The sequence below is a fragment of the Vanessa atalanta genome, chromosome 21, assembly GCF_905147765.1.
Source record: "Vanessa atalanta chromosome 21, ilVanAtal1.2, whole genome shotgun sequence".
Taxonomy (NCBI): Eukaryota; Metazoa; Arthropoda; class Insecta; order Lepidoptera; family Nymphalidae; genus Vanessa; species Vanessa atalanta.
In genome coordinates, this window is record NC_061891.1 from 7,285,727 (window position 1) to 7,420,110 (window position 134,384).

Genomic DNA, 134,384 nt, shown 5'->3' on the forward strand with positions numbered 1-134,384 from the left:
TATCATAATTCGAACAAAAAATTAATAAATGTACTTACTAGTTTGAACAATTTTCCTGCAAAAGAAACTGGGGGCTATGGGACTAGGTATAGCACTATCACATACAACGATCGGAATGAGTCGTGACCTGATCTCTTCTTCGTACATGTTGACGTCCAAACAGGCGGTATTATTGGCGCTGTTGCAATAATAACAGCTGATACACGTGGCTGGAAATTCATTAATAATATAATTATGTTTTAAGGATAAGATCTAGTCCTTATTTGGCAAAAAAATATTTATAATTAGTATCAATTGTATTTTATTATTAAAATTAAAATATGAGAATACTTTTAAGTTACACAGTATGACTTTCAAAACATATGATAAATTATTTGAAATTAAAAAAGCTAGGAACGGTAAATTCGGTGTCGTAATTACTCAGCTTAAATTTATAAAAAGTTTTTCACACAACAATAATAAGAGGTTAAAATAAATTTTAACTATGAATAAAATATAAATGTAAAATCTGATAATTGCCTACTGCTAGACTTTATTCCAACACACTGCTCTAACGTGGATTGGTGAATACACATTTCATCCGAAACATACAGGTTTCCTTGAGACGTTTTCCTTTACCGCGAGCATGTGATGACACAAATTAAACACATAACAACCCAGTGCTGCTTGCCCGGGTTTAAACCAGCAACTATCCATAAAAAAATCTTTACGAAAAGTTCAGGTTACTTAGATTTATGAATGTATGTTTAACATACATTAAAGATTAGTATAAAGTTTGATAAACTTTTTCGACACAAGAGGAAAATTGATGCAGTATTTGCGAGTATATATGCAACGTCGTTGATCTATTTGCTCAGTCTACCTATCTTAATCCCATTAACCATTCGTAGTATTTATAAGGAAGAAGATCTTTCTATGGTCTTCACAAATATTTAATTAATGAAGAACTTTTTCACATCGGCAATTGATAAGATATTTCGTTGTCAAGAACAGCCCCAAAACTTTTATGAACTACAAAATGTAGTCCGTATATGATTCTTATAGTGAATAAATACATGATTAACTAAATATTATACAGGTTAAAACACACTTACATTTGTACACTAATGATAACAGTATCACTAAGGAACACAATATTCTACCCGAAGACGCCATATCTGGAATTAAAAGTACACAAAATGTATTATTTTCAATTAATTAAAACTATTTAAAATTGGAACATCAGATATAAAGCGAGTTTATATTTCGAATTAAAAAAAACAATATTATTTGCCTCAAACTTTATTATCTGTGGCAATAAAAATAGCAGACGCTATGTATAGGTACCAATTTATTAAAAAAAAAACAATCATTGAAAAGTTATCTCCAAATTTAATTACGCAAACATACACATTAAATATATTTAGTACACACATATGTATGTATAAAATTAAGAACGAAACTAGTAAAGATGAAATAATTAAAGAAAAATTACTTTACCTAATAATTACACAAACAATAGCACGAGTAAATTGAACGTAATTTGTTAGTAACTGGACAACTGGTATATAAAAGTTACATATAATAGAGTGTATGTTTACATGTGATGCTATTAGAATGTACAGCGACGTTGAAATCTTGATACTTTATAAAAAAAAGTACAAGTTATTCTTTTGAGTTGGATTTTGTTATGATAATCGAATACAGTGTCTATCTCAATTTGTAGAAGGATTACTCGTGTACTTAAAATTACCATTAATTAAAGATTTCTATTAAAGTTTGTAAATTATATCTTATTTCAGTTGATTGGTGATAGCATAAATATAATTATTGTTAAAGTACAATTATTCATTTAGTTTTTATTTTATTTATTAAAAATTGTTACATCAAATAATTCTATACAATAATTAATATAATTTTTATGATATTAATTATTCAATTGTTTTATTATTGATTTAAAAAAAAACGAGTATTTTTTTTTAAAGAAATGTTTTCTTTAAACTATTCTAACTCTCAAGTGTTATTTGATCCCCAAAAGTTTTATCGTTATCATCTGTCAATGACCCGAGATGACATCAACATATTATATTAACAAATTACGTAAGGCAACTTATTAGAACGATACGTAATATATCGTTAAAACATATGAGGAACGAATTAAAAACATTAATTATTTATTCCCAATTCACATAAAACTATTGATCCGATTTATATGCAACTTACACGTGGTCGTAGGGCTTTGTGCAAGCCCGTTTGGGTAGGTACAACACACTCATCAGATATTCTACCGCCAAACAGCAGTACTCAATATCGTTGTGTTCCGGTTTGAAGAGTGAGTGAGCCAGTGTAACTACAGACACAAGGGACGTAACATCTTAGTTACCAAGGTTGGTGGTGCATTGGTGATGTAAGGAATGGTAAATATTTCTTACATAGCTATTGTCTATGGGTGGTGGTGACCACTTACCATCAGGTGGCCCATTTGCTCGTCCGCCTACAAATGTCATAAAAAAAACCTTGATTAAAATTATATATATGTACATTCTGATATAAACTATATAGTATCTCAATTTATTACATATTTTGTGAGTTGTATGATGTATGCTAAAGTATTCCAAGAGGAAATTATCGTCTCAGGCGTTTTGGAACGAATGCTGCTTTAAGTATAAAAACCAAAAACTTTATATATGATAGGTTTGTAAATCGCCAAAAAATCTAAAACATTAACTATTCCCTACATTGCCACCAACCTTGGGAACGAAGATGTCATGTCCCTTGTACCGAACACAACAGTACTAAGTACTGCTGTTTGGCGGTAGAATACTTGATGAGTGTAACCTTTCCAAAGGGGTTTGAACAAAGCCCATTTAAAGCATATATAGTGAAATATTTAAAGAAACCGTGCATAGTATAAGTTTGTTTTACGATTTATTAAAGGCGAATAAATCCATTAGCGAACATTTATTACTTGTGTTTTAAAAAAATATATATTCAATCCTTATTACAGCCGTACGAAGTTGGGAAAGCCATCTTGATAGAATTTAATATGCGCAATTTTGTTTATGTCAATTAAACTTTTGAAAGTGTCATGTTTATGAATTGTATAGTCTTTTATGTCTAACTACTCTTCGCCCGCGACTTTTCTCACGTTTTAATTGACAGGTGTTAATAAAAAAAAGTAGCCTATATCCTTCTTTGCGGTTCAGACTTGCTTTGTACCAAATTTTACGAAATTCATATAGTTAGATTTGGCTGTGAAAGAGCAACAGACATACAGACAGAGTTACTTTCGCATTTATAATATTAGTATAGATAATATATTGTTGTTTCATTTTCATTCAAAATTATGTATTTCAGGCGTAAGTGCGTCATTTTAAAATATATCATCATCATTAACAAACGTGTAACGAAAAATGAGATGACTAGAATTTTTTTTATTAAGTTAATGGAAATGTAAAAAATGTTGTCTTTCAATATGTGTTTAATCCTTTCTTCCTGTAATATGAGCATTTGACTTCCTACGGTTTCAGGTCTCTATAGAGAACAGTATAGTTTTGATACTTTTTTAACGGATGTACTTTATAAATAAATTTTGCAAACATAAAATATGAATAAGTAAATTAATCTTTTTCCAAAAGTCGAGATGGCGTACATGTGACTTTTTAACGGAAGAGTAAATCCAGATTATAATTCGAAGGCGAAAGTAAACTTATTAAGAAAACCTATGTACATATGTCAACGAATATTCTGCCTAATAATCTACGGGTTAGATTGGAGCCGCGTCTTGGATTTAGCTCAAAGCGAACTCCTTTTCCCTAAACGAAACAACGTTTTTAGATAAAATGAATTCAGTAGTTTCTTGAGAGGAGGAGTTAGACATTAACCAAAACTTTAATTGTTTTTATTTAATTTTATATTTATTAAGACAAAACAAGGCTTCATCAATCGTTTTACGTTTCTAATACATTATTAAAAAAACACATTTTCATTTCATTACTGACCCTCAAGTGTTTAATATAATTGTAGCAATTGTGTCATTAGGAAAAGTCAGTGGGTTGGTGGGTCGGTGGGCGGTTTTATAGTACATTAAACTGTTTAATGTAAGGGTGTTTAAATAACCACAATAGTGTTAAGTGCATTCAAATGTATTACTTGTCAATTGCACTTTAATACGAAACTGCGCTTAACATAGGACACAGTTTTGTCCGCGTCTTCGCTTCTCTAGGTTTCCATATATGCATATTAAGCCATCTTCTTCTTCCAATAAATCTTTGTAGCCCACTTCAAGAATTAGATACAAACCAATATACTTTTTTTAGTCATAGTCATAACGCCAATAGACATTGGCGCTGCAAGAAAAATTAACAATAATATAACTATTCTTTACATTGTCATTGCGCTCCAACTAATATTTTACGTCCCTTGTGCCTCGAGTTACACTGACTCACTCACCCTTCAAACCAGAACATAACAATACGAAGTATTGTTGTTTGGCGATTGAATATATGATGAGTGGGTGATACCTACGTGACGGGCTTGCACCAAGTAATATCATTACTAAACACACGTCGTTTTCAATTATAAAATCACGACTAACAAGTTATTTAATATAGTTATTAGATATTTTTTATTAATTGGAAGGCATCCTGCGGAGTGTTGGCGTACGTTATACATGATCCACCCACTGTCACTTCAGTTTGTTATTTTACTAAACACTAGTTTTCGATCGTGGCTTCGCTCGCGTTAGGTATAAAAATGGTTAATGCTTGCTTTATATTCAACAAATTTTATCAAATTCGGCTTAGTGAAAGAATAACCCGTAGAATTTATAATATTAGGACTGAAGTCGTTAGGTCCGCTTTTTTTTTAGAGATGATTCTATCAAATGCAGCTTTTCTATCGATAATGAAATCGCTTTTTTGTTCTCGAAATAACTACATTTACGTCATTGAATTTAACCTTTTTACATATTTAATTTCATACTGAATGTAAAATATATATTGATTGTATATGAGTTGAAATTTAAAAGTATTATGTTTGGTTTTCAAGAAAACAATCTACGATAAAAAAAAATTCTATAAATTCTCATGAAGAGACAAGTATTTATCGTTTGAGTGTATTTAATGGGAAATTGCAAAACAACTTGCTATTAGCGGAAGTGCCTTTTATTTAGTTTCGAAGCTCACTCAAGAGCTACAAGTGTTCTCTATGCGCGTAATAATAGCTTTCGCAAAACGAATTATAACTTAAAACGAAGATGCCGAAAGTTAATAATAAAAATAAAGTCCATTTCACTATGAAAAGAAAGGACTACATAACGAGCAGTCAATATCTAAGAGATTTCTACATAAAGGACTTTAAATACATAAGTCCTGAAGTGTTAAGGAATAAGAAAAATGATACTAAATCATCTGGTAGAACTGAAGCTTGCACATTGTTCGTGAAACTGTGGTTAAGGGAGGTATTGAGAGGGTTCAAACAATTCCTCTATGAAGGATCCCTCCACGGTGTAAAGTGAGTTACATAATACGGAACCAAACGCCCGTAAAATGGTTTCTTGTGTCAGATATCGCTTAATTTGTTGCAAATACTTGGAATTACCTCTCAGGAAATAGTTAGACAATTGAGTTATATTATTTAAGTTCTGGTAACGTCGAGATTTTAATAAAAAAAATATTTTAATGAAAACGCTTTCAGTCAAATATAAGTTTCCTTTAACTATATATAATTGTAATGCATCTATTTCACCTGTGACCTCATTTAAAACTTTTTGCCAGCACTGTTACACTTCGCAAGTGTGGGTAAGGTTCACCAAACGCAGCTACAATGCTGTAAAAATAAAGTTTAATACTATTTCTCATGAAGTAGTCGCATTTCTGTAGCGCTACAGTTGTTTCTCTGAATTCTTCTCCAATATCTCAGCAACAACGGCTTCAGGCAAAGACAGATCCAGTACTTTTTCTATTTAAGCTGCTATCGGCGAGGACCTACAGGTCCTACCTAAAACTTTGGTCTAGTCTACATCGATGCGGGAAAAAAATATTTATATAAATTTTATTTTCTTTCTTTATGTACTATTTTTTTACATATGATGTCTGTATATTTTTAACTCAAATGAACCCATAGTTGAAAACGGCATGAAATAAAATTTATGATAATCATACCATGGTAAGAAATTCTTTGTGGGTGTGGTATTTATGGCTCTTTGTTATTTAGTTGACAAAGATAAATCGATGCATGTCTTTTTTTATATTCCTATATATTACTTGTTATTTTTAAACCCACACCAGAAGATTATATTAAATAGTCTACTCTAAAGAATGAGATCCCCTCTTAACTTTTCTTTTTTAGTCTTAACAATTTTGTTCAGCGTGTTATTTATCCACATAGAGCTGCAATTGTAGAATAAATATTAAAAATGTTGTTTCTCCAAATCCATTGTAGTATATTTATATTTAGGAAGTTCCAATAGATCTTAAAATTTTAATTTTAAGATTTATAATTCTATAATTTAGTATTTATTTTAACCCTTTGAAAAAATATAGGTACATCTTCGAACCTTCGTTTAGCCACAACGAGCGAGTAACTTGGATTATCATCGTTGTTATTAGTATCAGCATCTGCGCCATGAACATCATACAGCTGGTTAGCAAATGGACATCCACTCCCTTCGTCAACGTTATTGACTCTTTGCCAACACCGATATGGGCTGTTCCCTTTCCGAGTGTGGTTTTATGTCCTCACTTGCATATCAAGTTGTCGTTTGCAAACGTCTCCAAGTTAAATGAGTGAGTTGGTTATTTTTTTCACAAATTATCATTACAAGCATTCTTTTTTCCCTTTTATTTAAAAAAAAAAATAGCGCATCATTTCAGCCATCGGTCCGCCCAGCCCTTGAATGCTATAGGTTATTGACAAGCTAAGTACTACGGCATTGAAATGAGCCCGTGATAATATAGAAAGTTGCCAATGGCTTTAGGCCAATTGTTCAGGGAAACAGTAAAAAGTACTTTAATTTGACATCTTTGTTTTCGTTTTACTAAGTTTTTTACAAAGATTTATGTTTTTAAAAGACACTTGACAGTCTAATAGTACCGTAATAAAATGTTTTTTAGATTGAAAAGACTAAAACGACACTAAAAACTAAATAGGTTAACCTTTACGTAATTAGAAAAAGAAATTTAAAACTTATAATTAATATACTGTGAAAGCACTTCTGGTCTGGTTATGTTCACTTTTGGCTGAGTATGAGACAAATAACTCACACAATAAATAAAAATATGTAAGTATCGTAATATTATATTTTTCAGTATGGAAAGTTTTTTCGCATCTTTAGTATGCCCTCAAATGGATGAAAGAAAATTCGAAAGAGAGGAACGCCTCAGTGTCGTAGAAAACAAAATGTTACAAGATTTCATATTAAAGGTGAGACCATTTCATAACTGGTAAAAAATAGCGAATAACCGGCGTACGTTGCAATGCCACTTATATTCGGTTATTATATTCAAGAAACGATTCGCTTTTATTACGGATAGTAGAATTGGCTGTAAGGAGTAATTCATAAACTTCCTGTTAAATTTGTTTTGAGGTCGCGTATATGTGAATTGCGTTCGAGCAGGAGAGAAACTGGTACTTGAAGAAAGACTGTAACAATTTGCTATTCGTAATTCAAACCATCTGATTATATTGGTTACTCATGTTCGATAACTATTCGAATATAGGAACTGGACATATCTAGATATAGACCAGGGAGTGCGCGTGAATCGCAAGTAACGCTGAGCTGTTTTGCCTCTCCAGAAATAGGGAGGAATATACAAAACTGACTGCCAACTTTTGCTAGTCGAGCAGGCACCCAATGAAAAAGAAGGACATAATCTCGCCTTTTCATATCAATTTTTATTAATTTCAGGGATCGCCAACATGTTCAGACTTAGTGAAAGTATGTCATTGGCGCTCTGGATACGATACGGCTTGGTTTAGAAATGACTGTTGTGAGAAACTGTTGAAGCCTATCTTCACTGAGTACGGACTCTGTTACACATTCAACAGCCTACCATTGAACGGAATGTAATATTATTATATTAATTTAAAATTCATATTTTTTTATAAAACTTCACGTCATTAAAACATTAATCCTAATTTTTATTATGGGTAGACTTTGATCAACAATACTTGTTCATTGAAGTTATACGGTTAAAAGTATCAATTACTGTAATATATAATATAAGATATTTTGGTTACAATAGTTAATTTATTTAGTCTCGTAATAATAATAGTATTAATAATATGACTATCAAATTATCAAACAAAGGCTTTCGCCGCTTGTCTAGTTCAATAACATGATTAAAAGAACCTCATACCAGAAATATTACCTCGCTAAATTAAATATATTATAAATAATATTTAATTATATTTTTAAGTACTTAAATGTAATTCTGTGTATTCTTTGTGCGTGTTGTAAACCAGTTGAGATTAAATTATAAAAACAATTCATTGTACGTTTTTAATAACTGAAATGAAAATACTCTTTAACAATGGTCCTGTGACAAATTAAATCTATATTTAGCTCGTTATACAAGAAAGGGCCAAGATAATAATAGCTTCGTTGAGTAATATTTTTTTTTGTTCAGGACAAATGAAACAATAGCTTGGCAGAAAACCTTCAATCGAATCTCTTCTACCGATCCTCTGGAATGGGATCTCGACAGCGGTTATCCAAAGGTTTTTCCTCCAAAACCTGGTACATTACCCCTCAGGGTTATGGCGTCGGGAGAAGTCAATGGATTAAGTATTGAACTATATTTAAACACAAGTGAACATCAATATGATTGTGATGGAAATAATGTTGGATTCAATGTAAGTAATTAATCTACTATGTTTACATTAGCTAATTTACCAAATTTAAGGCAAGAGGTGCTTTTAAAACTAGAACTAGTGATTAAACGTCTTATGAAATATTCAAGAAACGATTGTGAATGAGCTACTCCTTGGTAAGTAGCCACCATTACCCATAGACCCATAGACATTGACGCCGTATAAAATGTGAACCATTTCGTATATAACCAATGCTCCACTAAAAATGGGAACTGAGATGAATATTGAATTCCTTGTAGTTACACTGGCTTACTCATCCTTCAATCGAAATACGACTATACTAAGTATTACTGCTTGTCACTAGAATATATTATGATAAATGGGTAGTACCTGACCAGACGGGCTGGCACAAAACTCTACAAAGAAATAAAATACACTCAGTAATATTTATATACATAGATGAAATTCATTAAATATTACATAGCAACAGTATTGCAACCATAAAGGATCTATATATATTTAATTTAAAGTAAAGTAATAGTGAAGTTCATTTACAGGTTTTGATCAGCTCACCAACAGATCACGTTTATACTAGTACCATATTACGCCTACCCATGGACAGGATGACGACTATAGAAGTTTCACCAATAACATACAAGACAGACACGTCCTTAAGAGCACTGTCTCCAGATCAGAGGCAATGTTTTTTCCAGAACGAAAGAAAACTTCAATATTATGAATTTTATACGGATACGAATTGTAAATTAGATCTGAGAATTCGAGAAACTATGAAACACTGTAGATGCGTACTGTATAATTGGCCAAGTATACAATCGATTAATTTAATTATTATTCATAGGTAGACAAGACTGGCAAATTCAAATGTTGGAATTTGCCAGTCAAAATCTCCTACATTCACCCCAATCTTGCAAATATACTACCATCCTTGGAAACTAAGAAGTTATGTTCCTTGTATATATGTATGAAATGATACCTACCCACGTGGGCCTTATCACCAAGTCAGTTATCTATTAGACACCGAAGTTAAAAAAAAACGACCTATTGGTTAGAATTAATATGGCGTTATTATATAACCTATTCCAATCGAAGTAGGAATAAAGATAAACAGACCTTAGATTCACGTATTTCCTGCGATTTGTAACTTAGCTATATTGTGCAGCACTAAGAGTTAATGATTAATATATAGTTATTTATAATACAATACTATTACACTTAACTACTTATATCCGCTTTATTTTATTTCCAAAATTCCAAACACAGTTTTGTCGAGTTCAAAACGACATTTTTTCTCAAATCCATATTGAATATCATAGATTAATCATGCACTCGACATGGAATGATATCGCATCAATTTGGTGTCAATTGTTGTTTGTTTGGGTTTACTCCTCTTATGATTGGAACAGAGTATATGTTGAAACTGCCTTTTTTTAACGAAATCCCATCATTTATTTTTACACATCTGATCTTTATATCTACATATATATTATTAAACAGTAACTTTTTAACAATAGAAATTAAATGCTTAAAAACATGCGATAGTTTTTAATGCTTTCATTGTCAAATTAACTATAACATTGTCTTGTTTTTAGGAAAATACGTATGGAATCCGATATGTTCAACTAAATTGGATTTCCAATGCGTTGCAGAAGTTAAAGGTAAGGGATACTATCCTCAGATTTTTATTTAATATTGGAATCAACATCACGTACAAGGAGTAACTACAGACTTTCTAGTAAGTTATTTTAAATAAAATCTACATCCTAAAACGGTGGTAACTAAATTTTAAGCTACCACTTATTACCTTTACCTACTTACCTTTTTGCTACAACTTACCTTGTGAAATGATGATTCAAAAGTGCTTATCAGAGCTTGTTTGAATCTTATATATAAAAATATTTTAAATTGAATATTAGAATTAGTATACTTGTTAAATTACACCCCGAAACGGTAATAGCTAAATTTAAAGCTACCATTTACGATAATTCTTGTGACATCATGATTAAAAAGTGCTTTCCAGAGTTTACTTGAATCTTATATATAAAAACAGATGTTTGTTCTTCAACGCTGATTGATCGATTACCATGAAAATATATTTTCCTGAAGGTTTTAGTTCTTGTAACTTGCCACTAGATGACGCTGTTATATATCAAGTTCTATTCTGCTCAACCTATATATAGCCAACAAAATAGGTACCTATATATACAGACAGAAGCTCTGCCGGGTTTTGCTTTAAAACTATATTATTTATTGCAGTTAAAGTGGGGGAACAGCTAATTTATGCGTATTATGCAGACAGTGAAGAACAAAGGCAGCCACACGAGGGTGCAACTTCTTGCTACCCAGCCTGTAATGATATTCTGTACTCCACGCAGGTCTACTATTCCGACCTCATTAGAGATCATAATAGTGGTAAAGCAAACGTGGGCAAATCAGATAAGTGAGTTTTGGAATTTTTTTAATGACTTAAAGATGGAGGATATTCTGAATTCGTCTGTGTATATTCATATATTATGTATATTTGCCTCGACTACCTCGTCGATCTAATGGCTAGATGTAAGGCCTCAGTTCCCGTGATCCAGAGCTATAGACCCAAGTCGGGCCGAAAAAACTTATTAGATTTTAGAATCAATAAATTCTCAGTAAGAGGCCGGAATATAGAAGTTGAAAGAAAGAAAAGAGAGTGTGTAAAATCCGGGCCTCGGAAAGCATGACAAACCTTAACTATTTCCGGTCGCTTCGGATTCGCCCTCCTATCGGATTACAAAAGTGAATAAAGATTTCACTCTGATGCACTATATGATATATAATTAATATATAAAAAAACCGATGAATATCTTTCAATATTATAATTTTCAGAGGAGAAAAGACACACATAAATATACACTTCTACGATGACATGTTCCTGGGTCAACATCGTCACGCTCAGTACGATGACTATTATTTCGCAGGTTTGTAGTCTGAAATTTTTGTAATCAACGGTATCAGTTTTTTTTTTTTTATATATAACACGAGCGAGTAAAGTCTTAAGTGTTAAGCGATTTGTAAAAATACTAAAATTTAAAACATTTTAAGATACACGACACACGTATCAAAATAAGTCAACATTTCACTATTTCGATAATAAGTGAGTTCGTACCGTACAGAATAACACCGCAGAACCAATTAAGTCATTTTTAAGAAAATTTTATAAATCACTTTTGCAAAAATAGAATCGAAACAGTAGCTCGACAAAATTAAATTAAGTTAAAATGCTAAAAGCGTTATTTTCCACGCAGATAAAATTAGCCAAGAACAAATGTATCGCTGCTGATAAATGGGTCAAAAATATTCAATTCATAACAACGGAATTGCCTTCTATGTCTTCGGAATTTATCCCTACAGGGCATTTTGTAAAGTGTGACCGTTTATTATTTTAGGAAAGGGACTTCCCTTTAATAAAGTCGTAGATTCTTCAGACGTAATAAATGTGACTTCCTTTTGTTTTAATCAAATGTTCAATTCACGGAACAGTTTATCACATTTTTATGCATCTTTGTTATTTTTAATAGAGGTTCACTAGGCTTTACCGGGTTGCTTTCTAGTTAGGGTGTTACCACACGAATCATTTGAGCGACGTCAATAGTTCGTGACAGATTTGCATGCGTGCATATATAATTCTTTGCCTGAAGGCATGTTAAATATTTTGTAAGCAAACTACTTGAATTCGAATTTATTTTTCCAGGGGCCATTGGCGGTCTCCTCAGCCTGTTCTTGGGATTCAGCATCATATCGGTTGCTGAACTGGTTTACTTCGTCATGTTAAAACCAATACATATTGCTTTCAAAGATAGTTATTATAAAAAATGATAATATAATATGTTTTTTTTTAATAATATTAAAATATCTTCTATTTTATTTATTGAACTGTAATATTTATTATTCGTAGCAATATAAAATTATTAAAATAAAGCCTTTTTATTTATAGTGTATTATTATAATAATATTATAAAGTTGAAAAACTTGTTAGATTTAACGTAAAGGAGAAGCACATCAACCAGCTCGTGTATTACGTCATGTTATTTTAGTTTACATCTTATGAGGTTTCATTGAATGATATTCTAAACTAGGGACTACAGCTTTCTGATGAAATAAAGTGATTCTTATAATATAGTATATCTAGTATATAGTATATCTTATCTTATAGTAAAATAATTTAGTTAATATAAACGAACCTGCTTTGTCAAATCATTTTGACTTTTATTATTTAGTTATATTTAGTTGACGTCAATGACGTAACAAAATCTTAGCTTAAAATAAAAGTTTCTTATTTAATTTTACAAAAGTAATTAGTCTATTTAAGTAAATAAGATAATGTTCAGTGCAGACGCTTGCCTTGGAAGTTCATGTGGAATAAATAAATTAAGGAGTGTCAATGATGCGCTCAATGCAAGAGTTGTCGACGAGATTAACGGTTCACAAGAGTTATTGATGCTTACGAGTTTCGCGAGAGAGTCCAACGAGTATCAGTTCAAAAAGTCTCTTCAAGATAGGTATGAAACGAGTAATAGCCCATATAGTTCCAACTTTTGGAAAAATCTCATCTACTCTTAAGATTTTGTATCATATTCTACCACACTGCAACATTATATGTGGCATATTTCATTTGACACAATATGTAGGTTACTTCAAGATGTTTCTTTTAACTGCCGAAAACGATATGAATTATAAACCTAAATAAGTCCACCAAAAATTAAAGTTGCTTGAGCGGTTTTGGCACCAAAATTTCCGGTAAAATCCATATTATATCCACTAAAGTTATTTCGGCTCTCGTTTTGATTGTTCCAATCGGTTTCTTAGACACAATACGTAAAATTTATGTCTACGTTCAGTTGCAAATATTAATACATATTAATATTTATGTTATTTTTCCAAGCAATGTTTTTTGTCATTATCCTTATTTTGTCATAGTAAAACCTTCAAGCACTTATACCATTTATAGTTTTTTTTTTTATTTTCGAGGTCTTATAATAAAAAGCACAAATGATATGAACGTAAAGTGAATAATGTTCTTATAAAAATTTACTCGATTAGAATATCTGATGTAGCTTCGTGGCGATGGGTCTTAGAAGATTTGCTTAAGCGTTTAGTCGAAGCGATTGGATCTTTAAGATACGAACAAAACGCATTGCATACAGTAGTACAGAGGATTCGGGATGAATTAAATTGTCATTCTAGAGAAGCGTCACGGCCAGGAGCTATGTGTCCTCTAACAGATAAAGTAGAAAAAGCCATAGTTGAGGTAAAGAAACTGTCGAATTATGAACGAGTTCAAATTCACGAGATGGTACTTTAAAATTAGGTGTAGATTTTAATATTGTTATCACTAATTATTGCTTGCCTTCTTTAGCTACTAATAAGACTATATATTGATTATTACTACAGACTTCAGGCATAGACCTTGCTCTAACAGCCTTCTGGTTTATTGTCAAATGTTATAGAAATAACCAGTCAAAGACAATGAGATTTCGACATAGACAATTTGACTACTTTTTATAAATTGTTATATTCCTTACATTCTTATCGTTATGTCTGTAAATTCACATCGACACACAATTAAACAAAGAACGAATGTGAATGGTAGAATAAATTAACTAGTGGTACCATGGACTGAACTGCCGACATTTTTCGCGTTGACGATGTATTTGGTATCGTCGTATATAATTTCGTGTCGCTTTTTAAGATAAAAATATAAAGTCTTAATTCACATTGTGTGCTTCATTTATTAACAGCGATAATTAAATTCAAGCTATACAGAGTCAGCACTAACGTTATCACAATAATAATGAAACGAAGATTATATAATTATATTTAATATAAGGCTGATAAAACTATCGAAAATCTCCGATAGTGTTAAAGGTTGTTATAAATTAATTAAATGAAAAAAGTATTCTGTGGCTAAGTTATTGAATGTATTTGATTGTTATATATATAATATTATATATCAATTAATTCGTTGACGTCACTGGCACATTGTATATATAGTATATTTATCGTGTAACGCCCTTTATTCTTGTAGGAGTTTGAATACCTCCGTAGCCAAGAGAACAATTTTCAAAAACTTATTATAGAATTAGATAAACAAACGTGTTCAATAGAGAAAACTAAGAAGAAAATAGAAAATGATATTCTCAATAAATCACAATCTTTATTCATAGACGAAACGTGCGCGAACAAAGATTACAAGAATGAAGTTGTTCAAACAAAGAAGAAAAAACGAAAGAAGTAATCTATTATATTAACTTGCAATAATACTTACTTTACTTTTTATCAAATATCCATAACCGTAAGGTTTTGGGCGTCTAGACCGTCTAGATGTTTACTACCCGATAATTACTTATTAAGTCGTCAAAAAGTAGTAAAGGTAGTAGGTACCATGGTACCAAATGAACCATTGTAATTATTGCACACGAGGCATTATAGCACATTTCCGGTGTAATGTGCAAAGAAGTAATTTCATAGTGTCGTGGACCTAAATAATGACCTACATTAGAAGACTATTTTGTGAGTCTACCTCCTTAAAAGATATTAAAATTAGTCTCACCAGGCCAAGTGTATGGAACACGAGTTAGCAATGATTAAAATTTTTCTCCATTTCTGTTAAATTAAATGAATTCTGGCACATGTTTAGACACTGGCTGGAGTATCATGTTTAAATTAGCTTCAAACTTCTTCCTTAAGAACTTAATATAATTATGTCTTACACAGAGGTTTTCCTGTGGCACGTTGGTTAAAACGATGCGCTGCTTTAAAAAGAGCTGGTCTTAACGCCCTTTGCAACGCTGTCATAACCCGACATCAGGTGAATCGGCTAATATATTATTATTAATCACATCTCAATCAATTAAAAAAAATACAAGAAATAATAATATTTCTAATAACCATACTATTGCACCATATCTCATCTCTTGAATTACATCAACAGTCTCTAATATTATATAATAACAGTGCACCTAGCATGTACTAATATCGTGACATCAAAACACTTTGTCAGTTTTAATTAAATTTTGCGATGATGTTTCAGGTTCGACAAGCTAGAGTACAGCTGTCGATTGCAGCACAAGCATACGCTTCAAAAGTAGATGCTGTTCTGAGAAGAAGATTGTGTTCAAATAAAATCAAGCTGCAAGATCTCATATGGCAAAGAGAAGAGGTAAATGAATAGATCTCATAATGTAAGAGGAAAAAATTAGTCGGTTAAAAAATTCCAAAACAACAGCAACATCCAGGATGTTCTTTATTAAATTCGACTCAGTTGAAAAAACAATCTCACCATAACCAAATTAAAAATGTTATGTAAAACAGATTGGGATATACCTAATATTTATTTTTATTTGGATTTATTTTTTTATTTATTTAATTTTATCTAAAAACCGAATGAAAACTCAAAACATAATTATATTGTTGAACATTAAATTTTGTTCTTTGTTCAGTTTTCTATTTTCAAAAGTAATGTTTATACTCTTACAATGCTCTCTATGAGCACGAATTATACGCAAGTTTCATTAGATAATAATTCTTATCCAAGCGAATGCTGAATGCAAAATTTATGGCACATTTACAAAGTAAAAACGACGTTAACTACTTTTAAGCAACATTATTATTAATATAAACTTAGACAAACAGATATATAAGCTAAATTAAAACGTGCACCCAAGGTGTCATATTCCCATGTTCCTCGTGTTGTAATGTTAAAACAAGTGAAATTTTATCCTTAATTCAACATGCAACTTAGATTGGTTTGGCTTTGCATCGCTACCCTATTTAACCGAACATAGCATTCATAAGCTTTATTGTAAATTATTAAATATTTTAGGCAATACGTGATTATACATTGCTAGAGGAAGAATTAGTATCAGCAGAAAAAACTCTTATAGCGACTATGGATCATGAACATATCGTCGAGGGCAGATTGAACGAACGTACAAAAAGACCAAATCAGGAACTTATAAAAGACGACGTCAACAGAAAGTTAAGAGACGAACAAACTCAACTAAAAAAAAATGGAAAAGTATTGAGAAATAATCTTGAGAGAATTATGTACATAATATCTATTTTTTTATGTATTTTTTTAAACGCTAGAAAAAAAAACATCGTTACCGCGTATATCAGATAACTGTAATTGCAGTGTATAGATAGTTAATTCTGAAAAAGAAAAGCATTGTGATTTCAGACAAAATTATCGATCGAAATGCGTAAAATAATAATAACATATCTGGAAATAATAACAGAAAATTCAAAAACATTTGTAATATTATAAAAAATCGGATTCTTTGCAGTTTCTCTGGTTGTGTATCGCCTATTTAAAAATATTTTCATAAATATAGAATAATCAAGTATTATTTTTATGCCATTTATTATTAAATATTATATAAGGCCCCAGAGATCAGTATGACAATATACCTACTTTAGCGCCGAATTAATTTTTACCAATCGATAAAATCTACTAGAACATAGCAATCTTCGTAAAATAATCTTTTGTAACCTGCAATTAACGAATTTGTTATTTAATCCATCGTATGAGGTTTACGTTCCAACGACCATAAATGACGATTATAAACGACCATTATTTATTAATATCAAAATTCAAAGTTAACCATTCACTTGGCATCTTCTGTCACTGACTCAAATACGTAATTACGGCTTTCAGAAATTTACAAAATGAGTTATGCAAGGCAATAGCTCATATAGATGGCTGTGCAGAGGATCTAGTACAAGTAATCAATTTAGATGAACAACGTGTTAAGGGCCGTCAAGGAGAGCAAAGCGATACTTCAGCAATTCCATCTTTACCTACCATTTCAACTTTGAAAGATCATTCTCATGTACAAGAGAATCGGCTAAGTGTCATTCAAGAAGAAGACGAAGAATATCCATTAAACTATTGATTTAAGTTAAAGTTCATAAGTATTTGGCACTTACTTTATAGTATTTTTTTTATTAGCCAATAACTTCTTCCTGATCCAGATAAAAAAAGGTACTAATACCATTTTTATATATTATTTATTAAAGTTACATTTAATTAATGTTTTGTTTTTTTTTTATTTTATTAAATTATTCTTAATATTTGCGTTAAAAATAAAAGCTGTATTCAATTTTATTTATTTTCCAAAACATAACTTCAATCAATCACCTCAGTCCTAAGAGCCTCTGAAAAGTATTATAACACATTTAAAAAAATACACAAATTTTAATTATTATAATTATTGTTGGTGACAATATTTTTAATTTAATTCCTGTTGACATAAGACACATTAGATCACATTAAAATTTACCAGCTTAAACATTTTATGTTAAATATTCAAAAAAGTAATTTTTAGATTTCTTATGTTTTATTTATAAATAAAATATTTATGTTCAATTATGTAAAATTAAACAGATTTCATTTAGATAATTTGTGAAACAATGTCAATGCAAACTTCTTCATTTAAATGCCAATTCAATGATGACAAAATGAGAGAAATTAGTGTTATAACTTGGAGTCAGATTAACCAAATTGGAGCACCCAGTCAATGCTTTTTTTAAATTCCTTTACCCTTTTCTAGCTTATTATATACTTATTTGAAAATATTGCAATTTCATTTATAATAATGTTCTTTTTTTATTATGTGACCCAGTTATACACTCATCCTGATCAAATAGATATATGACTTCAACAATTTCATTAAAAATGTTTTTAATACTTATCCATCAATTTTTACCTGCCTAGGGACCTCTAGACAATGCATTAACCTGCACTGCCTAATGGAAAATCTGACCCTGCTTTAATCAAACCTACTAAATGATATTTATAAGGCAGATAGTAAAACCTTTATTTCAATGATAAATTCCAAAGAAACAAAATGTCAAAAAATCATATGGAATGTTCTAGTTATTACTTGGGGTAAATAAATATAAGTAAAAATAATAATGTGAAATTATTTAAATTATATTTGAAAGTATGTCATTATTCTTGTCCAAGCAATAAAATAATAACAAAACATTTGAAGGTGTTTTAAAGCATATCAGGATTATTAAATACACATTTATATAAATAGAATGAATTACAAGCTTTTTTGTAGGAAAATGTTCAAACTTTGTAATTTATACATCAAATTAAAAATATATATATTAAAAAAAAAAACTATTAATATGAGGATTTATTTATGTCATATCATATCATTCCTCAGTGGCAAGTGTGTGTGCAAAATTTTAGCCGAATTGTTTGTATGAATGTGCTTAAAAGTTCATTTATTCCACACATGTGCAATGAAATAAAAGCTTTTAAAAATAATTATTGATTCCATTGTAATTGTTATCTGATTGAATTAGCTAATTCGTAATGTTTTTTTGAGTGAATACACTTAGCGTGAAACATTAACTAAATTGATTAAGGTGTGCTTCACTGTGGACGTGTTCTTCAATACTTTGAGCATTGCAAAATATTTCTATCTGACATTTATTGCAATATGCATTTTTCTCATGCTCATCTTTAAGAAAATCTTGAATAGATACTTCCTGACCCTCTATTAGGTCTTCAATCTCAATAAACCACTCTACATGCTCGGGGGAATCATCAATATGCTCAAGGACACTTCTTGCCGTATTCTCAATGTACTCATCACAAAGTTTGCACCATAACTCATCATCGTTATCAACGCGAAATATTCCATTTAACGGTTTCAATTTCTCAGCTACATTGCTACGGTGGACGATGTCGTTAACGTGAATTTCTATATTTTGTAAAGTACAATTTACGTTGCAATTGCACACTTCACAAAATACTTCTTCACTTTCGCTAGCTAGGTATGAATCAACGTTGATGAACTCGCCCTCTATTAAATTGTCCACAGCCGCCATCCAATTGGCGTGATCATCACTTTCAATATGAGACGCAACAGATTCTTCTTCAGTGAGATTTACGTTACAAGGCTTACAATATAACTCCTCGTTGTTATATATCATTCCATGTTCGACCATTTGATCTATATTCTCTTTATGTTTCGTACCATTTGTGTGCTCTTCAATACATTTGTTAGCCTTCGGTATGTAAACTCCACAAAAAACACATCGCATTCGCGATTTCGAATTCGCAACGATGCCGTACAAGGGTCCCGTTTTCATTATTGTCTATTCAATTCTTGTTACGCAGAGACTCTTATGTACTATAATTGTTGATAATTTTCTAACAAAAAATTTCCTCTTCGTAATTTCTAGCAACTAATTTGTTTTAAATGGTAGAATCAAGAATGTGAACTTGACGAAGTTGACAAGTGACGTTGACACTTGACAAATGCAGGGACGCGCAAGTCTAAAATTGTAATTTATACATTACCTAGCTATTTAAAAAATATATATTAAAATTTAAATAGCAAATATGTAGTTTCTATTCCATCAGTAAAAAAAATACAGATGGATTAATAATATTTTGAATGTTTGTTGGCTATTGGATATGGTGCATTCATGGACAGCTAATAATCGAAGGTTTTTTTTGTACATTCTACAACACTGTAGAATGTACAAGTACACAATAGCTATGACTGATTATTGGAATAATCACTTTCTTTTAGAAAAGAAAAGTAATTCTTGAGAAATTACGAGTCACTCTCCAATTGATATTCAATGCTTATGTCTAATAAGGAATGAGTAGATTCTAATAATGGTATCCATAAAAATAATATTTTTATTAATTTTTAATGTTATTTTTATATCTTTGTCAGCTAAAGTAAACAAAAAAAATTATTGAATGAATCTAAAGTACTAGTTTTCTTAAAAACTACATAATACTTACTTCAAATGTTTGTGATGAATTAAAAAAATAATATTGTCAAACAATTAATGTAATGAAGTATATAATAAACAAATAAGTACATATATATAATAAAGTTATTTTTTAAATAAATTATCATTAAAAACAAGATTAATATTAAGATAGATGAAGATAACATTATATTAAGAAATTGTTCTAATATTATTTACTTTAAAAATAAGTTTAAGATAACTAAATAAGAATGTAAAGTTATAGCGATTAGCTTTGTCTTATTGTTAATTTATGCAGTAATATGCCTTTTCCCTTTTATATGTCTTTCAAGATTATCTGCATTACAGGAAACCTCAATATTACACTTATTACAAGTAGCCTTATCTTCTCGTACATTCGTTAAATATTTATCAATTGTGATATTTTGACCTTCAATCAATCCTAATATCTTTGTTAATCTAGTGTTATGTTCTTTATCTTCATCAACATGCTGAAAAATTATTTCAATGTAATTTTCGAAATAAATTTGGCATATTTTACACCACAAGTCATCATCGCTTCCTTCGACAGAGAATATTCCATTATACGGTTGTACAGCCATAGCTCGAGCTCTTTTGTGTTTTGAACTTTTAATATGGTCTTTTATAGTCTGAAGACTGAAATCTATATAATCGTCACATATTGAACAATGTACACTTGATCCAGTTCCACTTATATTATGGGGTAAATCAAGAAATGCTCCATCCCTTTCCACTACAGTATTTATCTGGTAAACTAAATCTTTGTGTTGGGAACTTTGTAAGTGAGTTATTAAATCTTCAAAAGTCACTTTACAAATTAAGCATATTGCTTTGTTATCACGAATCATAATATTATTCTGTGTCATTAATCTGTCTATGTATATCTTTTTGTGACTTTTGCTATTAAGGTGATTATCAATTATTCCGTCATCTATTAAATGTGTTTCACATAGGTCACACATAGTTCTGCCATCGTCACCAATTACAATATCTTCGTAATATGCCATTTATTGAACACAAAAATAAAACTAGAGCACCTCTGTAAACTTGCTTAAAATTATTTATTTTTAATGCTTATTATAAAGGCATATTTTACGCCTTGTTTATACAACACCAGTCACTAACAGAAATGGAAAAACTGAAGAATGGATCGAAAAGAAAATAGTCTTTTGGGGAAGTCCCATTATGATATAAGTGTATGACAAAATTAAGGACCATAATTATACCAAAATAAAATTAAAAATATGTTAATTATAACATCTTTATTAAATAAACTCAGATTTGAAAACTGTTTTCATTTGTTCTAATTTATTTTCTGTTGATATTTACTTATTATTATTTTAACTTACAATTAAAAAAAATTTAAATTACAAAAATTTGATTATTTTTTTTTTAATTAAAATTTTTTCTTATTTTATTTTATTCTTTCTGATTAGTGTTTTTGTGAGTAAAATTCAGTATTCGATTTTAAAAGTTTTTTTTTTACATCAATCAATTAATCAAAACAGAAAAAATATATATAGTTGGTGCTAATTACAGGTTTTATTTTGTAAAAATAAACTAAAAACGGTTAATAAAAAATTTTGATCAACTTTTTCCATTCGTTATTCGATTAAAAACAGATATTTTCTGAAAGTAGAAATGCAAAACTAATTGACCTCCCCCTGGCAACTTTAAGAACTAACATTTATTTTTAAAATATGAGCAAAAATCATTATAACTATGAAAACTAAATAAAAACCGAAAAAGTGCCCCAGCCTTAAGCGCTTATTGCTTTCAATCCTTCTAGCTCCAGCAGCGCCATTTAAATTCTATACATTTTAGGAACAGTTTGTGTACACAATATACCTAGTTTTCTTTCTCTCCGTCATTTGATCTATGCATTCAAGTTATAGTAATATTTATCGAAAACGTGGGGATTCAAAAAAATTACTAAAATAAGAAAACAATTTTGCCTTGGTATCAATTTTCTATTCTATAGCATATATTTCATAATATTAAAAGATCACAACACTGATTTACGATAATTCTTTAAATTAAGTTTTATTTAATTTTTTATTTATATTATATTTTGGCTTATTAAGAATAATATCAATTATATGTTTATTTATCTAATATTTTTTGTAAGAAAATAATATCACTTAGCTTCTGGTCATTTTGTTTTGATCATATTGAACTTGACATTGACAATTTGACATATCGCTGTGAAATGCTTGAAATATACATGTATTGTTTGGTCTTAAAATAAACTGATTACAAAATAAGTAATCGATACATTCATTAATAAATAATCATGTCGGCCGATACAGAAGATCAAGTTCAATTATTAGAAAATCTTGAAGAAATCATGGAAAAGTTAACGGTGAGTAAACAGTTGATGTTGATCAACTTCGTCTTAATAATAAAAGGAAATCACAGATGGTTATAGCTTTTTTTATTCTTTATTTCTTAATTTAAAACTTTCGCTTAATTGTCGTTATTGAACTGTGTACTACCACAACGATATTAATCACGATAGTTATTAGTTAAAAATATGCATCTATTTTTTATTTTCTAGGAGGAACTGAAAGAGCTGTACAAGTATAGAGATTTATTTTTTGAAAATCATCCATTAGACATGGCATATAAGAAGAATAAATGCGTAGAAGAAAAAAAAGAACTCTTGGTTGAAAAATTTGAAGCAATTGATGGTCAGTTCATATTTAATTTTTATAAAATTCGACTTTAGCTGAAAATTTTCTCGTTATATATTAATTACGTATAGACGCTTGACTTTCAATCGTCTTTAATGGCACAAAATAATTAAAAACAAACTTTATCTTCACAAAAACATAATTAATTAAGATTTTGTGCACTAAATATTGTGTGAATAAACAATTTCAGTGGAAACTCAAATACCGTTTTCATTAAGAGCTGAATTCCTCTACATGAAAGGTAGATGCTATAATGTCAGCCCTACCTATGATCCAAGAGCAACCCAATGCCTAAGCAAGGCAATAAAGTTGAACCCACACTTGGTCGCGGCATGGAATGAGCTTGGTGAATGTTATTTGAAAAATCTCAATGTAAAGGAAGCTAAGGCTAGTTTTGAGGGAGCACTTAAACATGTGAGTTGATTTTAGTTTTTAGAAATCTTTTTTGTCATGATGTTTCATATGTTACAATACATTAATAACTAGTTGGGACTTGTGACTTTTAATTGCATTTTAGAGGCTGGTCACTAATGACCAACCTGAGTATTAGGCATAAAAAATAAACTATTTTTGTACTGCAGAAGAGGGCTATTCGTGCAATTTATAACCTGGGCCCAAAATATTTGTTAAGAGGTAAATTTAAAGAAATTAAAATAATGACTGTCGCTTCTTAATTTGTTTTTGATAATATTATGTATGTATGCAAAAACATAAATGATTTTCCCAGAAATTGTGACATACATTCTATTAACACTAGGAACAAGAATAAACTTGTTACTCCAAGTACCCGATTACACAGGGTTAGTAACTCTTTTTTGGGGCAATGTATACTTTTTTACAACAGGATCCCGGAAAACGTTCAAAATTATTCAATTATAAAATTCAAAAGAGTCGTTAAAGAGCGTTTGTGTGCTAAAGGATATTACAACACTAATGACTTTTTAGTTGACTGCACACCTTGGGAATGAAATGATCGCCTCCAGGCTGTTTCAAATAACTAAAATATAATCATCATTGTACATGAAAAATGGTTAAAAAAAAAAAATGGTTATTTTTTATTAAATTCTTTATTGTTGTTCTTACCTAACAAAAAATAAACTATACTTATTTTTATAATAATATTTATTATTATAATGATAAAAATCTTTTAAATATTTAATTTAGAATGCAAATAAGTGTAATCTTGTGATCTAAATTTGACTAAATAAGACCTTGTTGCTTGAAAAACTGCAGATTTCAATATCCATGGTTTACATACATGTAGAAGCTAGTAGTAACACTCCTTTGCAACGGAAAAGCAGGTAAAATCAGTATTGCACCTGATATCTTTCAGGGTTACTGTCACATTGGATTATCACTGAAAGAATAAATGTTGCAATATTCCCTGTGCATTGTGCTTATGCTGAAAATAGTACACCATAGCCAATATAAATAAAAAAAGCAAATTTAATTTGCATTGAAAGTAAATAGATATGTAATAATTACAGGAACGTAATCGGCTATCATTAAGATGCCTTTCTATAATTCTACGACATGAAATTGGAGACATGAAACGGAGTGAGTCAACACCAATAATATTGAAAAGCGTTGATCTCGCAAAGGAAGCGGTTGCGCAAGATATCAAGGATGGTATATCATGGACAGTGCTAGGAAATGCTTACTTATGTCAATTCTTCATGGTAGCTCAAGATCCTTCTACGTTAAAGCTGTGCATGAGCGCTTACAAGCAGGCGTGGACGGATCCTGTGGCTAAGGGACAGCCGGATTTATTTTACAATAAGGGTGTGGTAAGTTAACATAAGATTTTATACTTCTTTGCTGAAATTTGATAACAATAATTACTTCTGGAATTCAGTATACATACACAAATAAACAATGTTCAAGCTAAGCCGTGAAATATAGTTTTGAAATATTACTAATCAACCGTGACATTTATGTGTCTAATATCTCTTTGTAATTCATCTCATGTTGGGTGATGAAATAAAACTTAATAAGCTCCGTGCCTTCTCAAATGGAGATGGTTTCGGGTCCTTATTCGTTTTTACCGTACAGGCGCTGAAGTATGAAGAGTGCTACGGGGAGGCGCTGCAGATGTTCGAGCACGCGTGCCGCCTCGACCCCGCGTGGGTGCCGCCGCGCGTGGAGCGCTCCGCACTCGCCGCCTTCCTCGCCGCCGCCACCGCGCTCGTGCGCACGCGCGGCAAGCTCAAGGCCAAGCGCCTCGCCAACATGATACAGGTGTGTGCGTGTGTGAGTGTGTGCGTGCGTGCGTGCGTGCGTGCTCCGCACACACCGCCGCATTCGATGCTGTTTATGACCAATTGATTATTTGATCTTACGATGATTCATATAGACTAAAAAATTATGCATAAATGTTTGGATGAGAAATGACAGATATTTTGGCAGGGCATTCACTTCCGACTTAGAGTAATTACATTATTACAGACGCAAGAGACATTACATCTTATTGTAAGGAGTTATTGAAATTTTTACAGTGCTAAAGTTTATGTTAAGGTAACCATTTATCATCTGGAGGCCCATTTACTGGTTAGCCTTTTTAAACTAAAAATAATCATTTAGAAGAAAAACTAACTAAATGTATACATTATTTCTTTCAGTCAATCGATAAGAAAACGATGTTGGGCGATTACGGCTCGGGCGCGTTCCACAATTTCGGACCCCGGCGGGACGTGGTGTTGGAGCACGTGAGGATAGATCAGTTGCAAGAGGGCCCCAATGAGGGGAAAGTCATACTTGGGAGGGTCGTTGGATCCATACATAACGAAAACGCTGTACCCTTGTAAGTAATTCTATTTTTACCTAAAAAAGTCTTTATCATTAATTGTAAAGGTACATTCGTTGAACACTTTAACAATTATATTATATTAACATGGTTTTTTTTATAGTTTATTGATCTAGTGAATAGTGTTCAAGGCTGACAAAACCCAGTTTTGTTCCGAAGGGTTCAAATCCTGGGTAGGGTCAGTAAAAGGTAACTGATTCATTGCCAAGAAAAAACAGAAAGGGTCGGTGAAACAGTGTTCACTGTCGCTTCTCGAACAATACGGAATAGAGAGCGAGTCGCGTTCCCGCGTATAATAGTAGCTTATTCCAATCAACGAAAGAGTAAAGATTAACAAACCTTTTACGTATTCCATGAGATTCGCTAATAAAAATAAATATTTATTTATAAAACAAATCTATTACTTATGTCCACTTAAATTTTACTCTCAAAGTTCTGAAAGATTAGTCGACGTTGAAACTGGTATTTTTTCGCAAGTAAGTCTATTCCAATCGAAGATGAAGATAAACAAACCTTAGATTTACGATTTGATACTACACAGTTATGTCCTCCGTTAACAGCTCTTGATTAATATATATTAATAATACAACGCCATTCCACTTAACTACTTATATCCACTATAATTGTACTTTAAAAGTTCCGATAATAGCTTCGTCGACATAGGCTTTTGTCCTCGTGGTTGGAATAGACCATCATTCGAGGTCTCGACCGTGAGGTCGAGTGCCGTTTGGCCAGCGTACAGCACGCCCGTGATTGCAGCACGTTCGCGCTGATCGACGAGAGCATGCAGTGCGTGTGCGTCACGGTGTACAACTGGGCGGACGGGCGCGGCGCGCTCATCGGCGACGCCGTGGCCGTGCCCGAGCCCGGCCTCGCCGCGCACCGCCACCAGGTGGGCGCGCACGCACGCACACCCCCACACACGCCCCACTCGCCCCACTCGCCCCACTCGCCCCCACAGACGCACGCACACTCACTGTACATCACACGCATTGGGCGCGCACGCACACACGCAGGCGCACACACTACATAACATATATACCTTACAATGCATGTTTGTAAAATAATATCGATATTTCTTTTATTTCATTTTTGTTGTCATTGATGTTTTCTTTTTATTTGTGTGAGTTGATGTTTATATCAATTTTTCACATATAGAACTGATGTTAGTTATGGAAGAGCGAGGACTCATGCTCCAGACTTTCTATGAGTTATGAGAAATGAATGGATAAACTTATTATTATTATTATATTATCTACATAGAGAGTCGCACTGCAAAATAATTTTAAAAAATTTACTATATCAGTGTGCGTGACAGCTACGCTTGATACTCGCCAAACGTCATACTACTTTACGTGTGTGTACTTAATGGCCAACTTTTGGCAACAATTTTTTCTCAGCTTTGACTGTCATACAAATAATTAAAATCTTCGTAAGAAATGAATAAAATTACTTACAGAGCCCATATGTAGCCTTTTTATGGTAGCAAAGAAACAAATCTTGCAACTGATACATTCAGCTGACTAATTTTCCTACTGCATTCGAAAATCAAGAGTTTCGCTCATAATTTTACATTTATCGATTTCTCATTACAAGAACGTTTATCGATTTCTCTTTCAGCATTTCGAGTTTAAGTCGATCCGCGTCAACAATCCCATGTTCCTGTTGGTGAACGGCAAGCGCGTCGGGCGCCACCAGTTCGCGAGCACGCGCGTCACGAGCACGTACGAGATACACTGACGGAGCGGCTCGCGGCGCTACGTGCGGTTTTATTAGGAGCTCGGCGACGCGTGCGCTGGGCGGGCGGGACTCTTCAATTCGTACGTCCGATGTCGGTGTACTCGACCAAATTGTTGGAAAAATGTTGGACCACTTTTATAATTTATGTTTAATTTTGTAGAAATTTCAGTTTGCTCACGAGAGCTAGACCCAACATTGTCCAAATATTTTGTCAAACATTGGGTGTGAGTTTAACGAATGTTTGTGTGGTCAATTATAGTACATACCTACGTAATTGATAGTATAAATGTTATATCCTAATATTATTAGCGTTTGAGTTTTTTTTTAAATATATTTATATTAATATTTTATTAGCGTCCATTCCAATATATATGATATATTTAAAATTATAACAAAGCAGACGTACTAAAATGCGAAATTATGCTCGATAACGTTACATGTATGTATAGTACAATTTTTAAAGTATCAAGATTAGTCAAAAGGACTACCTAATAACTTGTAAATTTCTTACTGCTGTCTATTTTAACATTTAAAATTTTAATATAATATGTCCGTTTGCTAAACAAAAATTATTTATATGTGCTTGTATAGAGTCGATTTAATTGCCTGTGAATTGGATAACTTAATTTTGTTGGTCAATTATTTATTGGACCACGTACTATGAAGACTGGTCTTAAGAAATATTTAATAGGAAGATAAGGGGGTGTGCGAGGCCTTGACATGCACTGGGAAACCAAAAGGCTACTAGAAATTAAAATATATACATACATACTCAGTTGTAAATATGTCGTATATGTTAAAACTTAATAACTTGATTTTGATTTATCTTTGCTTTGACTAATTTTTCTAAAGTAGATGTAATCAACGCCTTATAAATTGTTACTATAAGATATAATTATATTATGGCTAATATTCATAAATTTTGTAAAATTATTAAATATATAACATTAGAATTAAAACTGTTTTCGGGTCTCTAATGTTTGATAAAAAACGTATGAAATATTATCGTTTTATAGTAAAAAATATTCTGGTGACAAACCTTTTACTGGGGAAACATTTTTTTTTTATAAAATATCATTTGAAAAAAAATCTTGCACATCTAGTGTTGAGTCTGTCTGAAAATATAATTATTCGGTTTTTGTTTATTTTACTCTTAATTTATTTATTGTTATTATTTCAAATATACCGGGCGTGTTTTGCGCGGGTACTTATTTATTTACGTGCGTGCGTACGTACTTAACGTTAAATTTCAATTAATCAAATATTTATGCTCAAACATATATAATTATTAAATGAAGTGTTTATCAAATGATATTTTATGTGCCAGTTGTTAGTTTAAAGATAAAAATCTTTATTTTGCTAAATTTTATTGTGATATGAGAATTTTTCATTAGATTTTTATCAAATGACAGGACCCCCTCTTTTTGACTGTTATATAAGCGTGCACATGTTTAGTTAGATTTACCTACTATTCACTTTAAAAAAAAGTATTTTATGAAGCGTTTTCCTCAAAAAAAAAAAGTATTTTCGTATGAATTTGTTTAGATTAGAAGCTTGTGTGAAACTAATTAGAAGCGGCCAAAATTATATGTCCCAATATTATTTAGATATTTAACATGATATATGTAATTTTTTACGTGAGTCTAAAGATTCCATAAAAATATTATCTTTGTAATAACTACCTAAATATTGTCTAATGTATAAATTAGTATAAAATTCGTAATTATATACGATGTCATCTAACTAATTGCGTAATTAATGTCGGAGACAGGGTGCGGGATGTATATGCCCTGAGGCTGATTCGGGATGCTTGTAATTTGTACAATGCACTAGAAGAATTGGACTTATTTCGCTCTCCGAGAAAAAAATGCCTTATGATGTTTCGTTATTGTTAGTAAAAAAGGTCGTATGTGAAATTTATTATTAAACTGATTCATTTTGATAAATATAAAAAAAGTAAGAGATTAATCTTTTACTATTTCCATGGTAGTCAATGAATTCAATTCTCTATTCGTTTAAATGATTATAGTTGAAATATCGGTCTATAGTTTCAAAATAATCACTATATTCAAAGAGTCAATCATCATTTTTGTCCGAATTATTATTCAAAATGAGAAAAAAATACAAATGTAAATATTTGTATTCTTATTAATAATATTAATAACTTGAAGTACATGTTTATTTGTTCTACAATAAAAAATGTCGTAAATAAGCCTTTTTAATTTGTAATTCGAATTGAATTTTCACATACAACCTTTTCTGTAAGAGTAGCAGTTGGTGTTATGTTGTACACTATGCCTGAACTAAATTAACTACTTGGCACAAGAAAGAGATAGCAATATTGTATATTGCAATATATATGTCCGTCAAATTAGTTTAGTCCAGAGATATTTAAGTTGATATAAGATCTCAAAGTATTGTTAGAATCGTGTTGCTATCTCAGCTTTACCTATAAATGTTGTACATGGGGTTATTAGTTATTGCTGTCTTCTTCTTACGAATTCAATGTCAATGATGACAAAAAGAGAGGCCAGTATTTTTATTAAAACCTGCTAAAGAACCTTTAAAAAGGATAATTATTTTATACATGCCGATGTATACATATTTTTATATTAGGAAATATCAAGGGAATTTACTTCAAGTGAAATACTCGTATGAATGAAAGCAAAGAATTGGATTTGAAGATCTGTGTAAATAAAATGTAATTTAAAGCATTTTTTCACTTTGACGTTATGATATACTATGAACTAAGCAAAGGTATAAACATTTGGAGTTTAATTTTTAAAGTCGAAATTTAAAAAAAAAATAGCTGAATAAAAACATTTTTATAATAATTTAGTATAAAACGTTTAATAATTTTGTCACTAATTTGTAACTTATATAAATTACACAATGCTTTCAAACACTAATAATATGTAATATCAAAATGTAACCAATTGTGTCAATACTTCTAAATGAAATAAAAAATTGTATGTACACTTACTTAGTTTTATTTTTTAAAATACTGGTATTTATTATGTTGAGGTTTTATTATTTTGTATTAAAAACTATTCCTGCTACGATCTTAATCAGTGCCATAACGTTCCTTTTCACCAATCTTCGGTACCAAAACAATGTCATATTAATTTTTTATCTGTGGTCTGGTACTAAAAGGGCTAAATTTATTGCTTGAATAAAATATTTATAAACGCCAATTCAACATTTGAAAAATTATTAAAAATAATCTTGGTAATAAATGGCATAAACTTACATTACTTATACCGATATTATGCAAAAAGGTATATGTGATATAAAACAACCCACATAATATGTTCATTGTTTCTATTTTGATAACCACAAACAAGGGTTATTAATATTGGCCCTTTCAGCACTAGACCACAGCTGATATATTCATTTATATTCTCAAGCATTGACTTCCCAAAGTTTCATGTCATTCTCCACGATTTCCCTGTATTTTTCTCTCTTGTATCGGTCTTTAAACAAAGGTCCTAAGATTTTCAAATTCAATCCCAAAAGCGCTTCGTTGTCTAGCATTTCGTTGAGTTTATACGCTAGAATGGGATTGTAATGGACCCTCAGAAGGCTAGGTCTTGAATATAGATATTGACTATCTAAGAGATTGTTCCGGGCCCATCGTTCTATCCTTTTATTTCCACTGGCAATCTGAGGAATTTTTTTTGAACATACTATTAATCAATATATATAAATAAATATCCTTCTATTGACTGAGCACTGAGTGTTAAAGTACTAAATTTGTTTTTATCGGAGAATGAAAACATCGTGAGAAAATATCTGTCAGAGAAATTTCTGTCATTTTAAAATAACTTGTTACACTGAATAGCTCAGCGTTTTATTCTCAACGACTTGGAAAATTGTTAATAAAGATTACAAATTGATTCTACCAAAAAATAACTACCACTGTATGCTTGTTTTATCACTTTTTTTCGGTATGTGTCCTTGAAGAGGTTTTGTTTGTCTTTTTGGGATTCTGGATTAGTTAGCCAATCTGGATGGTATTTGGCTCGTCTGTTTATTATAAGATCATCTGTACTATGGACCACCATTTTTAGGTTGTAGTACAGAGCAACCAGACCTGACAAGTATATACCAGTGCCTTAAAAAGGATCCTAAGTTATGAGGATTTCTAGAATACAGTTTTCTGGTTACCGTAAAACTTCATTATGTAGTAAGATTTTCGGCATTGCGAAGTTAAAATTTAAAATATAATAACATCATACTAACCCTTATTTCTCCAACTTGCTTAAGAAAATATGACGAAAAGTAAAATCTTAAGTTGCCAAAGTTAGATTTGCGTTGCTCACGAACTTTGATATATGCTTTTAGAAGATTATATCCGGGCCTCTTGTACTTGAATACCTGGAAATTTTGATAATAGCACTAATACATATTTTTTGACATATCGTATATTTTTTAATTCACTTTACAAAACATAATAGCATTACAATCAAAATATTAAAACCGTTTCTCTAACTATTTGGATTAAAATAAATATGTGTAATAATAATACCATTGGCACTTATAGAGATATTAATTATACTTTACGCCGCTAAAAATATGAATGCAATACTGGTAGAACTAGGAGAAACATATGTGCATCCCTTGTGGGTGTAATAACACTGGCGCCACAGCAAGCAAGCAGCGATACAGTGTTGCTGCTTGCTTGCTGTGGCATATATACATTTTTACTTGACCTGTTCAAATATATTTGTCGTCAGGATTATTGAATCGGCTAATTCATGAAACGAAACGAAGTCAATGTTTTAGCTAAATCCATCAGTTAGTTATATGTATTATGCCCGTAGATGTTAAGTTCTCCGGCATATGGGAACAGAAACATCGATGGTAAATAATTATTTCCAAAAACTGAGTGGTTCTGTGCAGGTCTGTCCGGGTGAGGTTATTAATACAAGTATTTACCGCCAAAAAATTCTCTAATGTATTGACATCGGTTATCTCATAGATTCTCATTAATATAAATAGTAAGAAAGTCCGTCAAAAATGGAAGTACATTTTATTAATAATGATATATAGCACATATACCAAAAGAAACATACTTCGTAATTAACGAAGAAAATATTAATGGTATATAAAGTCTCCTAACCTGGTAAATAAAGTTTCCAGTAACGAACGAATCTATGTAATGAGTCCCATAGCTCTTCATGAAACGCCTAACAGCTGTTGAGTCACTGGCGTTCAAACTATTTATTTCTCTTCGAACATATTCCTTCGAACGAATATTGTTATCGACGTCCATTTTGACTGTTTTGTGGGTCTTAGACAGTTTGACGAGGACATAGCAACAGTTGTCCCGTTCTAAGTCGAACTCCATGCCGAAGGTCCTCATGATTTCATCTTGTATCCAATCTCCTAAGAACGCCTTCCATGGTATTTCTGTACTAAAAGCAGATCAGTGGTTATTTTTGAATTGTAAATATATAGGTATATTTAATTTTATTGTAAAGATAACGTATTAATAAGTTATGAAGAAAGTCTTTCGATAAAATACATCAAATACTTATATGAAGAGCTGAGACAGCCCAATGGCTAAATCAACCATTAACTGAAAACGGCAGGTTCAATCCCAGACAAGCAACTGACTTTTCATGTGCTGAATATGTTAATAATTGAAAATTTCGTAAGGACACTAGCATTAGTCAATTGATGCTGCCACATTTGAAACTGACACGTATTGAAACTGGGTGTAGAATAAGCTTGAATCTTCTTGCCAAATGGAAAGGTGGCCTTACACCAATGTGCATTTTTATTTTATTTAAAATCGGTAGGCATATTAGGACGTAGGTCTGATGGTGAGTGGGCACTTCCGGCCGTTGAAATTGAAACTGTAAAACTTATAAAACCATCCCTTACCTCATCAATACGCCACCCACCTTGGGAACAAATGTGTTATGTATAAGTATAATACTTACATTACTATGTATTATTTAAATAAGTTACTTGTTGATTACCCTTCGATTTTGAAGTTCTGGAAGTACTTGGCGAGTAGATCCTCAAAAGATTCACAAAGGAGTATGTTCATATCAATCCCCGGGTCGCCCGGAGTCTCCTTGCTGGTGACATTCTCGAAAACCCTGATGTTCTTCTCGTGGAAAAGTTCTGTTTCCACAACATTATCACCTTCTTCGTAATTGGCAGACACGACTTGTGTTACTTGTGATAGATCGCCATAGCTGTTTTAATGATAAATATAAAATTTATACATATAATTATATTCTAATTATAGTAAATTAACTTTTTGAAGCTTTATTAGAAATTCGAAAGTGTTAGTGTTATCATAAAAATACGAAATCCAAAATGTCAAGTAGATCAACAAATATTTTAAAGAATGGCGGTTCACAGAAAACCTATGGTTTTTTTTACCATTTCTAAAACATATTACAAATAGACTATATCGGCCTCATTAGTTTAGCGGCCTATAATCTAAAGTTCAATGTTCACCTTGGGTCGAAAAATGCCCAATAGCAGCCTAGAATTAAGCCGGAGGATCATGTTGCCTGACCCAAACGTGTCAGATTTGCCCTCCTATTGGATTAAGAGAGCGACGGTGCAGAAAGTATTACACTTGTTCTACACTGTCTTGCATAGTTGGCTATGGCACTATAGCAAAAACAGTCGGGAAGAAGGCAAACAGTTAATAGTTTAATAATTAGCATGGATCCTCATTAATTCTTGTATCCATATTAGAACATTTGTTCTTAAGTCGTTTATAATACCTCAGAGGAGGAGGAGGATATGTTTTACTTTGTTGGGAAATCCCGAAATTGCCAGTGAATTTTTATTTATAGTTTAGTCAAGAATATACTTAAGACTAGACGGTACAACTGTAGGTACTTTCAAGTAACATTCTTAGTGCTATGAATTAGTCACATCATTGTTATAAAATTATCATTAAAAATGTTGCGCTAAATGCTACAAACTTATTGATAAAATGTCAAAGCCGAACTGAATATTAACAAATTTAACTCAAGTGAAACCCGATGAAATTTCTACTAAATAATTTAATGCAAAATAGTTAAATAAATTGTAGCAGAATCTCCGAAAATACACACATTATCTATCTCATTGCAAAACTATAAAATTGTTATCTAATAATCAAAACAAACCGACTGGTTTGGAAACAATAATATCACGAACGAAATATAATATCGAATTGTATAAAACTTACTTTGCAAATACATCAATCGCGTTTCCTATATTCAAACTGTAACTAAGGTCTCCTTCCTCGCTCTCACACAAGCCACAACAGAAGAAAACAGCCAAAAACCACAAAAACATCTTCAGACGCAACACAGTCGTGTAAAGGTAGTTTCAGATTGTGCACATAGTACGATACTCGCCGCGTGGAGGCGGCGTTCTAACTGAGATTTTTTTAATATTTTGCTAATGTTGATGAGTAAACAGTGTGAACTTGACCCAAGAGATTAGTTATATATTAATGATACAAGCCGTCATATATGTAAGCGTTTGAAATTATTAGTCTAAGCATTGTTATAGTTAATTGGCAGTATTATAAATTAAATTAAACTTATGTTTTTATACGATATCATTCCGACCATCCGTGAAAATTTAAACAAACTTCAGAGCAGTGACGTCGATATTATCTATTAGCAGCCAAAGGAATGGAGTGAAAAGTCTATGAGATATATCTAGATTTGCATAATAACTACTATTATTTCTCTTAATTAAACGTGTAACATATATTCATTGATATTCATTTATATCTCAAAATTCAAAAGAGAACGCCCTCTTTTTGCTCTTGGATAAAATTCTTAAAATCCTATGGTAATAATCTGGGTTCAAATTAACACTGAATTTTCACTTGTTTAACTTGTGTTTATAATTTATCTTGTACTCGACAATAAAGGAAAACATCGCGAAACATGCACGCCCTAAAGGACTTCTGCCACATGTACATTGTACATATTATATCGAATAAGCTCTATAAAGTCTTCTGAAGAGTATAGGATGGTTTCTAATAAAATCATCATTAGCTGGCGTGATACTTTACTTATATGTTATCATTTAGAGTATATTTCAAGCATATTTTAATTCTAAGCATTGGTGAAATAATTTTGGATTCACACCCACAGCCAAAGTTATTAAAATTAAAATAATAAAGATTTACAATACTTTTTTTTCATATTTTGGTTAATTATGTTATAAAATACATATATAGACTCATTTTAATACAGTAAGTATAAGAAAAAGCAAGAATAATTAAAAGTGTAATTATAATATTATCTGAAAATAAAGAAGAATTATAAATTTGCGGATTAACGAAGGTTCTGGCTACAATAGAGCCATTAATTTCAACCAATAGCCATCGTAAGGGTAGACTTAAATAATTTTTGGTTATCGCATGAACCAACCGAGTTACGTTATACGTATAGATCTCAACTAGAAAGCATTTTCGAAGAAACCACTCCAAATAAATAAGCAAGGAGATTAGAGCATAAAGCACCCGACATGGTTTGAATAGTCTATTTATTTGTACAAGTAATGTATAATTTCTTGTTGAATTTAAGGAATTGCTTTAGTCGCAGCCTTTTGCGCATTTTTTAAAGACAATGCTCTGCCAAACTTCATCAATATTATTTTCTATTTGCTCGTCTGCCGTCTTAATATATATTTGATTTTGTATACTGTTATATATACTAATATTATAAATGCGAAAATAACTCTGTTAATGTCTCATGGCCAAATCACTCGAATTTGATGAGATTTGGTAGGATGCAAGCTTGAAGGGAAGACAGAGGCTAATTTTGATGCCTCATAGCTGACGAGCATCTCCTAAGACGAGAACGAAAAATAAAGGATGTAAAGCTATTATGATTCGATAACTGAGAAAATAGCTCGTTATGGAAGTAGTAACAGTGTGAAATTTTCTTCAGACGCATTGCCGATTCTTCTCATTGTTTTCTATATCTTTCGAATACGATTTGTATTATAAATACAAAAATTGGACCCTTTAAACTAAGGTTCTGTATATGATTCTGGCCGGAATGTTTAAATATTTATTAGGAACCATGTTAGCGGACGAATTTGATCACATTTTGTTCGTTTCCAAACCCTCGACGATACCAAACGTCACCGTGACCTTAATTTTTGTGCTAGTTGATACTTAACCTAATAGTATTTGACTGTATGATATATCACTTATCTCCAATACGACATCTATTAATAATTTGTCCCATTTAAATTGTATTACTAGTGAACAAACGCACAAAAATCAAGGTCTAACATAAACTCTTCTGACACGTTTACCGATAACCCGACGATCTTTTCGCGTGAATTAACATTTATCGCAATGGAATATGGTTTTTATAAATATTCTGACAATTTATATTGAATAATAGTCGTCTAGTTCGATTGTTTTATTGTGTAAAATAAATAAAGGTCGCATTAATAAAATTAATTATATTTTTGTTTAAAGGGTACACAGTTATTATTATCTCAATAAAGTCTATCCAAAGTGATGGAATATGGTAATTTGAAGTTGATGGCGCCGAATAAAATATAAACACTCTTTGATCATGTCAGCTTTGTCGACCTATTTCATTATGAGGACGAGGAAAGCAAGAGCCACTTGTGCACTCAACACACTTGTGCACTGCCATATGTAAAGTCTCTCTTGTTGGCTGATTAGTGTCTCTTGAAGATAGTCGCAGCGCCCAAACTCATCATCATCATTATCGGCTGCCATCGACCAATGACCTAAGGGTTGAAGGTTGAATTGAATTAGTTGAGTAATCTCACTTTGATCAGCGTTTCAGAAAATTGTTATCTATATAAACAATAAAAAACCAGTTTGACGTTGTATTGTTTTTTGAGCACATCGTTCCAGCGCCTAGACAATAGGTATGAATGGCAAATTATTCTAAATAAAAGAGTTGAATGACATATTATCAGTCACGCATAGGTTTGCTTTTGATAAGCCCGTGATTTAGATAATAACCTCATTTCATCATAAACCATGGATCAGGACGGATGTAGACATTAATTGGGCCAAGCTAACAGGGGGCTTATCTGTGGATAGCATGCAATGTAAAGTTTCTCTGGGAATTATTTATAATTAAGGTAACTTGTTCCTCTCGTCTCGTCGGCCATACGTCAAAATGTTAAAGTATTTTCATTAGAATTTTAAATGATATTTTTACATAGATTAAATTAGTGTAAAGCTCATATGGACGGTATATCATACCAGAAAAAACCGACAAGGAATTAAAAGGATATGTCGTGAATCACAAGTGATGGTATTAATTACTTTGATAACTTTTGTAAGTACGTATTCCAGAGTCAATCAGTCCATAAGAAACCACAAAGCATCGGATCTAAAACAACAATGTCACTAGATATAAATATGTTGTAAACAGTATTTAAACTCTCTGATTAGATATTAATTTGTATTTTTGAAAATAAATAATCAAAGACACTTTAATTTTTAATTTTTTTAGCGTTCAAAGTCAAATTATATATTTTATTTGCAAGATAATTTTGTATAAGATGTTTTATAGAACTTTTTATGTACTGGAGAACATACATTTGATTTGACTGGAGAACATAAATGCACATTATAATAGGAAATTACCTAATAAGTACCAAATGTTAGGGGAACTCCTTCTTGTTAGTGTCTATATTTCTAACTATTGGTGAATTTGTTTAATTAAATCTTTTTATTAATTTTAATACTTTGTTCCTTTCAAATATACACCAGAATTGCCCAGCAGTGGGACACATCAGGGTGAATGATAATTTTTATAACATTGATGATAGGGTCTGTATCCCCACTACGTAGATGTTTGAAAATACGCGCGATTTTTAAGAAATTTTCAACTTCGCAAAACCAGTCTGTCCAACCAGCTTTGGCCGGCGGCTTTTCCGAACAGATACGACTTGGAAACTTTAAAAAAAAGAGCCTACAAACTTCTTAAAGGCTGGCGACGCATATGCAAATCCCCCGGTGTTACAGATGTCCATGAACGTCGTAGTCATTTTCTATAAGGTTCTGCTGCTTGTTTGCTACCTATTCCATTAAAGAAGTTCAAACCGATTATATAAGAAAGTAAGTGGTAGTGCCACACTGCATACCTTCGGGTTGCAGCCGAATGGGCCGGCACGCCCGGGGAAGTACCACTCTCTCACTTAAAATCGGCGTGAAGTGGTAGCTATGTTACCGCGTTTCGTCTGGTATGTGAGAGTCCCGGAGGCCCGATACCCCCCCCCCCCCCTTAAACATGATGGTTGTGCAGAATTTGGTTACATTACCCCAGGAGGGTACCATCAGCGACTGCGGTGGAGAATCCCTCTCTGGGCATCCATGCTCAGGACATACACCACCTGAGCAGGGATGCCCAGGCTGCCCTCCGAATTCTGGGGGGGGCAATTTTGCGCTCGCCACTGTTCGGGGCAAGCGGAGCAGGCATCATAAGGCAACCCCTACCACCCTCACTGTGGACTTCTGCAACATAAGGGGACTCAACTCGAACTTGAACGCCGTCCACTTTCACCTTGAGACGGCGAAGCCGGCCTTGCTCTTTCTTACCGAGACTCAGATATCTTCTCCTGCCGATACGACTTTTCTTTCCTACCCCGGGTATAAATTGGAACATTCCTTTGTACCACGAGCTGGGGTGTGCGTTTACGTCAGAGATAATATCTGCTCTCGACGCCTCGGCAGCCTTGAAGGACAGGACCTATCAATTATCTGGCTGCGTGTAGATTGTGACGACCATCCGCGAATCTACGCTTGCCTTTATAGGTCCCATAGCGGTAATGCCGAAACCGACCGACTGGTTGAGCACGTCCAAATGGCTACAGATTCCGTACTGCAGCAGATCCCATCCGCAGAGATCGTTATTCTTGGCGATTTTAATGCCCACCATGCCGAATGGCTTGGATCGCGCACTACCGATCATGCGGGTAGATCTGTTCTCGACTTCGCTTTAGCATATGATTTGACACAACTAGTCCCCTCGCCAACGCGAATACCAGACGTGGAGGATCATACACCTTCCCTGTTGGACCTTCTGCTGACTTCCCATCCGGATGGCTACCAGGTTATCGTCGAACCCCCTCTGGGCTCGTCGGACCACTGTCTCGTCCGAAGTACAGTGCCGGTTGCGCGTTACTCACGACCTCGTTTCGTGGGCTGCCGCCGCGTGTGGCACTACAGGTCAGCAGATTGGGATGGGATGCGGTCCTTCTTTGCATCCTACCCATGGGGGCAGGTTTGTTTCTCGCCGGATGATCCGAGTGTTGTTGCTGACTCTGTTACCGATGTGGTACTTCAGGGTATGGAACTATTCATTCCGTATTCTGCGGTCCCCATTGGTGGCAAGTCCCAGCCCTGGTTTGGTCGTTTCTGCAAAACGGCTTCACGCAGAAAATGGGAACGCTACCAAGACTGGGCTAACGCATCAGCGTCTCGTGATGTAAATACCAGCGCAATCAGAAAGGAATATAACTCTGCCTCTAGGTCCTTCAAAAACGTGATTGCTAAGGCGAAGACGGAGTACATTGGCAGAATTGGCGAGAGGCTGGTGCGCCTCCCTTCAGGAACACGTGCGTTCTGGTCTCTCGCCAAGGCTGTCTTAGGGAATTTCTGTCAGCCTTCCTTACCATCTCTGCACAAGGACGGTGAGTCATTGGCCCATACAGCGAAGGAGAAGGCTGATCTTTTAGGCTCTCTCTTCGCAGCGAACTCGACTCTGGATGACCGAGGAAAGTGACCACCAACAATCCCGCGGTGTGATACCACGATGCCGGAGGTTAAATTCCGGCAAAGTGCAGTTCGTAAAGCACTTCTTTTCTTGGATATTCATAAGTCGAGTGGACCCGATGGCATCCCTCCAATCGTGCTACGGACTTGTGCTCCCGAGTTGGCGCCGGTCTTAACGCGTCTTTTCCGGCAATCCTATGCATTCGGCGTCGTCCCGAACTCCTGGAAGACTGCTTTGGTGCATCCGATCCCTAAAAAGGGCAACCGCTCAGACCCGTCCAATTATAGGCCTATAGCCATCACCTCCTTGTTCTCCAAGGTAATGGAGTCCATTATAAACTGCCAGCTCCTGCGGTACCTAGAGGAGTACCAGCTGATTAGCGACCGCCAGTACGGTTTCCGTCGGGGTCGCTCAGCCGGTGATCTTCTAGTTTACCTTACTCATAGATGGGCGGAAGCAGTTGAGAGCAAAGGGGAGGCATTAGCAGCCAGTCTGGACATAGCGAAGGCCTTCGATCGCGTATGGCACAAAGCGCTTCTTTCGAAGCTTCCTTCCTATGGGCTTCCCGGGAAATTATGCAATTGGATTACCAGTTTTTTGGCAGATCGGAGCATCAAGGTCGTTGTCGACGGTGCATGCTCTGACTTAAAATTCGTCAATGCTGGTGTTCCACAAGGCTGCGTTCTATCACCCACTCTGTTTCTTCTGCATATCAATGACTTGTTGCAAATCAGTAACATTCATTGCTATGCAGACGACAGCACCGTAGACACCTTATACACCGGCCGTGCTAATATTTCTCGGGAAAACGTCGAAGAAAACCGGAACAAACTTGTATCTGAAATCGAGTCTTCGTTAAACAAAGTCTCGAACTGGGGTCGGCTAAACCTAGTTCACTTCAACCCCAAAAAGACGCAAGTTTGCGCGTTAACTGCTAAAAAAACACCATTTGTCGTATCTCCACGATTCGAGAACATTCCGTTAGCCGCTACAGCTAGTATCGGAATACTTGGCGTTGATGTTTCGAGTCTCGTTCAGTTCCGCGGTCAATTGGAAGGCAAAGCCAAATTGGCATCAAAAAAGCTTGGTGTGCTCAGCAAGGCAAGACAGTATTTCACGTCGGCCCATCGTCTAAGACTATACAAGGCGCAAATTCGGCCTCACATGGAATACTGCTCTCACCTCTGGGCGGGTGCTCCCCAGTACCAGCTCCTTCCATTTGACCGTATCCAACGTAGAGCGGCTCGAATTATCGACGATCAAGCCCTTTCCGATCTGCTTGATCCTTTGGCTTTGCGTAGAGATGTTGGATCGCTCTGCATCTTCTACAGAATTTATCACGGGGAATGTTCCGAGGAATTGTTCGGATTAATCCCGGCTGCTGAATTTCACCTTCGGACATCTCGTCAAAATTCCAAATATCACCCGCACCACCTAGATGTCCGAAAATCCACAACAGCGCGATTTTTAAGACATTTTCTGCCTCGCACAACCACTCTGTGGAACCAGCTTTCGCCGGCGATTTTTCCGAACCGATACGACTTGGGAACCTTCAAGAAAAGAGCGTACTCTTTCCTGAAAGGCCGGCAACGCACCTGCAAGCCCCCCGGTGTTGCAGATGTCCATGGGCGGTGGTAGTCACTTTCCATCAGGTGAGCCTCCTGCCCGTTTGCCACCTTATGACATAAAAAAAAAAAAAAAAAAATAATTACCTATATACTGTTTCTTATTATCGTTGTAGATATATCAAAAAATTATATACGACATAGAAAAAAAATCAAATTAGGCATGAATTAAGTTCATGTTTGTATTTATTCAGAGGTAGGGCTTAGGACAAACCCGTCTGGTTAGTTACGTTTGAAGGGTGAACCAGTGTAACTTCATGCACAAGGGACATAACAATCAGTTCTATAAGTATCAGGTGATATGAGAAATGGGTAATATTACGTACAGTACTAATTTTAATGGGCAGTGGCCCTTTACCATCAGGTGGCAGTGGCATTGGCCAGTCTGCATACAGATTTCACATAAAAGAAAAATAATGAATAAATATTTATAGTCATAATACTGGTTTGATCCAGTTTCGACATACAATTTTAACTTGGCTTTGATTAATTATTTTTTCTGTCACACAAATGAACAAAGCATAGGATTATAACTTTGTAATATTAACTCAACTAACAGTTTGAGCTTTGATTATTTTATGTCTGTGTGTGTTTAGCTATGATTTATATGTCTAGATAGACTGCAAAAGCTGTAAACGCGTCGAAAAAAAATTGACCAACAGATGGCCAATAACACACGCACTAGTAAAGTAGTATGACGTATGGCGAGAGTCAAGCGTAGCTGCCACACATACCAAGATAATAAAGTTGGCTCGTTTAATTTATTTTGTATTGCGATCATCATCAGCTCACATTCGTCCACTGCTGAACATAGGCCTCTCCAAATGCACGCCACTGTGGTCTTTCTTCGGCAACTCGCACCCAGCTCCTGCCAGCCGTCTTGCGCAAATCGTCACTCCACCGTGCCTGAGGACGTCCTACACTACGTTTGTCTAGAACACGTTTTCCCCAACGGTTATCGGTTCAACGACAAATATGGGCCACTGCCACTTCAGCTTACTAATCCGTATTGCGACACTCTATCTAAATATATGTATAAATAATCTGTGTAGTACAGATTTAGAAGATAAACTTTACATAATTATAATTAAAAAAAAAAAAAAACAAGTAAATTCAGTCATAAATCGTTTTTATTCTGTCTATCTTATATATCTCAGGTAATATTTACATCGCATTTAGTTTCTGTAAATGCATTCATGTTTTGATCCCGCTTTCTTATTTGTACATACTTGGAAATTAAACTAAATATTATTGCACATAGATTATATAAAAATAGTATTACACTGACATGTCACTTTTTTAATAAATCAAAGATTAAAAAGTTTTGTTTTTATTTGTTCCAAAGTTTTAATATTAATTTATTATATAAAATAGTATTTTTTTTTAATTATAATATATAGAAATTTATGTAATTTTTAAAATATATTTTATAGGCACTTTTATGTAAGAGAATAATTTTCTATACAATATAAATAACCACGTGTTAATTTTAACTGACATTTAACATCACATACTGAATACTAAATAATTAAATTGGAATAACTCATCACTTCGCATGATGATGCAGAATCCGAGCTGAGAATAATTAAATACTTATAAACTATTATTTAAACAAATGAATTATAATTATTTTGTAAAATTTATACACCCTTTTCTTATTTTTATCACATACGAGCAAATGTTGTTTAACGTCGACTTTTTTAAAACTATTTTGTTGCTAGTTTCAAAAATATTTATTTGCACAGATATAACAGGAGAATTTAATAAAAGTGATATTCAAAAAATATATTTTTTCGTCTACATTGGAATGAAATTTACGGTAAGAATGTACTTATTAATACTCTTTCTCATTTAAAACAGTTAATAAATAAAATACAAAGGAAATTTTAAATGTCACTTCGACATATTAATCTTGCATGATGTTTATTGTCATTTGTCGTCCTTCGAACTTTGTAAAGCGACTATATTACTTAAATTAACTAATTTATCTATCTATCATCACATATTACTTTCCCACAATTTCAAATAATTGTCTATTACTTCTTCGAACCATTTTCTTTTCTTTGTATCTTTGAATGCAGGCGATAGTGTCTTTAATTCTAATTGTAATAAAGCTTCGTTTCCCAGTAACGTGTCTAAGTTTCTCAGTAGGGTCGGCTCTCCGTGTAGTTTCAATAAACTGGGATAGGAGAATATGTAGTAATGTACTCTTAGACGCTTCATAGCCCAGCTTTCCACTGTTTTGTTACCGCTTGCGACCTGAAAATGTTTGTGAATCATACTTTAAGTTATAATGTTGCTATGCTTATTTGTTTCATATTAAAAAATATTTAAAAAAATACGTCACTTGAAAATAATAATACAGGTGTTAAGACGAAATATAAGTTAAATTTATCATTATTGTTTATCATTAGAATATATTTAAGATAATATAAATTAAGATAGAATGATCAATGGTTAAATGAATTATGGATAAATGATGAGAATGGCTTTCAAGTTTTACGTCATGCTCATTGCTCATGCAAGAATATAATTAAAAAAGTAAGTATGTATGCCCAATAAAAAAAAACTACATATACATTATACCTTTAAATCAAAGTCAAGAATTAAAATAAATAAATTAAAATATATTTTTTAGTTCAGTTTGTAATGCGTTCACTTTTTTGCGAATGCTATAATGTTAATTTTACCTTAATCTGGCCAATGTGTTTGGCCTGCCAAGGTGAGAAGTAACCTTCCAACTCCTTAGCCGTTATATCCGCAACGCCCTTGCTTTTAAGTCTTTCTTTGATCATAGAGTATGCGGTTCTAGAGAACACAAACACCTGGAGTGAGAGCATAGACAAGATTCACGTTTTTATAAGGTCACTGTTTGACAGATGTCAGTGAATTCGTTTCGAAGGGCGTGCACTCGCGGCATTCTGTCGAGGTTTTCAATCGAACGCAAACCTATTTTCTATTTCGATCACGTTATTTATTATTGATTTTTAAATAATTAAGCATACTTTCTTTGTTCTTCTAGAAGTATATATTTGATGGATGTGTATGTGAAAGCATTTAATGAAGATCAATATGTGATGATCACAAGACACGCTCACATGAAATGTAATGATAAGAAAGAAATAGAAAAAGGTTTACAGGAAGACTGGTATTGAGTCTTCCTTGAAGTAAAGCGTCATCCATGTCAAGCATAAATATAGAAAAGACGAAATGGATGCAACTCGTTCAATAGCTCGGTTCTGTTTGATAATATTACCATTATTAAAAACTCTTTGATAAGTAAAGTATTAGAAAAAAACATTAAATGTAACAATTAAGTTTTTTAATCTGTTCTTGATGAATTTATATAACCTTTAATTGTTAATTAGAATAATTATTGTTTATGTATTTTGATTTGATAGTACTTTAGCAAACAGAGCCAAGCCGTTCGATTCAAACCTTGATAGTTCCGACGTGCTCAGCGAACAAAGGCGAGAAGTAGTTGCTCATTTCACTGGTCGGTATATCCGACACGCCTCGTGACTTCACTCGCTCTTTGATCCGCGAGTACACGCCACGAGAAAACACGAATACCTAAACAATATTTATTATGAAAAAAAATATGTGTCTGTGTCTGGATTCCTTTGATATTCAATCAGAGTCTATAAAAATTCAATCGAGGTATTATGAAATCTGTCGGCCTTTGTGCATAAGTATTGTTTGTTGCATTGCAAGACTGAGACGTTTAGTCAGTGTTGCCAACTTGAAAATTTTGTTGTGTTTAATCTCTTAACCTTGAACAGCTCAAGAATTAATATTTGGCGGTAGAATAATCGGTAAAGTGGTACCTATTCAAATTAGAAATTCATAAATTCGATCATTATATACTAACTTTTTTTATATAATGATAGTGAATCGAATCGATATTCAATCGAGCCGAGATGGCCCAGTGGTTAGAACGCGTACATCTTAACCGATGATTTCGGGTTCAAACCCAGGCAGGCACCACTGAATTTTCATGTGCTTAATTTGTGTTTATAATTCATCTCGTGCTCGGCGGTGAAGGAAAACATCGTGAGGAAACCTGCATGTGTCTAATTTCAACGAAATTCTGCCACATGTGTATTCCGCCAACCCGCTTTGGAGCAGCGTGGTGAAATATGCTCCAAAACCTTCTCCTCAAAGGGAGAGGAGGCCTTTATCCCAGCAGTGGGACATTTACGGGCTGCTAATGCTAATGCTAGTGAATCGTATCGTATCGTAATAAATGTTCACAAAAAAATACAACAATTAACATATGAGATATTCGAGCGTTACAAACAAACAAAAATAAAAATCTCTCTTTCGCTATATGTAAATACATAAATATTTATATTCGTATGATGTTTAAGATGAATAACAAAAATAGTAATTATATGATTTGGATTTTTACAATGTAAAGAAGATCAACTCAACGATTAGTTATTATCATTGAAAAACGATAATCCGACGAGAATTATTTAACTTTGGTTTATATCTGAACATAAACATATAACGTAAGGATCATGGAAACGTGCTACCGCTAAGCAAAATATCCGCATAATTTGAAAACAATGTCACGTTACTTGAAGCGTTTCTTAAATGACAACATTTACATCGGTCACTGTTTCTCGGTTCATATATTACATAGGAAAGAAAAACGTTTATGTATGAAGTAACAGATACAATTAAATTAATTAACAACTCTTGAGAATAATTAAAAGATAAGAAAAAATAGCATTAGAATTAGCAGCCTGTAAATTTCCCACTGCTGGGCTAAAGGCCTCCTCTCCCTTTGAGGAGAAGGTTTGGAGCATATTTCACGACACTGCTCCAATGCGGGTTGGTGGAATACACGTGTGGCAGAATTTCGTTGAAATTAGACACATGCAGGTTTCCTCACGATGTTTTCCTTCACCACCGAGCACGAGATGAATTATAAACACAAATTAGGCACATGAAAATTCAGTGTGCCTGCCTGGGTTTGAATCCAAAATCATCGGTTAAGATACACGCGTTCTAACCACTGGGCCATCTCGGCTCTTATATAAGAGAAATAACTACGTTTGACTAAAAACAATAACAAAAAATAAGTTTAATTTTCGTTTATAAATCCGTATATACTATCAAAGAGGAAAAAGTCGCCTGGAAAACGTCTAACGTCCTAACGTCTAAATTCCTTACGTGACGATATCTACCAGTTCACTCTACCGTAAGACGCGTAAAAGAATTTAGTTCTAAAAAAATAATAATTCATTAATAGCTAAATTCATAGATAGTGTTCCGCGATAATAAATTTATATTATTGACCTGATTCTTAGTAATATTTTCACAGGCAGGTGTTAATCAACGCGTGGATACGTTGGATTTCGGGCAAGGCGAGTTCTGAATGAATCGTTTCTCGTCACCACGCAAGATATATCATACTAACAGCAAACAGAGGTGCACTCTCTATTCCGTTCACTGGATAATCTACAGGTGTAAATACTACCAACACCCTAACTCCTTGTTGTAATAAGAATTCCCTATATAACCGAACTATTTAATAGCGTTTTCTATTCGAAGGTTTCGAACTCGAAATCCATAGATTTCTAATATATGAAATATGACATATCTATTGTGATTATAAATAATACAAGTCCAGAAAAATGTCAACTGTTTTTATCTTACTTATATATTCCTCAATATATAGGGAACTTCTGCGTTTGCTTATAAACACTATTACGTTGTTGAGCGCGTTGCGTTACACGTGATTCTATCCGTTTATAAACGACTTAATCGTTATAGCATTTAAACCGCAATTTATAGTAGCTTAAGATAAAATACGAAATAGTTTTTTTTTGGCACACGCATGAGCTGTATCATCTTAGAAATAATATCATATTTAATTCTTTACTGACAATTTTTGAATCCAAATCCTAGCTATACACAGGAAATTGTTTTACCAAATAATTCCTTATCAACGACATTCTCTGTGCATCCTGTCTGGGTAGGTTCCACCTAAACGTCTGCTATTCTACCGCCAAATATACACTTCTAATTTCGGTGTTGCTGTTTAAAGTCAGTGAGTCAGTGTAACAAGTACAAAGGCTGTATGAGTATTGAGTAAGTCTATTTCTTACCTCATTACGATTAAAACACTAGCCTGACAGTATAGAAATTTTATATTTAGGTAGCCGATGATTAGAAAATATGAGATTAAAGTAAAATATAAAATTGATGCAGATTAAGTCGCGAGGGACAGCTAGTAAGTCTTAAGGTGTCTATGGGCAGTGTATGGTCACCCCATAACGACGAAGTCGCTCTTTTGCCCATTTGCCTTCCATTAATAAAACATCGCAATGTTCCACTGCTCATCAAAGACCTTTCTTTGTTTTCTCTTGGGGAGGAGACTTGGCAACTTTAGAACTTGACTAAGTTACTGAAATACGGTTTGGTGTACTAGTAAAATTTTATTCGCCACATGTAGGTTTCCATCACCGCCGAGCTCAACGCGGATTAAAACCACAAATCAATCACATAAAAACTTTAGATATCAAGCTTTAGGAATAAACAAAAAAATATTGCGAGTGTATTTTTATTAAAATGATATAATAGGTAACATAGTCTCACCTGATACAAGGAGTTACCCGTGATATATGACGCAATGTAGTGCGATCCATATTTCCTGATAAAGTCCGCTACGGACACCGTGTCTCCAATTTTAATTTCTTCTATGGCTTCGTTCACCACGTCCTCGACTACGATGTTTGGAGGTAGATCTTTGAGTTTAGCTGTTTCACGGAACCTGAAATTGAGAGAGGTATGATCAGTGTCAGATTAACCACGTAGCAAGAGTAGCAATAACTAAGACAGCCCCCCCCCCCCCCCGAAAACTGGTCCCGCATATTTTAGCCCAATGATCTCTGCCTAAGTAATATTTTAAATAATTTGTGCAACGTTATCAATATACAATTATTAGTTTCTTATTAAAATTATTCTAAATTGCCAGTAATTCTCGTCTTTGAATTTTTTACTTTTCAGAGCCTAGCATGTCCTATAGTCTAGGCTATTAACTATCCACAAAAATGTAACCCATAGATGGCGTATACGTAACGTATTGAGTATTGAATTGTTTTTTTTTTACCATTTTTATACTTAAGAACCTATACCAGATCATGAACTTTGAGAGAATTTGCTACGGGCACCGCGCTTGCTTAATCCCGCACTGGGTATGATAGGATTATTTTGAGTTGAGATGTGTCTTTAGGTGCGATTATGATAACATTATAGATACAGATGCAACGCATTAATTTTTATTTTTCATTAAAATGCAAAAATGTATTGGTCAATACACAATTTCAGTCAGCATTAATACTTTTTTTTAGAGTAAGTTATATTTTTAGCATTATTGTATTATGATAATCGTATTTATATAATTATTTTTTTGTATTATTAGTAAGGATGACAATCACGTCATCACAAAAGATACTGCGACTTGTTAATGTTGAGAATTGAGAACAATGAATAGTATTACGGTAATTATTGGTATTTAATTTCCATTCGGTAGTAGTAAGAAGGTTTGTAGAATAAGGCACGTATTATTTCGTGTTATATTGTAATCGAGGACAGCTAATTAAATTAGTCAAACAATAAGGTTTTTTATTGAAACGAATTGACGTCGTAATATTTTCTAATTACGAAAACTCTGCTATGATAATTAAATGTGATTTTTATGCTGTTAAAATTATTCCTAAAGCACGAGAGGTATTAAAAAAAAGATACGATTTTTTACTGTAACTAACGGTTTCAAAAAAATATAAAATGTCATCAAAGCAATCATGATCATATGGAAATAAAATAAGTTAAATGATTTCACAATGTGTATCACCTAGAAACCCTTACGAGGACGTAGCAATGGTCACCATTGATGAATGAAGAATTGATACCAAGATTACGGGCCATGATATCCGTGGGCCAGCCAGCGGTGAACGCTCGCCATGGACGCTCTAATCTGAAAGGATATTATTGAAATTTAACGTAAAATTCAATTAATCAACGCTTAAGTATTAATAAAGAACGTTCCTCATGTAAACTATTGGAATATGCGTTTATTAAACAACGGCATATGACCGTTCTATTCTGAAATGTGTAAATACTTTTTTTTTTTAAATATAATTTGGCTGACTTTTAGATGTCAAAGGAATCTTGTATCCATCTCTACATGGCTTCATATTATGTTCAAACTTGACATCGCTATTGTAACAGTAAAACAAAAGTATCTTACTATCGTTAAAACTGCATCAAGTAAGTATTTGAACGTTTGTTATTGAATTACAAAAAACTGTGGATCGGGTGTTTTTTTACCTTTCAAAACTAAAATCCCTAAAATATGCTTGAAGTAGTTGCTTCAAGTTATCGCAAAATTCCATATGAAAGTCTCCATCGAACAGCGTCTTGGCTTGACGCGGTTTTGGCGCGACCACAAAGCGTTCCGTGTCCTGGAACACGCTGACCGTCGGCTCACGGAAAACCCACCCGTCCGTGTCATTCCGCGGAACCACCCGCATGCAAATACTGAGGTAGCCATATCTGAAAAATAACATATGTATTTATAATTGTCAGATATTATTAACTTTAAATATGAATATTCAGAAGGTTAAAAAAGTAACTGGTAGTAGATGACCACTCCACTCCCATTAAGGAGAAGGTTTGGAGCTTACTTCACACTGCTCCGTTAGGGGTTGGTAGGTACAAAAAAAATAATGAAATTAGACAATTAGTAAAATTTACACGAGCAAATCACATTTGAATTCAGTACCAATGAAAATAAAAAATCATTTAGGTAAAGTAACATTTAATTTGTTTATTTAAGTCCGGTGTAACATTTAATTTGTTTATTTAATCGTGGGTCGATTGATGATAATCGACCCACGATTTCTTCACAATATTTACCGTCATAAACTCAAATTAAGCATGAGATCATCACCATCAGTTGGAGTTACTAGAACTCAAACTCGCATTATTTAATAACAATTCAGATGTTTTATCTACCGGGCCATCAATATCCATAACTACATGCTAAGGGCAGAGATTATTTTTTTTAATTTCCATAATTGACTTCAGACCTATGTCATAGTGATTGCGATTTTGATAATATTTCCGATAGATATGTCATGTGGACGCGGCTTTATCGCTGTAATTAAAAATCCATATTTTTCCACGTTGATAATTGTTTTATAATAAATATTTGTGAAATATTACATCATAACAAAACATTTGTTGTCGCTAGAAAAACATATAAGATATGGAATAACTTCTCGTATGTTTTTTTCTAAATATTTCCTGTATTATCGTTTAGTATGCATTAAAAAATCCAATAGTTTTTAGGAAACAATTTCAATATAACGACTTAAATTCCAACAATATAACGTACTCAACATTTTGGAGTGGTTTCTGGTCTCATTCTCGACGAGCTTAGAATTATTTTGTTTAAATACTTATAAACTGACTATAATGTATAAAAGTATGATAAAAAATTAACCCAAATGAGCCCTTAAGTCTCTTAGTAATAAGAGCGTGTTTCGATTGATTTTTAAACTAGTTTATTTCCAAAGTACATACAAACGAATATGGTAATAAAATAATAAATAGTTGCTATGAAATATGAATACCTAGTATTGCATTGTTAGAATTACAATAACATTAAATAGTTTGTAGCTATTAGCCTTAAAAGGCATTATAAGCTCTTTTTATAATTGGCGCTTAACCCGATTAAATTCCATGCACATATTGTTACAAATGCCTTTATAATGTTTCGGTCGCTTGTCCTAAACGTAGATTCAAAACAGTACTTATTTTTTCCCATCCTCATGCCTTTTTATCATCTATATTGTATTTTATCGAATAATAAGCATAATTTGTAAATATTTTATTGCCCTGAGATTTTGGGTACTATTTATAGAATAAATGAAGGTGAATTAAATTATATATAGAGCAACACATACTTGACAATATTATTTATAAACATAAATATGATCTTTGGCAAGTACTAGGAACTCATAAGAGTTGAGAAGTTATCACTTTATGATTGCTGACAAAGAACTATAAAAATTCTCAGGTGTTCCTTTTTCGTTAGTGAAGCGAATTAAGCCTTCCTGAACGTTACGTTATAATATATATAAACGCAACAATATATTTATGGATAAATTAATTAGTTATTATACGTCATAATTTTATTTTACAGGCCAATGGATACTTTTGTTTTTTTTTGTCAAGATTTCTTCACCATCAATCTGAATTTAAAATTTGGGTAGTATTTACAGGGGCCCAATCTTTACTAATATTATAAATGCGCATGTTTTATGTGCATGTTTGTGACTCTTTCACGCAAACACTGCTGAATGGATTTTAATGAAACTTTACAATAATATAGCTCAAATTGAAAAGATATTGTGTGAATAATACCTGAGAACCAATCTCTGAAACGCGAACGAAGCAGCGGGCGAAAAGTAGTTCTACTAATAAATTGTCAGTTTATCGCAATCGAATCGAAATATAGTCGTTGCGTTTCGTAACTCCAGGTAGAATTGGTCCATAGTTACGATTAAGCTGAAATTATTTTTTGTCAGGAATAGTTGAAGTTGGGTTAAAATAAAATCTGGAACGTATATCGTATAACCGTTATACATTAGTAGAATTTGCCCTCAGTACCTTGGAAAGCAAATAAACTGGTCCTGAACTTGAACTCTTTAAGCCTTAAGGGCGTGCTGGACCAGCCACTGGATTATGAGAGTATACTAGAAGGGATTACAGGCTGTATATACCTATGTTCAGTCTTATATTTGACAACTATAATATATCCAATGCTCGCTATTATCCGTTAAGTATGGCTGCAGTGAATGATTTTGAATAAGAAATCACCAAACGACTAACTACAGTGATACAGAAGCTACATATAACAGGCATACCATTAGAGTACCGGACGCAGACTTGAGTCGTTTGGCTATATTTTTACCCAATCCGAGTACAAGTTTAACAGTAGGAGGGATGAGAAGCCACACATCTACACACGTGGAACATATGAACAGTCGATTGAAACATAACGTACGGCAAATACATTCTCGTATAATTGATTTTCTAAGTGAATAATATCTTTCCTTTTAAAAAATGACGATTTAAACTGCACCCCAACGCGCTGAACTGGGGTAAAGACGGGCCTGATGGGCAGTGTATTTGTGTAAAACAAAAGTGATTTCATGAAAGTCTTATTTTGTAAATATCACCTATAATATCCTGAATCATATGTGGTAGAGCTCCAGATGTGACAAGCCATCTAATACTTTATATATATATATTATAAAGTATTAGATGGCTGGAATATGTTTGACGCAAAAGTCACTAAATCATCGGGAAATAATAAAATCTCGAACTCTTAAATTTATTGAGTCTCTTGCCGGTTCTACTCGTGATAACTTTAGATTTAATATAATTCTGTAAGTGACAATTCAAAAGTGCTAGTAAAACCATAAGCCTATTTGAATAAAGTATTTTTTTTTAATTTTATTTTAAATAATTTAATGTTTAAAAAAAAGTCAACAAAAATCCTAGCAGATAGATACGATAATTTTGTCGTGTTAAGTCATTACTTTAATCGTTCAAATTGTGGAGGGAAGGGGCAGTATCGAGCATTTGCCCCGGCTCAGGAACATAAAAGAAGCTGAAAGTGAGGAATACCCCCATTATCATAGATTCCTGGGTGATTCTTCTATGATTATGTTTCGTTAATAGTAATTATTACATAGAACGAGACTCGTACCTCATAAATATGTTGATGGATTTGCCCACGCCCAGCTCCGAGTCGAGTGTGGCGGCGCGGCACAGTGCAACCGCCAGCAGGAGCACTGGCAACCGCACCATCACACCGACTCTAAACACCTGTAACAAACAACGCAATTTTTAAATATATTTTTATATAAATAATAAAAAAGTTTTTTGTACTACACAATCAGTGTAACATACACAATAAGGATATTAAAAATACTGTATTTTTTTAAGGTAATCAGGTATATATATATATATATTTATAAGTAAATACGAATTTATTGTGTATTTTGACTTATTGTTACTTACTACATTTTAATATCAACCTGATTTTTGAGGGCTAGCACACTTATATTAAATTTTTCGTTTCCATTTTCTGTAGAGTAATAAATGATAATAATGTAAATGTTTGCAGTGATTAAATTTATTAGTAATTACGCAATTTTATACGCTTCCATCGATATAGAATTATGGAATAGGTTCAGTCAACATGTAGGTACATATGTGTGTCCGAAAAACGGCGATACGTACGAATGAATTAAGTCAATTATTATAATTTTTTAATAAGTTTTTGTAGTCATTTACTTGGGCGGTTTTGAAAAAAAGGTATAATGCGAAAATTAATTTTTAATCGGCTGATTAGTAATTTCGTTCATAATATAAAAAAAAACAAAAAGCAGTGATAATTTTTTTTATAAATACAGGAAGAAGATACTAAAATCTTAGACCGTGAAAATAAAAGGTACAATCTTTACAAAAAATCTTTCAAATAACAAAACATATTTATTTCGACTGACGTTTAAACACGGTAGGACCCCGACCCCTATTTTTTATTTTATGAGCTATTGTATAAGAGTAATTAGTCTGTATTGCCAAACAAAAGACAGAAGCTAGTATTTCAACACGCTTTTTAACTTGATGATACGGAGTTCGTTACGTTTGAGTTACGGAATCTTTCAATGTTAATTTCACCGTTTTCAAGTTGTCCGATGACCTTGAAAATTGGCCCACCTACAATTGATGGTAATGACCAATGACAATACAATAATAATTTCTTCTAGTATCCTGGCCAGGAATTCCATGACAAACAAACGAACCAAGACTAGTATTACAGGAAAATTACGTACACATACGGTAAATAACTACACTAGGAGATTAGTTCCAGCAAGTGGTATTCTTTCGCGTGGTGTTTTCGTTTTTTTTTTAAACTATTACGTGTATATTACTTTGAATAATTTTTTTCTTATCTTATGTCAATTACATTGACTTGACTTCAGCTATTTATTTTAGTATACAATATTAATTATCCTGAAATTTAGTGAGTAATAAAATTAAAAAAACAAACAAACTATTGTGTGATGTTGTTATTCGATAAGGTTGATGATTAAAAGGTTTTAACTTTTCTATTTCATTGACTTTGGTCACGATTGTTTATTGACCGCCGTGACGTTCAGCTATCGATAGCATTTTATGTGATTTTTATATTTTTTAAATGGTGCCATCGTCATGGTGATATACTTGACACAATTCAAACGACTACGTATAGTATTTAAAGTTGCATGCTATTTCATACCTACTAACATAAACGAAGGCAGCTTTTCAAATAGTAGTACAGTTTTTTAAATTTAATATTTATTGTGCATATATATTAAACCTATCTAGTAATATATATATATATATCTATTCACTCACGAAGGCACGCTCTAAATTAAATAAATAATTAATCTGTAATAAAATTTTCTATTTTTATAATTGTAATTTGTATTTTTTTGACGTCTTTGCTCTTAATCGTTGCACATACACCAAGATTTTGTCTTGTACACACACTCACTCACTCATTCTAATGCACGTCTATAGTAAAATTTAACGCAAAAATCGAGTGGAAGGGCGCATCTTTATGAATGAATATATATTATATTAGTAGTAAGCTTGCATTTAATATAATCTTGTTAAATGCCGATTAAGGGAGGTCAGCAGCCAGAATGACCCCGGATGATTAGGATGCATCGTCGATCTGATGCGGCGTTCAAGATTATTCTGCTCTCAAGGAAATGTTCTGCCGAATACATTGCAAAGATCGGATGTATGTCAATACGATCCGGAAACCCCTTCGAGCTCGGCCGTGGGTTTAGAGGGTAAGAATCCGTCTTCCTCACCCAGGATGCCCGTTACTCTTTGCAGTTACTCTTTTTTACCTCGTAATAGCTTATCCAGAAGACCTCTAAGTAGGTACGTGGTGTCCAGATCGCGAGGTGTATCATTGTTTCTAATTTTCAAATTAGTTTCAAATAATTCTTGGTGGTAGGGCTTTGTGCAAGCCCGTCTGGCTAGGTACCACCCATTCATCAGATATTCTACCGCCAAATAACAGTACTCAGTATTGTTGTGTTCCGGTTAGAAGGGTGACTGAGCCAGTGTAATCACAGGCAAAAGGGACAGAACATCTTAGTTTCCAAGGATGCGCATAGGTGATTTAAGAAATGGTTAATATTTCAACTGAAAGTAATGTAATAAGAACAATTAATTTTTAGACTTGCTTAGTATTAAATTTAACAAAATTGAATATGGAATGTATAGTTTGAGATTGTTTAATCTTTCGATCGCTAGATGGCGTTGCATATACATCGATCTAGGTTGGATTATTTAATAATTTTTTTTATTGATTAAAATGAATTAGGTATTACCAAAACTTATAACTTACTTCAAACTTATGGTCAATAAAGTATACGTCATGTCTCCCAGAGTTGAAAAATATTTTATTAACAGAGTGACCCAATAAAATAATTTGTCAGAGATTAGATGCAATAAAACACAAATTGTTCACACTTGTAACTAACCCTTGACCCGGTTCCCGCCGAATTAAAGCAATTGTATTCTACAAATTGCATTCAATCGTAATTCATTGAAGACGTCACGCCACTGTAAGCAAGCATTATAACTTAAATTGATTTCTTATTCGATTTATTTGGAATAGACTAATCGATTCTAATTAAGTTGCTGATTGCTTTTTAATATTTCATAAGTAAACTTCGGTCCAAAGAAATTAAATACTACTATGTCTTAAATCTCTTTGTTTTGGTCATAGCACGCAACAAATAAAGTTGATTTTATTACTCAATAATAGATGTCGTTAGTATATATTAAATATTTCATAAGATTTCGGCATAGATAAATTAGTTTGTTTAATCTGTTTCGTAGTTCGTGAGGACCAGATAATGAATTATATTATTCTTAATTCGAATTATAGGTTAAATTATGTGTTTTATTTTTTAAGTTTTTTTTTTTAAATAACTAAGCAGTCCCGCATCTCAATAGCAGATGTCGCTAGTTTATTCATTAAAATAACTACGTTTTATACATGCGATATAAAAAAACAAGTTTATCGTTTCAAACTATTTTCGAAATTATCTGTTTCTTTATAGAAATATAAATATTTATTTATATTGCATGCGATTAAATTTATTTAATCAACGAAAAAGTTAAGATATTGATTTTGGATCACAAATGTTTCCACTAGTTTATTGGATATTTTTTTTTAGTTTTATTTGGTATCTGATGACGTAAACGTTAGTTAAATCCTAGTCTTGCGAACATAGTATTTACTTAATTTAATAACACTTAGTATCTAACGAGTATTATAACCTATTCCAAGGAGTAAAGATAAACAAACCATAGATTTACATATTCCGTATTTGCGATTCGCTAATAGTTCTGCTATATAATACACTACTTGATCAATATATCTTTATATGTTATAACTACTACATTTTAGTTATTTAATTTTAATTTTATTTCCGATGACAACATCGCCGACATTCGAAACTTATTTATTTTTCGATAGTACATAATAATTATAGATTATTCAAGTACTCGACAGATATTTCGTCAATTCAATGTCACGAGTTGATTATTTTTTAATTCCTGTAGTGGGAATTGGGAGGGAGAGGGCTGTGTTAACTTCGTTCACAAATTCGTTCATTCAAGACTGTCTTGAATGAACGAATTAATCAATTCATCATTTATAGCCAGGGTCACTCGGGATGATCTAAGGATTGTAATGATAGCCCATACATCTAAATCTGTTCAGTCATTTAAAAGTTATGGTGGAATAAACTCAGATATGAACCCTAAATACATAACACACCTTTTTTAAGCAGTCGAGTAAAAATGCATTCCATATGCATACAACCTGCACGTAATAATTCCGGAGCAATTATGATTCGTATGTACTAATTAATCGTGATACGCAGGCACTTGAATCCACTCTTGCAATGATGCAAGCCATCTAATGTTACCAAAATACATACGAGTGCTTCAACAATTAGTAGCAACTGTATATATTATATAGTATAGTACGTTATGTTTATATGTGTTTTTTTTTTTTTAAATAATAAAAAGGCGAAAGTTTGTATGTATGGATGTTTGTTACTCTTTCACGCAAAAACTACTGAATGGATTTTAATAAATTATTTATTATCTTATACATCAAATTAACACACACATATGTTTATAATTTATGAAGATTGTTGATTGAAGACAAGTTCTTCCAGCCAAAAATTTGTATTCAAATTAAAAAAAAAATTACCTGTTCTTTTTATTTTTTTTAGTGAGTAATGTCGAGGACATTGCGAAGAAGCCTCCAAGCTTCAAAACAATGAATAATGAATCACATAAATATAAGAAATCACACTTGCACACTATTTGCTCCGGCTTAGGATTTCCTATACTCCAAGATAAATCGTTGAGTTATCATCATACGATAATATTAATATTATTCCTAATACTTACCTATATTTACACCGAGCGTCATTTGTTAAAATTATTTTTAAAACGATTCGAAAACATTCAAGTTAAGTATCCCTTGTCAAGTTAATACCCCTTGGGTAAATATTTTCTTGTGGGTATTTATAACTTACGCTATAACAACAACGCCACGCATCTGTTGTACCGACAGCAAAACATATTATGTTCACTTTTTAATTAATTCGTTAATTTATTGCTATGTTTATGAAAATAGGTTGTTGTTTTTGAACAAAAAAAAAATGTAATGTAAATAAAGTCGAGAATAATTGGATAAGATTTTGATTTCGATTCTCTGTGTGTAAATTTTTTTGTTACGATACTGTGATTTTAGAATATTCTAATATATTTCTTTGCTCGCGGAGGTGGCGATGCGATCGGGAAGTATATAAAATTCGTAGGTATTATATATTATATTCGTAACTAGTATTAGTAAAAAGAATAATATTAATGAATTGTTAAATCAATGAATGTTAATTTTGTCTTATGTAATTAATATTTACTTTTTTGAATGTTTTAATTTTTTTTTAATTACTAATATTAATTGATTTATGTTTTTGTAATTTTTTTTTATATGTTGAAATAATTATTCTAGTCCTTATTACTTTCTGCTTCTAATTTGTAATAGATATCAGTGGAAACTTGATTGGTTTATGTATTATTTTATTGTTTTTTTTATATTACTGTTCTATTGTACAGTTTGTTTTCCGAAAAAAAAAAAAAAATCTAATCCTCAATTATTTTGCTTTGCTAAAGCGCTCATAATAATATCCATTAGCGCTCGCATCATGAATGCAATGCCTCGGGACAATTTTCAGAATTTTTTTCCCAATTAACTGTATATTTATTTGTTTTCTTTTTTATTCATTATCAAATTAAGCTTTTAATTATTAAGTTCTATGTATATATTTCTGTGTTCAGTTATTCATTACAGAAAAAAAAACATAAATAATTCTATTTACAAATATTAATAATTTGTAAAATGATTATTAACAACACTTTTTACTACGCTGCAATAAAATTAATGACCGATTTCAACTTCATTATGTCAAGAGTTCAAGGAATAAAATTGTGAAGGTGTCGTTTGAAATCCTATGATTATTTAGGTATGTGAAACATTGAAATTATAATAAAATGTCATATATCACATTGCAAAATAATGTTGTAACGTCATATTCGTTCTAATGATTTTGAATAATACATATAAAGATAAATTTAAATGATTTCCGAAATAATTTGTGATAAAATGTTGTGGTGATAACACGTGGCATTAGACGAAGATTTTCGGTTAATAGTTAAGAATTTTCATGGATTTAATTTGTTTTTATAATTGATCTCTTACTCGGCATGCATTTGTATGAACTCTAGCAGTTTTTTTACATACAGTAGAAGACCCTTTACATACTTGAGAACATATATTAATTTTTCATGTTAAAACCGATCAAATTTATAAAATACTTCATTACAATCTTATGTCAATAACAGTGTGCCATGAAACAAAAGATTGGTACTTATTTTCGGTAAATAGAAAACATATCTTTAGCTTGATTTAAAAAAAGCAACGTAAATAACTTTATTTGATGATAAAAATCAACTTGGTAGAAGATTATATATTATAGATGAAACACGGTCGCTGTTATTCTGGAAACTTCTAAACATATATTGTGTTACGATAGATTAGGCAATTTTTTATTATTTAGTATAATTTTTTATTAAAAACATTGTAATTTATAAAAGTATCATATTTATTTCATTATTGCTGGACGATCGAATTCACATGTGTTTTTGTTATCAAGCCCGTTTATAAGTGGCGATTATTAATCTATATTTTTTTATAAACTTAATATAACTTATGTAATCCTTGTTAGATATATTTGTCCTTAGTTAGTATTTTTATTTATAATACAGGTACAAACCAACTTCACACTAAGACTAGTTGCAAGAACAGTATTTATATATAGTAGTTGACAAATTCATTAATAATAGCAATTATCTTAAAACGGTTAAGCAGCCTGACGAAATGAGATATATATGTGTTATTTTATTATTCAATTCTTCTAAAACATAATTCTTCTGTATGTGTGTGGGTGGTTTATATAGGAAAGGCGTTCGAAAAATAAATATTTTATTTCATCCGTACGAAGTCCGGACAGGCATCTAGTATTTTACAAACGATTTCGTTCTCATAAAGTGTGAATTGCACCATCACTTACAAAATTGGTAATTAGTCACGTTTAGTTTCTGTTTCACTGGCACAGTCTTGTCTTCCGCAACGCCTCCAGAATCTAGATTAGTGAAACAGTGACGTCTCAATGTCTTTATTATGAAATAGTAATTTTGCATTGTATGTTTGTAATATGAATGCCTCTCGGCAATCTTCGTGTTTCCGAATACAACCGATAACAAATTTCTACATCTATTCGATATTACGTTGATTACCTTAAACATTAAAACTCGGAACTCGCGGCAGAACACGTGACATCGTGAAAGGTCAAAAATTGATACGCGAATTTGACTAATTTTCTTCTATATTAATAATTTCGTGCAGGTCTACGATAGACCCGATCGAAACGTATCTACAATTGTAGACCGTTAAAAAATAATGATTTCTTATTCGACAACACATATCCGCAAAATTCGTATGAACGAGATATTTCGATAATTAATCCATAAAATTCAATGACATGACAGTTCAACTTCAAAAACGGGGCGGCCATGTTTGACGTTTACGGGTGCGTTCAGAATGTGTGTTCAAAATAATAATTTCGTGCGTCAAGAGAGTTACGGTAGACTCGATGGAAACTTATCCAAAATAAATTTTAGATCAAAGTTTATGACAAAGTATATATTTTATGAAAAGTAATGAATAAACCTTTAGTTATATTTATTTTACCCGAGCGAAGCCGGGTTTTCCTCTAGTAATAATAATTGATGCACGCATATCAATTATCGTATCATATTAAGTCGGCTTACAACACTTCACGTTTGAAATATGAAATGATTTCATACGGAATAGTAATGTAGAACTATGTCACTATGTGTTATAGTTATTGTTTTTTATATTTCCATATAATTAATATAAACTATATAATAAATATAAGTAAATAAAACAATTGATGAAAATATATTTGAACTTTTAGCCATGTTTTTTGATGATTTTTTTTTTAAATTCAATTTTGTTTTGTCATTAGTACTTTACATCAATATATTCGGCGCATTAGCGTTTACCTCCTAATTGAATCTCATGTAAACATGAGATGTTTTCCTTGTTAAAATAACTACAAAGTTAAGTTAACCGACAAACGTTAACGAAACAGGTATAAATTACTCATCTAATTGATTTAAAAATAAAAAAGCTGGTTTTACATAATAAATAAAAATCTTTTCATTTAACGTAAACATTTTAAGTGTGTTATATTTAACCACTTGAGTATAAGATATTATTTAAGCACAAATAAAAAAGATTTGTAAATTAAAAAAATAATAATAATATATATGTATAATAATATAATAATAATAATAATAATACATATATTGTATAATAATAATATACAATATATGTATTATTCTCTATTGTAGTGAGTCCAAATATAGATTTAATCTATATATTTAAATATTTATTGAGAGAAATGGAACGAACTTTTTGGACTCGCAAATTAGATAAAAATACATACTATGTAGCAGTGCAGGCGGTCAAATCTTCAGTGCACGGCTGATTAGTTACATAAAAAAAAAAATTACAAGCTCTAAGTAAAAAGATTGTGCTCGTCTTGTTTTGTAATTTTAATCAGTCTTCTTTTTCTCTTTCCAATTGCATTTGTTTTATAAACTGAAATTAAATATCGCAATTCAATTAATTTTAAATCGTAATTTCTTTGATTGTATACCAAAAGTAACAATGTTATTTATAAATGTAACGTTAATCATTGTAAATGAAACACTTAATTGTCATCTGAAATAAATTTTCCAAAACTAACCCTATCATCAATGTTTGACAAAATCATTATATATAACATATATTGTATACAGAAATAACAATAAACATTACATTCGTATTATCACGTGTAACTTTGTAAACATAAAATGTAACATAAATAATTAAATAGTAAATTACAAATTCATTTAATTTATGCATCACAGACATAATTGTGATAATTGAATAACAGAAATACATAAGTAATTACGTAATATAATTATGTACATATGTATGTGTTTATATACTTGTTATTAAATAGGGTTCATGGTCGTTATAATTGTAGTATCAGTCTTTGCATTTATCTTTATAAATATTTTTGATCAACCTTAATAATATTATAGATATTAAAGTTTGTTCAGGACGAATGGATGTTTGTTACAAAATAACTCTAGAATGGCTGAACGGATTTTAATGAAATTTCGGATACTTTATCGGACTTTTTATCTTTGGAATTATACCTAACATCTATTGATTTTTTAATTGTTTATTCTCTATTGTACACGGTGTGGAGTATGCAACAAGTGAAATATAAAGAAGGCAAAGGCATGCCTTATCTCTTATAGTGATCTCTTCCAGGCGACCTCTATTAAAAGGTCAAGGGAAGGGAAATACCGGGCATTGCGTGCACTAACAATTATCTTCGAATAATATAAAATTTAAACAACAAAATTTGAATATAATTCAACCATTCAAAATAAATTATTTTCCAAATCGGTTCATAATTGACGGAGTTCTATGGGACGGTGTGAAAAAAAAAATTGATGGCTCTACAATTCCAATCCATAATCTTTGGTAGGGAATAAAGCAATTCATCCAGTTACCGCATGCTAACTTTGGTTTATTTAGATACTAGCTACCCGCCCCGCTTCGCACTGGTAGAATAATATGGTAGACCCATTAAAAGTTTATAAATATCGAAATAGACGCGTCGCACGCCAGTATAGCTCCGCCCAGTTGGCATGATTTTTTCTTCAACCATCATCATCACATGCACTTATGCCTCATGAATTACTCCGTCCATCGGTGATACGTATGAAAATCCGTTTGGTAGTTTTTGTGTTTTGTGATACACAGACGGACGCGGTGGGGGACGACGACTTTGTTTTATAATATGTAGTCATAGAAGAATAAGCTTATTAATTGTTTAATATTAATGACGTCATATAAATATACTTTGAGTAGTTTTAAATATCAACTTTATGTATTTGGGTCAGACCTTTTAATCCTTACCTCGATAATACCTTGACAATAGATATGTTCTGTTTACCTAGTAAACTTATTTTAAATAATTCAATTGATACGCATATTTTTTTATTAACATATTGAGCTTAGATTTTTTTATAAAATTGAAGGTGAATAAGGGCCAAATGATGGTAAGTGGTCACCACTACCCAGACTTAGATAGCCTTATATTGCCAATACGATTCATTCGTCACAACGCCAGTGTGCCACCAAATTTGGGAACTACGATGTAAGGTCGATTGTGCCTGTTCTCTCTGGTTCACTAAACCTTCAATCTCAACTCAACAACACTAACATACTAATTACTGCTATTTAATCTGATGAGTCGGTGATACCTACCCAGACGAGCTTGCACAAAGACTTACCACCTAGTAAACTAATTCTGATAACACATTACGACTTAAGGCTACGTAAAATAAATATATTTAAATGATTATACGCACAGACAGCTCTGTTAAGGTTTTATTATGTACTAGCTGTGCCCGCGACTTCGTGCGCGTTTGAATTTAATAAAAAAGGGTGACTTTATTATTATTCTATTCATAATTCTAAAATAACAGTAGCCTAAGTTACTTCTTATTACATCAGCTATCTGCCAGTGAAAGTTCCGTCAAAATCGGTCCAGCCGTTCCAGAGATTAGGCGGAACAAACAGACAGACATACAGACAAACAAAAATTATAAAAAATGTTGTTTAGGTATATGTATGTATATACCTTGTATACATACATTTGATTTTAGTAAAACGTAGTTATTTTAATATTACAAACAGACACTCCAATTTTTTTATATGTATAGATATAGATGAGTCAGTTCCTATGTAGAGGTGAATGTCTTAATGAAATGCGGCAGAACCTGACTATAATTTGCAATTATATTAATGTCAATGCGAGAATAGATGATTGCTTTGAGGACTATAGAATTCGAAATGGCAACAGGTGTGTCGTAAGCATTATGGTGCTTTTTTGCATATTATATTGTAATGGGCTCTGGTTGAATATTGGAAATTTGATTTAAAATTATTGAATAATTTCAGACAGATTTTTTTTACCCGTGATATATATTTATATAACCATAGTTATATTTTGTATTACAATTCGTAATAGTATTCGTGTTAGTGTATTATATCTTAATAGAATACATAGGTATTATATTTACAGTAAGATATTATGCACAGAAGTTGCTCATACGTTTGATACTAACAAATTATGTAGACACTACTTAATCAAAAAATTATAGAGATGTGGCCATATTTAAGAGATACAAAAACAATAATATATACGAAATATTTAAATAAAAAGACTGGGGACCAATTCTACTAATTTATAATGATTAAGATACGTCTCCGATTCTATTGCGATAGGGATCCGAAGACCAATTTTAACAGATAACGTTTCGATTCGATTACGATGCTTAAACGTTACCTCATTATTACTAAACCAATGAACTGATAGATTAAATTTCCTATAGTGGTGACCTAGGATAAGAAAAATCATCACGAAAGTTGCATGTTAGGGTTAAAAAAACACGAACACTGTAACGGATAAATTGACGAGAACTAATTTAGAAAAATATATCTAAAAAGCTATGGAGAAGTATGCGATAAACGAAACAAGATACACGAGTATTTTTCCTATAATTCCTTTGTGGAAAGGAAAGATTGATAGAAATAAAAATCTAAGGATGATGATGAGGTTTAGGAAAAAATAGTTCAAGACAATAAAAAATACAGAGGGACACAGAGAATTATTTCCAATCACCTATTTAGGTCAGCTCTAAGTCCCTCCCTGATAAAAATAGTTGAGGTAAAGGTTATATAAAAAAGTATATAATATAAGAACAAAAGAATTAAAACTATTTCAAATAAAGAAACATAATTATATAATAAAATAAATTACAGTAACATAAAAATGAATTAAAGCTTTGTTTAACAAAAAAGCCGACAAAAAAATGTGTTTTCCCCAAAGATTTTGATAAATTATTTTTATTTCTGAACGAAACAATGCCACGGTTTTTATGACGTTTCTCACAGGAAAGAAGTCTACAATCTACATTAATTGATATTTTTATCAAATGATAATTATAATTATATGTTGCTCTTTCACGGCTAAGCCACTGAACCGAACTTGATAAAATTTGGTATGAAGCGAGCTCGAACTTCAAGGAAACAACTGATGAGCAACACTCAATATGTGAGTCACGGATGACAACTAGAAATTAAACTCAAAATTTCCAACCAACCCGCGTTGGTGCATACTGGTAGCTCTTAAGCTATTCCACAAAAGGACTTTATCCAAAATACATTAGTATGCTGTTACACCTTTACTTATATCAGGAAAAAAAACAGTAATTGGCCAAGAAAAATAATTCCATTTGCAACAAAACAGATACTTTAAGCAAGAAGAACAAATTAATTAAAATCTCATAATCTTATGCAACAAATGCTGCAAAAATAATAAAGTATATATATAGTATATAAGTTATATTATAGTATATAGTATATAAGTTCTTGTGCTATATTTGCTACTGTGGAGTACAATCCAGCTACCAAATCGAGTAGGGACCACCAACGCTGACAAATACTGATTCCGTAGTTCACAATCTCAAAACTGAACTACCTTATTTATTATAAAGGATAGCTAGTCGCTTTGTATTTCAAATTAGTTTAGTACGATATTACACGGTAATGAAATAGCGACATATACATAAAATCAATACTAATATTATCAATGGGAAAGTTAAGTAAGTTTATTTAGTTATGACACAAATTTGTAAACATTTAACTTTATGTTTAGTTGGAATACACATAAATCTTAAACGATATGTAATATGTAAGTTAAATAAAAGCATAATTTACAACTAGTAAAAACTTAAATGTCAATATTATTGAAGATTAAGTAGTATTACTACGGTATATAAGCCCTAGTAGTAATGAATAACAGTACTTAGAGGTCAATGCCCCGTCTAGCTCGATCACCGATATCCTGCTTAATCAGGGTTGCTACTTATAAAAAATATAATAAATTTTCTGGATCTTTACGCCTCTTTCACTATTACTCGATTCCGTTAATACAAATTGTTGCGTAAATATGTTCAAATTACGAACATCAAAATCGTACAGGGAAACAAATCGTGTTCTGCTGAAATGTTCCAACCCATAGAGAAACTAATAAAAGTTATTAAGATTTAAAGAACAATTACTCGTTTTAGAGGATAATTTATAGCTTATTCAAGCACACTGCTCAGATTTACAAAAAGGTATGTACGTGTTAAAATGAATTCCAACACGTGCAGGTTACCTAATTATTTATTGCAGCACTGCCAAGCACGGAAAACTAATAAACACAATTTAGCTAAATATCAAAATTGAAAATAAAATATAATTATTTCGATTTTAATAAAACTATCAAAACTTGTTAAAAAAGAGTGAATCTCTAATATTATATCGGAATACGGATTTTTTTTATTCAGATTGTTAGGGATCACTGTAGTTTTAGTGAAAGGGATGTTCATTCGGGTTTTGACAACCCTGCACGACATATCGGGTAGTCCTATTGCGGTGAGCTAGGCCTAAACTTGTTTAATCTATCCTAGGCATGTGGGGTGCGTGTGCGCACTCGATTACTCGAAATACTTGTTTATCTTCACGTTTTATCAGCTAACGGTAAATGTTTATGAAGATTAAGAATTATTTTCACGCTGGACCGTAGCTATCTATGTGTATTATGCAAGAATTAAGCGAAACTAGATATAGAACTCGATCGTGATGTCAGAGCTTGACAGGCGACATTGAGCATTTACTACAACAATTACAATAGTACTAATAAAAGTCAACGCAATATGTAGACTGCATGTAAGTATTTGGCAGACATTTGAGGAAGGCCACGCCACCCCCTTTTAAGAATGCTTTGACTCATCAGCTCTCACGACACTTACGGTTTAAGATAGGGTATCTCTATTAATTCTACTCTGGCTGAACCACACGGCTTAACATTAATTAAAGGATACACGCAATAAAAATTGTTCATATTGCTGCCCTTCATTGCCACAAAGCGTCGTGTTCGAATATCATAAAAACACGATACAATTTTTATTGTTAGTTTTTATAAAAAGAAAGTAAAGTACGTAATAGAATGGGACTGACTTGCTGGAGGGCTTAAGTCCACCCTAGTGGGTCCCACACCTAGTGGGTTTGGATTTTATTTCACTACGCAGTTCCATCTGGTTTGGTGAATACTCTTGTAACAGAATTTTACGCGACACATGCGTCTCTCGCGATGTTTACCTTTATCACTACAAGATTAATAAACACAAACTAAACATTGAAATAAAACTAGTTTTTAACGGATTTAATCGCGTATATTAATTATTTTAACATCCCGACGTTTCGAGCACAGTGTTCGTGGTCACGGGCAGACTAAACATATCAGAACTCTATCATGAATGGCTAATAACTAGGTTGTTTAGCCATGAAGAGGATTTAAGAAAACCACATCGCGTTTTAGTCTTTATCTCAATAGGTATTTTCGAATACAAGTTTGCATCATCACGGCTGATATTGAGTCGCTTTTTTATAGTAAACGGACACCGGGTCACGTGGTATGCACTACCCAGACATTGGTGCTGTAAGAGTTATTAAATATTCTCTACTCTCATTCTTAATGCGCTACTAACCTTGAAAACTAAAATGTAATATCCTTTGTGACTGTAATACACTGGTGTAGTGTACACTGGCTCACTTACTCTTTAAATCGGAACACAACAGAACTAAGTATTGCTGTTTGGCGATAGAATATGTGATGTCCCAGAACGTCCTACCATCAAGTTAATAAAGTAAATTCATAACAATATATCGTAAATTTCTTTGCAAAGTTGCGCATTATAATACTCTAATTTGTCTCCGTTGAGAACGCCGTGGTCGAAATCGGTCAATAGGACATAGTTATATAATTCTGTATTGATGATTTCTTACCGGTTATTCGCTGTACGCTGTGCAATTAATCTTTCAGAATAGCGATTCAAAAGTGTCGAGCACTTAAGAGACTACTTGAGAGTATAGTATTTTCACTTAACAATATAAATGCAAAAGTGAAATACTTCACTGATTTTTTTACATACATATTGACCGAGGGATACCGAGAAAGACGTACTAAAAAGGTTACCTTAAACCTGGACCCCCCCCCCCCCGCGTGTGGAAACTAGTATAATATTCTTATATAAAAATATTTCTTCTCTTTTGTAGTACGCTAATACACGCACTAAATAAATGCTACGCATTCTTATCTTTTGAGATATGTCAAATGTCAGCCGACTTCTAAAACTAACGAGATTTTGTACTCCTATTGTGATCAGAACACGTATGTCAGCGATCTTTACTGTGTTGACATAAATGTGATTCACGATCACTTTAAACGTTTCACCGCTGATAGTTTATTGGTTATAATTACGCTTCTCGATATACGTTTCTGTTAGTTTTATTTTATATGAGCAACCCGTCCCGTAGTCGTACAACGTATTAAACAAATTGAAAAATCTTTATATTTTTGTGCGTAACATACCTTTGAGTAGGCAATAAGTTACCAAGGTTTCATTACAATTAGATTAATGAGTATAGCATAGATAACGAATATATTCGATGAATAATTATATTTTAATCGAATAAAATCTTTCGAGAAAATGGGAATACGTTTGTAAGTATTCTAAATTTGGTTTAATTTGTTCGAATCTTGTTGAAGTTTATCTTGAATTAACTGAACATAACTCTCAACTCGAATTGAACCGAATAACAACTCGTCGGTTGGTATTGTGTCGTGATTTATCTAAGATTTTCTTTATTAGTATCTGACGTACTGTTATGCTTGCGTTATAATTGAACCTTGTTGTGAAATAAATGTGAAAACGTGTCATGTTTGGAAACATAATAAAGTCTTCATATTCGGCGAATAGTACAATCACTATTCGTTAAGCTGGAATCAGAAGGTGCCTGTATCATTGGGTTTTTCGCCTGATAAATTTTTATCTATTTACCGAAAGTCACGACATATTGTCACTTGTATTCAAATAAAATTCGCTCATTAAATATTCAGCCGCTAACTTGCAGTAATATGGTGTTTGCTATAGGAGAGTACGGTAATTATAGGCACAAGAGACATTACTTCTTAGTTAGAAGTTTGTGGCGCTAGACGATGTGAGGAATGATTTATATTTTTTGGATATCAAATATAAACATGCAAGATGATCACTTTCCACCAGGTGGCCCATTTAACAGTCCACCTACCATTTTAAAAAATACAACAACAAAGGTATTTTGTTTGTTATTTATATATTATATTTACCTCTTAGTCACTTAAATCGCGACCAATAGGTAGTTATTCATACACGTGAGTCGACCGGTTCAGAGGAATTAATAGCCATAGAGAATTGACATGGCATGAACATTTGAATATATAAATAGATGTATTATTAGCATTACCATAGTGCCAAGGTTAAACAAGCGTTTCATTAACAATATCAACCGAGACGATTCGATAGCGAATTCTTAATTCGATACTTAATTAAATCGATTTATTAAACTGTTAAGAAATGGTGATGGATAATCGGATAACAGTAAGCGTGACGAGACGTACCTTGTACTTGAACTTGCATATTTACCAAGAAATCTTTTTTTATGTGATAGGTAGGCGGACGAGAAAACGGTACACCTGATGGTAAGTCTCTTCCGCCAATAGAAATTCGAAAGAAATAATAACCTACATCATACCAATTCACTGCAATACCTTGGGAACTTAGACATGCCCCTTGTGCTAATAGTTACAATGTCACTTCAAGCCGAAAGACCTATCCGGGCTTGCACAAAGCCTTACCACCAAGTGATGTTTATAAACCAATATATAATCTTTTGGGAAATTATATATTGGTTATAAGTATTGAGGCGCTTTGGTTCGGAATTGTGACTGTAAATTTATTTAGAATTTCTTAATGGTAATGATGTAATCTCATTGTGTGTTAAAAAAATACTGTGAATAGGCTAATTAGCCGTAAGATCCCATTGTAATCAATTAATTGAATTAACAATTAATTATTAGATCTATGGCTTTTTCTGCTCTTTATTCATTTGATACTAGTTTTTGCTTACAGCTTCTCCTATAAGGGCAGCCGCTGTAGATATAAAAAGTAGCCATGTCCTTCCTTGGTGTTCAAACTTTTTTCATATGAAATTTCATTTTTGGTCCATTGCCTTAGTCGTGTAAGCATTACGGGCTGATAGAATTACTTTGGCATTTATAATATCTGTAAGATGTGTAATAGTGAACGTTTCTTTGTTTGTGTCGAATGCATTCCTAAACCATTAAGGTAGGTGAGTTGAAACTTTGTACTTTATCATTATATATTATTGAAAATTTAGTGACGCTATTTGCCATACAATCAGCTTTATGGCAGCCTTGTTCTAGTCTTGCTCTTTCACTAGAGGAAGCAACAATTCCAATTGAAGACTGAGACGACGAGCGACGAAAACGTCGTCTCGACCCTTGCACAGTTCAGACCCCCGAGCACACCGAGCATTTTCTCCGGCGGTGAACGTGTGAGGTATCGACCTTCCGTGTTCTGTTTCAGATCTTATTATCGTAAATATCAGCCGGGATGGTATTGCACCGAGGACACGGGAGGGATCATAGCATCTTCGATTTCTATTCATGAATGATTGTTTTTATTTGTATTCATTGATTATGTTTGATCTTGCGTGACGGGTTAAAGTCTAATTATTTAAAAAAAAATAGTCATTGCAACGCAATCATTAGTTATTACTTATTAGATATTGTATAATAACGTTCAACACATGGCCGCCTTGGTTTTATTTTATTAAATAAATTTATTTCCGATATTTATTATTCACGCAATTAACATTTCTATGTTCTGTCACTAGCAATCAAACCAAATCGTTAGTGACATATCTAACAATCATTTATACGTTTGCTTTATATATATTTGAATAAAATTATATGTTTATGAAAACAATTGTAAACATTTCAGAGCAGGCCTTGGACATTTTTTGTCGTTATTGATTTAAAAGTTTGATATTATAAAATTATTTTTAAAAATAGAATAAGTCTACTTTTAATGTGAGAATAAAAGACGTAAAAGCAATCCGACACTTTCGAAAAGACCAATAATTTTACATGCTTAGCGTGGCACGGGATACCTTGCCTAAATTGTCACTGTTGGTTGCTACTGAAATCTTTTTAATTGAAAAAAATCTTATAATTTTTTTGTTGGTCCCAACCAGGACTTGGCCTTGGTGTTGGCCCTATGGGGTACATGTCAGTCACCTCCTCGTGGTGTACCCTGGGCAACGGGACCGGCTTGAGCTTGCTCGTCGGCCACGGCTAAGACTGGCGGGAGGGATGCCGCGGGGCTGCTCCTGGTACGTCCCTGATCGGCGTCAGGGCGGACCATGTGAGTGGCCTCGTTGGCTAGGAGGGAGTGGGAGGGCTCGCTACTCGAGCCTCCCAGGTGTTTTACACCGGCGGTCAGCGGCGGAGCCTACCATCTTGTCCGCCGTAGGGCGTCAGCTTCGTTGACGCCCAGCCTCCAGTGGCGGACTCGGGGGAGTTCGCCACATTCCCGCGTGGAGGATGAGGGGGAAGGCGCGCACTAGGCGCGCTTTCCATGAATATTCAGCCGCCTTACGGCGGCTGCCGCTGGTGGGGTCGCGGTTGCATGCCCTTGGCGATCCCGTGGCCTCACCACTCGGCGGCATGGTGGAAACCCGAGGATGGTTTTAGTGGGTAGGACAGGGCATTAGCACTAGCGTGCCCTGGAACGGGGCATTAGTTCCCGGTTGAGTCCCACATACCCGTCCCGGTCCCCCGACCGGGCGGCATGCGTAAATGCATTTCCTCCTCGTTAAACAAAAAAAAAAAAAAATGGTGTTGGCCCTATAATTACTACACCAATCTGGTAGTCATATTGTTTGTTATATTTGAGTACCAAATAAGGCATAAGGGCTTTGCTAATAACATAGTTCACCGAAACATTGGAACATAAATAAGACGTATTTCATTGAAACCGCATCCGATATTCTCAACAAAGGCGACCTTTATTGCTCGCCGAACCTTTGTTACATATAATCACTTGACATTTTGCGTGCGTGTCTCTATTTGATATTTATCTATGGAATTTCAAAGTAAGTAGAACGTCAAATTTTTAATTTTTGCTTACTTTTAGTATTTAAATAAATAAATATAAAAAAAAATATTTTATTTATATCGATTTTATCTGGAGTCGGTGTTAAAGGTGTTAAGTATTTACCTACGACTGCACGTTCGTGACGCAATACTTGTAAGTATACGTCGCGTGTAAAATTAATTCGACCAAACATATTTTTTTAAATTTAAAATATTAACCAATAAAACGGCAACAGAAATCGATTTAGTGATATTGTTACCGGTTAATCAACTGACGTAAATTTTATGGATTTAAGATGGAAATGACGCAAATACGCTTATTTGAATATTAATAAAAACTGATGGATAAACCAAGATTTTATTGATCAGGTCCTTTTATAGTTAGACAATATTCATAAATACTTTTTCATATATTACGTCTATATTTATGTTTACACAATTTGCATGCAGGTTTGGGACACGTGAAACACGTAAAGCTTGTCCTGCGCCTGATCCTTTTCCAAGAGTATCACATTGTCATCCCATAAATGCGCCAATTTTTTTGAATTAAAATGTATCTTACGATGTCTTTTATGCCTTGAAAATATACTAAAAGTCTCCAAAAAAGAAGATTAAATCTCATCAATCTTAGCACCAAGGTTTGGTGTAAAATACAAAGTAATATAAAATTAACTGTAATTTGTGTCATGACTGTTGAATAGTTGTGGTTGCATAATGGTAGTTAAATTAAGGTATCTCGTAGTCATTAGTTTTTTGGCGGTCGTCGATTATCGCTGAGTAGAAGTGCGAAGCTCGGAGCTATAGAAATAATATCATAGTTCATAACTATATTGCGTTTGATGTTTTGTACAATAGTCGCTAGAAGAGCACATGGGCCACCTGAAGTGGTCACCACTGCCCATGGACAATGGCGCTATAAGAAATATTAACCTTTCCTTACATCGCCAATGTGCCACCAACCTTGGGAACCAAGATGTTATGTCGCTTATGCCTGTAGTCACACTGGCTCACCCATCCTTTAGTCTTCGTTTGAAAGCCCATGGAAGCCTAGTAGTCGAAACTATTCAGTGTGTTCCATGGCAAAGTTTTTGCTTATAAGAAGTAAAATTAAAAGTGCATCAATTAAAATCAAAATGACATCGAGTTTAATCTGACAAAATGAACAGGAACTATTGACAATAGTATAAAAAATAAAGTAAAAAAAAAACATGGCAGCAATTCTACTAACACTTAATCGTCATCGAATCGAAACCTAATATTTGCCGTTCAACTGTTTCTCTACTTTCATACAACGATCTAACGATCAAGTTGCAATCCTGAGGTATAATCCAAGTTGAATCATAACAGTATCGGAAACTTATCATATCCCTGATATATTAGTAAGCAAGCAAGCAGTAACACCATGTATATACCACATTGTTATACATTTATTTATTTACATGAGAACTATTAACATGAAGCCCTTAAATATATACAAATATGGGTTTAGTTACTGTATAAATCTTGACCGCGTGGAATGGTGGCAAGAATGCTAGCAGCATTTCCCCGTTGAATTCCTCCTATCACCAGTGAAGGCAGTAAGGTGTATACTTATTAATGAAGCCATTTGCACTACTACTCCAAGTGACAAGTGTTTCGACAGCATATGGGACTAAGAAAATAATTTGACATAAGACACGAATATGTGAATCGTTAAATATCGCATTGTTGAATTAAGATTTCGTCTACAATGATGGAAGAGAATAAGGATTTACATACATGCATTGCGCATGATTTTCTCACGATTTCATCCATTACCGCCAACCAGCAGATGAATTATAAACGGCATAAGGCACGTGAAAACTCCAGCCTACTTATGCAGATAAATGTAGACATTTGTTAAACATTTACATACTTAATAGAAAACTTATGTCGTATATTCTGGGATTTCCGACAGTTGACGGAATTAATGGAGAGTGCTCAGATCGTCACAATAGCCTGTTTTGCCTTACAATGGTTAATTTCCATTTCATTTTTATGTCGCCTGATGTTGCAACAGAGTTACATTTGCAGTAGCGACGAGCTCCTCATTATCGCTGTTAAAACTCAAATAAATATTATACAAGATGACAAGACGATGGACTTTTTTTTTTAAAAAAGAATAAGTTATTACTTAACGTATGTGAGTCGTCTGTCATGCTTTTATTTTGTAAATTGTCGACATTATTATTGACAGTTTCTATCTGTCTGTGCATCAGAAAATGTAATCAGATTCGTCACACATAGTAGGTATTTTTTAGTATAAAAATGAAATATCATGTCCATTAAAGTTTAAGTGTAATTTAAATTTCCGAATACAGTTAACAATAGAAACCAATAGAGATATTCAATATCAAAAAAACTCGAAACCAGCCGCAGAACACGACCGTCGAATGTCAGAAAGTGACATTTGACACTATAACATTGACTATAATAAATAATTACTAGTTGTTTCGTACCGACTTTGTACGGATAAAATTCATTCAGTTACCTCTCCCAATTTCCTTTGAAATTAAAATTTCCAAAAATTCTTACAGTGCGATTCTACTTTGCGTCCATTATTCGATATGAGTAATTATGCTAAAATTCAAGCCAATCAGATCTATGGTTTTGGAGATCTCGTGATGGGTCAGTCAGTATTTCACTTTTATACTAATATTATCAGCTGAAGATTTTGCTTGTTTCTTTGGTTAAACACGCTTATCTCAGAAACTGCTGGTCCGATTGCTTACACACTATATAAGACTACAGTGCCAATGTTTATGGGTGGTGATGAACAGTTACTAACAAGTGGCCCATTTGACAGTCCACCTACCTAAACCATAAAAGGGTCTGCAATAAGTTTGTAATACGATATTTTATAATAAGAAAAATATGAGGGCTTAATTTTTATGAATTCGGTTATAAATACATAACCGAATTCATAAAAAATAGGTTTTTTTTTACATTTGCCTCAGAACTCTGACATTTATGAACAATTTATATTTTTTTGTTTAGTTTGGTCGTTGCTTCAAAATGCGAATGGGATCAATCGGGAAGTATACTCTATAGTAAAAATACAACCCCAACTGATGAAAAATACAGATTGAATTTTTATGAGTATATCAAATTTGATTCATAATTTATTTTCTCGAGGTATTATTTGTCGTCCATTTTATGTTGTTTATATTCAATATGGTGTATTAACGCAGTGCTTGGCTGCATACTGATTAGGCATACATTAGTTACGATGTAACCGAAGTCGGGACGAATAACACGTTAACTAATAAAGCTCGGTTACACTTGACACTGCAGTATATGGCAAATATTCCTAGTATCATCACGTTCATAATGCCCTTTAGTCGTGTATCGTGATCGTGACAGACGATCCATTGTAACATGAGATACGTTTGAAGAGTAAGGCCGTGAATACACTAACAGTTAGATGTTCTGCTTAGAGGTTAAAGGATGCAAAGAAGGGAATAACAAGTAGTTGAAATGTAACGGATATTTAATGTTAAATACGAAATAACTGTGTTGAGGTATTTAGCTCAGTTCAAGAATGTTTGGAGTCCCTTAGTATGCTATGGAGCTATATTAAGCTTTTTTTTAAGAATTTAAGTTCGAATTGAGACTAAAATAGTTTTTATGAGTCACCATTTTAAAGCAACTGGCCAAAAAAAATGTTTTTTTTTTTTTTTTCTTCAAATATAGTCTATAGAAATTGTTGGCGTTTATAAAATAAATAATCTTGTAACCTCCGTTTTCGTATTATACATTAGCATTTTTAGCATTAGCAGCCTGTAAATTTTCCCACTGCTGGGCTAAAGGCCTCCTCTCCCTTTGAGGAGAAGGTTTGAAGCATATTCCACCACGCTGCTCCAATGCGGGTTGGCGGAATACACATGTGGCAGAATTTCGTTGTTTTGAATACTATTAGTCCTGTCTTACAAAATATTTACTAATACATATTAGTAAATATTTTGTAAGACAGGACTATTTTTTTATTTAATAATACTTAGTTGAGAATGATATTATAATTATAAAATGTTTTTTTTTTATTAAAGTGTTAGGAGTGTTCCTAATAAATAAATTTGTAAAGATAACGATTAATCAAGTATTAAACCTAAGTACTTCATTTCATAGCGATAAAAGTGTATAAATGTTTATACATTGTTTATTTTACATTGAACAAGATGCAACCACAGTTTTGTCCGCTTGAAATTTAGTTTATAACGAAACCGCTTAAAGAACTTATTTACAAGCCATAATCTGACACGTTAACCCTTAAAGGATATTAGCCTATGTCCGTTCTAGGAGCTCAAGCTTGCTTCGTACCAAATTTTATCAAAAGCGGTTTAGCAATGAAACGTAACAGATAACCAGACAGGAACTTTTGCAATTTTTGTTATTACTACAGATACACTGCATACAACGGTGGCAAGAATACTAGCAGTTTTTTTAAATATAATTACTTTACCTTACATTATATAAGGGTTTATACAGTATGATATTTTAAATGATAATTTTTGAAGTCTAGTTTCAAAATAGAGTTTCAAGTTAAAATTGTTGCTTAATTTGGTTCATGGTGTGCTAGCGTTAGTGAAAGTAGCTGGTTGGATAATTGCTACGGTTAGGTATTGCCAAATGTGCTATAATACTATACAAATTTATCGAAAGCTGAATTTGTAACTGGATTGCGTGATCGATGACCATTTATTTTTTTGATGAAAATATATTCACTTAAGCCTGTATATAATGATTTTTACAATAATTTCAAAAAGAAATTCGATTTTATTAAATGAACACTATGAAGTATGAAAACTATATGAACAATGAAGTATTAAATATCTATCTATTTAATTTTTTTTTTATTAGCATTATTAGCATATGGGCCACCTGATGGTAAGTGGTCACCACCGCCCATAGACAAAGGCGCTGTAAGAAATATTAACCATTCCTTACATCACCTATGCGCAACCAACCTCGGGAACTAAGATGTTATGTCTTGTGCCTGTGATTACACTGGCTCACTCACCCTTCTAGCCGGAACACAACAATACAGAGTACTGTTATTTGGCGGTAGAATATCTGATGAGTGGGTGGTACCTACCCAGACGGGCTTGCACAAAGCCCTACCACCAAGTAAATAATAATTAAAACTAAAGTGTTTGTTTGTATGTTTAAACACGCTTACCTCAGGATTGAAAGGCTGTATGCTATAAAGAATCACTACGACTTACTACGACATTACTATTTAACGCGACGCTGAGCTGAGAAGGATGTATAATATAATGAATGTTACATTCTCAACAATTTAGTTAAATAAGTACTACTCATGAGTATTACAGATCTTAATACAACAATTATTCCATCTATTGTTGCAGAACCAACAACATTATTATAATTATATTAACATATGAAATGTTTATTATGAAAATAACTTACGTAAATGTTAGATGTTCGTAAATAAGAAACATCTTTTGTTTTATTCAATATTTTCGTTGACAACAAAACGAATTCTATAGAGGAAGTCACGTAGGACCTTGAAAACTGCTCCTATAGACTTTTTGTCACGTATCTTATGTCACAGTGAAATATAATGCAATGTTTATGTGTGTTAATAAAAGTTGTGTATGTGTGTTACGTATTATTTCGATTAATCAAATACAGATAAATTTGTAATGGTTTTAATTAAACATTTCACTCGTAGCGTGGTTCATTACACAGGTATTCTTATAATATAGTCAATTTCAACCACAAGAGGACAAAAGCCAAATAAATAACATTTCACATCGAGTTGACGTGATATCATTGGTCGAGAGCTTAGCTTGGTTATTCATTATGGGATTCAGAAAAAATAGAATTTTGAACATCGACGAACTGTTATCGGAATTTCGGAAGTAACATTATAGTGGATATAGGTAATTGACAAAGAACATAATACGTAAATATAAGGTTGGTTTATTTTTACTGCATCTTCAGTTGGAAAATATATATATTTAATCTATATAGATATAGGTATATTCTATATAGGTATGGGTATTTTTTTACCTTGGCAAGGTAAAAAAACATTCACTCATTATTAAAAAATAACTATCTATTAGTCCCGGCTATATATGTAATCTAAACAATTTAAGCACTTCATATAATTATATTTGTAGTGTCTGATAGTAGGTACTTAATAAACTACCTCCCAAACGCTTAATAATAATAATTTTATTCTCGTATTCAGCTGTGAATTATTTATTTAGTGATTTGTTTTTTGTCAATAACTTATATACTGTTAACTGTTAATATTACGAATATCGTATTGCACTAGTTATTGTCTACAATTATGTATTATAAAATATTGTATCTTATGATAATTATGTCAATATCTGTAAACGTGATTCATAATGCTTAAAATATTAACTAATGTAGTTGTGTAGCCGTAATAATAGATGGCGTTGTTTGCAAATCATTACTATCACTGTAGTTTGTATATACAAATAAATATAAACAAATAAATATAAAAATGTTTGATTAAAATTCGGACATATATATGTATATATATATAGATAGACGGATACTAAAACATGTATGTTTAAATTAACGTAAGTTATTCGTTTCTAAATTAATATGTCGGAAATAGTCGTCGAGATTCATAACGAGTTCCGTTTTATTTTCAAGGTATTTCTAGTAACCTTTTAATGTGTTTATTTATTGCTTATTGTGTTAATGAATTTTAATACATTTTAAATTATGATATTTATACAAGATCCAGGCTTTTAATAAATAAAACGAGGCATTGAAAAATACAAATTTTAGTTTTGTTTTTTAATCTTGTAATGCTTAAAATGATCAATAATATAAACATGAATTATTATAAAAAAAAATCTTTGAAATCCGTCTCATTGTTCGAGTGAGATTGAGTAACAAGAAATCAAATATTCATTCATTACTTGAAACTACGAAATAGAAGAACTATTTGGCAGAAATATATTTCAGCATCAGTCACAATCACAAACATTAAATACTGTAACGTTATACTTTAGTATGAGTGGGACAAATCTTGTGTCTGAATTTTTAAACAGTTGCAATCGATTGAGGTGAAATTTTGTACACATATTTAGTACTGAATCCGTATACTATTTAAAAAAAAAGTAGGGATGTATTTACATACACTTTGCTTGTTATGGCTTTGTGCAAGTCGGATTTGGATAGGTGGGTGTTATTCATCAGATATTCTACCGCCAAACAGCAGTGCTCAGTATTGTTGTGTTTCGGTTTGAAGGGTGAATGAGTCAGTAACTACAGGTACAAGGGACATAACATCTTAGTTCCCAAGGTAGTGGCGATGTAAGGAATGGTAAATAACAGCGCCATTGTCTGTGGTCGATGGTGACTACTTACCATGAGATGGTCCATAAATACATTTATTTAATATCGTTTTCGTATCGCGTTGTGCAGTGTAGTGGTTAATATACCTCTCTCTATATTCAGGAATCCCCATAGTCGCTATAAATATATTTTATCTAACAATATGCAAGCTAGTATTCGATTCTATTATGTTTTTTGACTAGACCGTTGTATCGAAATAGTGAAAGGCTGTATGAAACCGATCAGTTAAAGGCCTACATAATGGTAACATGGAACAGGTGTACGATATACATAAGTTGTCTCAAAAGCAAAACGATTCTAGATTGTGTATTAATCATTTAGTACAATTAATTATTGAATGGACTAAGTTAGTGATAATTGTTTAAATATATTCTCATGTTAGGCTGACAAACCTGAATCACGCTATCAATATATTCTGTGGCAGTTGCTATATAAACAAATATTTCAATTAAGTTGTGTAATATTTCATGTGTCCGCTTTACCAAAATTGGTGACGTCATAAGCCGAACACCATACAGGAGGCACTGTCAGGATTTGCGTATTCTTAGTGAGTTTTCAACATCCGGTTTGAGTCATAGTAAGTAAGTACTCAACCTCACTCTTGGTGACGCTGTCATGGTCAGTAAGGCCAAAGACTTGAAAAACAAAGTAGAATCGTTCTCTAGGTCTAGTTACGGTGACGTTTGTCGAATCAAACCGCAATTGTATAGTTTGTATAGAAAGCACGCCGTATATCAATCAGACTATGGGTATTGATAACTTCTAACTTCAGGTGTCCTGATAAAAAGAGAAGGGAGAATTACATTTTAGCTGCGGGATATAAATAATATTTGCAAGCCTAATATTATGGGGCTCCTGATGCAGCCTTATAATATTAGATTAGGCATACAGCTCGTAAATGACATACTGTTGGATAAAGGACAGAGAAGCTTTATCACTATTCCATCACGGATGATAATTAGAAAATATGTATCCTATATTGATGCCTTCACTTGATGGTAGAGCGTTGTGCAAGACCGTCTAGGTAAGTATTACCAACTCATCAGATAATTTACTGACAAACAGCAGTACTTGTATTGCTGTATTCCAGTTTGAAGGGTGAGTAAGCCAGTATAATTGCATACAAAGGGCATAATCGTACTATTAGGATCGTATCGTTAGGATTAGGATCGATCGTAGGGCATAATTACTCGACTTCAAAAGATTTGCTTGACACGCGGTAGCGTGTCAAGCAAATCTTTTGAAGTCGAGTAATATTTGTAATAAGCTTAAGCTTGTTCTTTACACTAATAGTATAACTATATGTTAAAGCTTAAACAATGCGCTTATAATCATAAAACTGTGTGATATTATGACAAAACTGTTATTAAAGCAAACAATAAAATTAGTAAATATCTCTATTATTAAAATTAATTTGTCCTTACTGTTAAAGCGTTGGGCAACATATTAGTGAAAGGAAGAAATCAATATCATTCGGAACGGGAGCAGTTTCTAAACTCGTAACTTTGACGGTTGCATTTGACGAGGGCAATAATACCTACACTTGAGTTGTGAATTCGGTTCATATAACACAAAATCTCATCAACGATTGACAATTGCATTCATATAATATGTATAAATCAAGTTTAATGCCTCATTGGTCTAGTGACTAGATATAAGGCCGCGGCTTCAGGTCAGGGGATGGGCGATGAAAGTTATTGAATTTTAGTGTCGAAAAATTATCGGTAATACTCCGGAGTCATACATCTGTATATCTGGAAGATGGGAGGGTGTACACTGTGTGTGTGCACACTTGGTGCCTCGAAAAGCATGAAAACCGTTGGTTGGTGCCTGAACTCTTTACGGTCCTGTTAGATTTGTCACCCAATGAAGTGTGTGTCGTGTCGGAATACTGTTGTTTTATAAATAATGACACAACAATCAAGCACATGTTAGTAGTGCACAATATAGCCGAGCTATTGGCAAATCGCATGAAATAAGTAAATATAAGGTATGTTTATCTTCGTTACTTCGTCCATTGTAATGGACTATATATGCTTTTGCACATACAAAAGCCAGTATATAATTTATTATTCGACACATGTCGTTCCGTAAATCCGTTACTCTTTTATTGATTAAATGGAGACCAACCGACAAACACTCATTCACATTTCATAATATAATAATAGTGTGATCCTAATCGAAATTCAAATAGCACAGCACACACAGTTATGTGAAATAGTTAGATAAGAAAGCGTAACAAAGAAACAAACTCACTTTCCCATTTATAATATAACTTATGATTAGGATTTATTTATTTCACTGAAATCTCGACGTACAATTCTAATATCATACGTGTCAATATAATTATTTCAAGAGATACCTGTAACAAACAAACAAACTACTAATGATTTACCTTTAAGTTCTTATTACCGTTAAAGTAAAACAAAGCGAATTTATGAAAATCCTTACCTTTTGTAGTTAAATCTAGGTTATGACATAATTATATGTTGTTAAAGTCCGTATTGATAAGTCTCATTGAAGTTATTTAGCAACAGATAGGAGTTAAGAGCGTGGGTAAATTGTTTAGTGTTTGCAATGAAGAACATATCCCACTTCACTTGGTAAACTATTACATTCAATGTAGCAGATAAACCTTTAATTTATAATAATAATATTAGAACCAGTAATATATTGTAAAACTAGCTGGACCCGCGACTTTACTTGCTAGAAATGTAAACTTTGCATTACATTAATCTGATTGTAAAAACATTATTTCAGTTAACAAAAGTTAATGAATATAAAAATTATAATGAGTTTTATATGTTTGATTTCACATACAAACTTCCACCCCCTTTTCACACCCTTAAACTTTTATCGGTTTTGCGATGAAAACTATCTCTATGCCAAATTTCATCTAGATCGGTTCAGCAATTGAAGCTTTAAATACGATAGTATAAAAAAAACAAACGAGCCGTGGTAATAAGCAACATTAACATAACCTCTTGTTCGGTACCATTATGGCCAATACACCGCGCGCGTTCTATGGTCAAATCAAATAGCGCGCGCTTCTCCGTTACACACTTCCGTCCCTTAACACGAAATCGCTCCCACAGCTCTCAGAAAAGCGAGAGGAAGGTGTTACACATCAAAAAATATACTGTACATTATCTGGGCATTGTTTCAACGTACAGCATTCAACATTTTAACGGTAACAAATCCAACAATGGTAACGGAATTAGTGCAGCGCTCTGGGAAAACTACACCTAATGTTATTATTATGTTGACACGCAATGTTATCGGTCTATATCTATAACGATAGTGTATTGTAATCGGCTTTTATACACTATATTATTTTATTTTTTAATAATAATTATTTGTTTTACAAAATAATGTTATTGTACTTTTTAATAGTACAAAGGTGTAACAAGATTGAAAAATCAAAGTGTGCAATTATTTAATAAAGAAAATTATATGTTATAAATATAATATAGCACTCAGTATTAGTAACTTTCTACAAGTAATTTTTTTTCTAGAACTGGATCATTAGTTTCCGATATTATTTTTACATACAAACAAATTTTACCTTTTTATTATGTTAGTGAGACTATTATAGATGACCCAGTAGTCGTCTTTCATATACAATTAAATACCAATAGTCATGTCATTAAATAGCAATCTATTAAACGGCACATGAGACGAGATGATAAGGCGCCATTTAGTTTACGAGTATTGTATGAAAAATATTTCTTAACAAACGGGAATACTCCATGCTTGACAGATTCCGCAGTTAACAGCATTATAACAACTATGTTCACTCACACAACGTTGAGAAAAAATTATGACATCATAAATCTTGTGGTTTTTCTTTTATTTCAATAAAATAAATTAAAAAAAAAGTCGTACCAAATGTACTCTTGTAACTGTTGGGGACAATGAACTACATGACATTGTTACCAACACCAAAAGTTTGAACGAAACTACAGATCGATCAGTTTGATATTTCAGTTTGATATAAATCAACTAGTTTCTAGTTTAATACATACATACTAATAGACAAAGTCAATCCATCATTGATGTAACGATGCTTCTTCCTAGATGTAGAAAACCTTGTCTAGTACCCAATGCCACAAAATAACTACAATCGTGATCACTCAATTACCATCGTAGTCTTCCTCGTGTACTTCACCTTGATTTTCGTATTATAAGTATATCTATTTGTATATACATATAATATACATTTTTTTTCCTTTGTACGTCAATCACGTGTACTACTGAACGGTAGTATCACAAGCAACGGTAGTAGAATATGATATCGGTATGACTCCATGACCAATCGACGCGGAATCGTACGTAGTGCAATTATTTTTCGAATTCCGTTGATACTTGCTCCTTTTGTCTGTTTACTGGTGAAAACTGCATTAAAATCCAAGCGCACAGACGACGGGAAGTGATTTTGTTTCATACTATAAGGAGATATATATATATTTTTTTCCATGTATTATTTTTTCACTTATTATCGTTACTCTTTTTAAACAGTTTTGCTTAATAGTGCATGCTCCTGTTATTGAAGGGACAAACAACTCGTGTTGATATTATATTAAGAATATGTAGTCTAGTGTATCTTTTGTTGGAGACTCATAAATTAAATTATATTATAAATATATTTATTTTTTAAAATAAATAAAGACGAAACAGTTCGCACGCTTAAAATGTCATGGTTTTTTATTGATATAAATACATATTATATTACAATCAAGAGTATATATATTGCCTATATGTGATGGCTATATTATAACACTGTGTTTATTTACTATTGGTTTTCGCCACAATTCACATGCCTGTTTGGTGGCAGGTGGTAGGTATCCTGTTTTATTTCTGTGCTCCTGACGAGTAAGCACAATTGCGCGATGATCGATCGATTAGTCAGATATGAAAGCGTAACTAACCAAATCCTTGTAGTATTTATAATATCAGTTGCAGTGAACGGTTAATAATTATTCAATTAAAAAAAAATCTCACTGCTACCAACTACAACTTTATTGTATATATTGTATTAACAATAAAGTTCATTAGTCCTTATAATTATTTTTTTCACCATTACATAATTATTTTTTTTAAGTTTTTATTTTTAATTGCATTTCAAATTTATGACGACGGTTTGGAATTTTAAACATCGGATCTACTAAAATACATCCAAGGTGATATGTGCCAAGGATACGTGAAATATTCTAATTGATATAATTTTAACTATTCGTCTGTTAGTCATGAACAAAACGTTTAAGTAAAAGTAAGAGCCTGTTAATGTGTAACGTCTGAGCATAGATCTGGAAGATGACCGGCTTTTTGCAGGGCTTTGTGCAAACCAGCTTTGGGTAGACACCGACCATTTCTCACTCATTCGACAACTAAACTGTTATTGCTGTTTTTGATTTCAAGGGTAAGTGAGCCAGTGAGTGCAAGGACAAAATTTCATAGTTCTCAATAGTTGGTGGTGCATTGTTGATGAATGCGTCTACTTACCATTAGGTGGATTGCCAAAGATTGCCATTGCCAAGCAGAAAAAAATAACAAAAAAAATATTTAACCCCACAAGTTAAGCCTTTGCACCAATAAAATTATATCTTAAAGCACCTCTACAAAAAAAAATATTACGAACATGTGTGGTCATTTTTGCGTCAGACATATTTCACTCAAACGTTACATATGAAATCGTTTCATTTTTAACCTTGAAGCTCGACTCTCATCGCGTGTTTGAATACGTTTCATTAATAAAGATTTTAATCTTTCGTGGGTAAATAAAACTTAATCTTCCTTTTTAATTTTAACAAAATGAAATTTATTGCATTTTATTTGTAAACCAAAAAGAACTAAAGCTTGCGAAACGTGTTAGATGGCGTTTTTATGACAGATAATAATTACGTCAGATACACAAGTAGACATTACATTGTTGTGAATTGAAACTTGAAAGTGTGCAGGTACGAATATTTAATAGTTGAATTAACTACTACTCAATGTAACTTTAATATGATGTTTCAGAGTTTGATATTTTAATATAAAATGTGACGGTGACGGACTTATCCTCCACTGGTGACAGGAGAGCTGAATGAAATTGCATTTCAACGGGGACTGCTACTGCACACTTGCAATTATTCCAATGATTTGACAGCTTCCAGCGAGAAGAAACGGCAAGAAACTTGCATGGTTGCTCTTTTCAAATAAACAGATTAACAATACTGTTTTTTACAATAATTACTGTCCTGTGTTGGAACCCGAGCCAGGCGTTTTTTTCTAAAAAGTCTTCTTTCAATGAACAATAAGATCAATTTATTAATTTAGTCTTACTTACGTAACTTTTTTGTTTAGTAGCTATTTTCATTTGTATTTGTAAACAATTAAGGCGTTTATGTAAAGAAATATCTACTCCGATAATCATGAAAGTTTTCATATTTGTGAGGGGTCCAGAATAGGACAAAGGATTAGACCTTACAGGACAGCGAAGTCACGGACGGAAGCTAGTAATAGTACAAAGATTTAACTATTACCTTAATTTTATTTTAAAATTATATGATCGAATTGATATCCGCCTTATTTTTGGAGTCGGCTAAAATAACGTTTAAAAATCATTATACGTCATATACTGTTTTTTTTATGTGTATAATTATTTTATATTCATTGTGACTTACAGAATAAATAATATATTTAAAGAACTTTGTTATTTGGTTGAGAACTTAAGGCACAATAGAATTACATCTTTGCCTATAAATCATGACAGAAGACATTTATTAAATTTGAAATTCGTTGCATACGTGGGATCTATGTATGTGTAATACGTTTTTATTATCTTGTCCCCAGTTTATACATCTGCGCGTGATAGATAGTTGTATAAAATTATCAATATAATTAATTATTGTGACTTAATATTATTAAAATTATATTATTTTTCAGTGTAGTATTTATTTAAGATAAAAAGTTTTTAATAACATAATTAAAAAACGTAATATGACAACTTTGACACTTAATTTTTGTATAAATACCCCTTGTAAGTATTTTACCGGTCTCTTTTGGTGGCGATCTGAAGTGTCAACATCTACGAGATACGTAAGTTAAGTAATGTATCTTTATTTTTGCTAGTGTTAGTAAATTATTATTTTAAAATATTTGTGTATAAAAATGATACTAATATTTCCCTATAATGTTATTTTGTGTGTTAAAAATTGCAATAAACAGAATATTTCATAAATATGAAATATGTAACATTTGTCATGTGTTTCATTTGTTTTTTTGATTTTGATAATTTTTAAAGTCTTTGTGTTTTTATAGAAAAATAGCTTGATTTTACCTAAAGTGAACAGTTTGAGTAATAAAACTTATTAATATTATGTAAATAAAGTTTCCTTTTATAGCTCTAATTTAATAAAATCTCACACGCGCGAATATTTTTTTAACATTTTACAATTATTATATACCGTAGAAACTATTGTAAAGTTTGCTAATTGCTGAAACTAATTATAATTATTTTTCTTTAAGCTTACATACATATATTGATTACAATATTGAAATGGCACTGAGAAATTTATCCTTAAAATAAACAGAAAAACAAGTTGAGCAAATAAAACCTTGTCCTTCTTTGATGATTTAAGATGCATGTTTTTGCATGTTAATGTAAATCCTATACGAATGAGGACACTCGATGTTATGTCACATTGCGCCAGCGCAATTTTGTCAATGTCACGATCCTTTTGTAATGTAACTCGCATTAAAAAAGAAACTAAGTATAAATAAATTTATTAAAAATGCAACAAATTAATATTATTTGAATTTTGACGTAAGTTCAAATATAAGACCGTCTTAAGTTTCTGTACTTATTGCTTACACAATATACAGACAAGACACATTCTGTGACTTCAATATGGGAATAAATAAAGTTATTAGTGTTTTACAGTCTGATAAATCATACTATTAATGATTGTATATGTTAAATTGTATATTATTAGTTCTTTGCAAGATTTAAATTATAGCCGATTCCTGTGATCTGGTAGATCTTACGAGACTGTTTCTACGAGTAAGTACGAGATTTACTCGTAGAAACAGTCTGGTATGAATTTGTTTGCCTTGAATTGAACGGCCTTATTGGCGTCATTATGTCGTCTCTCTTCAATCTTATCTGATTTTGCGAGTTAAACACTCTTTTAAAATTTTTTTCCGATATAGCACATAATAATTAGAATATAAAATGAACACGTTTCGTTATTTTAATAAATTAACATCTTTAAATCGTTAATTTGTTTTTGATTCAATAAAAACAAATTTTATATATTTAAATATGTGTTAAGTCTACGGAAAAATTCAACGATTTTGAATTCGAATCGCCTTTAAAATTATGATTCATATTAAATTTTTCCGACTGTGCCTTCACGGGCATACGCCGAAGAAGCCACAGAGGTTGGTCTTGAAAGTCTACCCCCTAGAAGGGGAAATAAATCACATGTTTGTATGAAAGTCTGCGTTTTGAAATTGGAAACACAAAACTTGATATTATGACGTGGTTACTAAAACAATTAAATTTAAATATTTTAGTCTTTTAGATCATCCCCTGAAGGAGATCCATATAATCCTTATAGACTAACATCAGGGGAAAGATTGTGTTGCCATTTTCATTATATTATTTGATCGTTTGCTGGTAAAATTGTAAAATGTTAACAAACTATTAGCAATTACAGAAGCTCGATTATGTCTAATGTAACTCGTGTTTAGTGTATTTTATATCTATTTGTGCGACCTTGCCGTATATATAGCGAATGTATGACATAGGTAACTATTTCTAAAATGCAAGTAAATAGTCACTAGTCATATCGTTTCCTAATAAAGTAATAATAAAATGTATAAATATGTTTTGATTATTAGGTTTTAAATAACGTATTTTAATAGTCTCTATATTTCCTTTAATATTTTTTATTATATTATTACCTTCTTTAAAGTACAAATACTTTAATTAAAATAAGCTTTTTTGCAATTATAACAATATTGAATAAATACATACAATTTAAAATAAAGTGTTTGTTTATTTGTTCTTTTTAAAAGTACCACTTGATCTATAATTGTCATATTCTGATTCAATTGTTAGAACTAAACTATCTTATTAATTAGGCAATAATATCAAGGACTGCAATTACTTGAAAACCAAATTACATAAGTGAATATTTCCACGCGTATACGTGTTTGAAGCAGATGTCTTGCAAAATGTCGGGTAAACGTGCATGTGCAAAATGGTTTCTCGAGAATGCCCTTTCCCAGCAGTGGGACTGTGTGTGACTTTAACTTTATGTAACGTTAAATCCTATACCACACAAAGTAGTTAGTAGAAACCACACAGATAATGAAACACACATAGATATTATTATGTTGTTGATTTTTGTCATCTTTTAAATGATAGATAAGGCAGACTAGTTGTGAAATGGAGTCAGACGCATTTACTACATGCTTACGAGTACATTATGTAATGTAACGCGGTCAATGTCTCGTTCACAACAAATATTGCTACGTTTTATATGACGCATTTTCGTAAGAGATTTAAGTTGGTTTGTTAATATGATTTAATTTTTATTATTAAATATTCAATTAAAATATATATTTCTGTTTATATATTTCTCAATATTAATGGTTATTATTTTTAAATTTTAACAGTCTATCTGTTAATAATTGTTGACAAAAATTTTCCTCACCTTATTAAAGTATTGTTTCGGTATAAATAAACTTGTAGTTGATTCCATTAGTTTGTTCCAGTAGGCTTTATTTACTAACATGTAGCATTTGACACGAAATGATGTTCAAATTTTGAGCATAAAATAAATTATAAGCACATAAAAACTGCGATACCAGCTGGATTAGCACTCAGGGGTCCCGGGTTCGATTCCCGGCCGAGTCGATGTAGAAAAAGTTCATTAGTTTTCTATATTGTCTTGGGTCTGGGTGTTTGTGGTACCGTCGTTACTTCTGATTTCCATAACACAAGTGCTTTAGCTACTTACATTGGGATCAGAGTAATGTATGTGACGTTGTTCAAAATTTATTTATTTATTATTTATATAAAATATTATAATTAAAACCTAATATAAAATAATCCCATTATCTTTCTTGAAACATAATGAACGAAAACAATATTTTACAATCGCAATGTAAATCCTTGAATTAATAAGATAATTAATTTAAAAAATATATAAAATTTACATTTATAACAAAAAAATCATATTAAATATTTCAACAAACATATATTTTTAACACCTTAATGTATAACGGACACACAAATTCACTGACGCACACACACACACACACGCAATAATATTAAAATAATTTAACACTATTACAATAAACATGTTTTTGATTTCCTGGAATGTGATATATAATATTTGTATACATCTATTGGCGCACTTCGGGGTGAGAGCGTTACGTATGCCGTGACGGAAAACGGCCTGACACTTACCACTGGTATCGTGCCCCCAGTCCTTATTCGCTCTCTATGCGAGTGTGCATGGCGTGTATACTATTCACTCCGTTACTGTAACTATATATAATTAACAAAACTGTATGTTTATATCAGATATTTTTATTATTTTTCTTTAATACCGCACCAAGAGCGTACTCCTTACAGGCCGGCAACGCATCTGCAAGCCCCCCGGTGTTGCAGATGTCCATGGGCGGTGGTAGTCACTTTCCATCAGATGAGCCTTCGGATCGTTTGCCACATATCACATAAAAAAAAGCAAAACGTTTTATTTTTTTTAAATAAATTTTCTATTCAGTTCGCGACAATTTTGTCCAAATCTAATCACATCATATAATCGCACGATATAGGAAACAAATAGTGTTGCCGGTACTAAAATATAATTTACATTGCGTCAACCTTGAAAGGTGCACTTCTCATCATTAACACTTACTAAACAACCTTGCGGTCATAACTATTACATAATTTTATTTACAATTTATTTTATTTTTGACAACCCTAATAATTTATTAATAAATGCTTTGTATGTTATCTGTGGACTAAAATAATAGCACAATTATAAATGATGATTAATTTAGTATAATACTAATGAGATATTTAATTATTTATAAAAATCATGACTACGAATTTGGTTATGTTAATTAATGTAATTAAAATGTAAGTCAAAACTTAATTAATGAATCAGATTTACCTGGAACAATGCTAAAGATGACTAATGTCATTTAATCAGAGTTAAAAACTGGAATAAAAACGGATATTACAAATGAAAATAATAAGTTATTTAATTTAAAATACAAAAACAAACATACTTTATTGTATATTAAATAATACGATATCATATAAAAAAGTAGCTGTTACGAAATATGTTTGGTTATTAATAATGTTACATTAGGATTTCAAACAGGTTGCAAATTGGTCACTTGATGGTAAGTGGTCACCGGCTATAACCATTGGCACTAATAATAAGAAATATTAATTATCTCATACATCGTTAATGCTACCAACCTTATAAACTAGGATGTTAAATTGTGCCTGTAGCCTTGCCCACCCTTCAATTCGGTACTCAACAATACTTTAGCGGTAGAAATGTGATGTTGTTACCTAGTTGAACAGGCTTGTAGAAAATTCTACTACCAAATTATACCATTTAAATAGCAATCTCTTGTTGCAAGGTTGTCTGCAACAACTTTATGGTAGATGACTTCAAATAGAATGAAACGGCGAAGAGGTACCAATAAATTAGTTAAAATAAATAAATTAATTTTATTTAAATATTAAATACATTTATTTTTTATAATTAATCATTCAAATCTCATATTTAAAATTAGCAACAAAAAAAAATATTCTGTTGTAATAACTTGACGTAAAAGGTCATATGGTTGCATCGTCTAAGTAGTACCTTTTAGCTTACATTTTATAAAGTATAAAATTAAAATAGTTTTTATTTTTTTTATGTCGGTACACGTAATAACATACGTAAAGCGTGATGGAATTAGCAAGAGGTATCATAACACGGAACCCAAAAAAAAAAACAAGCGATTATGTTAGAACAAAATTATGAGAATCACCGAAAGCACTTATTTTTGACCTTGATACGTGGTATGAACGGATCTTGATGACGTAGATTGTTTTTTCTCTCGCTGTACTTAACTTTTTTGGTAGCGTCAATAACGAGGCTAACTTTATATCTATAAAATATATCATGGGGATGATGGATGTGTGTAACTCTTGTGACAGAAGAGCTTCAAGAAAACTTTATCACAATCTTCATGATATAAAGGTTGGTTGTTTGTTTGGTTGTGTAAGAAATGGTTAGAATTTACATTCATCATAAAGTCCCATTACAGATAAGCATTTGAATTTAATATTTTTATTTATTTACTTCAAAGGGAGACAAAACATCACCATCATTATAATCAGGATTATGAAATGAATTTAGGGTTAGCAAAATATTTAGAAAACGATGAACTGTGTGAGAAGTGAGAAACTGATTAGTGACTAGAGATTAAAGGGAGAAAAGAAACAGCATTGATAAAAAATAATGATTCCATTATCAATGCCCATTCTTTCAAGCAAACGGTACACATTAAAAGTAACAGTATATATTTGTTTCGAAAAAGCAGAATTATGGGTTGTCGGGTATTTGGTTTCGAATTTATGGCTTTTGAAGAAAATATGGTGACATGGATTTTCCTCGGAATAATTCTTATTATTATAAATAATTCTTAATTCGAAGTATATTGTTATTACCTATATATTCATTCGTGTTACAAGTAAGACAAAAATATCAGCCAGATAAACAATATTGTCAAAAAAAATTGAAGGTCAATTTTTTTTCGACCGGCTATAATGCAAATAAATTAATCTAACAAAGCATTAATTTTCAGTCAATATTTAATTTAACAAGTTTAAAAATCAACCAATGTAAATTGCAAATCTAGGAAAACATCCTAAGTAAATATTTATTCTTAGACTAAATGTTAGTAGAGTAAATCTCACTCAAATTAATTATTTGCAAACATCGTTTACAAATATTGACCTTTAAACTTTAAAAGCTATTGGATACTACTAACTGTCAAAATCACTCGCAAACATAAGTTAATATAGGAAGAAAGACCATCGAACAGATCACCTCATGGCCATACCGCCCTCTTATAACTGCTAATTCCAATTTAGCTAACCATGGTAAATAAGACGGTCTGGCTGTGCTTAAACAACCGCAAACCCCTTAAACAGCATCAGTAGTAGAGTATGATAGTTAAGCAAATTAATAGTCAATTCCTTTATCAATAAAATTTCCTGTCTTTTCTACAAGTAACAGAATTATTTCAGATTAATGCTAAAATACAAGACAAAAACGCCCTGAGATCAGGTGGACTGAGGACCTGTACATGACAGCAGGACACCTCTGGATTCGGATGAAAATGGTGTCAATATACTGAATATTGGATCTTTAAAGGCTGATGGAATTATTATTTATTGAAATCCCATATTCAAAGACGTAGAGCTATTAGCTAGTAATTTTATAATAATATCACCGAGGCCACCTTTCGCTATCGGATGGATGGACAGAACAGATGTAGGTCTGTGTTATAGAGAGTGGAGCAAGGTTAAACGGCAGGTGCTTATTGACTGATCGGATGTCGTAATAACAGATATTTGCAAATCGTTGGATCATTCATTGTCATTCATTGATTATAGATCTACTGTTATTGACTTTGTAGGACAAATGAACGAGTATATATTTCTTCCAGTTAGAAATGGTGAATTTTATAAATTGGTAGCATAATTTGTTTTTTTTTCAGAAGGTTTTATATGTATTTTATGGTGTCCTGCCATCTCGTACCGTTTACTCAGATTTTTTGTATGAATATCTCTTGGATTTTTGTGTCTGGGAGTTTAATTAGCCGTAAACTTTTCAAGACTGTGAAATATTATATGTTTACTAATTTTTTGAACTACGTTTCTGTAATAAACAGTTAAATATTAATATTAAAAATTATAATTTGAAAATTATTTGCGTATTTCTACATGGATCGAGGAAGGTATATGCTTTGTAAATTCACAATACGAATTATCTGAGAAGTAAACAGAAATACCAATCAATCTGACAAAATATAGGCTGTCTGGATTTGATTTAGTTCATAAAAAAAAAATTGGTCATAAAAACGTGAAGAATAGCATGAAATTGTTATTTTGCAATAAGCAACAATAACATTATTAGAACCATGTCGCTATCACTTTTAGCTTTGTAATGTATTAGTTTTCCTTACAAAGAATATGAAATGTTTAAGCAAATATAGTCATTAAGAACTTAAGAAAAAAGGCAAATATAGTAAATCAGACACTTTTAAGTAACACTCGTCAAAAGTTGGGATTGAATACGGTAAAACTTGATGCAAGGTTCAACTGATTTGTATTCAAGATGTGATGACATAAAATATATATGTAGAACACTTTAAAATCTATGTCCTAATGCATAAGGATTATATTGGGTTAACGGTTCCTCGTAAACACGTGTCCAACATATTCAGAAACCCTGCAATAACCTTTATTTTAAGTATTAAAATATTCAATACCAAGAAACTGGTGTTCCGTTTAAACTTAAATCATTTTGGGGAAAAATAATTACGAAGGTGTTGCGTTATTCGATCGTTTAGAAATTAATTGAAAAAATATTTATTCTTCTAAGAAGCCGAGATTGCTCTAAGAAGGATCTTATAAAAAACCTTAAACAAAACTATACGAATGGACTGTAAGTAAATTATCCGACTGAATATATATTTGTACGAAAACTATACGAAATCTGCATCTTACGAGGTGTAAGTAGAATAACTTTAATTGTTATTTAGATTGTATTTTTCTATTAAACCAATATTCTCGTTTTAAGATCATTTTCTCGTGATTAAGACGCAGAGGTCGTGAATCGTGACACACGGTCACCTAAGATTATATTTGTTCGTAGAACTGAATTATATATTTAAATTATATTCTAAATTTAAATATATATATTTGTTTATTATAAAACCCGAAGTGTTTTCTCAAATATATATACATATATAACATTATTGTAACGGATTATTCACAGCAACATTCATATGATTTATATAATATGCAGTATGTGGTTTACAGTTATATATCTACCCTTTCTTCGATTTGAATAGGGCATTATTATACAGGTTAAGGCTAAACAAATCTTAGATTTGTATATATATTCCATCTTCACTTGTTAATACATATACATTATATTTCATCTTAATTATTCTTCTATATACATCGATATACACTACAAACAGTAGTACATTTTTGATAAATATATCTTTATTTATAATACAAGATTATTTCGCTTAGCTACTTGTATCCACTTTAAGTTTAGTTCAAAATATTCGAAAGCTACTTCTTAGACATTCAAAATGCCATTAAATATTTTCGCGAATCATGACGTGTATAACGACCACCATAGATTATTATTCGAAATCTCGATCAATGGTATCACGACAATTCAATGTCAAAGTTGTACATTTCGCTTTAGTCCTCTTGTTGTTGGACTAGACAATAGTTTGCTGAATCTACAACCACTTGTATATGATACTAGTTTGTGCCCGTGGCTTCGGTCTCGTGTGAGAGACGGTCACAGAGTTGCGTTATATTATTTTCCGTTCTTCAGATGTAATTGCTAAATTAAAACTCGAGTAGTTAAGACGGGGAAAAACAAACAAACAAGCTTACTTTCGCATTAATGATATAAGTTAGGATTGAACAGATCAATCGATCGATCGATGTCGAAATGGTATAGTAGACATTGATCGAAATTCGTGTATTAAATCATCGATACATTTTAATAGACTATAAATATTGGCATATAGCCTCCTCTTTTTGAGGTTTGGAGCTGATTCCAACACCCTGCTCCAATGCAGTTTGGTGGGTAAACATGTGGCAGAATTTCATAAAAAATTAGACACATGCAGGTTTTCTCACGATGTTTTCCTTCACAGCCAAGCATGAGATAAATTACAAGCATCATATAAGTATAAATCCTGTATTTGGTAAATTCCTACATTAATCAGTCTGATTTTAGTAACGGGTCGTGTGTTCATATCGATTTTGGGAATAAATAAGTACCGGATGAAGACATTAAAAAAACTTTTGAACCCAAGCTCTAGCTCCAAACTACATCGAATTCAGTAAAAAAAATAGTATACAATAACAAAATTCGTTGAATGTTACTGTTAAATTCAGTTGCGAGATTTGACCCACAGATACTAATACGTGTAGGTGAAGTTAAAAATAAACTTGTAAAATGTTGGTGCGAATGTATGTTAGAAACACGAATACGCTTAGTTATGCTATGCTGTAGTTACACTGGCACTCACCCTTTCAACTGGAACACAATATAAAATATGTTTTAATATATATTCCCTTTTTTTTATTACGAAATATCATCTCATAAGAAAAAAACTTGCAAGGTCGAATGGAATAATGCAATTAATATAACGCATTCGGTTAATTTAATGTAAATAAATTATGTATTTATTTTGACTAAAATATACATTAACGAATAAATTAATTCAAACATTTTATTTCACAAATATATCATTATATTGAAAGAAATATTGAGCGGCGTTCGCTATTATTTTATCATAAACTTGATAAGCGAGTATCCGAATGCAATTTGTAACGTTGATGCACGCCGATGATCGGATCATTATATCGAAACCATTTGACCTTTACCGCAGATGAATACGAACGGTGATCGGCCATCTTTGTCAGTACACTACTAATCCATATATGTGTAAGAATAGCCTAAACGATTCCAATCAAAGATGGAATTTAAAACGATTTAGCTGAGCTATATTGAGGGTTCTCTATTAATATCAGTTCTTTATTAATGTCTTTATTTATAATACAACACTATTCCACTGAACTACTTATATTCACTTTAATTTTAGTTTTGTTGACGTTCAAAACGCTTGGTTTGCCATAGTGAATATTGTAGATTATTCAAGCTCTCGACCAATGATATCGCGTCAAATCGATGTCAAATGTTGTTTATTTGGCTTTTGTTGTCTTGCGTTCGGAATAAACTTATGTACATTCATAATATAAACAATTCTTTTTTTAAATAAATTCGTTTATCAATAGATCGATAGACAGGCTGACAGATACAAAACAATTTCGATAGGTATCTATATGATTCGATAAGTATGTATGTTTAAGTCCGGCCCGGCGACGTCGGGTGGGGTGGGGTTCTATTGGCAGCTAAAAATTGTTATAATATAAAAAGAATTACAAATGTAGATAACTTAACTGATGATAAAGAATTATTGTTTGCTATTATTACCTGGAAAAATATTAAGATAATGATATGTGTAGTATATTTACCACCCAGTTACAGCAGTAAACAATATCTTGATGTTTTAACATGTATAGAAAATGCAATTAATATGTATACTGAATATCCATTTCTGATAGTTGGTGATTTCAACTTAAATTCGTGCAATAATAGTGTTAGATCTCAATTTAATAATTTTATGGAATATAGTAAGTTACAACAATGTAATAATATTAGCAACAAATATGGATGTATCTTAGATTTAGTACTAACTACTCTGGATCACAATAATATTAAAATATCGTCCGATACGGAACATCTAGTTCCCATGGATGCATACCACCCTCCCTTAGAGATACTGCTCACACTTCCTAGAACAGCAAAAAATCCAGCATCTCTGGCACCAGGAGAATATTTAATCACGGAGTGGAACTTTCGGCAAGCAGATCTGCACAGCTTGTACGTTGACATTGCGAATATTGACTGGACCGACTTACTTGAAAAACATCATTTAAATTTAGACTTAGCTTTAGATATACTATATAGTAAACTTAATGGTGTTATTAGTACACACGTTCCTACAAGAACAATAGTCCTGAATAATAAATATACATATCCAAAATGGTATACCAAACAAATAATATATTATATAAAATTAAAATATTTTAATTTAAAAAAGTTTAAGTGTTATGATTTAGAGTTTAATAAAGAACTTTTTAAATACTATAGAACTAAAGTCAAGGAACTCATAAATATAGAATTTAAAAATTATATATCTAGGGTTGAAAACAATATCAATATAGAACCATCAAGTTTTTGGCAATTTGTAAAGGAAAAACGTAAAACTAGACAGCAGATAAAAACATACACCTATAACAATGAAACCATACAGGGGCAGAAAGCCATTGATTCATTTGCTAAATATTTCAGTTCTGTGTTTCATGATACTTCTCCTCTGTTAGACGTGAAGATAGCTGAGGAAGAGGCTAATCGCTTTGGTTGCCAATCTACGGTAACCATTGAACAAGTGACAGTTGCTGAACTCAGAATTGCAGTACGGCGACTAAAAGCTTCAACTGCTTGTGGTCCTGACAACATACCTCCCTTTCTAGTAAAAGATTGCTTGTCGGCTTTGGAAGAGCCCTTACTTCATGTATATAATCTTTCAATTAAACAATGTTTATACCCTAGCAAATGGAAAGTGTCGCGAGTAACACCTATCCCAAAATCGAGTTCGTCCACGGATATAACAAATTATAGACCTATAGCTGTACTATGTGTATTTGGAAAGATATTTGAATCGATCCTTAATAATATTATTTATAAACAAATAAAGGGGCAATTGAGTGATTGCCAACATGGGTTTCGTCCTGGACGCTCCACATTGACAAATCATATAGAATTTATAGATTATATAAGTACTCAAGTTAAGTCTGGCTGTCAAGTAGATGCCGCCTATTTTGATTTTACGAAAGCATTCGATCTCGTAGATAATGATGTACTTTTAACCAAATTTTCTGTATTAGGATTTTCAACTTCTCTCTTAAAATTGATGGCTCACTACTTAAAAAATCGAAGACAGTTTGTTAAGCTAGACGGTTATAAATCGAAAGAGTATTATACTCGATCAGGGGTTAGTCAGGGTAGTACCTTGGGTCCTATGCAATTTTTGATAATGATAAATGATTTACCAAGTGTTATCTCTAATGCCAAATGCCTTATGTTTGCTGATGATTTGAAACTGTACCTATCTGTAACTGAGACTAAAGACTGTGTAGCGTTACAACGTGATATCGATGCAGTAGTTGACTGGACTATAAGAAACAAATTATCATTTAATAATTCAAAATGTAAAACTATCACCTTTTCTCGATCTCGTAAGCTTATTAAAAATGTATATAATCTGTCTGACACACCAATGGAACATGTAATCAAAATCAAGGATTTAGGAGTTATAATGGATAGCAAAATAAATTTTCATGACCATATAATTAAAACTTGCAAAGATGCTAACAAAAGCCTTGGTTTCATTATTAGAATATCATCACAATTTAAGAATACCCAAGTAATAGAACAATTATATAATGCATATGTCCGTAGTAAATTAGAATATAATTCAATAGTTTGGAGTCCGCGTGAGGCCATGTACACTATAATGCTAGAAAAAATTCAACGTAAATTCTGTAGATACTTATTTAAACGTAAATATGGATACTACCCTTTTCTCTATCCTTCTATGTTTGTGTCAGGTATGGTTGGTTTAGATACACTTCAGCTTAGGCGGGAATCCGCACATATAAAATTTTACTATTTAATTCTAATGAATAGAGTGGATAGCATTGCTGTACGTGAATCCATATATTTGTATGTTCCCGACCAATATATGCGTGGTGTTGGAAGACGGCAACATAGATTATTTTGTTACCCACCTATGTGGCATTCTCCCCAAGCTAGCAACAGCCCCACTGCTAGGGCTGTTAAACTTTTAAATAACTTCCTACTTTGTTGTCGAGATGTAGACATATTTTGTGATCCCTTTTATACTATATTCAAACAATTCTATATATTCCAGAATTTTAAAGATGTTTTGTAGTTCCTAAATAGATTTAAGCTTATTTTTGTTTACTTTTTTTATAAATTATATTTTTATTTTTACTAAATTTTAGTATGTTTTAGTCAAATTAGTATGAATATTTAAAAAAAAGAAAAAAAATTGTTAAGTAATTAGTGTAGATATAAGCGACTTGGTGTAATTACTGTAATGCTTATATTTTTCAAAATAAAGATTATTATTATTAAAAAGTGAAGTTTTCACCGAAGAATACTTGTTCAAGCAAACCTTAAAAGGAGAAGTCTTACTTACTCACCTTACTCAACTTTTTATAATGTATTTATATTTTTATATAAAATGAGCTGTCACAAATAATATTCCACCAATATTGAATGTCATTCAATATGCGGTCGTGACGCGAAGCGTCTTAATCATATAATTGGCTCAATGATTCTTTATCGTTCTTCGATACATTTGGTCTACATATAACATTTTTGTCTATTACGAACTAGTGTCGTAATCTATAATGATGTCCTCTTGACCGATTTCGGTAAAGGCATCTATTCTCAAGGAAACTACATAGAACTTATTGCATTTCAGAAATATGTACGCAGACACATGTGTACTCATATTATTTTTACACTCTGGAAACCGACTGTGAAGATTTGAGACGCAGAACCAACGGCTCTACATACTTTCCAGGGCTCGAAAATATCCAGACCCCAGTATCGGACTATTACAAAAGCTTGCAGTGTAGCTTTTGTAATAGTCCGATACTGGGGTCTGAACCTTGAACATGTGTATCTGATAATATAAGTCAGCCACTCGACAACGAGGCTGTCATGTAATACGTAAAAATAAAAGCGACCGGTAATGTTAGGCGAAGAGAGGCTGCCGAGACGTTTGCGTATGTAAAACAGTAAAAAAATAACGATAATAATCAACTATTTACGTAATTTTAACTGCGTAATATGGGTCTCCGCACTCTCTGAATTGCATGTCTAATATACGCCGGCATTTCCCGATGTTGGGTAGATTTAAAAGTAATTAGGTGCAAACTTATCGATAAAATATTATGAACCAAGATGACAGTGATAATAGAACGAGTGAATTCTTAATCGAAATACGAGTTTTACCTCACGCAAGTGTCACTGAATTGTCTTATCGACACATGCGTATTCACAAATCACAATCAGGATCAGTATTATGGAAAAAGCTCCAAATCTGTGGGTGTTAATTATTTTTCTTTCAAATGTTATCAATGATAGTCTAATTTTAGGTAGTAGGTTAGTTTAAGGAGTTACAAATACATAATATTATAACTACAAAACGCCGGCGCCAGGTTAAGAAGAGATCAAACAAATGAGTTTAGGAAGTGTGCAGTCCACATGAGCGTCAATTCCCGAACTCAATCCAGTTCAATTGACCCCGAACGGTCAGGTCTGTCGTAAATTACAGCTTCCCGTCCGTCTGTTCGCCTGTACCACAAAGCCATATTGGTAGTTGATCCTTTAACCCACATATATACTTCGGTCACCAACAATGGGATGATTACATCGCTTTATGGATTAGGGTAAGACTCACCACCATACACTTATCGACAAATATAAAAAAAATATTTATGTAACAGTTCTTTTAAGATTTCCATTTTAAGTATCGTTACTAAGATTAAGTATCGTTACCTGTTAACAAGAAGACTTCGTTGTTCCATAGAAAAGTTTACTAAGATTTCCAACATACATAAACACACGCACAACCTTGCAATAAAATCTTAAGAGTTATAGTCAAGTATAGGATGTATAGCTCCCTAAAGTATAAGACCAACCCATATTTTCTTATACAACGAAAACGTCAGTACTTTATGCTGTTATTATCCTATTTAGAACCTTTTGTTGTCTTTAATAAAGTTGATATTCATAAATATATTATTTCGCATTAACAACAATATTACAAAACTATTTTAAATATTTTATGTTATAAGTAATTTTAAATCGTTTGTATGTCCACAGCCTAATTCAACAAACGGACACACGTGGATATTAAGAAACGTTGTCTTAATGCAGAAAACCTGTTTGAGATGCGCAAGCGCTTAAGAAATTTAACCTTACCTTTTTCACCTTGGAATGCGATTTTGCACGGTATCTTTGGGTCAGTTAAACATTATTAAACCGTACATTTATCTGCTTAGATATTCAGTTGATTAAAGATGTCAGATTAATTTTGGAACGTCCTTTGTAACTTCATTCAAGTTCAGAAATTAGGTTTATAACAATTTTTATACTAATATTAAAATTCCGCAGACATTTTATATATGCCGTTTCATAAATTCAAATCATTTGTAAAAAATACATTGGTAAAGAAGACATATTATTCGATATAAGATTATATAGATGATGAAAAAAAGCGTGGAGTTAATGCTTGTTGATTTCCAGGTAGGATATATTACATACATATATTACCTATAATTGTATTTAACTAACATGACTGTATTTTTAGATGTTAAAAAGAGTAACTACATACTGAGTTTCTTGCCGGTTCTTCTCGGTAGAATCTACACTCCGAACCGGTGGTAGCTTCACTTAATATAGTTTGTTAAATAACGATTCAAAAGCGCTTGTAAAAGCCTACTTCAATAAAGTATATTTTGATTTTATTTGATTTGAATGTGCAGTTAATTCTCTCTGTATGTCTGTTGCTATTTCACGACCGAACTGAATCGAATTTGATGTAATTTTGTGTGCAGCAAATTTGCACCCAAAGAAAAGACATAGACATTTTATGGCTAACACGCCACGAGCGACAACTATTATTAAAAAAAGTAAATGTAAATGTTCCATTGCTGGGCTAAGACGGACGTAAATAGCTTACCGATTCATGTAATGTGTAAGATTATAATGATTGATGATTGTCCTTAATTCAATGAAGTCAATTGATATAAATGACAATAGCTTTAAACTGTTACAATAACAAAGAAAATACTGTATGATTACAATGACAACAATATATCGTCGTTGCGCCTGCAAAAGTCACTATGTGTTTTTTCTTATTTTTAGATTTGTATGCCGTTTTTATCGTTAAAGTTTAATATTTTTATTAATACTCAAGACCACCCAATTTCTTTTTCAGAGGATTCTACGTTAAACATTGAAAATAGATGACAGAAGAGTTTTTAGTATGTTATTTTGTATGGGATTTTTGTTGCATATTAATTGGAATTAATGAAAAAATACTATTCTTAAAAAATGTATATACATAAAAAACAAGTTCGCTTTGCTAAATGAATATAAAAAACACAGGCGTCGGACCTTATCATAATCATGAGTTACATAACTTTTCACAGAATTTAATTGATTTACGAATATATTTTTTTTAATGTCGCAGTCACATAACGAAGGTAGAAAGCTAAAATGATCGATAGCGCATTCCAGAGACAATATAACTAAAACCGAATAAACAAAATTTAATAGAAGACATCGATTATATTCTCTAAGCATTTGAGAAAAATTTAGTTTTCAACGTCGACGAAGTTTTATACGGACCTTTGGATATATAAATTCATAATGTATATTCACACTGGTATTTATTAAGTATACACGATGCTCCCTTGAGACCCTTGTCACCAGTATATAGAAAGTTTAAGTGATAGAAATAGAGACTGTAGAGAATTTTATTTGTACCGCCATTGTTCACGTGTCTGTATAGCTTTAAAAGAAAAATGTGTGTGTGTGCGTATAATAATTAAGGGGTTTTCCATTATTTAAATTATGGATCCAGTATTCATAGCGTGTTTCCAAATTTAAAATTTGAGAAATTATCAATAGTAAAAAAGAATCTGACGTAAATAAAACACGAAGCCGTCGCTAAATTCTTCGAAGTTCAAACATGTGTTTGTGAATCCACTTAGCGTTTCTTAAGTGTTTCCGATATTATGTTATATTGGTGTGTTTTTTATAAATTTCAGATAGTTCAAAGGTCAAAAATATTATTCCTAAACAATTTCCATACTTGATGTTAATTTTTATTATATAAAAATTTATTGTTTATACTTGTATTTAAATATACATTTGGGACATAATTTAATTGTATTTATTTAAGTAAGTTTTTTTTTAAAGAAGAATAAAATTAATAGCTCTACATAACACAGCTAGTTCAGTTGGTGGTTAAGATACCCATTATATTCATCTAATTTATTATCTGTGGTAATATATTAGAAAAAAAAAATTGTAAACTTTTCGACTTATGGTTACCATAACTATAATAACCTATGTAGAGTAATACAGATAAATAATAATTAAATATTCATAATTAAGTTACTCGATATCGAATTGACATTTTATCTCAAGGATGTCGAAAACCAGTTGATATGATGAACATCATCGACCTACGGTAAATCACGGAAAAGGAACTGGTTTTCGGTATATAATTTTTTTTTAATTCTGTGTGATACACATACAAATGAAACTAAAACTATTGAATATTTGTTGATACTTAAAAGTTGTCTCACAGAATTTTAACTTAAAATAATACCCAGTGAATGAATTGACCGATGAAGACAGACTATACTGGGGAATTATTGAAGTCAAATATTTTTCCTATTTGAATAAGTTGACAGTATACCTTCTTATATTGTAAAAAAAACATCCCAATGGCTATTAATATTATAAATGCAAAATTAACTATTTCTGTTACCTCTTCACCCTTAAACTGCTGAACCGATTTGGATGAAATTTGATATGAAGATAGTTTGAGTCCCGGGTCGGAATTGCGATGTCGTGTTAGTGTGAGCGGTATCTTTGTATGAATTTTAACAGTAATAAGTAAAGAAGAGCTGCTATTACTATACAAGTTGAATGATGTCCAATATAGACGTCGTGTATTTGAGGAGAAAAGAGGTGTAAGATAATTTACAAGTTTTTAATTATGCACCTTATTATTAAGTTAGTAAGACATATATTTAATAAATTCAATATTTTTTTCTAAATATTATCATCTTCGAAATATTTACATAGACTTTATTTTTTAAGTTGTCTAAACTTAAAAAATATATTAGAACAATGTCACGTCACATCGCTTCGTGTGCCATAAATAATAGAAGTGAATAGTTTAGTAATTAAAATAAACGCCTTGGTGTGTAGATGAATTGTAAATGAGGGAAGTGTCAAGGTGTGTGTCAGGTACTAAGTCGAGTAAAGAATCAGTCACTGAGTGTCTGTCAAACACATGCAGAGATAAATTATAAATAATTGAGCACCACTGGGTCATCTTGTCACGTTACTAAGCAATACTCCCAACGGGTCAATTTTTTTATTGCGTAGATAGGCGGACGGGTAAATGGGCCACCTGATGGTAAGTGGTCACAACTGTCTGGTAGACATTGGCGCCGTTAGAAAAAATAATCCACCGACCTTGGGTATACTGTTACGTTACGTTTACGTTATACTGTTTCTTGTGCTTGCAGCGTGCCTTTAAACCGGAACATAGAAATACTAAGTATTGCTGGCGGTATTGATGAAATAGAAATATAATAAATTAAAAAAATAATACTCACATCACCATTGATGTATTAAGTTTATTTCAATTTTGATTTAAATTTCAAGTACCTATCATCAACCGCGACCGCGTGTGTAGGTATCAGCTGTTATTATTCCAAATATCAACCAAATCCGTCCAGACGTTTTAGCGTGATTGACTAACATACATCGAAACGTACAAACTTTCACATTTGTAATATTTCTAGGAATATCTCAAGTGAAACTGACAATTGTAAATTATTAAATCACGCTACGTGAAAGAAATATGGACTTATTAAGTAACTTATTACTATCAGTGCTATTAAATATTATTAATTACTACGATGTAACAAATTTTCTTTATTCACGCATTTTAAAAAAGAGACTTTAAAGTAACAGCCTGTAATTGTCCCGCTGGGCTAAGGCTAAGGTTCTTTTTCAACATGTGGTAGAATTTCATTGAAATAATATACATGTATGTTTCCTCGCGATGATTTCCTTCACCGAGTACGAGATGAGTTATAAACACAGATTAGCCACATGAAAATTTAGCGATGCTTGGGTTTTGAACCCGCAATCGTCGATTAGGATGCACGCGTTAAAATGACCGGGCCATCTCGGCTCAAGTTTAAATAGTTTTCCTTTATATTTCGATTGAAAACATTCACACACACAATACACACACAAATATTTGATTTTCGTTTATATTAGGAACGCTATTGAAATTATTTTTTATAGTAGCTTAGTCAGTTTACAAAGTTATCGGACATCCTGAAGATTTACAAAACTATCTCAGGCTACCAGCCTTTCCTACTCCTTGTACAAATTGATTTACATGATGTTTATAACTTATAAAGAAAGAAAGCAGGTGAAGTATTAGACTACTCACCCACTACTACTGCGCCGTCAATGCGTTGCTAGCAATGGACTAAGATGTCATATCCTTTGTGCTTGTAAGTACACTGGCTCACTTACCCTCGAACAGGAAGACAGTAATACAGAGTATTGATGTTAGACGGTACAATAATTGATGAGTGGGTGAAACTCACCCAGACGCGCTGCACAAAGAACTATCACCGGTTACAAGATGATACATGCATACAACGATATATACAAATTTGAACTGCCTCGTTGATCTAGAGGATATATGTGAGGAGAGGAGGTTCTGGGTACAACCCCAGGTCAGACCAATAAAGTTATAGGGCTTTTCTGTGAAAATCTCAGAAGCATTCCGATATTTGGAAATTTTCAATGTTTATAAACCGTGTCTCGGAAATCACGTACAGCGTTCGGCCTTGTACCTGAACTGTCTCCAGTCGTGAGATTGCCTTCCCGCCGAAACGTGCGAGTGAGGGGATAGAGAATGCACCTGTGTGTGAGCACACACTTATGAAGTTTCTCTCTTGCGTTGTCGGCTATTTTCCGTTAAGAAAAACCACCGTATACGAAATCGTTCATAACATAATCATTACTAGTTAAATTTGTTATAAATATCTGAATTTCAAATAAATTATAATAAGTACCTATAGCATATTTCTACCAAAATAGGAGTAAGCAATAAAAAAACTTTTTTTGGTTTTTATTTGTGCACAGATTATTTCGAAAATTACAGGCTCAATTTTATTGACAGAATATCGTTGGTTGAGATCTAGAATAATCAATGATATTCATTATATATCGTGATAAAAATGGCGATTTAATGTCGGAAATGTTATCGGCACTTTTGGAAGTAAAACTAAAGTAGTTATAATTAGTTCAATGGATAGTGTTATATTTTAAACAAAGATATATTAACCAAGAACTATCTGTGGTGTGTTATAAAGCAGAGATAGCAAGTCACATGGAATATTTAATTCTATGGTTTATTTACTTCTTCGATTGGTATATAAGTCTAAGAAAGATTATTACATAGTAAATTATGTAATATCGACTAGACAATGTCGTCGCGCTTCAATGAATCCGTTTGGTGGCGAAAAAACACTCGGTCAATTTTAAGTTATGACATAGTTAGTCTTAGCTAATGTAGGTTAGTTTAGAGTTTAATAAATGATACTTTAATTTCATATCATTTTATTGCAATAGTAGCAAATATCCTTGACATTATACGCGTTGATATTTATACGTACCGTAATGTATTATAGGAAGTATTTCGGTTTTGTTTTAACAAAACACAGGGCATTTAAATAATATATTCTTATTTTGATCATACGAATTATGATATATAGGTAGAAGGACTGGCAAATGGGCCACCTGATGGTAAGTGGTCACCACTGCTCATAGACATAGGTACTTCGAGAAAAAGTAATCATTCCTTTTCACCAATGCACCCTGGGAGCTAATATGTTATGTTCTTATGTCTGGGGTTACACTGACTCACTCACCCTTAAACTGGAATACAACAATACTATTGTTATGCGGGCGTGCACAAAGCCCTAGCAACTAGTAAATATCATATATACAAGCAAAATCGTTGTTTGCCTTGTATTATAATACTAAGAACTTCTCCGAAACGCGCTTCATCTTCTAGTTTGAGCTTTAAGTATATTGGTTTACCAGTTTCATTTTTTTTTATTGGATTGTTTGGCGGACGAGCATATTAGCCACCTGATGGTATGTGGTCACCACCGCCCTTAGACAAAGGAACTGTAAGAAACATTAACCATTCCTTACATCACCTATTTTTCCCAACCTTGGGAACTAAGATGTTATGTCCCTTGTGCTTGTGATTACACTGGCTCACTCACCCTTCTAACCGGAGCACATACAGAGTACTGTTTTTTGGCGGTACAATATCTGGGCTTGCACAAAGCCCTACCACCAAGTAAATCATCAGTTAGGAAGCACAAAAAACTATCTTTAGTTGTAAACATTTATTTAATTGAATTGAGTTTGGAGACGAGATGGTTCAGTGGATACAACACGAACTTAACCTATGGTTTCAGGATCGAACTATTAGACAAGCGCCACTGAATTTCCATGTGGTCAGTTTATGTTGGCGGTATCGTGCTTGGCGGTTAATGCGAACATGAAAATCTGGCATGTATATCCACCAAACCGCATTGGAGCAGCATGATGGAATAAAATCAAAAGGATAGGAAGAATTAGACCAGCAGTAGAACTTGTACAGGTTGTTAATTTTATTTGAAATATTAAAATGGTAATCAAAGGGTTAACCTATTTCATAAGTAGCGCTCTTTTTTGTCATATCACGTAAATGGTCTCACTAACGTTTGTTATAATAATAAAATCTAATGTCAAGGTCAAATTATGTTAACCGACGTCATCAGCTATCTTGTTTGAGTTTTTTTTTTCAATAATGCAAAAGTGTCGTAATTATGACACTTACAAAATAATACAGATAAACGATTTCGACTTTGATTTATTTACCGATTCATTCTAATCGCAGGTTTAACATCGACGACCTCCGTGGTCGCGTAGTGTGTACACCGGTTTTCTTGGGTACGCCACTTCGAGGTCCCGGATTCGATTCGATGTAGAAAAAGTTCATTAGTAGTCTGTATTGTCTTGGGTTCGGGTGTTTACCTATGTGTTGGTTCAAAAATGCTTCATGTAAAGTTAACTTGAATAAAATATATCTGATTTGATTTGAATAAAGTCAAGAAGCGGCTGTTTCTAAATCACCTGTCATAAAATACATGTCACATAATTTTTATGTCAGTTAGTTTTAATTATATTTTAGTATTTTGTAGTACTATCTTGAGGTTTAGGCTATTTTACATAACGCTATGATCCACGGGGGAAGAGTAGGTAGTAGGAACGTGTTAAACGAGGGCAAACGTACTGAGAAGCTAGTATGTTAAAGTAGTAGAAAATCATTCACCTAGGTAATAAATTAAATAAAATTACTTGAAAATCGGTGAGGTTTAAGTTTATGTAAAAATGACTTTTTAATATATAATAATTTAGATGTAATCCACTAAATTTATTATTACAGAAATAAATTATTAACAATTGTAAATAAGATATCACAGTTTATTAATAGACATTTATTTTTACTCTCAGTTTGTATATTTTGGGAAGAGGGAGGAGCACCTGGTGAGTGAAGTGCGCCACCTAATGTGCAGTCGTATTATATATATATACATATATACAATTATACATAATTAGATATCTTATATATTGATAGCGTAAGCCGATTTTTGTCCCAGTGATTATGGGGCGATAGCTGCATAAATAATAAATCGATTTTGGTCACATTTTAAAGAGCTACAGCCGTATATGTGCAGAAAATTAAAGAGGATTCTCGATGGCATTTTATTGAATTGTTACGAATTAACAAATAATTTCTTTTGAAATATGTTATTGGGCGTTCAAAGAGTGGCGCTATGGATCTATAAGAAAAAAATTAAAAACGTAAACAAATTTAAAGTAATTTGTTTTCGATAAACTCCAATTCTAACTGAACTAATCATCATTTCGACGCCGAATGTAGATGAGTGACTTGCAGTTTACAATGAAATGAAATCAAAACAACACCTGTCATAAGTTTCGAACTTCCTAAAAATCTTTTGAAAAAACGCGAAGTTTCGCGGGAGACCCACTAGTATAATATTAACGTAAACATTTATATAATCTGTCAACAATGATTATTAATAGTCAATTTTTTCGAGGCAAATTTCTTCAGTGCCTATTTTTCTGTAATTTCTGTAAAACGTATTTACTAACGAAACTTAACGAAATACTTGATTCGTATATATTTGTACATAATATTCAGTATAAGTGCCTATTATTGTAAATTTATTTTCGTGATTCAAATTTCAAACAACATAAAAACAAATATTAATTAATGTTAGATATTAAAACTTAACATTTCATTAAATGAAATAATCATTAGTAATATTAGTATTATAAAGATTAATTCGAAAATAATAACCACACTAAACATATATTTTTTTAATAAACAAAATCGTGTATTTAGTATTTGTTGATATATGTATAATTTATTGACATTAACTTTGTAAATAAAATGATGGGAAAGAGTAACTAGTAACTACTGAGTTTGTTTGACGTCCTCTGTGGTCGAGTAGTGTGTACACCGGTTTTCTCGGATAGGTACGTAACTCCGATGTTCTCATTTCTCATCACTCCGAGTTCGATTCCTGACCGAGTCGATGTAGAAAAAGTTCATTAATTTTCTATGTTGTCTTGGGTCTGGGTGTTTGTGGTCCGTCGTTACTTCTGATTTTCCATAACACAAGTGCTTTAGCTACTTACATTGGGATCAGAGTAATGTATGTCCAGTATTTATTTATTTGCTGATTCTTCTCGGTAGACTTTTTTTCCAAGCCGGTGGTAGCTTAACTCAAAAATGTTTTTGAGCTAAATAGAATATTTTGAATTTGACGTCACAATATTCATCCATAGTGAATTTATTATACTTATTCGAAAGTATAAGTATAAAAAAATCGTGAGTAAATAATTGTTCATTTAGCTTTGTTGTAATTTGTATTGTTAAGAGGTGACTGATCTTCGGGCAGTTGAAACTTTCATTTTAATTGTTTACAGATTTAATAAGTCAATTTTTTTTATGTATTTTAGTCGTTTTGTGGGAAATTAAAAAACTCAGTTGGTAGTAAATATGGTTTGGAAGATCACAGTTTTAAATCAGTACATTTGAGTTTCCGCAAGTTTAATTCCCAAAAAAATATATTAATTGCTCTTGTGCTTAGCGAGGAAGAAAAACTTCTTAAAGCAAACGTTTTGTGTTAAAAAAATCCGTTTCATATCGATCAAACTATATGTATAATTTGTATAAAGGCACATAAGAATATGGAGCCCTGTTGGCGAGCAAAAAAAGGGCCAAGTACGAGTCAATTTCGTGCACTGATCGTTCAGTACCACGAGATATATGGCGAGAACCAGACTCGTACTAACTTGTTTTTATTATTACCTCACTCTAAATATTTTTCTTAAATATAAAAGAATAAAATAAAATTTGTTTCAATGCAAATTGTAAGGGTAACAAATTAACCAATGTTTAATAGAATTTAATTCGCTCACGTAAGCGTTAAGTAGATCACAAACATTTCACGTCAAAACATTGTATATTTTTATCATTAATTATATCTCTAAAATACAGATCGAACGAGTCGAGTGTTCAAGGCTGTTGTGGCGAAAAATATTGCAAAACAAACCAATTTTATAATCACTACGTACATGGTGTAAGGTGTTAGTTGCGGTTTCAAACAAAACAAATGTTGGGTATTAAAATTTATAAATTAAATATATTTTAATACAATTTATATTATTTTAGGTTAATATTTGTATTTAAAACCAAATAATATTAAAACATATTTTTAAATTAAACAAATTCGTAAATACACACAGTAGAAATACCTAAATGTATCGATTGCAATGATGTTAAATATATGATCAATTAAGATATTCTCAAGGGATGCACGATATAAATAGACAAATATCAACAGACCAACTTAACAGCAACTTAGCTTAAGTTATTTTAAGTAAGTAAAACATTTGCTTACCAGAAGTGCAATCCCATCAATTTTCAAATATCTATTAATACGGATATTTTGTCATTAAGCACTAACAACATCCTTTCATAGCTACACGGGTTGTTGATGTTCCATTCACAAACTACAGGACAACGTAAATACCGCGAAATCACAGCAAATTAGCAAATTAACTTATATTTAACAAAACATAATTGTTAAACCGACGCGCAAGGCACCACAGACTAACTCGATTTTATTTCAAAGTTGTTTCATTCTTGTCACAGAAATCCAAGTAGCTTTTGTTTTTTAAAAACGACAGTTTCGATAACGATATATTTAGCGTAAAGGAGCGACACTCCAACTACAATTCGATTCGGTCACTGACTGCGAGTTGCGACTGACTGAACTCGAGAAGTCGAGACTCGAGTCGGCACTTGACTTGTTTGACTTGATTTTTTTGGAATGATTGAACTGTAGAATGTAATTGAATGAGTGATAGTCACAATACTTAGGTACTAAATAATTTATTAAATTAACTCATAAATAATTAAATGTAACCGAGGTAAGAATTAATTATTTGAAATGGAAAAAAAACATAATCTTTAAAATACTTAATAAGTATATTTGTTTAAAGGCTTAAATCTAGGAGCGTCATCTTGTGTTCATTTGTTTAACTAGGTTATGTTTTTGAGAACCACGACAATTTCTACTACCTTCGATAGATGGCGTGAGTTCTTAATTCATAATATAAAAAAGCATTTGATTATAGTATAGCTTATATCCAATAGATGGCGCTATATCAATCACATTATAATTATTATCTTGACATGTTTAATCTCCAGCATAATGAAATCATTATTCCTTTTTATAAGTATATTCGTTATATGGGGCTATAAATCCTAAGGTTTTTAAAAATAGAAGAAGAATTTATAAAAATACCGTAAGACCTGTTATCAGAAAAATGTTTTATTTAGATTTATAATTAAACTAGATACAGCTATTCAAAATCGAAACGAAACGGTGCAAAATCTAACTTCTTCCGCGGTTTCAGATGGGATTACAAATATGTTAATTATTAGTTATATTTAATTGCGCTCGTTGTACTCAAAAGATTACACTAAGATTAAATCACTTAGATTCAAACATGAAAAGTAAAAGTGTAACCTATATACTCTTAGACCAATTTCAGATAATCGACTATGAATGAAATATAAGTATAATTGCTAACATTTTATTATTAATAAAATTTTCCATAAAATTACAAGATATTAGATATTTATTTCAATTTAATTTTAGAATCAATCGAAAACCTGTGCAGATCGTCCCTTGTTTTGGACAATTACGCCACTGCTTACTGCCGGTTTACCTCCAACAATCTTTAAATCCAGTGAATCGTCTTGGTCTTCTATTTTATTATTTTCTAAATCATCAGGCAATTTAATGGTCTCTATAGACGGGGTGTTTTCGCTGATTATGCCACTCTTGATCGAGACGTCTTTCACCTCATCCTTTATAAATGTATTAAGAAGATTTTTGGTTTTTGGCTTCAAGTAAACTGACGTACGGGTTTTGTCTAATAGTAAATTTATTTTGTCTTTGTTACATTGATTACCCTGACAATTTTGTTTATTTCCACGATCCTTTCCGATATTACAAAGTTGTTTAGTCTCATGTAGTACTTGTTTAAAAGTCTTTCCCAAAGGTACTATACCCAAAATTTTTGGTGGATACGTTAGAGTTACAAGAACTGCTTCTAAATACGGTAATTTGTGCGGTATGACACATTTTTGCGTAGCTACTAATTTATTGTATTCTGTAGGATCTCCTAATAAAATTGGACGGAGTTGAAGGTTAGCTAAATCTAAAAAATTACCATCTGTATCAACTAAATTGCCATCGTTGTTTACCATTATTCCGTTTTTATGTAACGCATTCAATATGAACGATCTTAATTCGTTTTTATTTATCGCTTGTGATTTCGAATGTCTATTTTGTTGTATTAATGCGATTTGTTTCTGAAACCACATGTCAAATCCTTTTCCAGGCAATGTATTTAGCTGATAAGAATGTTGTTTATAGGGAGTATAAAATGCATCTTTTTGGGGGCGAAAGCGAAAATTGTCTGCATTACTTACATCAGCTTTATATTCTTCAACTACATCAGGGGTCGGAACATTGATAATATCATTAAAAAAGGAAATCTTATCGTCTTTTTGGTGCTGCTCTGAGGGCAGATGAAGTTTTTTGTTAGGTTTAAATATGACTGGTAGTTTTAAAAAAAAATTACTATCATTTTCTGAAGTTTCAGGGTTTAGATTTATATTGTTTTCATTAAGTGGGTTTCGTATATTCGGCATATTATCAAATGGAAGCCCTTTTACTAAATTCTCATTCTTTCCAGCGGGTTGAAATTTATATGCGTTCAGATTCACATTTCCTACTAGACCATTTATACTTGGAAAATATTTGTGATTTGGTACATATTCAGATACGTTAGGTATATCAGGTGTAACGCCTGGTAGTCCAAAAATCATTCCGTTTCCACTTGTATCTGGTGAACTAAGAGCGTCAGATATTGCTGGGAATGTTTTATCAACACCGGGATTAAATGAAATACGATCGTTTGAATTTGGAAATTTGTTTTCTAAATTAATATGAATGTTATTGCCTGATTTAATTAGTGGTGTTATTCGTTTTCCTGGCAAGAATGTTATTTCATTATTGGAAGGATTATACATTTCAGGTATAACACCTTCTAGATTCCCAAAAATAATTGACTTATACGGAGGATTAATGTTAGATGGTTGAGTGCTGTCAAAAACATTTTGCAAATCTGGTTTTGGTTCAGCATTGGGGACGGTCAATTTTGAATAAATATAAAACAAATCCGCGATTTTTTCTGTATCAATTTGATCTAGTTCATCATCGTCGTCGAGTGTAAGATCTGGTAAGCGAATTTGTTTTTCTCTGTTTGGGATGTATACAATAACTTTGTCATTTTTATTTTTGTACAAGTAAACGATCAATCTGTCTTGTTCACCATCAAATGAAAGATGTTCTGAAATATGAATTCCTTGAGGACTTTTCGGTAAACAAAAACATTCTTCAGTATTGGATACATCCGTTTGACCATTGTCATAATTATCATAGTTGATTTGTATGCTGTCCGTTGGGTCATAACCGATCGATTTTGATTCTCTGAAAAAGTCATTATATTGATTTTCTAACGTTAATATTTGAAAGCATGAAAATACAATTGAAATAACAAAATTTTATTACCTCGTGCATCCTAATAAAAGCGCCAATAAAAGTTCAAATATCTGAAAAATGAAATTGATAAAAAATTGTATTGTAGTAATATTATAAATGAGAAAGTAACTCTGTCTGTCTTTCATGGCCAAACCACCGACAAAAAATTCATGAAATTTGGTATTAAGTAAACTTGAACGTAAAAGAAGGACAATGGTTTATTTTATATTCCTAAAATCAGACAACATCTAGTAAAATAATATATCAATAAATAATGGTAGTAAATTGAATATCTGTGTTAAGTAATATATAGAGATTAAAATTTTAATATAACCCTAAAGACAAAAAATATGTAAAACACGATACCTTAAATGTTTTCATATTTTAAAGTCCTAAGCCACACTATCAACCCAACTGACTTAAATAACACCTCACAAATATTTATAATAATGGCAAAATTGCAATTAGTCAACATGAACAATTAACTGAGACAAATGAAATTACTGAACGTTTTACTAATATAATTAAATAAACTTGTGAAACAATATTTTAATGACTAGAGTATATTAGTGTTAATTAAAAAAAAAATTAATTAAGCCGTGTGATGCATGGATCAGATTCCCTTCATATAAAAATATATATTTAAAAATGGAATTGTAAAATATAAGTCGATCTTTTTTGTAGAATAAGCATAGTATGATTTTTTTGTTATAACTCTTATTCTTCCATTCGGAACAGTCTAGGCCGATGTAGGACGATTGCGTCATAATAAATATCTGTATATTAAAAACATATTTTCCTGCCTTAATATATTGTAACGATTACGTGGAAAACGTTATCGTGAAGCTATAGCTATTCTGTTGCTATGCATAGTTACCTCCATGTTGTTCTTGAGTCTCTTTACTTCGTTTATGGTTGGACCGTGTGACCTCTATCCGCGGCTAAGCTGCTTTGCATGTCCAAATAAATAATAATAATTATCCTTTCGCTGGGCCATACATTCTATATAATAGAAATCATCGATTATTTATTATTCTACTGCAAAGAAGAACTTTTGAATTTCTAATATCACCTTCTTTTATAAAAGTATTAAAAATAAATAAACTAAGTACTGGTTGTTTCTTGAATCAAAAATACCTGTCATTTAAAAAGTCAATCAAACCAAAATTAATAAAATGTTCGTCCATGTATTTAGCAGTTTTTCGAACCAAAGTGCTAAGATGAGGTCTTATCGTGTAATTTCAAAAATTTTTCAAAGGAAGTGGAACGAAACTGGTCTAAAATCTATGTTAAGGAACAAGAGTTTATCGAGCCCATCTGGAACACCCGGCAGTGGAGCAGGGAGGGGTGGTGGGGCTGGAGGAAGTGTAAGAGAATCTGGTGGAGGTCTTGGACGGTATGGAGCTGCACAAGAGGAACAGTTCTTCTTCAACAAACAAAGGGAGCAGTTGGAGAAGCTTAAGAAGAAGCTGAAGGAAGAAAAAGCAGGTGAATTATCACAAAAGAAAGAAAAGTAAAATGCTCATTTTATATATAAATGTTCAATGACGTACAATACTTGTATATACATAAAAATGTTTGACATTTTAAATTAAAAAAAAATTGTAAACTTATTTATAAATTTAATTATTTGAATATAATTAGCATTGTTGCCAATACGCATTATCTATCATTATCCAAATTCTTCATAGCCCATTTGAAGTAAATAAAAGCCTGTATAGGTCCCACAGGACTTCTCTCTTGGGGATAAGGTTTTAATTTCTGTGAGCCAGGATTTTATCCAACACATGGAGGTTTGTTCACGATGTTTTCCTTCACCGCCAAGCACTAGATGAATACGCCAAGCACTAGATAGATAATAGTAAGCGCAAATTGATAACATGGAAATCCGGTAGATATAGCTTAAGTTGTAGATAAACCGGACATATATTCTACAATACCAAGTATTGCTATTTAGCTCGTGAATTGTCGCTTTCAGAGTATGTACTGCATTGGATTTAACAATTTGTCTATTCATGAAACACCTTTTTTAAATTAAATATAGAATCTTTTTAAAATGTACATCATTTAAGATGTCACCTACATTTTAAAGCATGTCAGATAGTAACAATGTCAACAAAAATTGGTAAATTAATTATTTAATCTTCATAATGAATCTTATTACAAAATTTGTAGATTGTAATTTGTATATTTGATTAGTTTTTGAAGAATGGTTAATAAAAACAAATAATATGGCTCAACAAATTCGATATATACATTCAATTGTCCGAGACTATGGAAAAATTATTTCCATTATAGGACCTTTAACTATCAAGAGTACTGCCAGAAGGTTCAGGCAAAAAGCCATCTAAAGAAGAACTAGGCTCAGTTAAAATGCCCGGTTTCGTTCATCCGCAAACGTTACACGAGGAGGGTCATTTTACTCAGAAAGCAAAACAGCAATTAGAGGAGTTGAAGAAAAAAGTGGACAAACCCGCGATAGAAAACACGGAAAGGAAAGAATAAACGAAAAGTGGGTCGACGAATGAAACTGTTTGGACATATTTGATTATCAAACATTGGTATCTAAACGGGCTAAAAATTTATCTTCACAAAGTGAAATAACCATTATTATAAAAAAAACGAGTGAAATCAATAATGCTTTTAGTTATAATATACAAATCGGAAATATATTATCATTAATCTCTGTTCAAACGTATTCAGATAACCAACAAAGTATACCTATCAAAGGACTGCATAAATAATAAACTGAAATTAAGATCGTGAAAGTTTAGTGATACTCGCTCGGGTTTAATATACGCCCTCAATCTTTGGTTAAGATTTATATGTAACCTCTATGTCATCGAGGTTCGTTTGACAAAAATATAAAAGGAGTATAATAAATAATAGATACAATGAATAGTTTTACCTCTCCAGAAGCATTTGTTTGAAATATACAATCTGAGTTTCGTTTTTGAGCATTCGCCTGTAGTCCACTGACAAATTGTACCATAGGTTGCAGTCTGTTATTCTCATTCATTAGTGTAATGCTCGTATCTGATATTTAGCGAATATTGGCGGTGAGGGTCCGTCCAATGGTTCAAACGGTGGTACTTTGTGGTTTTTGTGTGACAAGAACTAGACTCTCAGGGCCACTCCCTTTAGCAGTACATACCTTCATTTACTAATATTAATTTTAATGCAAGTAACGGAAACAAATTATATTGAAGTATAATTATGTTTACCGGGAAACATTATATATTAGTTTTTTACTGTAAAAAATAGCCAGCAAGTGATATTGTTTAAAAGTTAAATCAATAAACTAAAGTAATTATTAGTTTTTAGAAATTTCAAGTTATTTTTTTCATTGTGTTCAAATCTGTTGGATAGTCCAAAGTCAAACTTTTATTCGTTTGTAAGCCTTTTTTCTATGATAAATGTAAATCCTTAATGAAGCGTTTTTGAATCGTCAATACTTAAATACTATGACCGTTTCGGGAAACGTACTCCAGCGAGAAGAATCGACAAGAAAATCGCATAGTTGCTCATTTTAAATAAACAGATCAAATTTACAATGCTGTTATTCACATTCAGTGTTCAGTCAGTAATGTGATGGAACTCAAGCCTAAAACCAGGCTATATTTTCTAAACCAATACAATTTATACTAATATACAAAGCTCAACAGAGTGTTTTGGGATAATTTTCTGAAAAGCGCATACCGCCGATGAAACTGAAATTTGGTATAATAACGTAGTTTGACCTCTGCTAGAATAGTCTTGATCTGTTAGGAATGCGCCATTATGCACCGAACGAAAATTTATTCTCGTTTTTTGTATTCAAAATAGCGTTTGCGCCAATTTACGTTACGATATTCGTGAGAATATGCGCTTTTCGGAAGTACAGGTATAGCGTTAATCTCAGGATATACTAATCCGATGAGTATAAAAGTTTTTGTATTAGATAGTCCATTATTATTAAGTATATTTGTTTAGCATTGTCATTCAAATAACTACAGACATTACAACGCATATGTATTTCAAAAAATTTGACTCGACTGAGTGGGTACTGCTGACATACCAAAGTATTTACTTGACCACCTATGGTTACGACCACAGATCAACACTTCTGAAGTTTTATGGTCCGTTTTAAACAGTGAATTAATGCCCATGCAAAGTGGAATTAGATTAAGTGGGAGAACAGTGTTTGGAATAGATTGATTTAGTGCATATAAGTTTTAAATATTTTGTGCCATAAAACAAGGTATTAAATAACATTTTGTTCCAATATACAAGGAAAATAATAAAAAAACAAAAGTTAATAGATGGTATCACGAAGTTTATTTAGTTGATCAAGTTGCAGGGAAGTGATTGTAGGGAAGACAGTGAGATCTCACAGATTGGCCCCACGCTGCGCACGTCATACGCGGCTTCTGGGCACTTGCAGTTGCGCTTGCGCCGGTACCGTTAACAAAAACAGAATATGTTATTATTTAAATATAATGTAATTATAAATTAATGATAATTAACCTTAAACATTAATTAAAATCGTCACTGTCAGTGTTTATTTTAAATTGCAAATTTATTTATGTAAAGTAACTTATGCAACGCGTTTCCAAATTGAATAATATTTAATATTAGTATTCCAATGGTATGAAATTAAAATGTGCTTTGTATTCAAAGGAACTCTTACAAACATTTCAGAATCCTTATTTTAGAAGATTAAATAAACTTTAAGTTACTTTGATTCGCATTGTAGATATAAACAAAAAAAATGGAAAGAAAATCAATACTTATTGTTAATTTTTTTGTCATCGGTACCCTGATCTTAGTGACAGTGAGGTCCAAACCTGAAGCGGTGTACCGACCCGTCCCGTCTCGTCCGGACCATGAGGAATGTGCTTGAAATAAATCAACAAACTATATTATATTGTATAAAGTTTTAATTGATCACGCTGTATAATAAATCAAATATTATGTATCGATTTTGTAGATTAGAAATCCTAGTTTTCCTAATTTATTTTAATGTTAACAGATTTTCAATAACAATCACGCTATGGTTATCCATAGCGAATGATTATCGTTATTGAATGATTGTGAATGATTTAATATAGCAAATTGAATTATAATTAGTTAACTTACTTTCATTAAACTTAGCGGATATTCTTATAGCTGTGGTAATTCCGCATTAAAAAGAAAATCAGATATATGTCAATTTTCTCTATTTAGAGGTATATAACATAATTTATTTTATATTTATACCTACATTAATATAGCCAATTATGGCTACTCAGAAGATATATCACTCAATGTAACCTTTAGGCCAGTTCTGTTATTGTGACGTGAGTCTATTTTTTATTCCATAGACAATAAAAAGAACAGTCCAGATTCTCGCTAAACGTACTCAAGGTGTCATAGTCGGAGACGCACAGCCGACTCCATAATTATCTGATTCGTATTCTTATAATCCTAATAAATTCTGGTGCTCTGGTCTTAGCAAAATCTTCAATGAGATTCAGTGCCGTTTCGATTTCGTGAGGTTATCAGGCGTCATTGTAATGTAGTCTGGTGTTGTTGACAACAAGGCTGTTGAATATAAATACCAAATGAAATAAATATGTTTCCACATTTAAAGAAAATAGCACCTTTACTAAGTGTTTACAAAAATATTAGCTAGTATGCATAGCAGTTATTAAATTCAATATTTTCTTTTATTTAGATACTAGCTGTTCGCCTTACTATGTACGGGTGAGAATATAATTCATCATTCATTAATAAAAAAGAAAAATATATCAAAAATCTAAATTATACTCTACTATAGGAACTGTCCACGAGTAAAAAACATTTAGAATATGATCATGTTCCAGAGATGACCCCTTATATAAAAACATACAAATTTTCCTTCTTTATAACAAAAGTACAAATATAGAATTATTCTGTTTAAGGTTAATAAGCAAATACATTTCTTCACTTGTATCTTAGTCTGATTCTTCACAATATATTCCTCTTTGATTTGGTAATTTCGATCGCATCGCAGATAAGTTATCTCCAAAATTAACTTTGTTTTTTAGGCACATTAAAAGCTAAGAAAACTATTAAATAAAAGTAAAGAATAAATATGTGTTCGAGGTAAACATTCACAGTAGTTATTAGTACGAAGTATTTGTGTCGATGAAAGGCACCGCCTCTTTTATAACGCCGAAAGTGCTTTACAGAACGCACTCAGAACCTTAGGGTTGCTTAGTATTGGGTATTTTAATATTAATAAAATGTTCACGTGCTGACTCATACCAAACTCTGAAGATTTGATAAATTTTTCGAATACGAATAAAACGTCACTGGGTCTTCTTCGTCAAGTTTGTGTGCCTGTGCTTATTTCCTACGTATTCACCATTTATATGGTACGAATATTTGTCAAAACTAAACCTACCACGAGTTATTTACTATGAAAATGATTGGAAGAAATCCACTTATTTTACCATGATATGATCTAATGAAAGCAGAAAGAATGTAAAGCATTAAGAAAAGTAGCCACTGTTAATATGGATACTCCATTTTGTATTCATAGAGATGTTTTTGTAAATTACCTTGCTAGTCTTGCAAAATAAATTAAATCGAAATGTAATAAATCCACAATCTTTGGTTAAAATATATTCGTAACATATAATTGATTAATAATTGATATCTCAAATGAATGGCAACCCTAAGAGTTAATTACATGAGTTTCAATTGATAATAATTAACTTCACATTACTTTCTCTGATGAAAGAGATTCATTGTGAAAAGTGAATCAACAGCATTTGTTTTGTAGCGATTCGAGAGTAGATTTTTCTTTGAAATTGTCCGATGTATGTTCTTTTACATACTTAATGTTGATTGGAACGTAATTACAAACATATTCCACAAACTATTTTGTTTTATTTTCCGTTATCGTTATAATAGTCATCGTCGTTCGCTTGCTTCACATTCTCTCATTGATTTAAGGCTGATGCCTCATCATGGCAAATTTTCACTTGTAATAGTACTCCTTAGAAATTGCCTTTGTTTGTATGTATCACTTGGTAGTAGGGCTTCGTGCAAAAATTGATTTAATTGCTGATGAATTTCAAATACCTAAATAAGTAAAAACACCTTATCAGTAATTACCTATTAATTTGCCAGTGGACAATATATATATAGTAAGCTTGTATTGGGTCGGAATCAATAAGCGTAAAGGTCTGTTACCGATTTTGGTAACCCAAACAGTGCATTCTAGCGCACACTGGCGACAACAGCTCCGGCGGTACGGATAACTCAAAGGCTGGATAATGTATAGATTATCCGTCAAAGCGCCGAAACCTCCCAGGACGAGTGGCAAATTCCATTTGTATTGTTGTTGATTTTGTCATACACGCCGATGACGGGACAAAGTGTTTTGTTGTTAAATATCGACTAAAAACTTATATACAAATAACGTTACAGATAAAATATTTAGTAACTATTATTTCGGCAAGTACTAGATGTTATATCTCTGTTATACTGGCTCACTCATATCAAAACTAAATATCACAATGCAATATAATGATTTTTATCTCGAAGAAATAAGAAATATCGGTGGAAAAATTACGAAAATAATACCTAAGTGATCTGATTGTTTTTAATTCCTGTAATACTATATTCTAACTTTTATGTAAATAATATCTTTTATGTATAATGAAATGATGCGTTATATAAAAATTTTACTGTATAACCAATAAACTAAAAAAAATGTCAGTCTAAAGATTTTAATGTAGCGTCAACAAAAACATGTAATCGTGTTCAACGCATCGTCGCTTTACAAACAAAATAGATACATATATCTGACAATAGAATTCTTTTTCTTTCAAAATAAGTGCAAGGCATGTCACCTGAAGGCGTTTTAGTGACATCGCTCAAAAACGATTCAAAATCACTGAACGGTACTGAAAGCATCTTTCTTCATCCCATTTATTATATAGGTATAATCATCGCGTTGTATACAACATTTGGATAAAACTTTGTTAATTATATTTTTTTCGAATATTATATATAGGTATTATTGAAGAGCCGAGATGGCCTGGCCGAGATAACCTGGATGTTAGAACGCGTGCATCTTAACCGATGATATCGGGTTCAAACCCAGGCAGGCACTACTGAATTTTCACGTGCTTAATTTGTATTTATAATTCATCTCGTGCTCGGCGGTGAAGGAAAACATCGTGAGGAAACCTGCATGTGTCTAATTTCAACGAAATTCTGCCACATGTGTATTCCACCGACCCGCATTGGAGCAGCATGGTGGAATATGGTCCAAACCTCTCCCCAAAGGGAGAGGAGTTCTTAGACCAGCAGTGGGAAAATTACAGGCTTATTGAAGGTTATTGAAGGTAAAAATTAATTAAATCTTGTTTGGTTTACAGCATGTATGAAAAAACTAAGGAATAGAAATATCTTGGAGTTATGGAAAAATATGCCAAGATGTCCATAATAGGTATCAACATTTGAATCGTAACGATTTGTAAGTTGAAATTTGGCTATCATGTGTTTAATTTATGCTAATATCGGACATCTGCAGATGTTTCAGCTTGTATCGGACGAAAATCTGTCCCAAGTTTATCCACCATCAATTGAGATATGCTCATTATCTTCTCTTAGAAGAAAGAGAAGGCCTCTGTCTGGCAAGTGTCGTTAACTTTCTTAACAGACAAACGTCCTTATGTTTAGAAGATAAAACACGATTTCAGGTTGTTTCATCCCGTTTTAAAATCAATATCAATTCATACTTACTAACCGTTAAGTCATTTGCATCTCTGTAAATTTTCACATCCACAATACGCATTGGCGGAATACTCAGACCATGTTATAATTTTATAGAATTCGGCGCCATTTTTTTTCAGTGAAGGCGGCAAAGCATCGTTTTCAACAGCCAATATTGCAAGGAGGTTTTAAGCAGGATTTAAACATTGTTGCGTGTAATGGATATGCACTAGAGCATAAATTGTTCGTGTTTGTTTGCGGAGCCGACTTTAAAAAGTTTATTGTTATAATGTTTTTGTATTATTTCGTTTCGGGATGACCATCGTCCGGCTTTGATCTGTATAGAGTAGCGACGATAATAGTATTACTTGTTTTTTTGATGTGTTTGACTACTGGATTAAGTGTTATTTTTTTTTAAATTGCGGTGTAGCAAAGGTTTTAAATTAAAGTAGCAAAAATAATACTTACCTTAGTTAAATTAATATTCCTATTAGGATACCATTTGGTATGTATTACCTGAGGTATGCACCACCTGGATTTTGAGGCATTATCTGTCTGGCATAACCATTCTGAGGAACCGGCTATCTAAATTATTTTACAATCCGGGTTAATATCAATATTAATATTTTTATAAGTTATCATTTACATAATGCGTAGGTGTTACATAAATAACATCTCAGTGCACCGCAGCGATGCAAAACCAATCGCTTGCCACGTACAGTACGTGGCAAATAAGTACCTACTCGAGACTGGCACATTCTAAATACTCGTAAAATATTTTAATACATGTGAAATATGTAATGATTATTATCTTTATTTAATTTAATTATTAAATATTTAATAATGACTGATTTTATAATATCACAAAATCAATCAAAATATACTTTATTCAAGTAGACTTTTACAAGCACTTTTGAATCGTTATTTAACAAACTATATTAAGTGAAGCTACCACCGGTTCGGAATGTAGATTCTACCGAGAAGAACCGGCAAGAAACTCAGTAGTTACTCTTTTTCAACATCTAAAAATACACTTATGTTAGTTAAATACAATTATATATATATGTTATATGTAAGAAGTACATTTTTAGTATCGAAACAATTATGCTGACCAACAATGCATAACATTTTTATCACCTCGACGTGTGGCAATCCAAAACAAATCGATTTTTAATACATTTTGTACGTCACAACCGGTCTGAGGAAATAGTGTTCACCAATGGTTTTCCCGTACTGATTTGACTTGAGAACCATCACTACTGTTGCTGCAACAATAGCAGTCTGTAAATTTCCCACTACTAGGCTAAGTCCTCCTCTCCCTTTGAGGTGAAGGTTAGGAGTTTATTTCACCACGCTGCTCTAAGACGGGTTGGGATACAAATGTGGCGGAATTTCGTTGAAATTACACACATGCCGGTTTCCTCACGATGTTTTCCCTCACCCCCGAGCCGAGATGAATTATAAACAAAAATTAAGCACAAGAAAATTCAGTGTTGCTTGCCTGGGCTTGAACCCGTAATCATCGGTTAAGATGCACGCGTTCTAACAACTGGGCCATCTTAGTATTCAATGTCTTATCTTATCTTATTGTTAAATATGTGAAGGGATATAATAATTGTGTTATAAAATCGTATTTATTAATACGAAGTTCATAATTATTTTAGGTAATAAAATATATACGAAAAATATTCGCGCGCGTTCAACCACTAGACTAACTTGGCAGAAAAGAGACAATTCGTCCCTTAAAGAGTGGTAATACACCTGGAAGTTCTCAGACGTTGCAGATGTAGTGGTTTGCAGATGGACGGTGGTAGTTACTTTCCGAAAGGAGAGGCAACTGCTCTTAATGTCTCTATAAATAATATATTTCCTCACTCTTGTAGTCTCATAAGAGATCCAGGACAGCGAAAAGAAAGATTCTGTGTTATATATTATATATAGATAGAAATAAATGCAGTAGTTGTCTGTATCAAAGTAGCAGACATTTTTATTTTTAAGTAGAAAATTATTAAAATAATACATTGTAATTTAGCTATTATAGTTGTCGCTGCATGATATCAACCTCTATACTGTTCAACTGATCGCCGTGGTTTTTGGTACATATGTACATATTGTCAGTGGGAAGAAAGAAAGGCTAAAGCGCTAGAATCGTACTTTTGGGAAATTAATTTTAAAGCTAAGTCAATAAGTTTCGTTTTTCCAAAGTAGATACCATTTTAGCGTAATACTATATAATATCTGCTATGTGTTTTGCTATTTAAATAAATTATTATAAAATGATGCGTATGTTCGAACTTAAATTACTTACATCTTGAGATTTATAATAATCTTCATATAAATATTAAAATCGATACTAATAATAAATTATTTATTACTTTAAGTATATTTTTATAATTTGAGTTGAATACATGGATTACATAAAAACTTTAGTATTTGAAATATGATAAATAGTTTTCAATTTATCATATTTCAAATACTAAAAGAACTATATACATAGAGTAAAATAATGTCTAAGGTGAATAAAATCTCTTGGCTGTTCTCTCAACATCGTTACACAAACTTAATTATTTAAAAAAAAACCCCTTGGTCAATACAGGGGTCATTGCACTTTGCTTTACACATGATAACTGAATGCATTCGAATGGCTACCGATTATTACGTATCGAATGATCGATGATCTCGTCGATTTCCAATCGAGAATTGATTAGATTGTAATCGAATTTGTATATTTCGTTATATAAATTGGTTTCAATCATCAAGTTGGTGCAAATAATTGGTTTGTTTATATTAATAATTTAAGACAAATAGATTTTTCAATTACGTTCTCAAATATCATATTTGTCTTAAAAATAAGTCTGATGTGTTACTTTTATTATGAAAAAGTTTGAAGACCACATAATTTATAAACAATAATTAAGCTAATAAAATAACTCAGCGGTTCTTGCTCGGATTTGAATCCATAATTTGATCAAGATCCAAATATTCTATTCGCTGGGCCAGTTATAATTTCCTATTTTAATTTAAAACTTGTATGGTGTTTTAAATTTACCAGTTCGGAAAAGAAAATACAAAATAATCAATTTATAGAAATATGTACTGACATGTATAAATATTTAGTCTGTAACAAATTTATCAATGTAGTCTATAATGCCTTGTATTTTGTTTTATATATTGTATTTAATTTTATTCATAATTGTATAAGCTTTCCTTTAGTTTATTGATCTTATTTGATTGTATAATGATACATATTTGATTTAATGTGTGTTAAGTTTTGTTTATTTTTTTATAATTGTGTAATTAGTATCAGTAGAGTAGGTAGAGACTTAGCTGATGTGTGTACTATTGTATATTATGCCATAAGTGTCATCTCATTGTTTGTTTTCCTCAAATAAAATAAAATTGTAAAAAAAAAAACAAAAACACTTTATAATATTTGAAATTAATAAAAATATGATAATTCCAGAGAAGATCGTGACGCATATTATTATTATTTAAATTATTATTCTGGGTACAATTTGCGTACGTATACGTATTTTTATACGATGTCTATATTACATCAACATTAAAAACTTTCTACTAGCCACGTCTGGTGTATACCTAAAGGAGAATGGAAAGTCAGCAAGGAATTCGTCGACGTCGAAACTACGCGTAACTCCTACCTCCTACCATCATAAAAATTTAACACCGACTGAGGTATTCTATCTATAATGAGACACCCAGAAGGCACAGAAACTCAACAATGCGGCCAACCGGCTACAGCTAGCTTACGCGTACCATTGGTTTTTGTAAATATTTTGACATTCAAAAACCCTACAAACCTCACTTCACGTGCAAAGCGAAAATAATAAAATATTGATTATTTATATGTCCAAATAGACCGTCAAAGATGAGAAATTAAAAAAAAAAGTAGCCATTGCTTGACTATAAAGTACACGCACACTAGTAAATTAGTATGACATTTGTCGAGTGTCAAGCGTAGTAGTGAGCCGAGATGGCCCAGTGGTTAGAACGCGTGCATCATAACCGATGATTTCGGGTTCAAACCCAGGCAGGCACCACTGAAATTTCATGTGCTTAATTTGTGTTTATAATTCATCTCGAGCTCGGCGGTGAAGGAAAACATCGTGAGGAAACCTGCATGTGTCTAATTTCAACGAAATTCTGCCACATGTGTATTCCGCCAACCCGCATTGGAGCAGCGTGGTGGAATATGCTCCAAAACCTTCTCCTCAAAGGGAGAGGAGGCCTTTATCCCAGCAGTGGGACATTTACGGGCTGCTAATGCAAGCGTAGCCGTCACGCACACAGGGATAATACGTGTACAATTGGCTCGTTTCTTTTAGTTCCTTTGCAGTGCGACACTCTATATAGATATTTATATAATCCAATATATAAAAGGTGTGAACGAATTGTTATTTCATCACTAGTTTCAAAATTAGAACATTAAAAACGTTTCTAATGTATCTCGACTGATTCATTGATTTCAGTCAGTGACCCGTAAGTTTTAAACTTAATTCTCAGTATATAATAACTATGGTTACCATCAATCAGGTGTCACCGCGGGGCGCAGGAGTTATAAACATATTTGGAGGAGGCTGTTCGAACTTATCTGGAATTATCATATTTTTATTAATTTCATATAGGTATTTTTTAATATATATACGTGTATAAGACTACATATATACATAATTATAATTATAATTGCTTCTGTACAAATTATGACCGCGTGAAAAGATGGCGAGCACATCAACAGGGTTTTTCCGTTGTATGTTCTGTTATATTTATTATAAATATTATTTACTTCCCACTTATAGTGAAAGCAATTTTTTTAATATTTAGTAATAGTTGTATTCAATTTTATAAACGGATATTTACTTAATTTTCTTGTTATTAGTATAACATTGATAAAAATGTGACAATTCACTACACGTGAGAGAATAAAATAAAATTGTGTCAGAACCGTTTCAAATCGAATTCGTCATTGAAATTAGCGTTACTTAATTAAAAAATATATACTAAAAAAAAGTAAAAAATTAGCAGCCATAACAGGAGATGGCTCGTGTCGTATTCCAAAACGCTGTTCTATACAGCTGGTGTATACTGGTGTATATATGCCGGCAGATTTTCCGAACCAATAACGCTAAGGATTCTTCAAGAAAATAACCTACTCATTTTTCAGAGGCCGGCAACGCACCTGCAATCACCCCGGTGGTTGTCACTTTCCATCAGGTGAGTCTCCAGCTCGTTTGCCCCCTGCACCCAAAAAAAAAAATTACTACAATCATACTTGTGGCTGAATTCATCCGATTCACATTTGTTTCGTCACGGTGTTCATCCCCAATCACGAGATTAATTATAAAAACCATATTACTACTTTTATTATATTTAAATAATACATCACGTCCGTTAAATTTCACACATCCTGTATGTAGAAGGCAAAAAGTTCGCCTGCGTATAGATTAATTAAATTACATTTTGACCTCTGCTACCGGACTGCGGGAGGGAGAGAATGAAATGAGTTCGTGATTAAATGGTTGTGTGGTCTTAGTCACACGATACACTGACACTATGAATCTACCTTACCTTTTATGTTACATACATATAAAACTGCCTCGTTAGTCTAGTTGCTAAATATCACAGAGATCCCGAGGTCCTGTGTTAGATTAAAACGTTAAGTTTTAACCAGTCCGGAGTCTGGATGTTTCAAAATTAGAACGTTAAAAACGTTCATATATATTTCGACTGATGATATTTACTTCACTACTACTCGCTACTCTTCTTCTGGATGTTGGAAGTGTGTAAATTCCCGTGCCTTGGAAAGCACGTAAAGGCGTTGGTCCTGCGCCTGGTCCTGAATTTGAATTTATCATCAGTGACACACACACCTCCTATAATATTTTCTGCATAGTTGACAAGTCTCACTTGTGATTAGCCGTACTGAAATCGGTCTGGAGAACATAATTACCGTCTATTCTGTATGTAACACAAGTTAAGTTCATGAAAATTAACATGCAATGGGCGCAATAAATCCGCAATCATCGGTTATAAATCACGTGTTCTAACTACTGGACCATCTCAGCTTTGATATAATTTACTGAATAAAGATTCATATCTTAAAAGAAACTAAAGAAATGTAAAAAATATATATATTTTGTACATTTTGTATTTGGTTTATTAATATACATTTAGAACGATGATCGATGTTTGCAACCGTCAGTGGTGTCGATAGGTCCCCGGTGTGATACGAGAGGTCATTGACCTCACGACGTCAATATTGCCATACACTGACCATATTATTATACCATACTGTTATTTCTTGGTTTCAATTATTTTTGTGTATTGATTTTCTTTTATATATTTTTAAGAATGCTTTACTTTAAATCATCTAAAACTCGTTTTCGTTATTAATGTTAAATGCTTTAGTTTACATATATGAGCCAAGCAGTTCTAAGTACTCATTTAGATGCAGTTGAGTTGGGCAACCAAAGGAATAGGTAGTGTAGTAGTAGTAGTAGTATAAACAAAGTATGTTTTGCAAAATTTTTGCCATTATTGTAGTCTCTTTTAGAGAGTTCCGTGTATTAACTGAATAAATAAATATATGTATTTCAAAGTATAATTTGTAATATTTTACTTCATTGCGATTATTAATTAGATAAAATTTTCATAAATAGTCACTTTTAGAGTTTATTCAGCCCAGATTTTGAATTATTTCTTTCGTATCATCTTCATAATAATATTTAAAAGTTACGAACCGATATAGCCGCGTGAATAGCCCGTAGATTCCACATTCAAACTTCGGCAAGCGTATCCAAATTTTCATTTACTTAATTTGTGAGTATAATTCATCTTGCGGTCGGTACTGAAGGAAGCCACCGTGACGGAACCAGCACGTGTCGAATGAAATTATGTCATACGTGTATCCACCTACTTGCATTGAAGCAGCGTTGTGGAAGAAGCCCCAAGACATAGCAAGCCATGTATATGGGCTTTTCATAAGGAGAACCTTATGTCTGCCTACATATTAAATTTATTTTATTCTGCATTACTAGATATATAGCGATAGACTCGTTATGGCCCAATGGTTACAAGACATTAATCTTAACAAATAATTTTGTCTTCAAACCCGGAGCAAGTATCACTGAATTAATTTACTTAATTTGTGTTTATAGTTTATATCTTGCTCGGCGTGAAGGCAAACATAGTAACGAAATCTTCACGTGGCGAAAGAGAATTGCCACGTGTTTCATCAATCCGCATTGGAGCAGCGTGGTGAAGTAAGTTCCAAACCTTCTCCTCAAAAGGGAGAAGAGGCTTTTTCTGATTCTGCTACTATTAGCCAACTAATCTACTTCAATACCTATGATATATAAATCATTTTAATCGGTTTAGACACATTTTTAAATCAAATCAAATCAAAATATACTTTATTCAAGTAGGCTTTTACAAGCACTTTTGAAGCGTCATTTAACAAACTATATTAAGTAAACCTATACTACCACCGATTCAGAATGTTGATTCTACCGATAGAACCGGCAAGAAACTCAGTAGTTACTCTTTTTCAACATCTATAAATAAAGGTATGAAGATTAAGACTAGGCTTCTTGACAATTCATCTTATTAGAAAATGAAATTACAGTCATAGTGTTTGTCTAGTGCATTTAAGAGCAAAAGTATAACTTTATAATTTTAGTCTTAATACATACTTTTCTATCTATTTTTTACTATATAATATAGATATATCCATATACACGTATGTACATATATTTTTGTTTTATTGCTGAAAAGTTTTACCTAATTTACACATATAGTAGATCTATTTGGTTAAAAGACACTCGAAACTCACCGCAGGACATGAGCGTACAATGTCAGAATGTGATGAGCGATATTGGGTATAATTATTATAAAATTTATAGGACACACGTATCAAAATCGGGTATCACCTTAAGTCCTTTTTCAACGTTTTGCTATTGAAATACGATTCTTACACAACAGCTCTGCAAGTTTTTGTTATAGATTGATTATGAAAACGAACAATAAAATTGTTAATTTGTGTCCGTTTAACAGATTAACTATTGAGATGTTTAAAAATGTTCGAAATTTAAAACCTTTCTACCGTTGTAAGTAGGTAAAGAAATTAAAAAACTCAGTATCCTTTTCGAGTACATCTGTAACTAAATACGTATTAAAAATTAAATAATGTTTTTAAATTATATTAATTCTTAGAAAACGTTTGTATTAAACAATATGCAAACAAGCATCTTACTGAGCCCAAACGGATTATCGTAATGACATTCCTTTGTATATTTAATCTGTGCGTATTATTTAACTGTCAACGGATGGGTTCCGTGATAATTCTTCAAAAACCTTTAATATAAACTACTCGGAGTTGCGGCCACGGCTTCGCGTGCGTTTTAGGGGCTAGTCCTCAGGTGTTAGGCATATAAAAGTTTAACTTGTTTCATACGTTTCAGACGGACAGAGTTACTTTCGCATTTATAATATTAGTACAGCCTATTCCAATCGCAAGAGTTACAATAAACGAATTTTATATTAAAATATCCCATGTGATTGGCTTGTAGATCTGCTATGGTATGCACTACAAACAGATCTAGATTAACATATATTTAATACAGCTATAGTACATTTACCTACTTATATACTTTAATTTTATTTCCAAAGTTCCTTCAATAGCTTTGCCGACATTCAAAGTGCCATTTTTAATTAATATTATAGGTACTTCCAAAAAATATTCAAAAACTCGACAAATGATATCGCATAAATTCATTGTTAAAAAACTATTGCTATACTAGGTGAAAACCCGGCGTCGCTCGGGTAAAATAAATAAAACTAAACAAATACGGTTACTCCTCTACTTTTCATATAATGTATAATTTTTTCATAAACATAGATCTATAATTTATTGTTGATAAGTTTCCATCGAGTCTACCGTATCACAAGCACGAAATTATTATTTGGTACTCACTTTCTGAACGCACCTGTAAACGTCAAACATGGCGGCCCGTTGAACTGTCATGTCATAGGATTTTATGAATTTCTTATCGAAATATATTATTAAATATTATACGAATTTATTGATATTACTCGTCGGTAAAAAAAGCTTTAAATTTTAACGATCTATAATTGTTGTGTTGCACGAAATTATTAATATAGATGTATGGTTTTACTTATTTCAAGTGTACGGAACCAGTGTTAAATAAATTATTTACTTTCTCTGATTTTAAAAGGACACAGTGATCGATGAAAAAGAAAGTAGTTACTTCGTTTAGTAGTTAAAATTAGTAATTTTTTTTTGGTCAATAATTTTTAACAAAAGAGACGTCCTAAGTGCGCTACTGCGCGGGCGGGCGGTCGCAAAAAATTAAATAGAAATATTAGTTTTGACATTTAGTTAACGAATGACGGATCGTTGAAAACATAAAACTTGTTAGTGATCAACATTGGAATTTGTTGTCAATGCTTGACGAGGATTTTGTTGATTGTTTAACTATTGAATTGGTTAATTAGTTTGAAAGTTCAATGTTTTTTACTTAAGGTTCAATCCTTCGAAAACAAATGAACTACTATGTAATAATTTCAATTTATCATACAAATATTTATATGTATAGATCTAAGCTTTGATAGACTCATTGATATGTAACTTTTATATTATGATAGTTTATAGTATCCGAATAGGATATAGGCTACTGAATATGAATGAATAAACATATTTGAGACTCTATCTGTAGAGCAGTATGTAAGAACGAACTCGAAACTCACCGCAGAACACGAACAATAATTATAACATTTCTCACAGAATGGCACTGCTATTAGGTGGACTGGAATTAAAATATGACCCATGTATAACAAGTTTATTGGATATAATACCATCCCTTTCCAAAAACAAGTAAGTTTCATTTGAATGCAAGTGTATTCTTATGTCACT

General features: G+C 32.2%; 8 protein-coding genes across 9 annotated transcripts; 4 read left to right on the top strand and 4 right to left on the bottom strand.

The window, feature by feature from the left end:
• Positions 1-2,330: 2,330 nt before the first annotated feature.
• Positions 2,331-12,660, top strand: LOC125072219 (pickpocket protein 28-like). Its single transcript, XM_047682745.1, has 10 exons — positions 2,331-2,342; positions 6,525-6,767; positions 7,290-7,404; positions 7,889-8,046; positions 8,610-8,835; positions 9,351-9,618; positions 10,404-10,469; positions 11,068-11,251; positions 11,671-11,762; positions 12,536-12,660. The coding sequence occupies exons 2-10, from the start codon at positions 6,607-6,609 to the stop codon at positions 12,658-12,660; spliced, it is 1,395 nt and encodes a 464-aa protein (XP_047538701.1). The 5' UTR covers positions 2,331-2,342; positions 6,525-6,606.
• Positions 12,661-13,164: 504 nt separating this feature from the next.
• Positions 13,165-17,738, top strand: LOC125072220 (tektin-3-like). The gene is made up of 7 exons (XM_047682746.1): positions 13,165-13,343; positions 13,885-14,092; positions 14,870-15,075; positions 15,559-15,652; positions 15,875-16,003; positions 16,667-16,890; positions 17,501-17,738. The coding sequence occupies exons 1-7, from the start codon at positions 13,165-13,167 to the stop codon at positions 17,736-17,738; spliced, it is 1,278 nt and encodes a 425-aa protein (XP_047538702.1).
• Positions 17,739-18,067: 329 nt separating this feature from the next.
• LOC125072301 lies at positions 18,068-20,171 on the bottom strand. Its single transcript, XM_047682876.1, has one exon. The coding sequence runs from the start codon at positions 19,951-19,953 to the stop codon at positions 19,207-19,209; it is 747 nt and encodes a 248-aa protein (XP_047538832.1). The 5' UTR covers positions 19,954-20,171; the 3' UTR covers positions 18,068-19,206.
• Positions 20,172-22,828: 2,657 nt separating this feature from the next.
• On the top strand, positions 22,829-30,692 carry LOC125072407 (tetratricopeptide repeat protein 5-like). Its single transcript, XM_047683034.1, has 8 exons — positions 22,829-22,972; positions 23,168-23,300; positions 23,494-23,717; positions 24,791-25,090; positions 25,356-25,541; positions 25,922-26,103; positions 26,866-26,998; positions 27,727-30,692. The coding sequence occupies exons 1-8, from the start codon at positions 22,904-22,906 to the stop codon at positions 27,844-27,846; spliced, it is 1,347 nt and encodes a 448-aa protein (XP_047538990.1). The 5' UTR covers positions 22,829-22,903; the 3' UTR covers positions 27,847-30,692.
• Positions 30,693-30,745: 53 nt separating this feature from the next.
• LOC125072365 (torso-like protein) lies at positions 30,746-35,261 on the bottom strand. Its single transcript, XM_047682979.1, has 5 exons — positions 35,051-35,261; positions 33,834-34,055; positions 32,969-33,263; positions 32,089-32,223; positions 30,746-31,509 (listed from the first exon to the last, which is right to left on the bottom strand). Exons 1-5 carry the CDS (start codon positions 35,158-35,160, stop codon positions 31,249-31,251), a joined length of 1,023 nt encoding a protein of 340 aa, XP_047538935.1. The 5' UTR covers positions 35,161-35,261; the 3' UTR covers positions 30,746-31,248.
• An 8,573-nt stretch (positions 35,262-43,834) lies between these two features.
• On the bottom strand, positions 43,835-112,874 carry LOC125072400 (torso-like protein). Of its 2 annotated transcripts, none has more exons than XM_047683025.1 (7): positions 112,490-112,874; positions 54,024-54,142; positions 50,573-50,797; positions 50,097-50,219; positions 48,839-49,013; positions 44,920-45,054; positions 43,835-44,488 (listed from the first exon to the last, which is right to left on the bottom strand). In XM_047683025.1, exons 2-7 carry the CDS (start codon positions 54,122-54,124, stop codon positions 44,228-44,230), a joined length of 1,020 nt encoding a protein of 339 aa, XP_047538981.1. In that variant the 5' UTR covers positions 54,125-54,142; positions 112,490-112,874; the 3' UTR covers positions 43,835-44,227. The 2 variants fall into 2 exon arrangements, with proteins under 2 accessions (XP_047538981.1, XP_047538982.1); XM_047683026.1 differs by lacking the exon at positions 44,920-45,054 and adding an exon at positions 45,668-45,802.
• Positions 112,875-113,717: 843 nt separating this feature from the next.
• LOC125072342 lies at positions 113,718-116,138 on the bottom strand. Its single transcript, XM_047682949.1, has 3 exons — positions 116,075-116,138; positions 115,739-115,779; positions 113,718-115,657 (listed from the first exon to the last, which is right to left on the bottom strand). Exons 1-3 carry the CDS (start codon positions 116,087-116,089, stop codon positions 113,758-113,760), a joined length of 1,956 nt encoding a protein of 651 aa, XP_047538905.1. The 5' UTR covers positions 116,090-116,138; the 3' UTR covers positions 113,718-113,757.
• Positions 116,139-116,859: 721 nt separating this feature from the next.
• On the top strand, positions 116,860-117,248 carry LOC125072449 (ATPase inhibitor mai-2, mitochondrial-like). Its single transcript, XM_047683083.1, has one exon. It carries the CDS (start codon positions 116,884-116,886, stop codon positions 117,223-117,225), a length of 342 nt encoding a protein of 113 aa, XP_047539039.1. The 5' UTR covers positions 116,860-116,883; the 3' UTR covers positions 117,226-117,248.
• The last annotated feature ends 17,136 nt before the right edge of the window (positions 117,249-134,384 follow it).

Bases quoted from the DNA above. Each gene is read 5' to 3' on its own strand.
- LOC125072219 (XM_047682745.1), top strand. From the start codon at position 6,607: ATGAACATCATACAGCTGGTTAGCAAATGGACATCCACTCCCTTCGTC. The intron at 9,619-10,403 runs GTATACAATCGA...TCTTGTTTTTAG, and splicing joins CGTACTGTATAATTGGCCAA to GAAAATACGTATGGAATCCG. The intron at 11,252-11,670 runs GTGAGTTTTGGA...TATAATTTTCAG, and splicing joins AACGTGGGCAAATCAGATAA to AGGAGAAAAGACACACATAA.
- LOC125072220 (XM_047682746.1), top strand. From the start codon at position 13,165: ATGTTCAGTGCAGACGCTTGCCTTGGAAGTTCATGTGGAATAAATAAA. The intron at 15,653-15,874 runs GTGAATCGGCTA...ATGATGTTTCAG, and splicing joins CTGTCATAACCCGACATCAG to GTTCGACAAGCTAGAGTACA. The intron at 16,004-16,666 runs GTAAATGAATAG...TAAATATTTTAG, and splicing joins TCATATGGCAAAGAGAAGAG to GCAATACGTGATTATACATT.
- LOC125072301 (XM_047682876.1), bottom strand. From the start codon at position 19,953: ATGAAAACGGGACCCTTGTACGGCATCGTTGCGAATTCGAAATCGCGA.
- LOC125072407 (XM_047683034.1), top strand. From the start codon at position 22,904: ATGTCGGCCGATACAGAAGATCAAGTTCAATTATTAGAAAATCTTGAA. The intron at 26,104-26,865 runs GTAAGTAATTCT...CCGTGATTGCAG, and splicing joins AACGAAAACGCTGTACCCTT to CACGTTCGCGCTGATCGACG. The intron at 26,999-27,726 runs GTGGGCGCGCAC...TTTCTCTTTCAG, and splicing joins TCGCCGCGCACCGCCACCAG to CATTTCGAGTTTAAGTCGAT.
- LOC125072365 (XM_047682979.1), bottom strand. From the start codon at position 35,160: ATGTTTTTGTGGTTTTTGGCTGTTTTCTTCTGTTGTGGCTTGTGTGAG. The intron at 34,056-35,050 runs GTAAGTTTTATA...TCATTAAAACAG, and splicing joins GCGATTGATGTATTTGCAAA to CTATGGCGATCTATCACAAG. The intron at 32,224-32,968 runs GTTAGGAGACTT...CAAAATTTCCAG, and splicing joins CTGGAAACTTTATTTACCAG to GTATTCAAGTACAAGAGGCC.
- LOC125072400 (XM_047683025.1), bottom strand. From the start codon at position 54,124: ATGGTGCGGTTGCCAGTGCTCCTGCTGGCGGTTGCACTGTGCCGCGCC. The intron at 49,014-50,096 runs GTGATACACATT...TCTCAATTTCAG, and splicing joins GTCCTCGTAAGGGTTTCTAG to GTTCCGTGAAACAGCTAAAC. The intron at 44,489-44,919 runs GTAAAATTAACA...AAACATTTTCAG, and splicing joins AACACATTGGCCAGATTAAG to GTCGCAAGCGGTAACAAAAC.
- LOC125072342 (XM_047682949.1), bottom strand. The intron at 115,658-115,738 runs GTAATAAAATTT...TGACTTTTTCAG, and splicing joins CTTTTATTAGGATGCACGAG to AGAATCAAAATCGATCGGTT.
- LOC125072449 (XM_047683083.1), top strand. From the start codon at position 116,884: ATGTTCGTCCATGTATTTAGCAGTTTTTCGAACCAAAGTGCTAAGATG.